Here is a 144,179-nt window from a genome sequence, read left to right as displayed (position 1 = left end):
TATTTTTTCTCATCCTTTCATAAAAATTGCTTGTTCTTTCTTTTCATCTAAACATTGAATCATTTAAAAGTAGAAAAATGTGAAAGTATGTAACCGTAATCTCCCCTTAGAGAACTCTTTAATCAACAAAGTTTAATATACACAACCCTTCCGTTTAAAGTGGATATGCTAAAAGTAAAAATGGAGGTTATATGACGACTACTTGGCTATATAAAGCGTTTTGTTTTTTTTATTCTTAATGAAAGAATATTTCAGTAACTGTGAAGGTTTGGAAAGTTTCTAATATTCTTATAGTTACACTTCAATGAACCATAATTTAGCTTCCAAAATGTGTTTTCAACCTGATGAACATTTCTTACTCTGCTTCATAGACATCATACACACTGGCATTGAAACGGTTGATTGTAATGGAGGCAGATTATAAAAAATCATTAAGTGAATTTTAATTACAACCGTAAGATTTTACAAATCAAACATATGGCAATCGTTAATACAATAAAATTAAGCAAAGAAAAATATTTTTTAGTACTGCACGCCTGTAGAACTCTCTTTCCAATTGACTACAATATGGTCGTCTTCAAGCGCAATGTAAACAAATTCTTGACGAATCTTCTTAAGTAATTCAATTTACGAAATTTCCATTACTAACGAGTGTTACGATACGGTCCCATTGACTACTGTGCATTCATTGAACCTTATCCTTGTGTAGCCTCTGCACCTTGAAAAGTGGTGACTCCTTCGTAAAAAAATAGCTATTGACAATACTCAAGAACAGGCAATTTATATCAAACAGATTATAAGAATTTTGATTATGTTAATAGTTTAGAATTAGACTTAAAGATTTTGTTATTGGGAAACTTGAGCATTTAAATCAGCGTTTAATGTTTGACGTTAAAATCTCACTAAGAATAAACTACATGCAAATCAATAAATTCAGATTCACTGATATTATGGTGTGTACAACACTTATCTTAGAGATTTCAACGATTATTTTTTAAATTTCCTGCAATAATATCTACACTAATAAGTTTCTAGTGACAATAATCAAATTCATATCAATTATAGTACAAAAATTTTCATAGCCATAAAATGGTCAAATCTTAATCTGATACTAATAAAACATCACAGCATGATCACTATTGAATTAAGAAAACTGAATTCCATTAAACGCTTGAAACGTTTCATGATGTTAATGCTGATAAACAAATGGATATTCCAATAGTTGTAGGCGAGTTATTGTACCAATACTAATGAGACCCAATCAAAACATTTATATATGAATGGTATGTGTTGGTATGTATTTCAGTTTGATCATTTTATGTTCTTTTTATTAATTTAAGGTTCAGAAAAAAACCCTGAAAAATGTAAAAAACTAATCCATTGTTGTTGAACACTTATATCTAATAAGAGTGTCACCAACCGATCAAACGATAACTAAAATATAAAAAAAACTAAAAATTTCATAAGAGATTTTCTATCCTATGCATTATTATATTTGTAACTAATATTTAATAACAATAAAGCAGAGACACACTATATATAATATAGTTTATCTACAAAAGTTTTGGTACAGGGGGCCAATTAATAATGAAACATTCATAAGAACAGGGAGCAACAATAATATTTTTCATTAACAGTTTCCTCTACCACAACAATTATATTACTTTCTTGAAAGCTTATTTTTTAAACAATTCATTACTTCCTCATATTGTATTACAATCTCAACTCTAGCTCTTATATAAACATATTTATTAAGAATACTTGCAACAATCATGAGCCGTTTCCGGTTTATTTTAAGTAATACTGTTTTACTTGAAGTTCTCATAAGAATAAATCCGAATTCTTATAAAATATTTGGCAAAACTATGGCATTTTCTAATTGTGTTTCTTTTTCATATGTATCAGTAAACTTGATTTATGAGAATAAGAATATTTACATATTGTGAAAGAATATTGATTTTCCCTTTTTATTGTACTTTTAGTTCTGAGAGATCAAGGGCTCCCTCCTGAAGCTAAAACCTTAATTCTGTTATGATGTAAATTTATATCCAAGAGCTCTTTAAAGAATAGATGCTGTTCCCTTGATGGCTGCTATATGTATTTTGTTACAGCTTGGTCTTTCAGTGATTGCTTCTAAGTATTTCTGAGCATTCTTTTTTATTAATCCAGATGATCCGATATTTTGTACATTTTTCTTGTTCAGCTCTATTAAAGTCAAAATAATTCATAGCTGTAACATCAATAATGGTCACGGTTCTTTTGGACTTGCTTAATATTAAAATATCTTGCATGATAGCCTTGTCTTTTATGTATCTGCCGGTGGTATGCCTTTGTAATAAAACATGAAAACTTTTCCATTTCGTGTTATCAGAAGTGGTTCATGTTTCCAAATATTGCTTTTCTCTGCTGTGAGTTCTCATATTAGTCAATAAATTTGATTTCACAGAAAACTCATATCCTCAACGTTGCCATGATTATTATTTTTTCTGCGGCGTGAGTTCTCATATGTCTCACTAACGATGATTTCTGATTACAAGAATATCCACAAACTTAAAATGAATGTGGCTTTTCGCTTTTTTTATTTTACTTCATTAAGTTTTAAGTGATCAAGGACTCCCCCCCCCTGAGCTAACATTTGATTCTGTTATGATTTAAATTCATATCTGAGGGTTCTTTTAATAATAGATACTGTTCCGTTTATAGCTGCTATCTTTCTTTCGTTACAGCTTGGTCTTCCAGGCATTGCTTCTAAGTATTTATGAAGATTCTTTTTTATTAAGCCAGTTGCGCCCAGTGTGAGTTCTCATATGTCTAACTACTGATGATTTTATAGAACAAGAATATCCACAAACTTCACATGAATATGGCTTTTCCCCAGTGTGAGTTCTTATATGTCTCACTAAGTTTGGTTTTTGAGTAAAAGAGTATCCACAAACTTCACATGAATGTGGCTTTTCCCCAGTATGAGTTCTCATATGTTTCACTAAGAATGATTTAACATAACAAGAATATCCACAAAGTTCACATGAATATGGCTTTTCTACAGTGTGAGTTCTCATATGTTTCACGAAATCTGATTTCACGGAACAAAAATATCCACAAACTTTACATGAATGTGGCTTTTCCCCAGTGTGAGTTCTCATATGTCTCACTAACGATGATTTATTAGAACAAGAATATCCACAAACTTCACAGGAATGTGGTTTTTCGCCAGTGTGAGTTCTTATATGCCTCACTAAATTTGATTTATCAAAACACGAATATTTACAAACTTCACATGAATATGGCGTTTCCCCAGTGTGAGTTCTTGTATGTCTCACTAACGATGATTTATCAGAACAAGAATATCCACAAACTTCACAGGAATGTGGTTTTTCGCCAGTGTGAGTTCTTATATGCCTCACTAAATTTGATATTTTAGAACAAGAATATCCACAAACTTCACATGAATGTGGCTTTTCCCCAGTATGAGTTCTCATATGTTTCACCAACAATGATTTCACAGAACAAGAATATCCACAAACTACACATGAATATGGCTTTTCTATAGTGTGAGTTCTCATATGTTTCACTAAATTAGATTTTACAAAACAAGAATATCCACAAACTGTACATGAATGTGGCTTTTCCCCAGTGTGAGTTCTCATATGTCTCTCTAAATTTGATTTATCAAAACAAGAATATCTACAAACTTCACATGAATATGGCTTTTCCCCAGTGTGAGTTCCTATATGCCTCACTAACTTTGATTTTTCAGAAAAAGAATATCCACAAACTTCACATGAATGGAGTTTTTCGCCAGTGTGAGTTCTTATATGTCTCACTAAATTTGATTTTTTAGAACAAGAATATCCACAAACTTCACAAGATTATGGCTTTTCCTCAGTGTGAGTACTCATTTCTAACTAGCAGTTGCGTTTTAAAACAAGAATATCAACAACCTTTAGTAGAATGTGGTTTTGCACTCCAATACATTTAACTAATTTTTCAAAATGTTCTTAAGAATTTCACACTAAACATTGCCGTCAATTTTTATTTCAATTTTACTTATTAGTTTTTTCCCCAGTGTGAGTTCTCATATGTATCATTTGAAGAAGGTGAACCTTTCCTCGTAAAAGCTAATGTGGGTTAGCGATAGTGAGGAGATCTTATTTGGGCAGCGAATACTATGTGATTTTGAATATTTGGTCACGGTTTACTTCAATGTAAAAAGTATCCTTATGTCAGGTTGTTCTGACAAACCCCTGTACTTAGACACTCGAGAACAGTGTCTAGTAGGCATTCAAGTTCTTCCCCAGTGTGAGTTCTAATATGTATCACTTACTTTGATTTTTCAGATCAAGAATATCCACACACTTCACAACAATGTTGCTTTTCCACAGTGTGTATCATATGTATCAATACCAGTGATTTTCGACAACAGATATATCCACACACTTCACATAAATGTGTCTTTTTCACAGTGTGATTTCCCATATCATATGAATGATGATGTGTTAGAACAAGAATATCAACACACTTTACAAGATTATTGTTTTACACCACTGTGAGTTCTCATATTTAACTAATGATAATTTTAAAGAACAAAAACGTTTATACATTTTACTCGAAACATAGCTTTTCTCTTTTCATTCCAAATTTAGAAATCAGTTGGTTTAAGTTGCGGAATGACCATCCTACAACATGTCAAACGTTAAAATAATCGTATTTCTTTTAATGCTGAGCTCTCTTTTAGTGCATTTGTTTTCTTCTGTGTTTGTTCATATATATCTAAGTAAAGTATATTTTGAAAAAGAGGATCTTCACAGATTTCACAAAATGTGTGTTTATAATAAAATCACACTATTAATTAAAATGGGACTTTTCCAAGTTTGATTTCTCATAAATCAAAACATTTGATTCAATCTCTTATTTTTTTATTTATTTGAGAATTAAACAGATATTTCATCCAAACTAATATTACCTTCAAGATGTGTTAAGTTTTCACAACTATTTCATAACATTTGCAGATAGTAGTGGCCAGGATAAGAAATTTTCCTACAGATGTCACTTTAGTCTTCCAAATAATGTAATTCTCTTCATCGAATAATGTTAAAAGAAAATCATATTCCATTAAAATTCAATCACAGGGTTCAATCAGGAACATCTGCAAAGAAATGAAATTCAATATTTTTACTATTTCATATGATGTATTAGTATTGTTTATTGTTGTTAATTTTGTAAGATTTAAGTCACAACCCCTAGATTTATTTCATCCAAAAATTCATAAGCGTCACGTTTAAAATAACTATTTTCTAACTGTACATAGAACGAGTAAGTGTGGGTGTTGCTTAATCTGGTTTTAATTCTATACATTTTACTTTTTTATGATTATTACATTTTGTTTTTGTTTTCTTATATATTTGTCAATTTTTAATTCTTTTAAATCATAAGATTTGAGAAAATATAACTGTTAAACTTCTAAATTATGTGAATACAAACATTATTTTTAACTAAATACTTTTAACTTATAAGGGGGTAAATATTTCAAGTTTATTTAAATATCGACACCAAGCATTTTTTAGTTTAATAATTATCAAGTACATTAGGAAATAATTTGTGATCATTACAAAGACTTCATGAAGAGATTAGTTTTCTAAACCTATACTAAAAATGAATTTTAACTGAAAATATCTTATACATCTTTAAAGCTTAAATTAGAATATGAATTGAGTATTATTGCCACAAATGAGCTGGTGCAACTACCATAACTTACTCCATCTTAGATAAGGTTCAAGAAGAGTCTCAAATGTAATACATCTATCCCTCACACCCAACCTCCAATCTTTGTCCCACTCTAACAATGTTTAATCCCTATAACTGGTTTTCAAGTAATTTAATGGAATGTGCTCTGATGAATGTATAGGAACTGTACGCCCTGGACGTACATACTTCTCCTTTATCTGACAAGCAGAAAAATCTCACCCTTCCTTGTTGATATTTCTATATACAAGAAAGTATTTTACTGTTAGACTTTGGAATTCCCTCCATTTTCTGCTTCTATATAGCAGAAAGCCTTTTACTCTTATAGTTGTCTCCCTCTGTCTGCTACACTTTGCTGTAGTTTAAATGTAATATGTACGTACATAGATCAACTTGTTTCCTCGTAATAGTTCCAAATCTTAGTCCTTTACATCCAGCTTGTAATATGCCTTGTTTGTGATGAAAATGTGTAAATAAACGTCTTGAATGTTTTTCGTATATGTGTTCAGCCCTAATTCATGTGAACGTAAAATATTGAATTCGTTTCACAACTACGGCAGTTGATTAACACACACGTTGAACTTCTAATCACACTGATGCAGTTGATACACACTGTTCTTCATCTTCTGAACATACTCCTTTTATTGTCCAAGCATTCGTCATCAGCCAATCGGCGGCCAGAAAAACGGTCACGTGAGGCCTGACGTCATTGCTCAATAATCTTACAAAAACCACAGCCGCCATTTTTAATTTCCGCCCTCCCTGTGATCCTCCCAGCAGGTAAGACAATACGCACAGACACATGGCTGCTTTCTTCCTTCATTCTGTTCGACTTTACAAATATTTTTAATCACAGTTGTTAAACTTAACGTGTTCAATGTTTTGTATTAAAATATTATGAAGACAAAGATTTTAATCACTATAACAACATAATACCTATTTAATCTATCTATATTATTATATAATATCCCTGTATTTTGGGTCCCAAATAGAAGCATTTTATGTCCAACTGACATTTTGACTTATTTGAGGTGAAAAAACAGTAAAAAAATCCATTTACCCATACTCCATCTGAATGTAAACATTATTTTCAATCACATATGTTTAACTTATAAACGTTTTCATGTCTGTTCTGTAAATGTTAGAAAGACAAAACATTTCGATTACTATAAACAGAAAATTAACATTTAGTCTATCTTTTATTTCATGTTTTATGGTATGTATATCCAACGATCAATGTATCCCATAATCCACTGAACTCCTGTTCGAAGATATAACGAAACGTTTTTTGGCAATGCAACTGACACATTCATATTTATTTAAACAATTATTCATATATAAACATTAAAGCGTATTTCATTGGGTTTTACATCTTAATTTCTTATTTTTCTCAAAATTAACTTTTTGAATTTGATTTTTTTCATGTTATGCATATTCAACGATAAATGTATCTCATGATCTGCAGAATTTGTTTGAAAATGTAATTGGACATGTTACAAGTATGACAGTACGATTTACATATATTCAAACTTTTATTTTGAACTTACATGTAAGATACGCATTCTAAATGATAAAACTTTTCACAATCCGATTCATATTGATTAATTAAGGAATCATTTAGCCTCTTTATATGAAAGTCACTACAGACAAGGTATGAAGCCACTTAATATAAGAAGTATTTTAAAACTAAAGATGATAAATGTAAAAAACAGCAGATAATTATTTACCTTTATCTGGAAAACATCATGATGATAGCCTTGAATATCATTTAGGTTTGGCAGACCAGCTACTCGGAATACGGACTAATTAGCTGACAGTTTACCCACAGTTTACATCTCTTCAACATGGAATGACAACCCACATGGTCAGGAATTATCCTCTTTTCAAGCTTTGCCTTTTTTACAATGAAAATTTACTTGGCTATTAAATAGAAGTTATGCCACTGAGAACTGTATGTGTTTCACATATCTTAACGAAGTTCAGAAATATGTTGGAATTAAATTTGTGACACTCGACTTTAGGATTTTTCAAGAGTATAGTCAAAACATTTTTTGCAAGCTTAAGTTAAACTGATATATTTTTCAGAGAGTAATTCGTTAGTTTCAATTTTACATACATATACATACCAATTAGTAATTCTTCTAAAACATACTAACAGGTATTTCACATTCTAGAAAAAAATCCTTTATTTAACTCTTAAAAATTTTCAACATTTTTAAATACTGTTTAAACATTTGATATATTCTCAGTTAATATTTGAAGCAACCGAAGTTATATTATATTATACATATATATATATATATATATATATATATATATATATATGTGTGTGTGTGTGTGTGAATTTTTATTTGATAAAAACCGTTTTTTTTAAGTTATGCCACTGAGAACAGTATGTGTTTCACATAACATATCTTTAAAAAAGAGGCAGTACAATATATATATATATATATATATATATATATATATATATATATATATATATATATATATATATATATAGTGTTATAATGGAATAAATCCAGAGGAAATCCGGGTATGAGAGCTCAATGTGGTAAACAGAGCAATAAGATAAAAATTATAACACGGAAATTACATAATTGTCGATGCAATAATTTATTTCAACCTTATGGTATTTTCAAGCATCTGAATTTAATTAAAAAGCATTAAACACTATGTAACAACATAAAAAGGGTTAATTAACCTGCAGAAGCACGTGTTAAACTAAACAAGTTCTATAATTGAATACCTCTAGAAAAAAACCGAAAACATAAAAATGTTTTTGTAAACGATTTGTTAAAACTAATTTAATTAAAAAGCATTAAAAACTATGTAACAACACACGCACACAAAAATGAGCAACTATTTTTGAAAATTTTCTTGTTATTTCAAAATGTCTACTAAAGATTCCTCCACGATATGAAAAGTCACTTCACTATAAGTGAACACTACTGAAGGCGGTGAAATGACGCAAAAGAGTCCCAGGGTCAAGGGGTTCATATCATGAAAACGATAAACACTGGTGACACTTTCTGTTAATCTGGTCCCTCGTTGTAACATGTTAAAACAATTAAATATTAAAAAAGGTTGAGTTTTTTTTTGTGCTCAGTTGTCTAACAATTTGACCAACTTCGAATGAAATTATTTTGTACATCATAATTATTGTTATTTTGTCAGAATTCATAAGTTTTACTGAAATAAACACATTTTGTTAAAAAATCTAAATGTCCGATTGAAAAATATATTTTTAGAAGTTTTTTTTTTAAGTTTCTTTTGTGTTCAAAAAAGAAATATTTTTTTTTATGGAAGAATGTTTTATTTTTATTTTTTTTAATCATGTATGTTATAAAAAGCATAACGAAATCAATATTTTTTTTATTGGATTGCAATAAAAAAGAAACTTATTTTAATGATTCAGATTATTTAAAAAGTTATTGGATGCAAATTTATTTTAAAGTGTATAAAAAATAACTTACCTTTTATTCCAGGAATTCAATGCGAAAAAAGTGGGATGAATTCGCTTTTTTTCCTTTGTGTTCAAAACAGAAAATTTGTTTTGTTTGTTAGGAATTCTTTAGTAAATTGATACAACTTTTGTTTTGTATGTCCAATTCATTAAGACAAAAAAATATATGAAAATATAAAAGAATCCAAAATTAAAAGATGAAAATCACGATTTAAACGTGAAATTATTTCAAGAGAAAATCAACTGTTAAAAAACAATGAACTAAGGTCATCGTAAAACGGTGTAATCATTATTTCGTTCCTCGAGTAAAAAATGTCCGTTTATTAGTTAAAAATGTGCAATTGTTTTCCAATCATTCCTAAAGCATATTAAATAATGAAATAAATTATATCGATGCTTAAAGATAAAATAATTATAACATTAATACGATTAAAACAATCGATGTTTTTATAAAGCAGCGTCACATTTTAACCGGAAGTTACTATTGCTATTGAAGCCATAAACGTTTTAATAAATAAATCAGTGAATTTCGATGACATTAAAAACCAGATGTAAATTACAGACATTCAAGTGCAAATTCTGAGATGTCCAGGAAACAGAGGAACAATTATAGAGCAAATCATATCCGGAACGAAACATCAAGAACTTGGAAAACAACTTTTAGCAAAGGGTAAAGATTTAGCAGATTTGCCGTTTAGCCTCAAACTCTATTATGACAAAAAGTGACACGTTGGGTAGGCACGGGTATATAGCGCTTAAACGTTTGTTTATATTTACGTGATTATTGAAAATGTAATACTATGATTAAAATTTGATTTGAATTGATCACATTTTTGGGTTTGTATTTGCAAGATAAGAAAATTCAAAATGGCGCCTGAGTCTCTCTTTAACACGGTAAGTTCAGGAAAAGGTGTTATAAATAATAAACGAGACAAAATACTATTAGAAATTCGCTTAATATATGTTACCGTGACATAAGTTGACATATATTCAGTGTTTTTTTAAATAGTATTTTGTCTCGTTTATTATTTATAACATTTTTTCCCAAAGTTACCATGTTAAAGAGAATGTCGGGCGCCATTTTGAATTTTCCAATACATCGGTAAACACTGCATGTTTTTCGAGCTGAATAAACATGTTACATTGAATAAAAACACAAAAAATGTATCCAGTTTGGTAGAAAAGTAACTTATCTTGCCTTTGATAATATTTATTTGTTATATATTTGTTTTTGGACCACTTTTTCGAATCTATGTGTACAGTAATACAAACCCACATTTTTTAACAAAGAAAAAAAGAAATAATGAAAGATTAATTTTTAAACTTCATCATGCATTATCCTCTTTTTTATTTGTTAAATAACATATTTGTATTGTTCAATATTTTAAATTATAAAATAATAATTTTAAATTATAAAATAAATAAAACATTTAATCATTTTTAAACTATCTTTCATTATTATTTATTTTATTTATTTATTTATTTATTTACTTTTTTTTTTAACAACGTGGTTTACATCAAGCTCTATACATACCGGTATCGATGCACTATGCAGTAACCAGCGTGTCCCTTTTGGTGATAATAGGCTTTGAGGCTATTCGTATAATTAAACGACAAATCTGCCAAAGATTTGACACTGCAGGAAGCTATAAATTATGGCAGGACACATGAGGCTTCCATAGCCCGCATGAGACAACTAGCTGAACTCTACGAACGAAAAGAAAAAGAGATAGATGCAGTACAATACAAGCATTGTAAACGATGCAAAGGTTATAATCCATTTGGAAAACGTTAAGCATTAGGGTACAATATGTTCAGCTTGTGGAGAGAAAAATCATTGGGCCAAAGTCTATACAAACAAAAATTAGAAAGCAGCAGAGAATGTGGCAACACTCACAACATGGAAGAAGGCAAATGGTAAACCAGGATGACGAGAAATACCAAGGAAGCAGTAGGTGTATCAGAATTTATGGGGTGGGGGTGGGGGTTTTGACACCCCTAACAAAAAAAAAAATGCATTTTTTACGTAATGAAATCAATCCAATTTTACGAGTTAAATGTTTTTCAATTCTTAAACTTTAAAAATCTATCAAAATTTTTCTATTGGTTCAATTTTTACGATATTTTCATGGTCAATGTGATATTTCATGCCCTTTCCAATACACCTAATATAATATTTTAGACAAACGTTATTTTTTTTAAATTTCAACCCCCCCATTTTGAAATTTCTAATAAAAATTAAATAATTAATTTACGTTTTATATATCACCAACTGAAGATAAAAGATAAATAAAGAAAATATTCTAATTTAAAACAAAAAAATATAAAGAAAACCGATTAAGAATTCAAGTCTTGCATAATTTGCAATTAAACGTGTTATTTGTTTTAATGTGGTCTTAGCTCCTTTAATTGTAAAAAAAAAAATAGGGATTGAATTACATTTTTCAAATAGTAATAAGCTTGGAAAGATAGGAAGTCGAATTATTCAATTTTTTCACGCATTCTTAACATCGGTTTCTGACGCACCTAGTGCAAGAGTGTCTTAATAAATAATAAAACTAACATAATCATAACAATAATACCATTAAACAAGTGACGTTGTTATAAAGCAGCGTCACACTTGAACCGGAAGTAACTTACTATTGCTATTGAAGCCATAAACGTTCTTTTTCTCTTTCCTTTTTTTTTAACATTCAAGATGAAAAATGTAATAAAGTGAAATCAACGTTGGTAATGCGGAATATTCACTCATTATGATCATCGTGAAATACCGGAAATGCTGGAAGTAGACGGTTGCAGCCAATTAATAGATCCCAATAATGAATTGGTTAACCTACCAAACAATAGCCACAACCACAAAGTAAACCAGATATCATTTATATCTCCATCAATATAAATAAAAGAGAATTTAAGAGAATTTCGATGATTTTCTTACCAGATGTAAATTACAGACATTTAGGTGCAAATTCTGAGATATCCAGGAAAGAGAGGAACAATTATAGGGCAAGTCATATCTGGAACGAATCAATTAAAACAATTGACGAAACACCGCAACCGTGTGCACTAACTGGCTTATAATACAACAAAATTACGAGTTATTTTTTTTTTCAGTTTTGTGTTAGGGGTGTAAAATATTCTGATAAATCTAACCGTGTGCAAATGACTTCTAAGGGGACAATGAAGGGATCTTTAATAAGTTTGAACTGATGTCTTTCGACTCTATCCAAAAACAAAGTGACAGTCGGCCACAGATTTTTACAAACCTTATAATTAATTTCCCAACCTCCTAGGCATACACTTTCTGAAAGCTAAAGTTGATACAAGAGGCTACATACCTTCCAGAAAATGTTCCTACACCTGATAAGTGTAACAGGACAACCGCTCCTCGGTGCAACAAGGATAAACCAACCGGGCGCTTCTACACTATTTGGACGAAATTTCGGAAATCGTAATTTTAATTTTCACATGAAAACAATGGCAACAACGTATTCCTTTTAGATGATTATATCAAAAATTACGAAAATCGATAAGGTAGAAAAATATTTAATAAAGATAATATAAATAGAATTTGAAGACAACTATCATAAGACATAAGAAAGTTCCAAAGGGGGGGGGTGATTTTCCGTTTCAATTGAAACAAGATTGCAGCAATTTTACACCTGCTAACACGATTAAATTACTTTTTTTCACAATTTTGTAATATGCATAATTTGAAAGCTATCATTGAAATTTATTAGAATTGACAATAATTCAGTAGAAATGATCGTTTTTCTTAATCAAAAACTCCATTTATCGACTACAAATTCCCGTGTGAATAGTGTTAAAGCGCCATCAACTATTTTAACAGCATATAATTGTTCTAATATAAAACCGCACAGATCCATAAAAATATTTTGTTCACACAAAGGAAAATGGAAGACAAACAAGTTATTTGTTGTAACAACGGAAGGACCTACTATCATAGGACTATCTTCGACCAATGACTTTCAAGTGGTAAGTCTACATTGTGCAATCCAGGAACCCCAATTTATATGAAGTGCAAGATCTGGTAAATATATATCAAGACCGTTTTGAAAGTATTGGTAATTTTGAAGTTGAATACCATATTGTCTTAAAACCTTGTTATACATGCACAGAGAAAATGTCCCAGACTGACTTGGAAAATATGGTAAAACATGGTGTCATACGAAGAGTAACCGAGCCTGCAGAATGGGCCAACAGCTTGGTTTATGTGCGGAAAGACAATGGAAACTTAACTTGTTTTTAGATCCGAAAGATTTAAACAAGGTCATCATGAGATGCGATTACAAAACCCATACAATGGAAGAACTTGCACATAAACTTCCTCGTGTCAGAAGAAGAGCACGAAATGAAACTTCACAATTTAATGAGGATTGCTCAGAAGAAAAGAATTTGTTTCAATCGTGAAAAGCGTTTAATCAATGAGAAACATATTCTATTTTTGTGCAATCTACGAGCAAAATGATATGACCCTAATCCAAGCAAGGTAACAGAAACAAAAAAATGTTACCTAGTTCATTGAATACCACCGACATGCAGAAGACGTTGGGAATAATCACGTACATAGCACCATTCATATGCCACCTTTTAGATCACACAACACCATTGAGAAATTTCCTTAAAAAGAAGTGGAGTACTAGTTGACAGAAAATCACCAGAGAAACTTTCAGCAAATCAAGGATCTAATTTGCAAAAATATGTTGTTGTTGTACTTTGACTCTGCGAAGCAAACCAGGTTTATCCAAGTCGATGCATCAAGTAGATAACTTGGCACCATCCTCCATCAAGAAGGAAAACTCAAAGCATGTGTATCTAAATCTTTAACAGAGACTAAACAACGCTATGCCAACATTGCAGTTGTTTTTGGCTGGAAACGATTCAGGACGTACATCTATGGAAGTGTGTTCCAAGTTGAAAGCGATCGTAAGCCTCTGGAAATGATCAACTTAACAAATTTGGATGCAGCTCCATTTCCCATCCAACGCATGCTGTTAAGGGTTAATGAGTGCACAGAAGTCAATGGGGCAATATCGAAGTAATCGTTACTAGTGGAAATTTGGTAAATTGGATTACATAAGGGGACATCCCATCAAGAATTTGTTCACATTGGACTTGAAGATGACTAAATTTTAGTCAGCTGGCAAACAGGGGAAACAGAAGAGCGTTCCACAGGCATGCAGTTCTAAGAAATTGCTTTTTTCATAGAATCTTTGGTTAAGTTTACACACAGATAGTGGGGAATATTGATAGTGGTTTTAGCTAGACGAGTGTTTTTCATGAAAGTTTGGTGAGGGGGAACATACGATTGGAGCTTGGACGAGCACCTGCCATGAAAATAACGATAAACCAGAGACAGGCTCACAACGTCTCTTCTGTGGGAAAGAGGTTGCAAGGAAGAGAAAAGGGCATCCTCCGCTAGGCTACAAAGTATATTTTGAACTATCTCGAAGTAAGATAAGGTCATTTTAGCAGCTCCTGGCAATATGTGGCAACAGTACTCCATCCTTGGACGTGCCGGGCTCTTATATAGGTTGAGATCTGCATTAGCAGTGAAATATATACTGGAGCGGTGGGATTCAGCCATTTTTCCAGCGACTAACGCAACGAATTTGACGTACGTGTTCCATTTTAGATCAGGAGTAAACATCACACGTCCTTACCCAGGTCTCAGCAGTACAGTGATTTCGCGGATGCTGCATCCAGAAGGTAAAATCTGCATTCAGATAAATTGGTTCAAATGGTCCTGACTTGTACGTGGTATTACTAAGCCTGTATTGTATAGGGTTATAATCAGGATTCGGTTCACTCTCTCGACAACAGCACGTTTCTGCCCTCTTCTTTTCCAATCGACCACACCTGGCCTCTCGCCACCAATGTCACACCGCACAATCCGAACGTCAACAATATGAAATTATTTTCAAGAGATGCTCGCGACTCTTTTCTCTCTGCTCCCCCAGGGAATTTTTCCCAGCTTTTATATCATCCTATCTAGAAAAAAAGGAAGAAACAAGAAAAAAATTAGCTTCTCCCATCATGATCTGCCTTCCCAAGATGCCCTTAGCGTATACAAATGCGCTGGCCATCATTTCCTTCTTCTTTTCTAACAATATACCCTACACGCCCCCCTGATCTTTGAAATCAATAAGACACTTCATAATCCTTCATCCAAGCAGGCCTCTTCCTCTCACGTTGAGACCTCTGGGGTACAACTTCTTGGGGATTAACGTTTTCAGGCTCACTACAGACATTCTCGTCCAGTTGTAAAGAACCACAATGTGAGGCTAAGTCGAATTGGGGTGCATCGTTAGCTTCTTGGAGGATATCGATTCCTCCTCTTCACTGCCATCACTGCGCACCGGCAGGGTTACACGACGCAGGTCTAGGATATGCCGGGGAACTCCATTCACCACCACGCGCATTCCCGTTACGGCCCCCTCCCCCAGCGAGTGGTACATTTTGCATTGGGGGGTTTTAGCCACACCTTCTCGCCCACTTTAAGGTAGCTTCATCACCCTCAATTCCTACCGTTTTGTTACACGGATGCCGCCACTTATATGCAAAGATGGCTCTATGAGGCACAGTTGTCTCATCTTGTCTGTTTTTCCGCAGCAGCCTTGATGGTGCGAGGATTCCTCTCCACTATCCCATTGCCATTCGGCCGAGACGCTGCCCTAAAAAATTGCCCAACTCCCCACCTATCACACACCTCTTTAAAGGCTTCTGATCGGAAAGCGGTGGCATTGTCCATTAACAGTTCCTCAACCGGCCCTCTTTCAAAAAATTTCTTCGATGACCCCTCCGATCGCCCATGCAGGTTCTGCCCTGATCTCTCTCCAGATGGCAAACTTCCCCGGCCCACAGTCGACCATCGACAGATACAGCTTATGGCGATAATGGGTCACATCAATGGCCAATCGCTTCCAGTCCTCTGCAATGTGTAACTCTCCTGCTTCATGTCTGGATGGTCCAGGGTCTATGTGTTAGCACTCATGACAGTGCTCCACTACCTCCCTGACCTCCTTCTTGGCGGTTTCTGGGTAAATTTCTCTTGCCAGGAATAACGTCCGTTCTCGACCAAAGTGGTGCATTTCATGTAACTTTTTAATTTCCTCCCCTGCACAGCATACTGAGGAAACCTCCTTTCTCTCTTGCAGCCAGACCTTCTTTACCCGTGCCATCGAATCCGCCTTGTTCTTTTCTGATGGGATCAGCACTACAAATACCTTCAACTGGAATTCCGCTATAGAATCTGCAAGTGCTCCAGGCCTGCGCTTGATCAGCATTTCTGCAGCACCTCTGGTCCTAACTCTCTTATCGCCAGTCACTTCTGACCTGATCCATGAAACTACCGTTGCCGAATCGGATTTGATTTCAATTGTTTTCAATCCACACTTCAGAGCCATATTGATTATTTTCATAACGGCCTCCAGTTCGGCTACGTTGATATGAGAATAGTCGTTTGTCTTCCTTCACCACGCCGCACCTTCCACAGTTACGCCTCCAATCTCTAATACGACGCTCAATGCCAAACTGCTGCCATCACACCAAATCACCGCGTCTCTGCCGCTGACATACCATTCCCCCTTTACTGGGTTTTCTTTCATCACTCTCGCGATGATTTCTTGTAGCATGTTCGTGACCTCCTTCGTCACACGACCCTCCTAGCCATCAGTGCCCTTTTGTCATTTAATAATGCTGCACACTATCCTGAGCAAGCCGGTGATTGGATAGTGTCCCACCAGTCTCCCGCAGACCGAGAAGAGTTCTCGTTTTGTCAGGTCGGTTCCGATTTCGGGTATTGTATTCCCTCGTCTAAAGACCAGGCTTCCTTTGCCATCTCGGCATAGTTTCAACCCCAACGCCGCTCCTCCATCCAGGGACTCCGCCGGTTTTGCAGTCAACCCATACCTTGCGACATGGCTTCTCACTTTCTCTGCTGTCACCTCTGCTTCCTCCACAAGAATGTCGTCAATGTACGAACTAGTGGCCTTGTCCTCTTTACAGTCTTTACTCAGCACCGTCTTCAGCACGGCAGTTATAATTTGGGGGGCTGAGCTCAGCCCAAAGCCTAACCTCGTCAGGCAATACAACTTCCCCTTGTATCGGACCAATTGGTGTTGCCAGAGTTTTTCATCTACATGGATCTGGAGATAAACCGACTTCAGGTCGACAATCCTCCTCCATTTCCTCATCACCTCTTCGCATACATCAATCCCCTTTCCAGTGTGGCAGGCTACATATCTGTTTAATTCTCTGAAATCCAATACCGGTCTAACTTTATTCTTTGTGGGTTGAACAACTGCCAGTAATGGTAGCACGCCTTTTTCTTCCCCTCTCCACGGTTTCAGAATTCCCACCTCTATCCATCTCTCCACTTCTTCCTCGAATCCTTTTATTTCTCCTTGCAGGTTTTTTTCTCGTAGCAGCTTACTTTGTTTCGTAGTTCCTGAGGCCTGGAGATCCAATTGCATTCCACCGTCCACCTCTCATCATCGAACCTCGCCAGGAAATCCTCGTCCTCGATGCAGCAAGCCTCTTGTTTTTGTGTTCTGATATTTCTATCACCTTCCACTCCTGCAATTCATACTGCGACGAGGCTTCCAAAAGTTACTTGGCCCCTCTCAACGTAGCGCCCCCCCAATTGGTTGATCGCACTTACACCTAAAACCACATCAACATCACCAACCAGACGATCCGACACCAGGGCTCGTAGTCCAATAGGCACACCTTGCACCAGTACTTCCGCTGTTGTCTCTCTCAGGCATTTCACCTCCCTGTCATCAACGGTCTTTATACTCCTGGCTCCGCTCCATGATCTAGCGACATTCTTCGTTACCAACGTCGTGGTGCAGCCTTAGTCAACAAGGGCCATGGCTCTCTTCCCATTGACTTCTACCGGTAACTGAGGCAACGTTTCGTTGTGCGCCATTTCCTCATAGAAGGGGGAACCACTGGCGCAATGGGAACCCTTCACTCGTTTTCCTGGTCCCGTGCAGCAATGCAATAGCGGCTAATGTGCCCCACTCCTCCACATCGGTAGCAGCTGACCCCCGGTCGCAGCTCTTTGCAGTCCTTGAGCAGGTGAGGACCCTGACACTGGAAGCACTTGATGGCAGGCCTCCCCTCCTGTCGCCTCGCTGTCTGTCTTTCGTCATTCAAGTGGAGCCTCATGCACTTATTTCTACTCGCATGATTGGGCCCTTGACATTATTGACTAGGACTCTGGCGTGGACCAAGAGATCGTCCACTTCCATCGTATTGATCTCAGTGATTCTCTGCATGTTCGCAGAGATTTCTTCTGGGAAGACATTCACTAGGTATAGCTTTACCGTCATCTCCAGACTCCTCCCCACGTAACCAGCCAATCCTGCTAGTCTTCTAATCTCCGCAGCAAAGACGTCAACAGACTCGCCGGTCCACCTCAAATTTGCAAGCTTGCCGAGTGCTTTAAATGAACTCTCGGCGAAAGCCAATTTCAGTCTTTTCCCACTGAGGCAAGGTCTCCCTTTTCTTCATCGCGCATCTGCTGGTAAATAGTGAGGGCTTCCCCCTTTAAGCAGAGCGGCAGCAGGGTGACAATGTCTTCGATTTTTTGCAATCTTGCCACCATCTTCAATTTTTCCAGCCATTTAATTAGGTCACCCTCCCCAGTGAAGGGTCTCAACATCTGAGTTGAGAGTCTCCAGTACGCCATGTTAACCTGCGTACTGGCCGAAATAGCTTCTAGGTAATAATCAGGATTCGGTTCTGGGGTTCGGGAAGGAGTGAGCCACTCTCTCGACAACAGCACATTTCTTCCCCCCTTCTTTTCCAATCGACCACACATGACCTCTCGCCACCAATGTCACACCGCACAATCCGAACGTCAGCAATACGAAATTCTTTTCAAGAGATGTTCGCGACTCTTTTCTCTCTGCTCCCCCAGAGAATTTTTCCCAGCTTTTATATCATCCTTTCTAGAAGAAAGAAGGAAGAGAGAAAAAATTGCTTCTCCCATCATGCTCTGCCTTTCCAAAATGCGCTTCGCGTATACAAATGCGCATGTCATCATTTCCTTCTTCTTTTTTAACCATATACCCCACAGTCGTGACTTGTATTACTATGTATGTATTTTTAGTGACTTATCAGCCTAAGATTATGGTTTTTCCAAACCCTTTCTAATCGATTTACACGGTTATTCCTTTTACATCGTTTAATAATATCCAAGCCAATAAGTTGCTTGTAAAAACAATAATAACTAAGCTGATAAGACTCCATTAACAAAGTTTCTTTCTTAGAACTGCACGCATTAGGACCCTCGTCTTTTACATTCGTATAATATTAACATTGGATGAACAATAGAACAAAGTTAGAAGTACATAAAATAATTTTATTATCTGTTAACATTTTATAAAATACATACAGTAAGAATAGGCAATTTATTTAAAACATATTATACGACTGTTGATTAGATTAATAGTGTACAATTAGACTAAAATATTTTGTTACTGGGAAACGTGAGTGTTTTGCGTTTAATGTTTGACGTTAAAATTTTACTATAAATAAATAAACATGCAAACTAAAAAATTCTAATAAATTGCTAATAAGACTCCATGAACTGCACGCACTTGGACTCTCTTCTTTTACATCGTGTAATAATATATAAGCCAATTTTAATCTGATATTGATAAAAGAAAGTGTGTCGTAATCATTTGGAAATTTTTAATATTACCATACCACAAGTGCAATGCAATAAAATTTCTCATACAAAGAAAATATAACTTTAAAAATCTTATTATTGGTTTCTATGCGCATATAATCAACTAAAATTTCTTTTGCAAGAAGAATAAACGATCATTTTTCAATGACTATTTACATTGGATGAACAATAGAACAAATTTACAAGTACAGGAAATAACTTTATTATCTGTTAACATTTTATAACATTTATACAAACACGTTTTAAGAATAGGTAATTTGTTTAAAACAGATTATATCACTTTTGATTAGATTAATAGTTTAGAATTAGACAAAAAATATTTTGTTATTTAGAAACGAGCGTTTAAATCTGCATTTAATGTTTGATGTTAATATTTTACTAAGAATAAACTACATGCAAATCAATAGATTCAAATTCCCTTAAGTGTATAAACTCTGATATGGTGTGTACAGAACTATTTTCATACATTTCAATGGTTATTTTTTTAAATTCTTGTAATAATATCTAAACTAATAAGTTTCTAGTGACCATAATCACATTTCTATCAATTATAGTACAAACATTTGCATTGTTATAAAATAGTCAAACGTGAGTCAGTTCAGGAAAAAAATTAAAAAAATGTAAATCACCCATAACTGAACACTTATATCTAATAAAATTGTTAACAGCAGCATGATCATAGTCATAAAATGGTCAAATCTTAATCTGAGACTAATAAATAATCACAGCCTGATCACTATTGAATTAAGAAAACTGAATTTCACTAAACGTTTCAAATGTTTCTTTAGGTTAATGCTGGAAAACAAAGGAATATTCCAATAGTTTTAGACTAGGTATTGTACAAATACTGACGAAGCCCAATAAAAACTTTAATATGTGAATTGTATGTGTTGGGGGGAACATTAAGTTCATTAATTTTATGTTCACATTGTCTGACTTAATTTAGGGTTTAGGAAAAATAAATAAAAATGTAAAAAACTAATCCATTGCTGAACACTTATGTCTAATAAGAGTGTCACCAGCAGGTCAAACAATAGCTAACAATTAAAAAAGATCACTAATTTCATAAGAGAGTTTCTATCCTATGCGTTATCATATTTGTAACTAATATTTATTAAATGCAAAGCAAAACACGCTACATATAATATAGTTAATCTACAAAAAGTTGTATGTCAAATCTCCAGTCTCTACACTGAAAATTGACAGAGTAGTTTGGCAAAATAATGTAGAGACAGACACACGCAGACAATATCACTTTCATAGATATATAGATATGGTAACGTTACTAAACTGAAAATAGAGGCAAACTGAACTCTTAAATTAAGAAAGCTGAATTTCACTAAACGTGTCAAACGTTTCACGAGGATAACGCTGGTAAACAAAGGGATATTCCAATAGTTGTAGGCGAGATATTGTATAATTCCTGATGAGGCCAACTAGAAACTTAAATATGTGACTGGTATTTGTCGGGGTGAAAATTCAGTTTAATAATTTTAAATTCACTTTGTCGGAGTTAATTTAGGGTTAAGGAAAAATATATTAAAAAATTATCAATTGCTGAACATCTATGTCTAATAAGAGTGACACCAGCAGATCAAAGAGTAACTACAAATTAAAATAAAACGACCACAATTTTCTATTTTATGCGTTATCATGTTTGTAACTTTCATGAGGTTATGAGGCACACTAAAAACTGGAATATATGAATGGTATTTATTGGGAGAGGACATTCAGTTTAATGATTTTATGGTCCCTTTGTCTGAGTTAATTTAAGGTTAAGGAAAAAATTGAAAAATGTAAGAAACTAATCAATTGTTGAACACTTATGTCTAATAAAAGTGTCACCAGCAGATCAAACAATAACTAAAATATAAAAAAGACCACAAATTTCATAAGAGATTTTATATCTTATGTGTTAGCATGTTTGTAACAAATATTTATTAACTGTAAAGCAAAGACACACTACATATAACATAGTTTATCTACGAGCGTTTAAATCTGCGTTTAATGTTTCACGTTAAAATTTTACTAACAATAAACTACATGCAAATCAATAGATTGAAATTCCATTCAGAGTAAAAACTCTTATATTATAGTGTGTACAGCACTTTTCTAATATATTTCAACGGTTATTTTTTAATTCGTGTTCAACTAATAAGTTGCTAGTGACAATAATCAAATTCCTATCAGTTATAGTACAAACATTTTCATAGCTATAAAATAGGAAACAAATGAAAAAATGATGAACATTTATGTCTTATAAGTGTTAGCAGCAGATCAAACAATAACTAAAAATATATAAAAAAAGATCACTAATTTCATAAGAGATTTTCTATCCTGTGCGTTATCATGTTTGTAACTAATATGTATTAAATATAAAGCAAAGACACACTACATATAATATAGTTTATCGAGAAAAATTTTGGTACAGTTCGGACGTAAAACTATTCTTGATTCATAATATTGTTTGTGTCAATACTAGTTATGTAGACACGAGGCTAATTAATAATGCAACATTCATAAGAAAACGATATTTTTCATTAGCACAGTTTCCTCTACCACAACCATTATATTACTGTCTCGCAAGCACAGTTTTTTAAACAATTCCATACTTCCTCATATTGTATTATAGTCTCAACTTTAGCTCTATTATAAACATATTCATTAAAAATAGTTTCATCAATCATTAGTCATTTCCGGTTTATTTTAAGTGATATTGTTTTATTTGAAGATCTCATATGAATAAATCCGAATTCTTAGAAAATATTTGGAAAGAATATTGAATTTTCTAATTGTGTTTCTTTTTCGTATGCATCAAAAAACTTTATTTATGAGAAGAAAAATATCTACATATTGTGAAAAATATTGCTCTTTCCATTTTTATTTTACCTTTTGTTCTGGCAGATCAAGGGAGCTAAATCCTCCTGAAGTCAACACTTGATGCCGTGAAGATGTCACTTACGATTTGTATTTTGTTACTGCTTGGTCTTCCAGGGATTGCTTCTAAGTATTTCTTAAGATTCTTTTTTATTAATCCAGATGCTCGAATATTTTGTTATATTTTCTCGTTCAGCTCTATAAAGGGCAAAATCATTTGGGACTTTAAAATCAATAATTCTCGCAGATTTTTCGATCTTGTTCCATATAACAATATCTGGCATGACGGCCTTGTCTTTTATGCATATGCGGCTGGAATGTCTTTGTAATAGTAACAAAATGTATAAAATGGTAACTTTCATTTTATGTTATAAGCAGTGGTTAATACTCACAAAGTTGATTATGATTGTTATTTTATGATTCATCAGAACAATAACCAAATACTTCACGGGAATAGGGGTTTTTATTAGTGTAGGTTCGCATATATATCACTAACGATGGTTTTCTCCACTAGAATATCCACAAACATCACATGAATGTGGCTTTTCACCCAGTGTGAGTTTTCATATGTTGCACTAAAGATGATTTCACAGAACAAGAATATCCACAAACGTCACATGAATGTGGCTTTTCTCCAGTGTGAGTTCTCATATGTATCACTAAATATGATTTCACAGAACAAGAATATCCACAAACTTCGCATGAATGTGGCTTTTCCCCAGTATGAGTTCTCATATGTTTCACTAACTTGGATTTATCAGAAAACGAATAGCCACAAATTTCACATGAATATGGTTTTTCCCCAGTGTGAGTTCTCATATGTCTCACTAACGATGATTTAGACGAACAAGAATATCCACAAACTTCACATGAATGTGGCTTTTCCCCAGTGTGAGTTCTCATATGTATCACTAGATTTGATTTTACAGAACAAGAATATCCACAAACTGCACATGAATGTGGCTTTTCCCTAGTATGAGTTCTCATATGTATTACTAACTTGGATTTATCAGAAAAAGAAGAGCAACAAATTTCACATGAATGTGGTTTTTCCCCAGTGTGAGTTCTCATATGTCTCACTAACGATGATTTAGCAGAACAAGAATATCCACAAACTTCACAAGAATGTGGCTCTTCACCAGTGTGAGTTCTCATATGTATCACTAGATTTGATTTCATAGAACAAGAATATCCACAAACTTCACATGAATGTGGCTTTTCCCCAGTATGAGTTCTCACATGTCTCACTAACTTTGATTTATAAGAACAAGTATATCCACAAACTTCACATGAATGTGGCTTTTCCCCAGTGTGAGTCCTCATTTCTGACTAGCAATTGCGTGTTAAAACAAGCATATAAACCACTTAATATGTTTAGCTTATTTTTCAAAATTTTCCCAAGTATTTTTATATACTTTACACTAAACATTACCGTCAAGTTTTATTTCAATTTTGATTATTAGTCTTTTTCCCCAGTGCGTTCTAATAGGTATCACTTACTTTGACTTTTCAGATGAAGAATATCCACACACTTCACAAGAATGTGGGTTTTCCACAGTGTGAGTTCTCATATCTCATTAACGATGATGTGTAAGAACAAGAATATCAACACACTTTACAAGAATATTGTTTTACACCAGTGTGAGTTCTCATATTTAACTAATGATTATTTTATAAAACAAAAATGTTCATACAATTTATACGAAAAAAAGGTTTTCATTTTTTATTCCGATTTTACAAATCAGTTTAAGATGCGGATGTATCATCCCACAAGATACCAAGAATTTCACGTGTTTGTTATAAGAAAATCAAACAATTCATAAAAATGTAAGTTTTTATAGTTTGATTTGTCATTAGTCAAAACTTTGTATTCGATATCTTATTTTATTTATTTAAAACTAACAAATATTTCATCATTTCAAGATGTGTTAAATTTTCAAAACTATTTCATAACATTCGTAAATAGTAGTGACCATTATAAGAAATGTTCCCACTGATGTCGCTTTACTCTTCAAATAACGTAATTTTCTTCATCAAATAATGTTTAAAGAAAATCATATTCCATTAAAAATCAATAATAGGGTTCAATCAGGAACATCTGCAAAAAATGAAATTCAATATTTTTAGTATTTGCTTTGATGTATTAGTATTGTTTATTGTTAATTTTATTGATTGAAGTCACAACCCTATATTAATTTCATCCTAAATATCATAACAGTCACGTTAAAAATAAGCACCTTCTAACTTTTAACAGAACCAGTAAATACAGGTATTGCTTAGAATATAATCTAGTTGGAAATATATATGTACTTTTTATGATTTAAATCAAAATGCGCTTTTATCAAACAGTTCTTTTAATATGTGTTTGTTTAATGTCTAAAAGTGTAATTTAGTAGAAATCCTAAAATGAAATTCTATACATTTAACTTTTTTTAATTGCAACTAGCAAGGCCGCACAGCGTTGCTCAGGATCCTATAAGACAATGAAAATTTTTTTCAACATACCTAATTAGTTTAGAAGTGAATCCAATATGTAGAAATATAAAAACATATACACACAATTAAAATTCATAATGATCGGTTAATTAATTTAGGAGTGATTCCAATACATAGAAATATATAAGTGTTCTGGGGGAATCAGCCACCAAATGGATTGTTCTATCCATTATATAAACCATAGACCTTTTGATCCCAGGTGTGGATTAAACACCAGAGCGACCCTTGCCTGCTCGATGACGTTTGCTACTTTTTCAGTTGTAACCTTTTTATGTTGTTGTTCCAGCAAGTTAAAACTCTATTCCGTTGTTCTTTTTTCTTTGTGGCTTTGCAACTGGCGACACTGGATTCAGAGAACTTACTCATGTTTAAATATAGTGTTCTAAAAAATTAAACACTGACGACTTTGGATTCAAGGAGCATACTAAAATCGAAACCACTAACGACATAGAAAAAATACTCGCATTGAAATAGTATTTTAAAAATACTAACGACGTCGGAGTCAAATGTTATCAAGCCTAAGGGAGTGTCTAAAGACTTGCAACTGAAAGGTTCACGGTAACTAAAAAAACAAAACGCAGATCATTACGAAAAAAAGAGTTGAAAAGAAAAAAGTTTGCCACAAATTTCAAAGATAATGCTGTACTTTTGCAAAAAAGAAAAGGTTCGTCGTGACTTAGAAAGATAAATGTTTATACTTTTTGAAAAAGAATTCGTCACTTGTTGTTTTCACTGGTAAAAACAGTAAGCCAAACGTCAATTAGAAGTTCAAAACGGTTAGCCGAACATCAATTAGAAGTTCAAAAACAGTTAGCCAAACGTCAATTAGAAGTTCAAAAACAATTAGCCAAACGTCAATTAGAAGTTCAGAAATAGTTAGCCAAACGTCAATTACGAAGACACAAATTGCTTACAGAAATGGTTAAGAATAATGTGAACGCAGAAAGCAAGTCAGCGTTTTCTCAGAATAAAATATGGATCACGATAGACACTTTTAAATACGAGGAAGAGGAAAACTCATTCACAGCGTATTTTCGGCATTATGAAGATTTTTTTTTTAATATTGACTGTAGCAACTGGTCTGATCAAAAGAAAACCAGACTTCTTCTATGAAAATTGGAAACGGCTGAGCATGATAAATTCGTGGATTACATCTTGCCTCGGAAAACAGCAGATTTATCATTCAATGAAACGGTAAATTTGTTAACAGAACTTTTCTCATTGGAAACGTCTCTTTTCCATAAGCGTTGCAGATGTTTGAATGTGGTAAAAGACGATAATGACGGTTTTTCACCTACGCAGCTGTAGTAAACACACACTGTGATAACTTTAAGTTGTCTGAACCAACAGCAGACAATTTTAAATGTCTTGTATTTGCGCAAAGGTTAACCTCCGCCAACGATGCGGAAATCAGGTGCAGAGTGCTTACAAAATTAGAAAATGAACCGAACTTAACGCTATAAAATTGTCTGAGGATTGTCAAAAAGTACAAATTATGAAAAAAGATGCAAGAAATATCGACGCAGGCATGGCGAATATAAAAAAGTAAGTAAGAAAAACTGTCGAAATTGCAAACATTCACTAACCAACGAAACTCAGAAAAAACTAAAAGCACCGAGCGCTTGTTTCAGATGTGGATATATACATTGGGTAAAGGATTGTTAATTTTTAACAAAAAGATGCCATTTGTGCAATAAGATCAGTCAAAAAAGTTCGTACTGTAGGAAAACTCAGAATAAAAGCCGTGTACATCAAACCAGAACTAAGGACGTCAGTTAACATTTTTGGCAAGGCTATTAAATTCCAATTAGACAGTGAATCGGATCTTCCAATAATAAATCTCAAAACGTGGGAAATATTACGAAAGACGACTATGTTAAACACTAACAGAACGGCGACGGCCGTTAATGGTACAAAAATTCATTTTGAAGGTGAATTAATTACAAACGTCACTTTACAGGGAAAAACAAAAAACTAAGATTGTACATGCTAAAAGATAGGGGTTTCGTCTCTAAGATCTTTCTATATCCACATTCTGCAAGAAAATAGATACCCGCCCAGCAGAAACGGAGAAAGTTATAACTTGTTTTAAAAAAGAATTCACAAACGTATTTACTCCTGGCCTGTTGAGATTTTATAGTGAGCCGTTTAGACCTGCAAAATTTGCGTTGTCTGGATCAAACACACAGACACAGAACAAGCTGTGTGCAGTAGCACACATGCATAGAGCAGAGAACGTGCACACATAACATAACTTTGACATGCGTATATTTCCGGTGACCTGTGACATAACCTTCCGTTTACGTCCTTTTGCAATTCAATTTCTCCCCTAAAAAAAACTAGCCTATGCAGACGGTCTATCGAGACTGATTCCTGCTAAAATGTAACCTTTGGAAAATTCAGTAATCGCGGCACTACATATTAATAGTGATGTAAAAACCATAATAAACAATATTATCCGCGAACTGCTGATCACACTTCAGAAAATTAAGTCAGAATCTCTCAATGATAATTTTATTCAAACTACGAAGCAGAAATTAGCACTGGGTGACACCAGTTCAGACATCTTTTTCTGGTTGTGACGAAATACTGTTATACGGTGAAAGGGTTATCATCCCCCAAATCCCTCAAAAAAGAATTCTCAATGATTTTCACATGGGGCATCCAGGAATAAACAGAATGAAACGCCTAACGAGAAGTTTTGTTTATTGGCCAGCTATGGACCAAGATATTACCGACATGGTGAACAGATGCAAAGGCTGTGCTTTAGCTGCAAAAGCACTACCGATAACATATAAACCTTGGCCTAAGGCTGAACAACCATGGTCAAAGATCCACATCGATTATGCCGAACCTGTGGAGGATTTTTACTACCTGATAGTAGTTGACTCTTACTCTAAATGGCTAGAGGTACTAAGATGCAAAAAACCGACCACGGCAACGACAAATTTTTCTTTTGAATTGTTTCCTCGGTTAGGCGTTGTAGACTGTTTGGTTCGTGACAACACTACACAGTTCACCTCAACAGAGTTCAGAGATTTCTGCAAGACGTATCAAGTCAAGCATATTACGACACCCTAGTACTACGCCAGAAGCAACAGCCAGGCCAAATGCTTCGTCAATATGCTTAAAAGGGCATTAAAAAGGGCGTCCGGTACACCGACAGAAGAGGCCCTTCAGCAATTTCTGCAGGTGTACAGAATCACGAGAAATCCGAACAAACCAGATGCGTGATCCCCAGCAGAAATCATGTTTGGATGGAAAATAAAATCCGTATTTGATAAACTACTACCCAAACACATAGTACGCAACAGAACCTCTACAATGCCTGCGAAACCATTTAAAAATGGAGATAACGTGTATTTTAGACAGTTTAGAAATAACATCTTTTTGAGAACAGGGCACGATCTTACGAAGAATCGGCCATGTTACATACATCATTCAGGGCCCAAAGTTCCAACATAAGAGGCACTTGAACCAAATCAGGAAACGCTTCTACGAGGATCAAGAAGATCCACCGCAGGACGTCAGTTTGGCGATTGAAACTGTGTATGACCGTTTTGACATAGACCCTCCAAAAGGGATGTCAGAACCGAGATGCTCCAGCAGAAAGAGGAAGCGCACAGCTCCCTTCGTGGTCTGCTCCAAAAAGAATAAATACTGAGTTTAACAACCTAGGAAATCAACTCGGGAAGGAGGTGTGGGGGGGTCACCCTCCAAATGGACTGTTCTATCCATTATATAAACCATAGACTTGACCCATGTGTGGATTAAACATCAGAGCGACCCTCGCCTGCTCGGTTACGTTTACTACTCTTTTCAGTTGTAACCTTTTTCGTTGTTGTTTCAGTAATACATTGTTTAAACTCCATTCCGTTGTTCTGTTTTCTTTGTGGCTTATTGCAAGCAATAACAATAAGCATATACCCATAATAACAATTCAGAACGATCGGTTAATTAGTTTAGGAGTGAATACAATACATACAAATATATAAACATATATAGATAATTAAGATTAATAATGATCGGTTAATTAGTTTAAGGGTCTATCCAATACATAGACATATATAAATATATACACATAATTAATATTCATAATGATCGGTTAATTAGTTTAGAAATATATTATATAATTTTCGGTTTGGATTACTTTTATGTACGCCAGATTTCCTTTGTTTTTCATATGGGTACTATACTGTAAAAATGAAGAAACTCGATACGTTTATGTAATTTTCTGTTGTGTAACATTTCTGTACACCAGGGTTAAGAATTTGTTTGTTTTGTTATCTGGGTGCTATAGTGAAGAAGCACCTTATTTCTCATATGTAAGTCATACTACTTGAATATTAAACGTGATTTTCGGTTTTTATAACTTTAATGTATGTTACAGGTAAGATGTGTTTGTTTTTTCATGAGTACTATACTACACAAGTACCTTATACTTTGATAGAATTTCTTATACACATAAATACATTATAAACTGATTATTGTATGTGATTTTTAGAATATGACTCTACAAATATACAAACATATATAATACATTAAATTTATAACGATCAGTTAATTAATATAGGAGTGAATCCAATACATACAAATATATAAGAATATATGTATACTAATCATTCATAATGATCGGTTAATTAATTTAGGAGTGATTCCAATATATAAAAATATATAAAGATATGCACATAATTAAAATTTATAATGATCGGGTAATTAGTTTAGGAGTGATTCCAATACATAAAAATCTATAAACATGTACACACAATAAAAATTAATAAGGATCGGTTAATTAGTTTAGGAGTAGACCTAATACAAAAAAATATATAATCATATACACATAATTAAAATTCATAATGATCTGTCAATTAGTTTAGGGGTGAATCCAAGACATAGAAATATATAAACATATGCACATAATTGATATTCTTAAGGATCGGTTAATTAGTTTAGGAGTAGATCCAATACAAATTCCATTACTTGATCTATTTACGTGACGTTTTTTTAATGTAACAAATAAGCCGATATATATCATATATATTTTGAATATGACATTTTCGTTACGTAAATCAAAAACATTCTTTTGTATTTTTTAAATAAAAGTCTTCTTGTGTATTTATTACATACCATTTCGAAATCAAGAATATCGGAATGGAAAAAAAAAGGAACTGATAGAAATGGACACACACACACACACACACACACAGACATAGTGAGATTCTCTTTTATTCAATATATGCATGCGCAAAATGACGCCATTGTGCTACGCTCGTCAAGGTGTAATTGCTTGCAAGTTTGAACCCTTTTTTGAAGCCCTTTGCAATTATTTCTATCAATTAAATGTCCCTAATAAAATTCTGCACAAAAAATGCAATCTTTTGAGCTATTGCACGTCGCCCAACTATCATCCGTCTAGGGGAAAATACAATTTGAAAAATGGACACACACACAGACATAGTGATAATGATTAAATTGGACCAAACTTTAGTGTTTATGCATTTGGGGTATCGTGTTATTTGTACATATTTTTTTTTTTTACAGTTTTCTTGTTTTTTGTTGTTTTAATTCAAATAATTATATTAAGGAAAAAATATCAAGACAAACTGTTTTTTTCAAACAACAATAATATTGATTTTATGTTCAATTTTATTTACAACTTTAACGTAAGTGAAATAAATAACGGGATTTTATATATATATCAAAATATATATTTATTTAATTATTTGATCTTTTTAACTTGAAAAAATATTGTAATTTTTATGGACCTACATTTATTTTGTTTAATTTTCGTAACATGACATATAGGGGAGGGGTAGAACGCCTAAAATAATTCCTCGAATATATTAAACGAAACCTACATTTTTATGTAAGTTTATTTTATAAATATCGAAAATTTCAGGAACAGATGACTATTATTTGATTTTTTTAATGTAGATTTTTAAAACATGGGTATGTCTACGGCTTCAAAAACATAACGACAGTTGTTTTTAAAGCCTCGATAATGTAAACACTATTTTTGTCTCGGATTTTCCTTATTTTTATGTTGTGTAAAAAATTTGTAAGAAATATTAGCTTCTTTTGAATGGTAAAAAAGATCGGATGATAATATTAAACTAAACAACAGTTACACAGTGTTGCATACAGGAGGGGTTTAAAAGGGATATTTTTGTAGTACAGACCCGTTTCTTCGACCTTAATACATTTAATATTTAACACATTAATCATTAAAAATAACATGTACATTTAGTTTGAACATAGATATCGTTCTTGAAAACAAATATTGCAGGGCTCTGTTTTATCATTAAATTTCATAAATATTGTCCAACAAAACTGAGCTGTTGGTTTAATTCTACAGTAGATAAACTTCTGTTCACATTACCCGACTTATCGATGTCCACCAAACGAGTCACTTTCACTGATTATTTGTTTAAAGAGGTACATAGAGTTCAAAACGTAGCACTTGTTTCCAGGACACTCGTTTCAAGAACATTTTCTCACAACATTCTCACAAACATCGATTTATTATTTATCTTTTCTTTTTCGTGTGTTCAATCAACACACACGTTAAAATGACAACAATATAAAATAAGATTTATTATTTCTTTCTATGCTTAAATAAAACAATTTTATGAACTTTCATATTCGTCTTCACCTCAACTCTGATTCTGACAACTTTAATGTTTTTGTTTACGTTGAGGTACTAGAAAAACGTTATCCTATTCACCATCGCAACATTGGTGACACTCTCCGTTAATCTGGTCCCTCGTTGTAACATGTTAAAACAATTAAATATAAAAAATATGTTTTTGCGCTCAGTTGTCTAACAATTCAACCAACTTTGAATTAAATTATTTTGTATATGATAATTATTATTATTTTTTCAGAATTCATAAGTTTTACTGAAATAAACACATTTTGTACAAAAATTTAAATGTCAGATTGAAAAAAATATTTTAGATTTTTTTTTTTTTAATGAGAAACTCATACTTTTTTTATTCACGTATGGTATAAAGCATGGTGAAATGAATATTTTTCATTGGATTGCAATAAAAATAAACTTATTTTGATGTTTCAGATTATTTTAAAAGTTATTGGATTTAATTTATTTTAAAGTGTATGAAAAGAAAAAAACACTTACCTTTCATTCCAGGAATTCAATAAAAAAAAAAAATGAGATGAATTCGTTTTGTTCTATTGTGTTCAAAACAGAAAATTTGTTTTGTTTGTTAGGATTTCTTTAGTAAATTGAAACAACTTTTGTTTTGTGTGTCCAATTCATTAAGAAATAAAATATATGAAAATATAAAAGAATCAAAATTAAAAGATGAAAAACACGATTTAAACGTGAAATTATTTAAAGAGAAAATCAACTGTTAAAGAACAATGAATTTAGGTCATCGTAAAACGGTGTAATCATTATTTCGTTCCTTGTGTAAAAAATGTCCGTTCGTTAGTTAAAAATGTGCAATTGTTTTCCAATCACGATGCTTAAAATTAAAATAATTATATTATTAATAAAGCAGCGTCACACTTTAAGCCGTGAGCGTTTTTTTTTCTTTTTACATTCAAGATAAAAAAAAAAGTAATTAAATGAAGTCAAAATTGGTAATGCGGCATATTCACTCATTCGCAAAATACCGGAAGTTCCGGAAAAAAGACGGTTACAACCAAATTCGCGTCCATAATGAAAAAATTCGAAGTCATTATCTGTTTCTTTTCAGTGTTAAATTTAAATGTAATAAATAAGAATAAATTAACAACTTTCTCATGTAAAGTATGTTTATGAACTCACATTAATGAGACGGTTGGAATTGCAGTTTTTTTAACTAGCAATTCTGTTCTTTTCTCCGTTGTTGATGTTTATTTATCATAAAAATTGTGTGTACATTTAGGGCAAACAACAAGTGTCAGGCAGGTGCTATATAACAAAAAATGCTACAATTTCATGATTAGGCATGAAGCCCGAAGGGAAGGGAGGTTTCGGGGGGAGGGTCGTCCACTTGGTCTATTCCCTAAAACTAGTTGCAATAACCACAATACCGCATTCACTCTATGAACCTAAGCTATTTGAAATCTACCCAGATGAGATGAAAATGGAATGTTTACAATATTTACAATGCTAATATATATATATATATGTTAACGTAAATGATGATTTTGTGATGTGCATGATATATGAGGATGATGGGGGGGGGAATGGAAGCGTTAAACCAGCCAAAAATAAAGAAAAATAACAGTAATACAAAATAAATAAACAAATAAAATGCTAATGATGATGTGTTAGCAGGAACCCTCCCTTTCTAATCTAATTCCGAAATGCTTCCTGTTTTCTGGTTCATGACCGAAAACAAGGGAGTCATTTCCTAAATAGGAGTGGGCAGTCTACGGACAAAACAAATGGATGGGGTTTTCGGGGATGTTTGGTGACCCCCAAGATGTGTACCCTGGGGATGGACAGGGTCAAAAATAAATTATTGGGTGCGGGCTTCTTGGAGGTATTCTAACATCTGAAAAATAAATAATAAGGCCCTAAGATTCATTCATACCAACTAGCTAAGAGACTGATCTACCATCATGGGATTTTCTTGTTTGTTCTTATAGTCGGCATGTGCAATGCCTAGGCAGAGAACACGTATTCGAGCCTGTTTTGTGTGAATGCACAAAAACTAGCGGTGTGTATCCACTTACCACTGAATACCGAGTGGGATAGCCTCCTTCTATTACATCTGATTTTGGTTTTAAGTTGATGTTTAAAATGCGAAATCAGATAGTAATGAGAAATTGGATCCCTCCCTCGCCCTATCTCTTTGCATGATGTCCACACAACTAGTCTAGCTATGCCTAAGATTGCTAGGAACACTATTCGTTCCTCCCTAGGCATCAGCGGATCTGCGTTGTATACAACGGCTGCTAGATCAGGCACATCAGCTGGTTGGGAACGATGCAAGCCGTGACCTCGCTGATATATGTCCAGTATTCTCGTAGCTTGGAGCACTCGAAAAAAGCATGTTCCACAGTTTCCGTTATCCTCCTCGCACCGAGGACAATTTGGCTCAATTTCATCGTTGTACTTGCGATGCCTGCTATTAAGGACAAGCGCATTCCTTACCAATCGCCAGGTCAGAGAAAACTAGGAATTGTTGAGGTAACCCCGGCCTGGCGCCCAATTCCACAGAGAGTTCACCTCCCCATCTGACAGCCGCAGCCGCTCCCCTAGTGGGTCCGACGGGGTCACCTCGACTAACTCCCTGTAAAGTGCCCTTCTAGGCCGGGCGAGGTCACTGGACACCGGCAACACTCTGAGTGCCTCTCGGTATTCGTCGTAGAACCGTGGCTGCTTTCTCGGCTTGCGTCTACTTTCGACCGAGTGATTGGGGATGAGGTCAGGAAAAAATCTACCAACAACAGGGCCCCACGCAGGTCTATCTCTTAGATGCCCCCCCGCCACCGCCCAGGCCAACCTGTCTTCTAGACGCTTCTCTAGGCCTTATTTAAATAACGAAGTGTTCAACTTCCAGTACCCGGCCAGTTTGTGCTTCCTATCTAAGTTAATCCGAACCACAAGTAGTTTGTGGTCAGAGTGATCTTACCAGTCGAACGTGGGACAGGTAGCGTAATCGAGGGTGCCTCTTCTGACTAGCAACCGATCCAAGTAGGTACTCAGGCTGGAGGGCCTATTAGAGAGTCATGTCCAGATCTCCCGCCCCGGATTATCCACCCGAAACCTGTCAACCAGATCGCACAAAGCCATCAGATCAGAGAGGCTAGTGTCACACCCATCTGCCCCGCTAGTTACGCCCAACTTATCTACCCTGGGATCAAGGATGGCAATCCAATCAACCACTAGGATTAACAGTTCTGAACCCCGAGAAATACCTCCAACCACTGAACAAAGGAAACTCGCTCTAATGTGGTATTAGGCACATAGACCGTGACGACTCGAAATGATCTATTTTCAACGGCAACATTGGCCACGACCAGTCTGTCATCAGCATCTGTGTGTACAACACTAACCGCTGCAGAAAGAGTGTGTCTAACTAGCAAGGCAACCCCCTTACTAAGGCGGTCACTGAATGCTTAAAAGATGCCCCTCCAGCACCTGATGATCGTCTACTGAAATAAAATGAGTTTCCTGCAGCTCTGCCACATCTATATTCATGGACATGACATCCGTCAGTATCCTAGCGGCTTTGCTTTGGCACCTCACGCACTCACGTTCAAGCTAGCGAGGCTCAAATACGTAGCCATTATGCCTATTGAGTGTCAACCCCCAGCTTGAAGTCTTTTGCAGTCAGGACGCCGCAGGATTGGGTGAGATTACTCGAAAGCAACCCGGACATGACTCGTCCGTCTCGCACAATTCCCCCAACATCCAGCAGGAAAGTTAACTTTATGGCCCTATAAAATGAAGGGTGGACGTATAGTGGGACCGTCCCCTCACACCTATTCGCCAACTGATTGAGGGAGTCGTGCCCCTGCTCCACACACTTTGTGTCTTTGATTGCTGTTTTCGCAGCCTCTATCATGTTCCACATGGCCTTGGTGTGTCCCACTCTCATGCGATGCACAAAGGTCATGAGTAGAGGAGCGTTTTTGAAATGAGTAGGATCCGCAGTCGAAAGGCCGTCCAATGTCTCCAGCTTCTGGAGTGGTTTCAGGAGTCCCCTCTGCCTGGGGGTTATTTTATCGGCTGCATGATGCAGATCTACCTTACAGATCCAGTCTCCGGGGAGGAAGGGGAGCTTCCTGGTCTTTAACCCTTACAGGAGAGGCCGACGCCGCTCTGCAGCTAGTTGGTGTTGCTGGCCTCTCCCTTGACAAAGAACGGGCGCCAGCTACAGGTGTATCGAATAGGGGTGGGGGTTTCGGTTTAGCAGAGGGGTCTGGGATTCGGGGGGCTAAATCGTAGAGGCAGTCTTCTCTAGTTGCATGGGGGATAGGGAACGGGACCCAGCATCCCTGGCCTTCTTGGCCTTCTTCTGCTCTTGTTTTCAGCATTCCACAACGACTGCTGGGCTGTTGCTGACTACTTGCTCCTTTTCAAAATCTGATGAAGAGACCGGATTCTTCCTTTTCCAGGACGACGATTGCAGATACTTTTTCTTGTTCGGAGACTGCGGCTCTGTGCTCTTGGTGAAGGAGCAACGTGACGACCCTGAGGGAGCCTGCTTATGTTGTTCTTGCGGGGGCTGCTCGTTTGGTTTAGAGGGGTTCTTTTCTGATTTTCTTGATATGACTTTGCTCCAGCCCTGGCTTTCTTCTGTGCCCCCTCCGGCTGGCTTTTCAGTGGCCGCTGGTGCCACTGCATCAGTTGTTCCGGTTGTTTCAGTGGAAGCAGAGGCGCCCGTAGGAAATCTTTTGGGGCATTCCTTCATCATATGCCCCTGCTTCAAGCAATGCCAACAGCTTGGCCGCCGACCTTCAACAATGACGCTCATTGTCCAGGTCTCGCATCTGAGTAAAGTGGGGATTTTATCAAAGCTGGTGCGGTCAACTCTCATTTTTAGTTTGTAGTCCCCAATAATAGATTAGGGGAACCATGCACTGGCACCACGCCTTCGACGTCCCCATACTGGCTCATCACAGCCCCGAGCTGCTTTGAGTCGATGTAACAGGGGACGCCAAGAATAGAGACGTTGGTGTGTCTCTTATTTAAATACTCCGGCTTGAGGCGCAAATGACCCCACCCCAAGTCGGTCCTGGACAATCTCACTGCGTCTTCCTCCGTGGGCAAAAGAAGATACCACATCTCGTATGCTCTTCTACAGATGTACGTTGCTGGGATACTAAGCTTCCCCAGCATCTGAGCCATTACTTCCCTCGAGAACCCAGTCAACAATTTCTTCTTCATGTCAATGGTGACTAGAGATACTATCCTTCTCTCTAGTCTGGTTACTGTAGTCGGCAGCGGCTTGATGATGTTGCCTACAGTCAGATTCTTATACGTTGTGTAGTATAACTAGTGGTAGGACTCAGGTGCCAACTGAGACTGGGGCCCCTAGGTTCTTTCTTGTGTTGCCGGCCGCACTGGCGCATTTGGGGATCTCCTACTAGACAGTGGTGGCGTTCGTTGTCCGGAAGGAATCGTGTTATCCAGGGATTCCTGGGTGCCCGGAAGCACTGGCCAATCAGAAGGCTTCTCGCCTGGCGACGTCACATTGGCACCAACTGTCCCATTCTTGTGTTCAGGGTGAGCGGCCCCCGTCTTCCTTTTCTTGGAGCGCGATCATCTAACTCCCGCCTGGGCTGATTTCCTGCTCCTAATATCGTCATCGCAACTGTAATAGTTGCTGCTGCTGTTGCTGCTGCTGCCGCTGCTGCTCAGTTGCATATCCTCTTCAGGGTTTGCATCAGCTCTAGGTGAAGGCTGATGATATTACTGACAGCCTGCTCCATTCTTGATTGCCTTATTCAGCTCATCATTCAACTACTTATTTCTGTACAAATTTCAATGCGATTTTCGTATTCAGCATAGTCGAAAACCGTTAAAAGTCGTCATTTAAAAGAAAATTGTTGAGGTGGACCTAATCTGAAAATTGGGCAAAAAACAAAAAAAAAAAGGCCGATTAGAAAAATCTCATTTTCAAATGAAATGGGGAAATGTTGGACTTAAAATATTTTTTCGCATACCCCACAATGTTCACAGTCTCACAGAACAACGTGGATGCGAAAGTTGAACAAAGCCGATATTTAAATAAATGTCTCTTTCAGGGCGCGTATTTTTAATATATTTACAGAACTTATTATTATTATTAAAAAAACAAAACAAAAAAAAACAACAACAACAACAACAACAACAACAATAATAATAATAATAATAATAATAATAATAATTATTATTATTATTATTATTATTATTATAATAATGATGATAATAAAAAAATAAATAAAAATAATGAGCTATATTGATTACAAAACATAAAAATTCGGCATTATAACTGAAAATTTTGGACGCTAAAACTTACTTGTATTCAATTTACCCTTGTGGAGAAGTAAGCAAATAGCAAGTTTTTTTGTTTTGTTATTTTTTTAAATAGAAATAAAAATAAAAATAAAAATTATAAAAAGATTTGTATCTTGTGATACTACACACAAAACAAAAATTCTAAAAAGTATGTGAACAAAATAATTTTTTTTTTAATCTCGATTGTTTATAGTTCGTGCTTATATCTGTGATTTTATTATGCATAAAAATTGCCTCGATGTAGAAGGATTTCTCCTTTACTGACCACTGATATACATAGCACTTTAAATAAATGTTAAATTGTATTTTAAAAAAATGCACACAGAAAAAAAAAAACTGCAAAAACTCGCGAAACATTCGCAAAAAATCCGAACAAGCAAGTTTTTATATTTGTTTCTGCCATTCAAAAGTTTGGTTTTTATTTACAAGTGTTTAAAACTATGTATATATTTTTTTATAAACAGGAGAGATCACCGCCGAAATTCTCAGTTATAACGTCGGCTTTTAATATTGTAGGGGAATAAAAGTAACAACACCGGATTACGGTGTAGTTTAAGCAGTGATGTCCCTTGATGAGGGTAGAAAGAGTTTGGACACGTGCTGAACTAGGTGTATCAGAATTTTTGTAGGAATTTTTGGCACCCCTAACACGAAACTGCGAATAAAATATAAAAAATTCATAATTTCTCTTTTAAACGTGGGGTGTTTATTTTTTTAATGGATGATGCTTCCAAAAAGAAAATATTAAAGTTGTATAAAACGTAATGGAAATATTATTTTTTAAAAAACAGTAATGAAATTAATTTAATTTTACGAGCTCAGTATTTTTCAATTTTTAGACTTTAAAAATCTATCAAAATTTTTCTATTGATTCAATTTTTACGTTTTTTTCAGGGTCAATGTGAAATTTTATGCTCTTTCCAAGAAACCGAATATAATATTTTAGACAAACGTTTTTTTTTTAATTCACGCCCCCCATTTTCAAATGTCTATTAAAAACTAAATATTTAATTTACTCACCAAAGTTTTATATATAACAAATTGAAGATAAAAGATCAATAAATGATATATTCAAATTTAAAACAAAAAAGTAGTGTTTTTTTTGTTAGAAATTTACCTGTAAAGTCCGAAGTTTAAAACTTTTTTTTTAAAACCACGTTGTTTGTTTTGTTTTTTTTAAATGAAACCTTGGTCTTTTCTAGTTTAATTGAAAAATTAGGGTTTGAATAATATTTTTCGAGTTTATATAAGCTTTGAAAGACATGGGATTGAATTAATTCACGCGTTCCATTTTGAAATGTCCATTAACAAGTAAATAATTAATTTACTCACCAAAGTGTTATATATCACAAATTGAAGATAAATGATCAATAAATAATGTATTCAAATTTAAAACCAAAAAGTAGTGATTTTTTAGAAATTTACCTGTAAAATCCGAAGTTTAAAAACTAAAAAAAAACACGTTATTTGTTAGGTTTTTTTTTTGTTTTTTTTTAAATAAAACCTTGGTCCTTGCTCCTCTAATTGAAAAAAATAGGGCTTGAATTACATTTTTCGAGGAGTTATTAGCTTGGAAAGACAGGGGGTGGAATTATTCAATATTTTTCACGAAATTTCTGACACACCTAGTGCAAAACCGGCACGTAAATTCCCCCCCCCCCGGGTGAAACAATGTCGGACAAAACAGAGTAGAACTCTAGATTACGACCCTCCCCCCTACTAAGTCAGTTAACCCACTAATGAAGTGAGTAATGTTTTAGTGACTTGTTTGATATTGCAGTGTTGTGGTGTGTTCATGTTTATCAATAAATATTTGTCGATGTACTTGTGTTATATTTACTATTTATTTATGCTGGTAGGTAGTTTGGTCATAACCTTAACACTTACCAAAATATGCTGTAGTTAATAAAGCTCATTCTTTTTATATATTTTATTATAATTATTATTATTAGTTTTATTAAAAGTTCTGTAAATATATTTTAAAAACGCATTCAGAAAGACACCTTTTTAATACAGACATAACGATAGTGATGATGAGAGAGAGAGAAGACATACAGTTCTGGGATGCTTGGGACTTCATATATATATATATATATATATATATATATATATATATATATATATATATATATATATATATACTGACTGGAGATGCATACAAGTTCTTAACACAGAGGAGGGGAGATGCATAATCCTCGAAGGATTACACAATGTACATTATAGATAATGATAATAACAATTAGCTTTTCTGTTGTAACTGAATGACGACACGAGACAACACGTACAAAACACGATAATGACTTCTTTATTTGTCGGATCAACCGGTCGAATAACGTCAGAGATTCACTTGTATCTACATCGTTAATCTTCTACCCCTTCTAAGAGGACTCTCCTCTGACTATGTCAACTCTTGGCTGATCAACTCTCTCTGACTGCTGGCTAACTGACTCTAAAATCCGAACCCATAGAACTATATGGAGAATTGTCTTTTATCTATGACGTCAGAAGTGTGTTTTTCAAACGTGACTAATTTCACGTGGCTGTTTGTCCAAACACACTTCTACAAACAAAAGAATCCCCTCCTGACCTATTTTTTTTTACCTAACCTATTTTTTAACAATATATTTTTAGTTTTCATTGTTTATTCTTTTACTGACATATATAATATTCAGATTTCTAAAGAATGGACAATCAATTCTTTTTTCTGATATAAACAATATTTAACTATTCTAATAGAATTTAACAATAGACTTAATTTCTCACATTCCATGTCTTAACTTTGCCTACAGGGTTCGATTCTAGGCTTATCTTACTCTCATTTTAACTTATCTAGTAGTCTTCTTCTTTACATAGAAAGGGGATTATTAATGTTATAATGATAATGATTATTCGTATTATTATTAATATTATTATTAATAATAATAATAATAATAATAATAACAATAAAAATAATAATGTTTTGACCCTTGGCCCTGCTTGCAACAGTTAACACAGATACTACGCTATGAACACAGCCTAAAGAGTAATAATATTACATCAACTGCTCCCTATAGTCTTGAGGTAATGTCAGTCAGTCAGTCAGGACCGGACCTTCAGCCTAGCAACACCTATCTTCTCTCGTCCCCTGTCCACCGGACATCTTTATCTAGCATTGATGGTCTCCACCGGAGCCAATTTCTATTACATTGGGACGACACACAAAATGTACTGACTGAACAACAACGACCTCAAAAGAACATTCTTCCTTAATCTTAGATCGACCTTCCAGTTCCTGCTGCAAATAAACCCTATTTTACGTTGATATTTTTAAAAAGAAGTTTTTTGTTCATTTTGTGCTGTGTTCATTAAATATATTTTATTAGGGGTAAAATTTCTACCTTCCTAAATTATATCACGACTTCTTGACTATATCAAGCGTCTTGTTTTTTCTTCCTTCTTAAAAATCAAAGAAGATTTCATGGTGGCAGCGGTGGCTCCCTTTGTTTCTCCCTTTATGAACTAAAACTAAACATATGGGACATGTTAAATATATACAGGCGACATTTCCAGGCACACAACTCTTGTCAGATAGTAGAAAATAACTTACACTATATATATATATATATATATATATATATATATATATATATATATATATATATATATATATATTTATATGTATATTATATATATATGTAATTATTATTATTATTATTATTATTATTATTATTAAACCAGCGATGTAAATGACATGCAGTTTTTCTGTTCCTTTTTATTTCAATCCAAATTGACTGGAGATCAATCTTTCTTTGGACAACTGCATTGTCGCAAAAAAAATTCATTTTTCTCAGCTGCTATAACCAGTAAATTCTAGCATTGCTACAAATATAATTTGCTGATTTCTTTCTGTCCTCTAATGAGAAGAATAGCAAGAAAAGCATTCTGTAAAACTACGGGGAATAAGGACTTTGTAAATTTTTATTTGGAGTATTCAGTCGAAAAATAAAGTTTGAGTGTAAATTTATACTTAAAGATTTTATTTTCTTTCTCTTATAATAAGCTCTGTTCTCTATTGCGTATTGAGCTTTTTTAATCGGCTGGGATTAAATTAAAATATATATAAATACTGGTATCCATATTAGCTTGAAGTTTATCATTGCGTATATCACGTAAACACTACATCCTTTTGATTTAATTTCGTTGACCAAATTATATTGCTGTCGGAAGAAGACCTTAAAATATACAACACCTGGGCATTCAAAAATGAAGTTGATAGAAGTTGTTGCGACAGCTACACATTGCCGGATGGAATCTTCAACAGAAACATTTCCTAGCAATCACTGTTTTACCGCACATGTATATTTGAGCGCGGAAGCACACAGTGTTTCAATTGGCCAATCTGCACACACGCAATACAGTGATACAGAAAATAGACTGTTCCAGAATATCTCTATATAAGGATTTCCCTCTGCGAAAATTCATTCAGTTTAGATTTGTTCCAGTTTCTCCTCTTGTCTTCCGGGAGACTCGATATATAAATGAGTCTGTTATGGAAGACGTTTAAATTTCCTTTCTTGAATTTGCATGCTAAGGAAATGAACCTTAATTCCCATCCAAGAAAATTACCACAAGGAACGAGAATTACTTCCTTTTTTAACAATGTTTTCTTGAACTACTGTTTTCTTATGCGAGGAAAACACACAACACGCAGTTCGCTTACATGGTTTTATGACTGTTTCTTCTCCTCAGACTGTCACCTTGTTACCAAACCTCTTGAGTCAAAAAGCAGGATGCTTCAGAAATGGTCGACATTGATGAAAGCACGTCTTTTTTTATATAAAAAACATGATTTTTTTGACCAATCAGGGCTCGATTTAAAAAAAAAAATTGCAAACTTCTGGAAGCCGCTCGAAAATATAAAAGGTACAGAGAATTTCTCTCGTCAGAGAAAGAGACAACCGACACCAACAGCAATGATCGCCGAGTAAAATTCAGTAGCTGAAATGACAGCTTTTCTCGCATGTCAAAGAATATTGCTTGACTTTCTCTTTCTCTCACTTCCCCACAACCCATAGTCGGACTCTTTCTCTCATGCTCTCGAGTCTTCACCTTCTCCCTCCCTTCTTTCTTTCATACAGACTGTCACCTTGGCACACACTAAAAAGTAATTTCTTTTTTTTTAACGAGAATAAACAAAAGATAATTTTGCGTTATTTGGTATTTCTTTTATTTATTTGTTTCAGATTTATGCAAGTCCCCAACAATTGGTAAATTCCAACATCTGCCAAGAAGTTCTTTTTTTTTACATGGTGGTCACCACTTATCAAGGTCCGGAGGCCACTCAAGGATAAGGGTTGTTGCAAGTACAGTACGTTAGTGTGGAGATTTGATGAAGTGTTTACTAAAGGGAACGATGGACTTGAATACATCCAAGTTGTAATAAAGTGGGAAGCAGGCAGACGGAACAGAGTTCCACAGGCATGCAGTTCTAAGAAAGAAGCTTTGTTCATGGAATCCACGTGTTGATTTAGGCACAGATAAAGAGTGGGGGAAATTTTTGACAGTGGATTCAGCTAGACGGGTGTTTTTCGTGAAAGATTGGCAAGGGGGGACCAGAGATTGGAGTTCAGACGAGCACCTGCCATGGAAATAACGGTAAAACAACGATAGGCTCGCAACGTCTCTTCTGTGGGAGAGAGGTTGCAGGGTAGAGAAAAGTGCATCCCCCACTAAGCCAGGAAGTCTATTTTGTACTCTGTCAAGACATGATAGGCTGTTTTCAGCAGCTCCTGCCAAGATATGGCAGCAGTATTCCATCCTTGGAGGTACTTGGCTTTTATATAGAAAGAGAATTGCATCAGTAGTGATATATCTTCTGGAGTGGTAGAAGGATCCCGCCATCTTTCCAGCGACCTATTTGGCATGCGACGAAAGCTGTCATTTCAGTTGTTTGTAAAATGCCATTATTTTCCAGAATTATTAATGTTTTTATTTTTATGTATGTAATGATGTGATTTGGTGTGATCTCGTTAAGCTTACCTTTAACGGTCCCCTGGATATTCTACCACTTTCGGCTTCTAGAAATTCCTGCGCCTGCAACCTCAGTCCCAAGAATTGATACATCCAAATTATGAATTTGTTAACCTACCGAACAACAGCCACCACGACAGAGTAAACTAAAATATCTTGCCCTCTTGGCAGCCAAAAACTGATTAAAAACTTGCTGCATATCTAAATATCGGTTATGTAAATTTGCAAATGTTTAGACCCAAAATTGGCTGAATAGTTTGATTGAGAACGCAAGTCAACTCTTTTAAACTTGGAAGTTAAATATTCGGCCAAAAATCTATTAAAAAGCTTACCCTATGGCTCAATACACTTTATGTAAAATTTGAAATGTTTAGATAAAAGTTAGCCGAGTAAGCTTTTAGAGACCGCAGAAGTCAATGTTTTTCAATTTTACCCAAATTTTGACCCCTTAATATTTGGTGTTTTGTGCTCAAATCAAAAAGTTTGATCAATATCAAAGAAACATACAGAAAAATCTTCAAGTGTTTAGCCCCTAAATTGGAATAGAAATTTGGTTACGTCTTTGATTATATAGACTATCTAAAAAAAGTGTTGGTAGAGTTTGGTAGGAAAAATTATGTCTGATTCAAAATAGTGTTTGTTTGAATAATATTAACGAAGACAGGTGACCAATTGATAATGCAAAATTCATAAAGGGCGAAACAATAATATTTTTCATTAGCAGTTTCCTCTACAACAAAAATTATATTACTTTCTTGCAAGCTTATTTTTTAAACAATTCATTACTTCCTCATATTGTATTTCGATCTCAACTTTAGCTCTATTATAAAAACATCAATTAAACATAGTTTTATCAATCATGAGTCGTTTCCGGGTTATTTTAAGAAATACTGTTTTAATTAAAGTTCTTATATGAATAAATCCGAATTCTTAAAACGTATTTGGCAAGAATGTGGCATTTTCGAATTGTGTGTGTTTTTCATATGTATCAGTAAACTTGATTTGTAATAATAAAAATATTCACATATTGTGAAAGAATATTGCTATTTCCTATTTTATTTTACTTTTAGTTTTGAAAGATCAAGGGCTCCCTCCTGGAGATAACACTTGATTAGGCTATGATATAAAATTATATTTAATAACTGTTTTAAGAATAGATGCTGTTTCCTTCATGGCTGCTATTTGTATTTAGTTACAGCTTGGTCTTCAATGAATTGCTTCTAAGTATTTCTAAAAATTCTTTTATATTCATCCATAATTTTTTATTATCTTTTCTCATTCAACTCTATTAAGGTCTAAGACATTGTGGACTGTAACATCAATAATGATCGCAGTTCTTTCGGACTTGTTCCATATTACAATATCTGGCATGATGGGCTTGTATTTTATGTATCTGTCGCCGGTATGTCTTTGTTATAAAACATGGTCACGTTTCCAATTCATGTTTTCAGCAAAAATTCATGTTTCCAGATATTGCTTTTCTCTTGTGTGAGTTCTCATATGAGTCAGTAAATTTGATTTTACAGAACAATATCCAAAAATTTCACAAGAATAGGGTTTTGTCTAGTGTGAGTTCTCATATGTTTCACTAACGATGATTTTCAAATACAAGAATATCCAAATATTCATATGAATGTGGCTTTTCCCTTTTTGTTAGTTTGAAGTGATGAAGGGGCTCCTTCATGGGGCTAACACTTTATTCTATAACAGAGTAATTTCACCCGCGGATCGCTTCCAAATATTTCTAAAGGCCCTTTTTTAAGCCCAGATGCTCTCGTCACAACCAGTATCATGTTTAATTCTTTCAGTTTGGATTGTGAGTTCCCATATGTCTCACTAACGATTATTTAACAGAACAAGAATATCCACAAACTTCACATGAATATGGCTTTTCCCTGTTGTGAGTTCACATACGTATCACTATATTTGATTTTACAAAACAAGAATATCCATAAACTTCAGAACAAGACTATTCACAAACTTTACAAGAATACGGCTTTTCCCCAGTGTGAGTTTTCATATGTCTCACTAAAGATGACTTTACAGAACAAGAATATTCACAAACTTCACATGAATGTGGACTTTCCCCAGTGTGAGTTCTCATATGTCTCACTAACGATGATTGTACAGAACACGAATATCCACAAACTTCACATGAATGTGGTTTTATCCTAGTGTGAGTTCTCATATGTTTCACTAACGCTGATTTTTGAGAACAAGAATATCCACAAATTTCACATGAATGTGGCTTTTCCCCAGTGTGAATTCTCATATGTTTCACTAATGATGATTTTACAGAACAAGAATATCCACAAACTTCACATGTATGTGGCTTTTCTCCAGTGTGAGTTCTCATATGTATCACTAACTTCGATTTAACAAAGCAAGAATATCCACAAATTTCACATGAATGTGGTTTTTCCCCAGTGTGAGTTCTCATATGTATCACTAACGCTGATTTATCAGAACAAGAATATTCACAAACTTCACATGAATGTGGCTTTTCCCCAGTGTGAGTTCTCATATGTATCACTAACTTCGATTTAACAAAGCAAGAATATCCACAAATTTCACATGAATGTGGTTTTTCCCCAGTGTGAGTTCTCATATGTATCACTAACGCTGATTTATCAGAACAAGAATATTCACAAACTTCACATGAATGTGGCTTTTCCCCAGTGTGAGTTCTCATATGTCTCACTAAAGATGATTTTACAGAACAAGAATATCCACAAACTTCACAGGAATATGGTTTTTCCCCAGTGTGTGATCTCCTATGATTCACTAACCATGATTTTACAGGACAAGAATATCCACAAACATCACATGAATATGGCTTTTCTCCTGTGTGAGTTCTTATATGTATCACTCACTTTGATTTTACAGAAAAAGTATATCCACAAACTTTACAAGAATATTGCTTTTCGCCAGGGTGAGTACTCATTTCTCATTTGTGTTTGTATTTTAAAACAAGAATCTCAACCTTTACAAGAATGTGGTTTTGCAATTGTGAGAATTCTAATATGTTAAACTAATTTTTATTAAATATTCTTTAAATTTTTTATACAATTTACAGTAATCATTGCATTCAATTTTTACTTTCATTTCAATTATTAGTCTTTTCCCCAGTTTGTGTTCTCATATTTATCACTTAGTTTGATTTTTCAGAACAAGTATATCAACACACTTCACATACATGTGGTTTTTCCACAGTGTTAGTGCTCATATCCCATTAATGGTTATGTGTAAGAACAAGAATATCAACACACTTTACAAGAATATTGTTTTACACTAGTGTGAGTTCTCATATTAAACTAACGATAATTTATAGAACAAAAATGTTTATACATTTTACACGAACCCTTGCTTTTCTCTTTTTATTCCAAATTTACAAATCGCTTTTTTAAGCTTAGCATTGATCATTCTACAAACATTAAAACAACTGTATGTGTTAAGATTTAACAACTATTTCATAACATTCGTAAATTATAGTGCCACGTACAAGACATTTTCCCACAGATATCGCTGTAGTCTTCCAAATAAGGTAATACTGCTCATCGAATAATGTTTAAGGAAAATCATATCGCATTAAAATTAAATTGTAGAGTTCAATCAGGAACATCTGCAAAAAAAAAAATGAAATTAAATATTTTAGTATTTTCTTTGATGTATTAGTATTGTTTATTTTAGAGGATTTAAGTAACAACCATAACCTTACTTTTAACTTAAACATCACAGAAGTCACGTTAAAAACAACTTTTTCAAACTTTGGCCCGAACCAGTCGATACAGGTGTTCATTAGAACATAATCTAGTTGAAAGTACATCTGGAGTTTTATGATGTAAATCTAAATGCCCTATCGAACCATTGTCTTAATATGTGTTTGTTTTGCATCCATAATTTTAATTTGGTTGAAAATTTTATTTGATACATTCTAATTATATTATTTTTACTTTTTGTTTTTGTCATATATTTGTTATATATTTTTACTTGTTTCAATTCTATTAGCATCCAACCCATTAATTTGGTTGAAAATCCTACAATGAAATTCTATACATTTCAATTTATTATTTTTATTTTTTTCTTTGTCACTCATATTATTCAATTAACTTTCGTTTGAGGAAATATAACTGTTAAACGTCTAATACATGTGAGTATAAAAATTATGTGTAACTACAAGAGTGTAAAGGTTTCAGGTTTCTTTTAATATCGACATTAACCATGTTCTCCTTTAATAATTATCAAGTACATTAGGAAACAATTTTATATCATTACAAAGACTTCATAAAAATATGAGTTTTCTAAACCCTACTAAACACTTCATTTTTCTTAGAGTGTACTAGACGTCTTCAAAGCTTACATTAGATTATGCGCTGAGGATTTATGCCACACATGAGCTGGTGCAACTACCAGAACTTATCCCGTCTTAGATAACGTTTAAGAAAAGTCTCAAATTAAATGTATCAACTCCCCACACCCAAGGTCCACTCTGTCCCACTCTCGCAATGTTTAATCCCTATACCCTGTTTTCAAGTAATTTAATGGAATGTGCTCTGATGAATGTATAGTAACTGTACCTCCTCGACATACATACTTATACTTTTTCTGACAAGCAGAAAAATCCTGCCCTGTTCCATGTTGATATTTCTATATATCAGAAACCCTATTACTCTCATAGTGTTCTTCATCAGTCTGCTAGATTTTGAAATTCGTGTCTTTCTTTCACAATGTTGAACCCCAAAGGCCACTTTTAAAGTAATTTATGGAATGTGCTCTGATAAATATATAGAAACTTTCCCCCTCGATATACATACTCTTACTAAATTCCACAAGCAGCAAAATCTTGCCCCTTCCTTGTTGATATTTCGATATACCTGAAAGCCTTTTACTCCTGAAGTTGTGTTTCTCAGTCTGTTAGGCTTTGGAATTTCCTTCTTGTTTTCTGCTTCCATGCAAATAAGAATATTCAAACTCAACCTTATTGGCTCTATCGGAAGGAACTGTACATTCCAAATGGAATATTATTGAAACCAAATAAAATAATAATACCAAAATTAATGCAACAAGAAGCATTACAAAAATACATTATAAACACCAAAGGATAGAGAAATGTAAACTCCAAGCAAAAAGTTGTGTTTTTTTTTGCACAACATAAACAAAGACATAGACAACACAGTACAACAATGTACCATACGCTAGTAGCACCAAAAAATGCAGATTATTGAACACCTGATGCCCCACGAGATTTTTGTGAGACCTTCGCAAATAGTGGCCATTGTATATTTGACATTGAAGGTCTCAACTTTATGCTCATTGCAGACTATTATTCCAAGTTCCTATTTATGAGATTGTTAAAGGAGTTTGCTTGTAACGAAGTTATCAAACTGAAAAAGAAAACATTAGGGAGAGTGATAAGTGACAATGGTTCACACTTCAGCTGTATCTATTTCAAGCATATAAGGTAATGAAACCTGCATAAAAAATGATTCAAATGGTCGTGACTTGCACATGGTATTACTATGCCTGCGCTTGACTCCTCTTGGTCATACCATTTAATCAGCAGGTGCACTTCTATACAAAGTAAATCTAGCTGGGAACATCCCAGTTTAATGCACCAACCAAAACACTATCAACGTCTCTTCTGTGGGAGAGAGGTTGCAAGGTAGAGAATAGGGCATCCCCCACTAAGCCACAAAGTCGATTTTGTACTCTGTCAAGGAAGGATAGGCTGTTTTTAGCAGCTCCTGCCCAGATATGGCAGCAGTATTCCATCCTTGGACGTACTTGGCTTTTATATAGATAGAGAATTGCATCAGTAGTGAGATATCTTCTGGAGCGGTAGAAGGATCCCACCATCTTTCCAGCGACTTTGGCAACAGACTTGATGTACGTGTTCCATTTCAGATCAGGAGTAAAGGTCAAACCCAGAAGCTTGTCAAAACACGGTGCCTCTCCCAGACGAAATTTCCAATTGAATACACTCTGAGATGCCTTGGTCTATAGGATTCTCATCTACCTATACCTACGTCCCCTCGGTTGGACTTGGAAATTTTCAATTGAATACACTCTGAGATTCCTTGGTCTATAGGATTCTCATCTACATATACCTACGTCCCCTCTTGTTTGGACTTAGAAATTTCCAATTGAATACACGCTGACTTTTCTTAGTCTATAGGATTCTCATCTACCTATACATACGTCCCCTTTTGTTTGAACTTAGAAATTTTTATTGAGATGCCTTGGTCTATTCGCTTCTCATGTACCTATAGTTTACGTTTTTGGATAATTTTTCGATATTTTTCGAGCACAGGATGGAGTGCTGATGTTTATTAATTTTCGTCGCGTGTGTCGAAAGTTTTTAGCAGACATCCAAACATACACACATTTTCGCTTTTATATATAGAGATTTATTTAGTTTCTTTTTAGTTATTAAATATTGCTAGTATATTTGTCCCTGTTTTAAATGTGATCTGGTTAAAAGGGGCTTTAATTTTTGATAAGTATGGCTTTTATCAATTTTAGTTGTTACGTGCAATTGTTAAAGTATCGAATTTTATTACTTTTAAGATATTTCTTGAGTTACTATACATTACTGACCAACACCAGGATAGGGGTCAGCTAGTTTAATAATAATCCTTTAATGTTATGAAAAATTGTGCAATGTCATTTACAGCCTTTGATGTGTTGCCATAGATGGTCGTTTTATTAGCATAGATGTCAACGAATGATTATAGTATGTGTTTAGGGAGGTCATTGATGTAGATCAGGAAGAGAGTTGGGCCCAGGATTGACCCCTGAGAGACTCCAGCATTAATACTGCAGGCCCCTGATTTTTGTCCATCGACCACTACTCTTATGAGCCTATCGGAGAGAAATGATTTTATGATTGAGAAAACATTTCCAGTTATACTGTAGCTGGAAATCTTGTGAAGTAGACCTTATGCCATACCTTGTCGAAGGCTTTTGATATGTCAAGAGCAATTGCCCTAGAAAGGAAGCCTTTGTCAAGAGATTCACTAATCCTGTGTGATATAAACGTCAGCACATCTGCTGTAGATCTTGCAGAGCGGAAACCATATTGTGTGTCACTAAGAAGGTTGTTTCTGCTGAGGTGGTTGATTATTTCTCTATTTAATATGGATTCCAGCAACTTACTCATAACACACAGGAGACTTATTGGTCTGTACTGAGAGGGGGATAACTTATCACCTGAATTCTTAAATACAGGGCAAACTGATGAGGTCTTCCAAGGAGTCCGAAAGCACTTCTTCTTAAGGCAGCGCTTAAACAGTTTCGTAAGTATGGGAGCAAGTTCTGGTTGAAGCTTTTTTAACACTATAATTGGGATGCCGTCAGGGCCAGTTGCTTTCCTGGAATCAAGGTTCTTGATTAGCTTGGCGACCTCATGCACGGATATATGTATGTTGCCTAGTGTGTTCTGTGTTATAGGAGGAAATATGGGGAGTTGATGGCCTTCCTTGCATAGGGTAGAATTAGCTGCAAATTTCTTTGCAAATAGTTTGGCCTTGTCTGACGCTGACGAGATGACCTCTGGTCCATTGATAATGGTTGGGATAGAACGCACACTTCTGTTCAGGATCCTATTTGCTATTTGCCAAAACTGGTGGGAATCAAGCCCCTGATTAGCTACCTTGGATTTAACAGACTGGGCATATAGCTCTCTTGCATTTTTTATTACTCTTTTACAGTGGTTGCTGGCAGTGCTGAAAGCAGCTTTAGTCTCAGTGCATCTATTACGTTGGTAGCTATGGAAAAAGTGATTTCTGTGCGCGATAGCAGCAGCACATTCTGGGGAGAACCATGGCTGGCTGTTAGGTTTTTGTTAGAATCTTTAGATGGTATGAATTGGTCTATGCCTACAATTAACCATTCGGTGAGATATGATACTATAGAGGAAACTTCCTTTTTAAACATGAAGTGCAGATATAAATCAGATATGAATGTACAGAAGCTATCCCAGTCAGCCATAGAGTATCGGTATACAGTACGGTGGAGGAGTACGTCTCGGGACTTATTACATTTCATTTTATCTTAACTTATACAACGGAGTGGTCAGAGAATCCTAGAAGAGAATGAACGGAACATGAACATAGCTCAGGGGAAGTTGAGAGAAAAAGGTCTAGGAGGCTTGCATATTGACCGGGTGTATCGGGCACATGAGTGGGTTGACGAACAATCTGAGTGAGGTCATAAGCAATGGCAAAATCATGACAGAACCTCCCCTCGTCGTCTGTCTTATTTGAATGGGTCAGCCATTCCACGTTATGGACGTTGAAGTCACCACAGATGTGGATGTTCGAGGGATGTGAAGACAGGATGTGGTCTATTTTTTCAGATATGCTCTTAAAGATAGTAAATCCACTGTTGTTGGGCCGATAAAGGGCAAATATAAATGCAGTGGTGTTAGCAAGTGCAACCCGGAAGCACATATAGGGTAAGTTAGGATCTTCTCTAGAGATATCCCTGCCACACGGGAAGCCATCCTTAATGTAGGCATATATTCCATGCCCATGGCGATCTTGGGGGTCAGATTTAGCTGTTAAATTAGAGTATCCGTTAATTATGAACTCATCTAGGGAAGTGGTCGGCCCTATTCAAGTTTCACTTAGAAATAATATGTCCGGTTTCGTTTCCTGTAATTGGGTTTCAACCTCTGAAAAGTTGGAACGTAGACCCCTGATGTTGGAGAAGGAGACATGGTAGTAGGGGTCTACGTTGGAAGATGGGGTTCTAGCTTTAATAGAGTTTTTTTTTCTGGAGATATTTCATGCTGAGGTTTTGGGATTTTTGGAACAGGTCCGCATATTTGGTTAGAGCAGTACAGAGAGGGAAAGGAAGAGAGAAGAAGACAGGAATTTTTTTTTATAGCACACGAAAAGGTAAAGCCGTAACAATTACCCACTACTATGGCATCGAGAGGCCCCACCAGAGACTACTACATGGTCCAGATCCACTCACCAATTGGCAATACAGCAGTCCCAGTACTTTGCGGCTGCTGATATGACAGCCTCCTTAGTGATTAATCCAAGGTTCGGGTCCCTGACTATCAGGCGGATAACGTCAGCCCAGACAAAACGTTTACCTCCAGCACCCTTACTAATGACATGGCCACAAGGGCAGACATAGAGACAGAAAAATTTCCAACATCTCAGACTACTGTTCACCAAGTACTACCAACCTTTAAGCGGCTTTTTCTTCACCCTTTGTCAGAAAAATCACTCATTGAATGAGGACTGAGGGACAAAAAAGGAGAAGCGATTGTGTATTAATAAAACTTTTCAAATTTACTTGCAATATAAAGTGTCTTATTTATCTGGTAATAATAGTTGAATTAAAGTTTAAAAGGTAAAAATAAAGTACAATGGTATGATTCTGCTTTAAATAGAAACATTCATTTTGAATGTGCCCCTGTTATATCAAAGAACCTATGATTTTATGTGCTGGGTCTTTCTGCTTGTGTATTAATAAAACTTTTAAATGAACTTGCAATATAAAGTGTCTTCTGTTGATTTTTTAAAATGTTATTTTTAATTTTTTATCTATATTATTTTCTGTCCTATACCTATATATAAGAAAAGCGCAGTTTTTCACCTTTCCACCAAAATACCATAGGTTTACAACAACAGATGCCACATACAAACTCATTATGTCTCCATTATTACACATGATTTTGTGACGTCAGATTTGTGTAAACTATACGAACTATGGAAACGCAGAAGCAACTTATTGATTTTTTAAAACCTTCGCTCGGCTTCTTCAAACTGCAATTAATAATTTATATTTGTTATAATTTTGTTAGGTTTTAAGATTTACACAGTTTAATGATTAATAATATTATAAACATTTGGATATTAAATATGAAATACAGTTTTACTGAATGTTCATTTGGTTAATGACCGGCTTCCATATTTTGTTTTGTAAAAAGAGAAAAACAAAATATGAGGGTTCCTACAAAATGCTTAATAATATTTTCAAATCGGTTTGAATGTGGCGATAAAATAGCTGACAGGACCCATGTTTATATTAAAACTTAATATTTAAAAAAAAATTAAACACAATTAATTAACTATCTATGTTGTAACGGAATATTTTGAAATATTGGAATTTTAATCGTTTTAATCTTTTAAAATTAATTAATAATTGAGAGGTTTCTTTTTCTTGGCAATTCAACTGATTATAGTATATATAATTATTCGAAAAAAAAACGTTATTTACAAAAAAGGTATAATAATATTATATTCATATCATTTTTTTAATTGCAACTTCAAGGTAAGTTTTTGTTCAATACGTGTATTTCAATTTGTTTTACCTATTTGAACTCTTATGTTTCATAATAAATAGAAATTTCGATAGATTTAATTATATTTTATTCAAATTCCGAAAAAAATCAATATGGGTGGGGGACACGCACTAACAAAAATATTTCCCCGCGTATAATTTACGGAAACTGCATTTTATATGAAATTTCAGTCTAAAATAGAGAAGTATCGAAAATTTCACGAAAATCTGACTATTAGTTGATTTTTGCTAGATTTATTAAACACGTTTGAAAGTCTTACCACATGGGAACGTTTTTTTAAAACGCCAATTATGTAAACACGATTTTCGTCTCGCAATTTCATTATTTTCGTACGATGAAATTTTTTTTTTTTAATTATTACTAGTTTATTTTGCCTTTCTTCTTTTAAATGGTACAAAAGTTATATTGATAATATTCATTTATAATAAAGTTACATCGTTTTATATATAGGGGGTTAATTCTGTGGTGACTTTTGGAGGTGCATACTATTGGGTACTTATTTATTTTTGGTATCGTGCTGAAATAATGTTTTTATGTAAAAAGTAAATATATAACAACTATTTTTACAACCCCACCGAATATATATCAGCCTATGTCGCGGTAACACATGTTGAGCGAGTTTCTAACAGTATTTTGTATATTTTTCATTTTTAACTCCTTTTCCCAAACTTATCATGTTCAACAGAGAGTCGGGCGCCATTTAAAAATTTCCAATAAATCGGTAAACATTGTATGTTATTCAGGCTAAATAAACATGTTACATTGAATAAAAACACAAAAAATATTTAGTTAGGTAGAAAGGTAACTTATCTTGCCTTTGATAACATTTATTTGTTATATATTTGTTTTTACAACTTTTTCGAATCTATGTGTATAGTAATACAAAACAAAATATATTTTTAAAAGATTTTTTTTTTAATGGAAGAATCATATTTTTTTTAGGTAAATATCCAGATACGCTACTACAGAACACCGACCACTCTAATTTGTTTTTTTATAGGTAATTGAGGTCGCTGACAACGAATCTGATAGTCAAACTTGGGGCAAATTTACCGTTTGCATGGTATTAACCCCAGAACCCACGAATAACTTTCCACCATTTGCAGCTTCCGTTTATGCTACGCGCGTGCGCTGCAGCATGAACGATGGCTTGCTTCATCTAGCAAACTGCCTTCTCACATGGCGTACCAATCAAAAAATTACGGACTGACATTTTTTTAATGACTTACAGTTAAAGAAAAGTACAAAAAATTGGGACTTTTTTTTTGTTTTTTGTCTCACGTAGTTTTTAATGTGGTTTACAAAAACATAAGCACCAAACATCTTTGTTTTTCATTCTTTTTTTGCGGGAGGGGGATTCAATTATAGAACTTGTGGCTTAATAGGTGCTTTTGCAGTTTAGTTAAACGTTTTTCCGTCAGTAACGCAAACGCACCGACATTTACCAAATAGAACACCATTTAACATTTTCCGAAGATTTTACTGTGTACATTGGGGGCGCGAGCGGGGGGGGGGGCGGATGTGATGTTGGGGCGCGCGCGCCCCAACATCACATCCGCCCCCCCCCCGCTCGCGCCCCCAATGTACACAGTAAAATCTTCGGAAAATGTTAAATGGTGTTCTGTTTGGTAAATGTCGGTGCGTTACTTTTTGAAAATTTGAAAATTCTATGTTCCAGGTAAAAAAAAAAAAAAACACAAATAAATTACCCCCCCCCCTACTCCAACTTGGAGTGCTTTCCTTTTCTTGTTTTATTTCTTTTTCAGCTAATTTTAAATTTTCCACCCAAAAAGTGCTATAATGTATTTTTGAAAATTAGAAAATTCTATATCCTGGAAAAAAAAAAAAAATCCCCTCCTCCCAACGTAGTTTGCTTGGTGAAGCCGTCGTTTATGCTACAGCGTGCATGCGCGTAGCATTGCATAAACGGAAGCTGCAAAATGGTGGAAAGTAGTTCGTGGGTTCAGGGGTAAATACCATGCAAACGGTAAATTTGCCCCAAGTTTGACTATCAGATTCGTTGTCAGCGACCTCAATTACCTATAAAAAAACAAATTAGAGTGGTCGGTGTTCTGTAGTAGCGTATCTGTAGCAGTGTCAGAAATTTCGTGAAAATAGTGAATAATTCCACCCCATCTTTCCAAGCTTATAACTCCTCGAAAAATGTAATTCAAGCCCTAATTTTTTTTTTCAATTAAAGGAGTAAGGACCAAGGTTTTATTTAAAAAAAAAAACAAAACAAAACAATGTGTTTTTTTTTTTAAAAAAGGTTTTAAACTTCGGACTTTACAGGTAAATTTCTAAAAAACTGATTTTTTTTTTGTTTTAAATTTGAATATATTATTTATTGACCTTTTCTCTTCAATTTGTGATATATAAACCTATTAAACATAAATTAATTATTTACTTTTTAATAGACATTTCAAAATGAGAGGCGTAAATTATTCGACCCCCTATCTTTCTAAGCTTATAACTCCTCGAAAAATGTAATTCAAGCCCTAATTTTTTTTTCAATTAAAGGAGCAAGGACCAAGGTTTCATTAAAAAAAAAAAAAAAAAAGACAAAAAGAAAAAATGTGTTCTTATAAAATAAGGTTTTAAACTTCGGACTTTACAGGTAAATTTCTAAAAAACTGATTTTTTTTTTTTGTTTTAAATTTGAATATATTATTTATTGACCTTTTCTCTTCAATTTGTGATATATAAACCTATTAAACATAAATTAATTATTTACTTTTTAATAGACATTTCAAAATGGGGGGGGCGTGAAAATGGGGGGGCGTGAAAATGGGGGGGCGTGAATTTAAAAAAAACGTTTGTCTAAAATATTATATTCGGTTTATTGGAAAGAACATAAAATTTCACATTGACCCTGAAAATATCGTAAAAATAGAATCAATAGAAAAATTTTGATAGATTTTTAAAATTTAAAAATTTAAAAATATTGAGTTTAAAAATTGAAAAATATTGAGTTCGGAAAATTCATTACTGTTTTAAAAAAAAAATAAAAATATTTTTATTACTTTTAAAACAACTGTAATAGTTTATTTTGGAAGTATAATCCATAAAGAAAATAAATAACCCACTTTTAACAGAGAAATTACGAGATTTTTATATTGTATTCGCAGTTTCGTGTTAGGGGTGTCAAAAATTCCTACAAAAATTCTGATACTGCTAGCGTATCTGGATATTTACCTTTTTTTATTCACGTATGTTATAAAGCATAGCGAAATCAATATTTTTACTAGATTGCAATAAAAGAAACAACTTATTTTAATATTTCAGATTATTTAAAAAGTTATTGGATGCCAGTTTATAAAAAGTGTATAAAAAAATAATAACTTACCTTTCATTCCAGGAATTCAATACGAAAAAAAAAAAAAATGAGATGAACTCGCTTTTTTTTCTTTTGTGTTCAAAACAGAAAATTTGTTTTGTTTGTTAGGATTTTTTTAGTAAATTGATACAACTTTTGTTTTGTGTGTCCAATTCATTAAGAAATAAAATATATGAAAATATAAAAGAATCAAAATTAAAAGATGAAAAACACAATTTAAACATGAACTTATTTAAAGAGAAAATCAACTGTTAAAGAACAATGAATTAAGGTCATCTTAACACGGTGTAATCATTATTTCGTTCCTTGTGTAAAAATGTCCGTTCATTAGTTGAAAATGTTTTCCAACCATGTTTAGAACATATTAAATAATGAAATAAATTATATCGATGCATAGAGCTAAAATAATAACATTAATACGATTAAAACAATCGATGTTCCCACAAACAACTTGATCCGGAAGTAGCTTACTATTGCTATTGAAGCCGTGAACGTTCTACTTATTTATTATTTTACATTTAAGATGAAAAAAGGGCAGTCTTGCAATGAAGTCCCGGCAAAGTTCGACAACTCTAGAAGGGTCACATCAGTATTTTACACCGTCAAATCATGAATATTACGAATTATTAGTTTTAAAATAAAAATAAAAATTATTAAAGTTTTTAAATATAAAATATGTAATTAATATAAAAATATTTTGGCAGAATTGCAGTTTAATGCCCCATAGATCGCCGATTTCCAAAGTCGCATACCCAGCAAGTACACCGTGTGACCGGTGTATAGGTCAAATGTCCCCTAAAAAATAGTAACATTTTGCGGTCGTGGTTTCAGACAACAGTCAACAAGAAAAAAAATCGAAATAAATGTGCATACATTTTTTAAATGAATTTTTTATTTTATAAAAAATAAAAGTACAAGCAATGAATAAGAAATTTAATTTATATATATAAATTAAATTTCTTATTCATTGCTTGTACTTTTATTTTAAATTCTTTCACAAAGAAAATACTTTACAAAAAATATTTTATTTATATATATCGTAAATTGAATTTTTTTATTTTACAAAAAATATTTAATTTATATATATCGTAAATTTAATTTTTTATTTTACAAAAAATATTTAATTTATATATATCGTAAATTGAATTTTTTTTATTTTACAAAAAATATTTAATTTATATATATCGTAAATTGAATTTTTTATTTTACAAAAAATATTTAATTTATATACATCGTAAATTCTTTTACTAAGAAATACTTTTTCTCAAGTAAGATAATTTAGATATTTTCCAATGAACTAAAAACGATATATTTCCGAAATACTTTTTTTTAAAATGAATTGTTTATTTTACAAAAAATATTTAATTTATATATATATATATATCGTAAATTCTTTTACGAAGAAATACTGTTTCTCAAATAAGATAATTTAGGGTGCTTGTGCAGTATTAAAAAACGAAAATTAAAAAAAATAATTATATTCTACGTACTCGTTATGGGATGAAGTTCTCATTTTTTATGAGTTCTTCGAATCTTCGAAATCGTTTTTACGGCACTAAAAAAAAACTACTTGATGAAATTACGTGATTTTTTTATGAGAATTTTAACCCATAACGAGTACGTAGAATATAATTTTTTTTTAATTTTCGTTTTTTAATACTAGGTGTAAACTGCACAAGCACCTAATTTAGATATTTTCCAATGAACTAAAAACGATATATTTCCGAAATACAAACAATAAAATTATTAAAAAAATTACTTTTAAAATTCCTTCTCCACATAAATGAACAGATTTGGCCGTAATTTTAAAGGAATTTTCGATACCAAAGGGAGATAACTTATCGTCCTTTTTTAATGTTGGCGCGTTTACGCTATCGTACATGAAAACTGGGATCTTTTATTTTTGGATTTACACGGATTACGGAATGACGAGGATATGAAATGTAAATTTTTTTTTTAATATCTTAAAGAAATACCTGAATTTTTTATTTATTATACTATAAATCTGCATTATATGGTATCGTCTTTTTTTATATCGAAAAAAAGGAAACCAGGAATTAAATATAAAAATATACACTGACCGAAAAATATTGACTGGAAAATTGTAAACAAAAATTAAGCTTCCACGTAAAAAAAAAAACAAAACAAAAACACGTGGTTATCGAAAAAAGAAGGATTTACATTTTGGACTTTACCGGTAAATTTACAGATAAGTGATATTTTTTGTTGTTTTAAATTTGAGTATTTTATTTATTGATGTTTTATCTTCAATTTGTGATATATAAAACGTGTCAACCAAAATGAATTATTAAAATTCTCATAGACATTTCAAAATGGGGGTGGGGGTGAATTTATAAAACAACGTTTGTCTAAAATATTATATTCAGTTTATCGGAAAGAGCATACAATTTTACATTCACCCTGAAAAAAAACGTAACAATTGAACGAATAGGAAAATTTTGATAGATTTTTAAAGTTTAAAAATTGAAAAATATTCATCTCATAAAAATTAATTGATTTCACAACGTAACAAAATGGCTGCCTGAGCGCACGCACGCACTTTGTAAATAATGTTTTTTAAACAATGAAAAATAATATTTCTATTATTTTTTAAACAACTTAAATAGGTTATTTTGGAAGTATATTCTATAAAGAAAATAAATAACCCACCTTAGAAAGAGAAATTACGAGTTTTCTATATTTTATTCGCAGTTTTCTGTTAGGGGTGTCAAAAATTCCCCCAAAATTCTGATACACCTAGAACAGCTCATCGCGTGTCCCACACTGACGCCTAAGCTTGCGCTTAGCGTGCATCCACAGTCCTTCTATTGTTTGGGTGTGTATAGCTTGATTGACTGGATCAACAAAATGTTTTTGTGTATAATTATTTGATGTTCATAGTCACCAGCTGCTATGTTTTCAATGCCATAGTATGCACCCCATTTGTCAGACATGATTCTGCTTCCCGGCAAAATCCATTTTTGGATTAAAAGTAAAAGTGTGTTGGCACTTCGATCAGCTACTTCGACCATGAAGCAGGAACCGTTGTTTCTTTGAACACCACCAAAAACCCAATGGCCTTCCTTCCAGTGGCCTCGGTGATATTTTCTGTGGAAATATTTGGTTTCGTCTATTTCAACTTCGATTCGGTTTCCTGAATCATCTCTCCCACCTATGGGTTGTTCATTATTTATTTCAAGCCATTCCCTGCATACTTCACGAAAAAAATTACACCAATCAACAATGGTGTGTTCAGCCATGTGTACCTCTCGTACCATATCTACTTGAGGGGCATCATTGGCCCACAGGTATGTTAGAACAACAAGGTTCTTTAATGGTAAACGGCTTCTAACATAGAACGAATCATTTCTGTTTTAAAATTATGTAATGTCGCAGGATTACTGCAGACATCACAAGAAGCATCATTTTTTATAAGGCGACGACGAGCTAGCCATTGTAAAATAGAGTACGGTTCCTCTAATTGAGGCAATAAAGTTGTTAATGTAATCACCTCTTGTGTTATTTCACTTTTAGTCATAATTTCAATGGTTGGCACAATAAAGGTTTTCGCACGTGGTCCCATTTGAATTTAATTTTTTAGATATATATATCTAAAGACTTTAGGGGGCGTCAATTTCAGAGAAAATATATTTAAAAAAAATGTTACTATTTTTTTTAGGGGACATTTGACCTATACACCGGTCAGACGGTGTACTTGCTGGTTATGCGACTTTGGAAATCGGCGATCTATGGGGCATTAAACTGCAATTCTGCCAATATTTTAATATTGGAAGTGAACAAAATATACATTTTTATGTATTTATAACTATTTATTTAACAGAAGAATGGAACAATTTTTAGAAAGTGTATTATTGTCTTAACAGAAAAACGAACAAAATAAAATCTGAAGTAATGAACCAGAACCACGTAACAAAATATAAATTTATATATATATATATATATATATATATATATATATATATATATATATATATATATATATACACTCACACAACACAAAAAAACTCACACACATATATTAATATATATATGAATATGAATATGTAAGAGTATGAAATGAAGTCACAAAACTCTATATTGGTGGATATAGAATGGATCATTTATTGAATAATTGAATACAAGCAAACTTTGGAGGATAGAAGGGGCTCTTTATGACAGGGAATTTTAGGCCTAATGCTACTCATCAGAAGAGTAGAGAAGGTTCTAGGTAACAAGGAGGGGATGCGGCGTCTACCGTAAAAAAGCTAAAGAAGCCATTGACTTGGACCTGAATGTTGATTCTGTTGAATTTTTAATCCCAAATTAGCTCAGTTACACCAGGAAACAAATGAGCATACTGTGATAATCCTTATGGTAAGTAACCGATACTTGCTAGATATCGATTATTACCATAGTGAGGTTGTAGGATGGACGGAGATTGACGAGAGAGAGAAAACGAACGAGGAAGATCGTGCTCGGTGGATATCAGACTGCCCACCACCCCGGATGTCGCCAGGCGCCGTAACTCCTGTGACACCTGACCTGCGGTGGTCTCCCTTTATTTGGTAAAGACATTACAATGCTCTCTTTTTTTTTTTAAGAGTTTATTTTATTATTATTATTTTTTTTATATTCATCAAGGAGTTTGTTCATGCGTGGTGTGACTGGAGTGTTTGCGTTGCTGGGTCGGAGGGAAGCATCTGTCAACCTAAGGGAAAGAAAATGATAATTATGCATTATTATATACAGGGGTATTTGCAGCATTTAGCAATCAAATCTTTTGGGTGACCGTCTTGTGCGGCCTGAGCGTCTGAGGTTTGAAGAGTGTTGTCCCTGGTTTTCTTTAGATTTTGGTGATGCTGTCACATGCATGTGTCCCTCATCTTCAGATGAAGAGTATTCAGGTGGGTCATGTGTGAGGTTTCTTAGTGGCTTAGGGATTTTTTTGAAGAAGCTGGCATTTCTTGTAATTTGGTTGTCCTTGTGTGTGGCAGTAATCATGGATCCCTTTTTTTTGTTATGGTTAATGGGTTAGGTTGATAGGGGGTGTGTGCCTTTGAAGTGTGGTCGCTTTTTACAACGACGGTGTCACCCACACTCAGATTATTGGGCTTTACGTATACTTTTCTGTCAGCATATTTCTTTATTGTTTTCTTGGCTTGAGTGTCACGTACCCTAATGCTATGGTCTCCAGCTATAGGTGCAACTAGGTGTGGCAGGCGGTTTTTTTATGGTCCGGCCAAATAGAATTGAGGCTGGGGAAACACCGGTGGTGCAGTGCGGTGTCGTTCGGTAATCTAACAGGAATTTGAATAGCTCCTACTTCCAGCTTTGGCCTTTGATTAAGGCGGCTTTGATGGATTTTTTTACAGTGCGCATGAAGCGTTCTGTTTCAGCATTGGCCTGGGGCCATAGAGGTGTTATCTTCCTGTGTCTGAAACCGGTGACGGAAGCGTAGGTTTTGAAATCATGGCTGTTGAATGGTGGGCCATTGTCTGTTTTGAGGGATACTGGTACCCCGAATTCGGCAAATATCTTGTCTAAACGGGGTATGACCGAGTTTGTTGAGATAGAGTCCAGGATATCGACAACAACGTAGCGTGAGTACTCGTCTGTGACAACAAGAAGATATTTCCCATTCTGGAGATGTCCAAAGTCAGCACTAACCTCCGTCCATGGGGCTGCTGGTAGTGGGGACATTTTCTGCGGCTCCCTTGCCGTTTTGTGAGTGCTGATCTGACAGGTGGGACAGTTCCTGATGTTTTCTCCTACAAAAGACTGCATGTTTTTAAACCAGACTTTTTCCCGGAGGAGGGCCGTGGATTTCACGATGTCTTGATGGCTGGCATGGGCTATTTTGGCAGCTCTGTTTTGTAGGGTCTCAGGTAGCACTATCCGGCGCCCTTTCAGAATGATACTGTCCTCATGTGCTAGTGATAGTTCATCACGGTTGGCATGTAGGGTGAGAAACGTGGCTTTGTTTATGCCGTCATTGGCACCTTGCCATTTGTTGGTGAGGATGGCTTGAATGACTGCAGTGAGCGTCTTGTCTTTCGCAGTTTCCATTGTAACTTCATCAATTGTCATTGCTTTGGGGGTCGACGTTGAGAGAATATAGTTTATATACTCCTGCGCTATTTTCTGCTCCCTGTTGCTTGGTGGTAGATGTACTGGATGACGGCTGAGATAGTCGGTTGGGTTGTCATGACCTGGTCGGTATGTGACAGTCATATTGTATGGCTGTGTTCTCAAAACCCAACGTTCAATGCGCGCAGATAGTTGGGAGCGGGTGTTATTAAAGATCGATGTTAAGGGCTTATGATCTGTATAAACAGTGAATGGGGCCCCAAAGATATATATGTGAAAGTGTTCACATGCCCACGTGATGGCGAGGGCCTCCCGCTCTGTTTGAGAGTATCTTTATTCAACTGTGGATAGTGCTCGGCTTGCAAATTGTACTACCCGCCCGTCTTGTGATAGTACAGCAGATATGCCTACAATACTGGCATCGGTATATATCTCAGTATGTTTATTAGGGTCGAAGTAGGCAAGTGAGCATGCTTTGCTCTAGGCCTCCTTGAGGTTTTTTAAACATTCAGTGTGGTGCTCAGTCCAGGACCACTGTGTTTTTTTTTTTGTTAACTGACGCAGTTCATGAGTCAGGGTTGCGTAGTCTGGAATGAATTGTGCACCGCAAAAGTTGGTCATCCCCAACAAACTTTTGACTTCTGATACGTTTTGGGGGTCTGGTAATTCGAGGATTGTTTTTATTTTAAAGTTACTTGGGCTGATGCCTTCATTACCGAATGTGTGTCCGAGGAACTCCAATGATCTCTTGTATTCACATTTGCTTCTATTCAGTGTTAGGCCTTTTTCGCGTAGTCGTTGAAATACTTTCTGGAGATTTCCGTCGTGGTCTTGCTGGTCCAATCCAAAGCAAAGAATGTCATCACTGATGTTGATGGCTCCCTCAATCCCTGCGAGTGCCTGGCTAATCTCTTCCTGAAATATTTCGCTGGCGGAGTTGACACCGAAAAATAGTCTTTTGTATCTATATAGGCCCAGGTGTGTTGCGAACGTGGTAATGTATCGGGATTCTTCAGCTAGTTCCAACTGGTTGTAGCCCTGATTGAGGTCTAACTTGCTAAAGACACTGGCTCCCGATAGAATGGCCTTCAGCTCATTAAGTGTGGGGGTAGGGTGACGTTCCCTTTTGATAGCTTTGTTTGCCGCTCTCATATCAATGCAAACTCTGATTTTACTTTGGTCTTTCTTAGGTACCACCACAATAGGGGATACCCACGGGGTTGGTCCTTCCGCTTTTTCAATCACCCCCAGTTTCTCGTCTTTCTGTATTAGCTCTTCTTTGTCCTTCCTTACATGAAAGGGGACTCTGCGGTATCTCTGAGCGATGGGTGGTATATTTTCATCTATGTGCAGATAGACTTTTTTCTCTTTAAGTTTACCTAAGCCATTGAATAGGTCTGCATAGTCCTCCAAAAGCTTAAGAGTTGTCTGCGGGATTTGTGTGTCAGAGTTGCTGATGTGGTTAACTGGGAGCTTTTTTGCTGATAAAAGTTTAAGCTTTTCACATGTTTCCCAGTCAATGATAGTTTTTTCTGGGCTTTTTATTACATGTATGTTAGCCTGGCAGGAGATGCCCCCAAACTCTAGGAGGGTCCTAAATTGGCCTAGAACTGGAGTAGTTTGCTTGACCCCAAATCCAGATATCACAGTTTTTGTCGGTCGGAGACATGGTGTCGGTTTTAAACACTTGAAATCTGCTTCAGACAAAATGTTGATAGTGGCTCCTGAGTCGGCTAACATATTGTACGTTTGGTGGCTATTGCCAAAAGATATATCAAAACAGGGAAGGTTTTTCATCTTACCTGTATGAAACACATATTCTGTATCACTGCCGCTGGTTGAGTCCTGCTGGTTGTCCTCGATGCAGTTTACCGGTCGGCGGCTGGTTTGGACTTGTGGACGTGGAGGACGATTTGTTCTACGTTGTCTGTCCTCGTCGTTCATTTTTCTAAAACAGACAGAGGCGAAGTGCCCCCATCTCCGGCAATAAGTGCATTGGCTCTGGAATGCTGGGCAAGACGTTGGTCCTCGTTCATGTGGATATTTTCCGTTGCAATTCCTGCACTGAATTTGCCTGGGACAGTCACGTGTCTGTCGCTGTCCGTACGTGACTTTGTTTACTACTACAGTAGTAGTTTTTATTGTCGTGTCCTCTAAGCGCATTTGTTGTAGGTGCGCTGTTATTATTTCCGTCGTCCTGGCATAATTTATCAAGTCGTGTAGTGACATGTTAGAATTTATTAAACCCTTTTGCCGGACTTTTTCTGATGAACAGCCTGTTATCAGTTGAGACTTTATCTCAGCGTTTGCGTCTGCAAAGTGACATGTAGCTGCTGCTTCTTTCAATTTCCGGTAGAAGTCCTCTACATTCGGCGTGGTTTGTTTGATGTTACGGAATACAAATCGGTTGTATTCCGTGTTATTTTGGGGGTTGAAATGAGCCTGTACAGCCGTAGCAGTATCAGAATTTTTGTAGGAATTTTTGACACTCCTAACACGAAACTGCGAATACAATATAAAAATCTCGTAATTTCTCTGTTAAAAGTGGGTTATTTATTTTCTTTATGGATTATACTTCCAAAATAAACTATTACAGTTGTTTTAAAAGTAATAGAAATATTTTTTTAAAACAGTAATGAATTTTCCGAACTCAATATTTTTCAATTAAAAATCTATCAAAATTTTTCTATTGATTCTATTTTTACGATATTTTCAGGGTCAATGTGAAATTTTATGTTCTTTCCAATAAATCGAATATAATATTTTAGACAAACGTTTTTTTTAAATTCACGACCCCCCATCCCAATTTTTAAGTGTCTATTAAAAAGTAAATACTTAATTTAGTAACCCGAAAGTAAATAATTAATTTACTCACAAATTGAAGAGAAAAGGTCAATACATAATATATTCAATTTAAAAAAAAAGACATAGTGTTTTTTTAGAATTTTACCTGTAAAGTTTGAAGTTTAAAACCTTTTTTTTAAACCACCTTATTTTATTTTATTTTTTTTAATGGAACCTTGGTCGTTGCTCCTTTAATTGAAAAAAAAATTAGGGCTTGAATTACATTTTTCGAGGAGTTATAAGCTTGGAAAGACAGGGGGTCGAATAATTCACGCCTTCCATTTTGTAAATGTCTAATAATAATTAATTTAGACCCGGATAAGTACATAATTATTTACTCACAAATTGAAGAGAAAAGGTCAATACATAATATATTCAAATTTAAAACAAAAAGAACATATTGTTCTTGTAGAATTTTACCTGTAAAGTCCGAAGTTTAAAACCTTTTTTTTTTTTAAAAACACGTTTTTTTTTTGTTTTTTTTAAATGAAATCTTGGTCCTTGCTCCTTTAATTGAAAAAAAAATTAGGGCTTGAATTGCATTTTTCGAGGAGTTATAAGCTTGGAAAGATGGGGTGGAATTATTCGCTATTTTCACGAAATTTCTGACACTGCCAGTACAGCCGAGACGAGTTTGTCGAAGTGGGTTTCGTTTTCTCCTGGTGGGGTCTGTTCGGTTGGTAATTCGTCAATGAGGTCGTTCATCGCCTCACCAACAAACGTTAGCAAAATTGCTTTTTGTCTTTTATCGCTCTCTATGTCGTGGGCGATAAAATAGTTCCTCAATCTGCTAATGTATTTCGTCCATCTTGCTGCTTTGGCTTCTGACTCGCAGTCGAATTCCGGGTAGTGAGGTAGGGCAGCCATGTTTGTTTTGCAACACGTGTGACTGTTTGTTGTTGCTTTTTTTTCGTGTTTTCTTATGTCTATTTTTGTAAATTACACTATCCTCGTCGCCAATGTGATAATCCTTATGGTAAGTAACCGATACTTGCTAGATATCGGTTATTACCATAGTGAGGTTGTAGGATGGACGGAGATTGACGAGAGAGAGAGAAAACGAACGAGGAAGATCGTGCTCGGTGGATATCAGACTGCCCACCCCCACCACCCCATATGTCGCCAGGCGCCGTAACTCCTGTGACACCTGCGGTGGTCTCCCTTTATTTGGTAAAGACATTACACATACCACACTATGTGAATTGAGCGACATCATTCTAAGCGTTTAGCCCAAAACAGAGAAGTGGACAAAAATATGTGACCTTATTGGACCTATCGGGATTAACTGGCCGTTGAAAATAGAATATTATTGAAATAGTTTTTTGGGGCACAACATAAACAAAGACATAGACAACACAATATAACAGCGTAGCATATGTTATCACTAATAATGTAAATTATTGAAACCCTGAGGCTCCACGAGATTTTAGTGAGGCTATTGCAGATAGTGGCTACTGGCTAATCTTATATTGAAGGTTTTAACTTTATGCTCATTGTGGAATATTGTTCCAAGTTCCTATTTATGAAATTGTGAAAGGGGTTAGTTAGTAACGAAGTTATTAAACAGACAAAGCAAATATTGGAGAATAAGTGATTCCAGAAAAAATAAGTGACAATGGTTCATGTTTCAGCTATATATCTATTTAAAGCAATTCGCAAAAGAATGAGACTTTCAACATCAACCATCCTCACCCAGGTTTTAGCAGTCAAGTGGTTTCAGAGTATGCTGCGTACAGAAAGTGAAATCTGTATTTGAAATAAGTTGGTTCAAATTGTCGTAACTTGCACATCGTATTACTATGTTGCAGTTTCAACCAAAAGAAACCATCCATCAGAAAAAATGCAAAAAATTAATTTCACAGCTAATGACATGAATATTTATCCCGGAGAACACAGTAATACATCCACGACTTTAGCAGCTTTAATTTGATAATGACAAGTAAACATGGCTCCCTACAGCACGTTTAAACACGAAAACAAATATAAATAAAAAACGAAAACGATGACCAGCACTAGGAGCCCATTGTATACAATTACGTCCGCCGTTTGAGTATAAAACAGCGGGCTTCTTCAACAAGCAGTTAGTTGCGGCTAGATCACTGAGCGGCGAGGTTCGTCCCATCAGTGGCCGAACCCACCATTGCAGCAACAGCCATCCACCGCTGACTTACTTGATTCCAGTTACCCAACATCGTAAATCAATGTCTTCCCGCAGTCATCAAAGATGAAGACACAGCCGTTTCAGCTCGAACCCCAGCCGGACTTCAACTCTCAGCCTAAACCTCCAACTTCCTTTAGTTTTCCGAAAATAAACCTGGGCAGATTATATATATATATATATATATATATATATATATATATATATATATATATATATATATAGTCATCCACATATAGTACTGTTTCGCTGTTTCACAGCTCATCAGTTCGGCTAGACAGGCAACTACCTTAAGTAAGGATTGAAACCCGACCGCCTGTACGATAGTCAAGGCTCCTAACCATTACGCTAAATATATATCAGAGTAAACAATAACTACAAATATAAAGAAGACCTCAGATATTCTGAATTTCTATCCAATGTGTTATCATTAGGGCTAAATTGCTACCCCCAGTAGTGGGGTGAGGAAGGGGGAGAAAAAACCTTTCCCCGTTTTTGTCGGTTCGAATCTAGCCGGCCTAGGAAGAAGGAGGCTAATTTCGTTCTCCGTCAAAAAGGGTCTTGACATTAAAATTAATTTTCCCAATGTTTCTCCTTTAGAGAAAGACGTTTGTGTAGAACTCCATAGGGAGTTACTTAAATTTTAACGTAATTTATTCCCAGTCATTAACAGGCAACTAGTTTCTTACGACTGGAAAATTAGTACGAGTTATTAAAAAGCAAAAGTCTTTCAACTAGTAAATTATTAGTCTCAAAGGATTAACGAAAGAAACCGCCGTGCTTCGATGAGTTATTTTCTGTAAAGAACAACAATTTAATTTTGTCGTTAAGCCGAGCAGATTATCGGCACATGTGGCCCATGGGAAGATTATTCAACCGAAGTTTCCTTCACAAAAAATAATATCCCTTTAATACCAGAATCTAACCCGTTAATCATTTCATTTGTACACATAAAGCCTCCCAAAGCGGCTTTATGGTGTTCTGTTTCTTTCCTTTGAATTTAAAGGTACCTTGGCCTTCACAAAGGAAAATTAGTTTACTTCTTTCTCTCTTTTAAGGTTAAAGAGACTTTGTTGTTATTCCTTAGGTGTATCAGAAGTTTGGGGGAATTTTTGACACCCCTAACACAAAACTACGAATAAAATATTTTAAAAAAAACTCGTAATTTCTTTTTTAAACGTGGGTTGTGTATTTTTTTTATGGATTATACTTCCAAAATAAACTGTTAAAGGTGTATAAAATGTAATAGAAATATTATTTTTGATGTAAAAAAAAAACACTAATGAAATAATTTGAATTTTACGAGTTCAGTATTTTTCAATTTTTAAACTTTAAAAATCTATCAAAATGTTTATATTGATTCTATTTTACGATATTTTCAGAGTAAATATACAATTTTATGCTCTGTCCAATAAACCGAATATAATATTTTAGACAAACGTCCTTTTTTAAATCCACGCCCTCCCATTTTCAAATGTCTATTAAAAAGCAAATAATTTATTTACTCACCAAAGTTTTATACATCACAAATTGAAGATAAAAGATCAATCAATAATGTTTTCAAATTTAAAACAACAAACAAGAAGTGTTTTTTTTAGAAATTTACCTATACAGTCCCAAGTTTAAAACCTTTTTTTTTAAACCCACGTTGTTTTTTTTAATTAAATCTTGTTTTTTAATTGAAAAAATAGTGTTTGAATTACATGTTTCAAGTAGTTAATAGCTTAGAAATACAGGGGGTCGAATTATTCAATATTCCTCATGCAGTTTCTGACACACATTCCTTTCGGAAAAGAAAAAAAATATTTCATGTAGAGACTGAACATATTTTTTGAAAAGGATTGTATTTTAAAAAAAGATATGCAGCTTAATGCAGCTTTTCCGTTTTTTATATATTCTTTTCTTTCAGTCTTTCTTACAAGTAAGGATTGTTGTCTTTTTGCATTATTTTTTATGTATTTTTAATGTTTCTTAAAAGTTTTCTAACCGCAGCCTTGGGAAATAAAGGCAATTGATAACTTTTTGTTTTAATACACTTGGATCATATTAAACACATTCGGGTCTGGGTTTATTTTGATCATTTCTATTAGTTTCCGTTCTCCAACAAATTTGGTTTAAATACTTTTTCCCCCTTTTTTTTCTTTCATTTTCGTTACCATGAAAAAGGGATTTTGGTGACGAACCTCAAATTCCGTCATCCTCTCTCTCGCTCTCTCTCTCGAGAGGATTCACTTCTCCACTGACGATGGGGTATTACCCGAAAGGACCTTTGGAATTAAGTACCACCCACAGTTAAAATTCAGGTAGATAAATGAATAAATATATATTTACAATATAATGTTTATATTTAAATTTTATCAAGAATACATTCAATAGAGCAGATGGTTGACGTTTTGGGGTTCTGTCCTTCGTCTCTTTTTAATTAGTGTTCTAGTCATTCAATAATATTAAGTGTCTGTACCACTTCGTAATGTGATATTTTTATTGGATTATTCTTTTAGGCAAAATCTGCTTTCTCCTCATGTTAAGTATAGATTGTCATTACATCGTATATTAATAAATGGCATAATGTGGGGGCAGCTTTTTTTCTGATTCTTTGTGTCAAGGCTATTTATGTAGACTTGTGGCCAATTAGTAATGCAACGTTCATAAGAGCTTTTTAAGTTGACTGATTGCAGTTATTTTAAGTGATATTTCAAGTGTTGTGTTCTCTAAGATATTTAATAAAGCAGATTTCCTGGTCGTGGTGGAGGGCTCCCCTCTTAAGCCAGCCCAAAGAACTTTCTTTGCCTATGTATTCATGAGAGAGTTCCCCCAGAAAATACTTTGCACGCTGATGTTGATCCCACTCTTTAAGGTTCATCCTTTGGAATGTTTCGGTAAATTTCTCTCGGCTCTTTCTTATTATTTCTGTGGCACACTTGGTTAGTGCTTCATCTTTATCTATGATACAGCCCTGACCAAAATGCTTGGCCAGCTGGGTGACTGATGTTGTTCTGCTGGCCCTTGTCTCTTGATGGTCGTATACTATTGAGAGTGTGTCATTCTGGGAGCTTCTCAGATTCTGACCGGTGCTCACAATACTTGCCCTAGGTTGATGATTGATCTCCGAGTGTCCCAGTCCTTCTTCCCTTGGCAAATACAGCATTGGTAGACATTATTTCTATATATTATTTTATGAGGCGTTAGTAGCTTCCGTGTTTTTGCATCTATCCGCTTGATGTATTTTTTATGTCCAGTCAATGATACCAAAGCTCTATGTTATTATATTACTGGTTGATGGCCGTAATTTTATTTTTTTGTGTGAGCTGTGTTTTTTATATTTTCTTCACCCGGCGTACATATTCTTTACTAATCTTCTCCCTCATCTTGGCATGCTGTAGGTTATAGTTTTCCTCAGTGCCAAGGTATTTATAAGGCGCGTGCTCTTCTAGATCCCTGATGTCGATATCTTCATTAAGCTGCATATTTTCTATGTGGGTCTTCTTCCCAGCTCTGAGTGTACACTTGGCACATTCCGATGGGTGACTGGTGTTGTTCTATTGTCTCTTGTCTATTGATATTCGTATACTATTGAGAGGTGACAGCTTTTTTCTGATTGTTTGTGTCAAGGTTATCAGTAATGTAACATTCGTACAAAAGACAGCTTTTGTCAGTTAATTGGTGCCTGTTTGTAAATGCTATACATACATACATACATACATACATACATACATACATACATACACACACAAACTGACGATTGAGATTTATATTATAGGTTTCTTTTTATTTTCATGTTGATTCGAAAAAATTAAAAAAAGGTTATATTGTACGTATCCGTTTTGAACTGAAGATCTCCGAAAAAAAAATTCACTTAATTTGATCGAGAAGTGTTTTTACAGTGGAAAAACACGTTTTTATGACAGTGCGTTGAAGGCAGACATCTTGGATTTGTTTGGATTTTAGAAACGCCACGGAGAGATAACTCAGTTTAAAGCGCCACCACTCCACCCCCATCTTTAATACTAGCTTTTCTTCCTAAAAATCGAACTTTTTGCTATGTATCATTACAAATTCTTTCTTCGCTGTAAAACAAAAACTACTTGATGAAATTAAGTGAATTTCTTTTTGAGAACTTAATTCCATAACGGATACGTACAATTACATTTTTCTCGATATTTTCATTTTTTAATGCATTGATTAAACTGTACAAGTAACGATTGTCATTAACTTGTATATTAATAAATGGCAAAATGTGGGGACAGCTTAGATGGATTGCTGTTCCGTCCCATAAAGACCACGTGCTAAACTGTCTAGGGTGTTTTAAGTCTTACGACGGAATGTGTAAACACTTCTCCAAATTTAAAACTCTGAAGACAGTTTGTCTTTAAATCAACAGGTTTATAAAAAATGAAGAAGGTAAAAACTGAAAACAGAAAGAATAAAACAGAATTAGCGTGAAGCTTGGTGTGGAAGGGGAAGGCAGTAAATGCTTAAAAATACGTCGAAATTGAATAAGTCATAAATACTAACGAAATATAAAATAAGAAATTAAACAAAGTTCCAATGTGGAGATGAAAGAAAGTGTAGGGGAATAAATAAGAGCACCGGATTACCGGTGTATGGTAAGGAGTGAGGTCCCTTGAGAAAAGAGGAGGAGAGTCCGTACACATGAGGCACGGACGCAAAAAGTTCTTCTCCTAAAAGACAATGTTGGACAGGCAGAGTACAACTCTAGAATACAGTCCTCACTCCTCCCGTAAACTCCACTATTGAAGTGAGTAATCTTTTTACCTTAATGTTCTGAATTGCAGTGTTGTCAGGTTTTCATGTTTGTTAATAAATTCTTGTCGTTTATACTTGTTGTACGTTTAGTAATTATTAAAGCTGGTCGGTAGTTTTGCGACTTGGAAGAACTTAAACCCGTACCAACAAAAGGAAAAAAACCTTAGAGTGAAGGAAAGAAAAGGTGGAGGCGGTAGTGGTGGTCAGCCCATAGAAAGGGAAAAGGAAAGCACCGATGTTAGCGGTGAAGGGTCACAAGTTGTCCCCCTCCAAAGAAAGGGAAAAATGAAGAGCAGTAAAAAAGAGTGTGAGTCACGACAATTGATATTGTTCAATGTAAAATCATGTATTTTGCTAATTATCCAACCAATGGATTTTTGTGTTGTTATCTACAAACCTCAATAATAATAATAATCTTGTTAATGAACAACTACTGGTTTATGTCAAATTACTTCCTCCTCCATTCTATATGCTATATTAGTTGAATTTACTTGAGAAACCGATTTTCCGTTGACTCTTTTGTTTTGGTTTTCTTGGCGGTTTTCTAAGTAAGTAATGAACAACTACTGGTTTATGTCAAATTACTTCCTCCTGTTGTCTGTTGTTTTTTTTTTGGTGGGAGGTTGCAGACAATAGTGATGGTGGGAGTAATCCCAGTCAAGGGGAGATAACTCGTGTTATTTGATGTATATAACACCCTCCAGACAATGCGATTTTGTAATGCTATATTATTTAAATTTACTTAAGAAACAAATTTTTCGTTGACTCTTTTGCTTTGTTTTTATTTTTGCCGGTATTCTAAGTAAGCACTCGAGCATTTATTCAATATTATTGAATATCAGATGCCAATGACACTTCCCATCTGTAATGGAATGGGGACAAAAAATGATGGTCACATTCAATGCTGCCAAGACGAAACTTGCTTCTTTCAATAATTACAAGAAACCTTCTCTACAACCAATAGCAATGGCCAAATACTCTTTATCTGAAAGTACATATTTTAAACTCCTTCGCCTAACGTTCACAGGAAACATGAGTTGGAACAATTACATTGAGAGCATTGCCAGGACCGCTGCGAAGAAAGAAAGCTCTCTCTACCGTGCTAGAAAGCTACTAACACCCAAAAGTATCCTATACCACTATAAAGCCACCATTCGCCCATGTATGGAGTATTGTTGTGATATTTGGGCTGATACTAGTTTCTCGCTCCTAGACAAGGTTCAAAAGAGAGTCGCCAACCTGATAGGTCCTGAACTGTCATCTAAGCTTCAGCCTCTATCACATCGAAGAAATGTAGCATCTCTCTGCCTGTTCTACAAGTACTTTAACGGTGAATGCTCCGATGAATTGCAAGCACTTGTACCCCCTCAACATAAATACCCCCGACAAACTCGACAAGCAGCTAAATCCCACCCCTTCACAGTAGAGATCCCTAGATGTAAAAGAGCCTTCTACTCCAGTAGTTTTTTTCACCAGAACTGCTAGACTTCGAAATTCCCTTCCGGGTTCCTGCTTCCCCAACTGTACTGACATGCAGAAGTTCAAGTGTAACGTGAACCGACATCTTGCTGCCCAACACACAACATGGTACTCCTGTAGCTTATGTCCCTGAGAGTATCCCCCTACATCAAAGTGGCAATGTGCCTTGTTTGGGGTGAAAATGTAATAAATAAATAAAAATAGCAGATGGCAAGCACTTGACAATTCATTCAATAACCAGTTGATTTACAGACAATAGAATACAAAAAAATAAGGTGTCAATTTGGGAAATTCATTTTAGGATGTTGACATCAGGGATTGCTATTGTTAAATATAAAAACACGTGTGTTTTGGTAAATAGTATATATATAACGTTCATATATACTTGTCAGGTTATATAGCGCCTATATAAAAATGTGCGCATTTGGATTCTTGGCAGGGGGATGTGATGCGTCTAGTGTGTTAGGTATAAGTCAGTGTTAAGTTCATGCTTGCATGCCTTCTCGCTTCCAGCTAACATCGCTGGCTAACCTCGTGGCGAAAAGGGAGCAACTATGCATGAGTCTTCCCTGCCAATATATAGCCTCTCCATCATCAAGACTCCTACAGTGCCTCCATGTTGGGGACACACTACTTGCGGCCTCATGCTAAGCTTGTAGGAGATCTCGGCATAGTAGGCGACCCCAGAGATAGTTCGTTATGGCCCACTGATATGTGGTCATGCCATGCCACATTACCAACCCCTACCCCACTGTCTTGTGCGTGCCCTCGGCTGGGTTAAGATTAGGGAAACCAACCCCAAAATAAACACCACTGCTTTGTGGGCCTTATCACAGCAAAAGACTAAGAGATGGGAACTATGACTTCAAATCCTACTGCCGTATGCAGTTTTCCTTAAAAGACTATGGAACCTCATCCAAAAAGAAAAGGTGTAGTAGCGGACACGATATGGCGCCTGTTTACCTCACTGAGATTACTTTTCTGCTGCCAGTCGTCGTGAGTTCGCTCCACTGGACATGAAAATTGGAGGTTCAGAGTGTCTATCTGATGCGCAACAGAGACTGCACGTAAACTGCGCAAGCAAGTTTGGAGCCAAGGTTGAAAGTCCTGTGGTGATTGGATGAGACTATGCCAACACCGAGGGATGAAGCACTGAAGCCCCAACTAGTCATCGTCAAGACTTCATGATGATGATGATGATGATGATGATATAACCCTGTTCATATAAATGTATCTGTTGATGTATGTATAATTGTTTTTTCACTTTCTTTGAAGATTGTAATGCTGCCAACATTGCCCCGCTTTTTATTATAACCTCGTTACTCTGTTAAATTACATTGTCTGCATTTCTCTTCTTCTTGGTTCATCAGGAATATTAGTTGGGCAGGACTTCAGGTTCTTCTTCATAAGCCCTGTTGCACCAATAATATCAGATATGATGGATATCTCCCTAAGATTTCAGTTTCTTTTCATATCAGTCACGTAATCGAGTATATAAAAGGCCAAATCACAGACCATTACTTCTCCTCGCTGGTCTGTCCAATAGCAAACATCCCATGGGGCTTCAGCATCATAAGGTATGCGACAAAGTTCTTTTGATATGGCAATAGACATCTTTGTCTGCATTGCACACCACACAAAAGGGAAACATACCTTATCTAATGTATGCGACGTAGTTCTTTTTACATGACAATAGACACAAAAGGGAAACATACCTTATCTAATGTATGCGACGTAGTTCTTTTTATATGACAATAGACACAAAAGGGAACATACCTTATCTCATTGTCCTTTGCTCTCTTGGTGGTTGTCACGCTACAAGGAAGACATCTTACTCTGAACGAAACACTATAACACAAAGTTATATTTTCATATAGCTTTATTCCAGGTCTGTGACGTCCCTATATGCTGCACGTATTTTATTTTATTGTATTTTTATTCTAAAGTTTTAAAAAGTATTTGTAACAATTTTTTTTGCTTTGTGTGAATTCTAATTGCTAATAAATCACAGTCAGGATAAGACTTCTCTGTCACTCTCTTTAATCCTGATTGACAAGCCTCCCTCTTTCATCCTGCTAATATTATTTAACTGCACATCAGACAATAATTGTTCATAGATATTGTATGTGACCGGGTGCGTAAAGTGCTTTTATATTCCTCTGTATTTGCTAGGGGCAATGCCTGACTGTAATAGGAATTTGAGTATAATTTTACGGGGAGAGGAGATTTTTGTATGCGAGGACCAAGTCACCATACATTTTTCCTCTTAGGATTTTCCAGATGATTCTTCCCGCCACTGGTCGATGCTGTAAAGGAAAATCAAAGTTATATTCCCTTTAAGTTGCATGAAATTCTTTATGTTCTACTCTGACTTACTTTCTAGCAAGTAGATATTATATTGTATTTTGATTCCAAAGCCTTAAAAACTATTTGTAAGAATTTTGCATATTGTGAATTCTAATTGCTAATGAAAGTCAAGATTTATCCTGATTGGTGATCATGTTAATCCACAATTGGTTGTTGGTGCAAAAACACATCCTCCTGCACCCTGCTAGTTCTAGTTAAACTATACTTTTTATTCGATTTAAAAAATAGCGCGGATACTAGCACCAATGACACAATTTTTAGAAAGTGTATTATTGTCTTAACTAGAAAAACGAACAAAATAAAATCTGAAGTAAGGAACCACATAACAAAAAATAAGTTCATACAAAATAAAACAACTTTAAAAAATAAACATTTCTTAAAATGTGTATTGTTGTCTTATGCTTTTAATAATGCGTGAAAATGAGTGTCCTTTTCTCACACCGTCTCCGCAACTCTTCCATGAGATGGGAATGGAACAAATTTTCATTAGTCGCTACCATCCTCATATTTCTTTTCACATGTGACCAGAATCTCTCCTCAGTTTATTAAATATTTACATATTTTTTTAGTTTAAAACTTTAATAATTTTTATTTTATTTTAAAACTAATAATTCGTAATATTCGATATTTGACGGTGTAAAATACTGATGTGACCTTTCTAGAGTTGAACATTGCCGGTACTTAACTGCAAGACTGCCAAAAAAGATTAAAATTAATTCAAAATGTGCAATGCGGCATATTCATTCATTGTGAACACCGCTAAATATCGGAAGTAGACGGTAAAAGACAATTTCGCCCCCAACGATAAAAAATTTCTAAATCATTTTCAGTTTTTTTTTTTTTTTTACTAAAAATAAAAATGGAGGTCATATTACGATTCTTGACTATATCAAGCGTCTTCTTTTTCTTCTTTCTTAAAAATCAAAGAAAATTTAATTGTTTCTTTGTTTCTACCTTTCTGAACTAAAACTAAACAGAATGATCGGCCCATCATCGGCCCATTACATAACCGACGATCAGCCAAAAACACTGTAATGGGCCGATGATGGGCCGATCATTCAGGCTGGCTGGGTCGCTTGCTTTTTGAGTTGAAGTCGTTTTTTTGCTTTTGTTATTTTTTTTGTTTTTCGATATAAGAAAATATGAACTTTTTATTATTAACACTATAAATTGTTTGGTAAAATTACAGTTTTTTTTCGAAGAAATTTTACGGATTGGTGACGTGCTTAAATAATATTTGGTGCTAATGCAGAGAGTGGTCCACGCTATTTTTTAAATCTTATTTCCACGTTTAATTAAAGTTTTATTATATGTTTTTTTATTCAATTGTAAGGTTAAAATACAGATTAGGTACAAAACACCCTCCCCTCCCTCTGTTAAGAATGGCTTTTTAAATAATAACGTTATTATTTCAGCACGGATCACTCTCTGCATGAGTACAGTACTTTCACTTAACAATTTAATAAACAAACAATGGTACTTATGCAGAGAACGTACCGTGCTAAAATAATAACGTTATTTAGAAAGCCATTCTTAACATGGGGAGGGAATTTTGTAACTATTCTATATCAAGAAGTGTAAACCATGTTAAGTTTCAGAAACGTTTCAGATGGTTTTTTGTTCTAAACAAGTCTTGAGAGGTGACTGGTTTGCAGTAGACAGAAAAGTTACCGATGGTTCGTTGTTCTAAACAAGTCTTAAGAGGTGACTGGTTTGCAGTAGACAGAACAGTTTCTAATGGTTCGTTGTTACACACAAGTCCTGAGAGGTGACTTGTTTGCAATAGACAGTTCCACAATGCAAAATATACTTACCGTGTCTAAACGAAAAAAAAACATGTGAAATTGCTCAAGAAAACGTTTATTATTTATGAAGAAATTCTGGTTTCTTATTGGTTGGTAGCAGAACGTGAATTAATTCGATTCGTCAGTTCCTAGCAGCATCGTTTATAAATAGAATCGTCCGACAGTATGGGATCATACCCCATTACACGTCCAAACTATTAAAACAGAGTTTATTTAGGGTAAAAAAAAAAATTGAAAAAATGTAAAAAAACTAATCCATTGCTGAAAACTTATGTCTAATAAGAATGACGCCAGGAGATAAAACAATAACTAAAAATATAAAAAGATATCAAACTTGATAAGAGACTTTCTTATGCGTTATCATATTTGTGACTAATATTTATTAACTATAAAGCAAAGACACACTACATATAATATAGTTAATCTACAAAAAGTTATGGTACAGTTTGATCGCAAAAATTGTCTGATTCATAATATTGTTTGTGTGAATACTATTAATGTAGACAAGTGGGCAATTAATAAAGCAATACAAGAAAAGGGAGCTACAATACTTTGCATTAACACAGTTTCCTCTACCACAACAATTATATTACTTTCTCAGAAGCTTATTTTTTAAACAATTCATTACTCCCTAATATTGTATTTTAGTCTCCAATTTAGCTCTCTTATAAAATATTTATTAAGAATAGTTTCATCAATCATGAGTCGTTTCAAGTTTATTGTAAGTAATACTGTTTTACTTGGAGTTCTCATATGAATAGGGCGTTTTCTACATGTGGGTCTTTTTCATATGTATCAGTAAAGTTGATTTATAAGAAAACGGATATTTACATATTCTGAAAGAATATTGATTTTCCCCTGTTTTTATTTAACTTTTAGTTCTGAGAGATCAAGGGTTCACTCCTGGCACTTGATTCTGGTACGATGTAAATTTATATCCAAGGGCTCTTTGAAGAATAGACGCTGTTCCCTTGAGGACTGCTAGTTGTATTTTGTTACAATTTTCAGCGTGGTTCCATTACATGTTATCAACAGTGGTTCATGTTTCCAAATATTGATTTTCTCTGGTGTGAATTCTCATCTGAGTCAATAAACTTGATTGCACAGAACAATCATATCCACAAAGTTGTCATGATTGTTATTTTTTTGCAGTGTGAGTTCTCATATGTTTCAGGAACGATGATTTCCGATTGCAAGAATATTCACAAATTTCACATAAATGTGGCTTTTCCCCAGTGTGAGTTCTCATATGTCTTATTAACCTTGATTTTTCTGAACAAGAATATCCACATACTTCACATGAATGTGGCTTTTCCCCAGTGTGAGTTCTAATATGTTTCACTAACTTTGATTTATCAGTAAAAGAGTATCCACAAACTTCACATGAATATGGCTTTTCCCCAGTGTGAGTTCTCATATGTATTACTAAAGTTGATTTCCGATTACAAGAATATCCACAAACTTCACATGAGTGTGGCTTTTCCCCAGTGTGAGTTCTCATATGTTTTACTAAACTTGATTTAATAGAACAAGAATATCCACAAACTTCACATGAATGTGGCTTTTCTCCAGTGTGAATTCTAATATGTATTATTAAACTTGATTTAGTAGAAAAAGAATATCCACAAACTTCGCATGAATATGGCTTTTCCCCAGTGTGAGTTCTAATATGTGTTACTAAAGCTGATTTATTAGAACGAGAATATCCACAAACTTCACATGAATGTGGTTTTTCCCCAGTGTGAGTTCTCATGTGTATTACTAAACTTGCTTTCACGGAACAAGAATATTCACAAACTTCACATGAATATGGCTTTTCCCCAGTGTGAGTTCTCATATGTATCACTAATGATGATCTTTGAGAACATGAATATCCACAAAATTCACATGAATGTGGCTTTTCTCCAGTGTGAGTTCTCACATGTGTCACTAACGATGCTTTTTCAGAAAAAGAATATCCGCAATCTTCACATGAATATGGCTTTTCCCCAGTGTGAGTTCTCATATGCATCACTAACTTTGATTTATCAGAACAGGAATATCCACAAACTTCACATGAATATGGTTTTTCCCCAGTGTGAGTTCTCATATGTCTCACTAACTTTGATTTTTCAGGAAAAGAGTATCTACAAACTTCACAAGAATATGGCTGTTTTCCAGTGTGAGTACTCATCTTACTAGCAATTGCGTTTTAAAACAAGAATATTAGCAACCTTTACAAGAATGTGGTTTTGTGAGAACTAATATTTTAACTCATTTTTCAATATTTTCTATAGTTTTTACACTAAACATTTCCGTCCATTTTTATTTCAATTTTTATTATTAATCTTTTTCTCAGTGTGAGTACTCATATGTATCACATACTTTGATTTTTAAGAACAACAATACCTACACACTTCACTAGAATGTGGCTTTTGCGCAGTGTGAGTTCTCATATGTATCAATATCAGTGATTTTTTAGAACACACTTCACATAAATGTGGCTTTTCCACAATGAGAGTTCTTATATCTCATTAACGATGATGTGAAAGAACAAGAATATCAACACACTTTACAAGAATATTGTTTTACACCAGTGTTAGTTCTCATATTAAACTAATGACTATTTTATAAAACAAAAATGTTCATACAATTTATACGAAAAAAAAGGTTTTCCCTTTTTATTCCAATTTTACAAATCAGTTTGTTTAAGATGCGGATGTATCATCCCACAAGATACCAAACATTAAAATAATTGTATTTTCAAACATTTCACAAAATGTGTTTTTATAATTAATATATTTAATTAATTAATAAAAATGTGACCTTTCACAGTTTTATTTATCATAAATCAAAACTTTTGATTTGATCTCTTATTTTTCTGATTTATATGAAAATTAAACAGATATTTTATCAAAACTAATATTACCTTAAAGATGTGTTAACTTTTCACAACTATTTCATAACATTTGTAATAGTGGTCAGCATAAGAAATTTTCCCACAGATGTCGATTTAGTCTTCCAAATAACGTTATTCTCTTGCTCGAATAATGTTTAAAGAAAATCATATTCCATTAAAATTCAATCATAGGGTTCAATCAGGAACATCTGCAAAAAAATGAAATTCAATATTTTTACTATTTCATTTGATGTATTAGTATTGTTTAATGTTGTTAATTTTGTTGGATTTAAGTCACAACCCCTAGATTAATTACATATAAAAATTAATAAGAGTCACGTTAAAATAACTATTTTTTTAATTTTACACAGAACCAGTAAATATAGACGTTGCTTAATCTAGTTGAAAATATATATGGGATTTTTATAATTTAAATCAAACTGCGTTACTACTAAATTTTAATTCTATACATTTTAATTTTTTATTATTATTACTTTTAATTTTTTCTTATATATGTATCATATTTTTAATACTTTTCAATCCTATGATTGGAAGAAATATAACTGTTAAAGTTCTAATTCATGTGAATACAAAATTATTTGTAACTTTATACTTTTAACTTATACGGGTGTAAATGTTTCAAGTTTATTTAAATATCGACACCAACAATTTATTAGTTTAATAATTATCAATTACATTAGCAAATAATTTGAGATCATTACAAAGACGTCATAAAAGGTGAGTTTTCTAAACTTTACTAAAATATAGTTTTAAATTAGAGTATCCTATACGTCTTCAAAGCTTACATTAGAATTTGCATTGAGTATTATTGCCACATATGAGCATAACTCAATAAGGTTCAGGAAGAGTCTCAAATCTAATTCATCCATCCCCACACCCAACGTCCACTCTTTGTCCCACTCTCACAATGTTTAATCCCTATACCTGTTTTCAAGTAATTTAATGGAATGTGCTCTGATGACATTGTGACTTATTTGAGGTGAAAAACAGAAAAAATATCCATTCACCCATAATTCATGTGAATTTAAACATTATTTCCAATCACAAATGTTTAACTCATAAACGTTTTCATGTTTGTTCTTTTAATATTAGTAAAGCAAAACATTTCGATTACCATAAACAGAAAATAAACATTTAATCTATCTTTTATCGCATGTCTTATGTTATGTATATCCAACGATCAACGTATCCCATAATCCAATGAACTCCCGTTCGAAGATATAATGAAGCATTTTTTGGCAATGCAACTAGCACGTTCATATTTATTTAAACAATTATTCATATATAATCATCAAAGCGTACTTCATTAGGTTTTACATCTTAATATCTTATTTTTCCCAAGATTTACTTTCTAAATTTGATTTTTTCATGTTATGTATATTCAACGATCAATGTATCTCATAATTCAGAGAATTTGTTTGACAATGTAATTGGACATGTTTTAAGTATTACAGTACGATTTATGTATATTCAAACAGTTATTTTAAACTTACATGTAAGATACGCATTCTAAATGATAATACTTTTTACAATCCGATTCAAATTGATAATTAAAGGAGTCATTTAACCTCTTTATATGAAAGTCGCTCCAGACAAGGGATGAAGCCACTTGATATAAGAAGTATTAAAAAAAACTAAAGATTATAAATGCAAAAGCAACAGATAACTATTTACCTTTATCTGGAAAATATCATGATGATAGCCTGAAATATCATTTAGGTTTGGCAGACAAGCTACTTGGAATACGAACAAATTAGCTGACGGTTTACCCACAGTTTACATCTCTTCAACAAGCAATGACAACCCACATGGTCAGGAATTATCCTCTTTTAAAGCTTTGCCTTTTTTACAGTGAAAATTTACTTGCCTATTAAATAGAAGTTATGCCACTGAGAATTGTATGTGTTTCACATATCTTAACGAAGTTCAGAAATATGTTGGAATTAAATTTGTGACATTCGACTTAAGGATTTTTCAAGAGTATAGTCAAAACATTTTTTGCAAGCTTAAGTTAAACTAATATATTTTTGAGAGAGTAATTTGTTAGTTTCAATTTTACATACATATACTTACCAATTAGTAATTCTTATAAAACATACTAACAGGTATTTCACATTCTAGAAAAAATCCTCTATTTACTTCTTAAAATTTTTCAACATTTTTTAATACTGTTTGAAGCAACCGAAGTTGTATTATATATATATATATATATATATATATATATATGAATTTTCGTTTGATAAAAATCGGTTTTATCTATAACATTGAAGTTATGCCACTCAGAACAGTACGTGTTTCACATAACATATAATTTAAAAAGAGGCATCACAATATATATATATATATATATATATATATATATATATATATATATATATATATAGTCTTATTTATAGTATTCCCAATTTTATTGGGATTATATAAGTGAAAATTCAGTAACCGTTCATATACCAAATACTTTTATTAAATTGAATATCTTTATTATATTTTATTTATTTTTTTCTAATCCAGACTAATCAACTAAATCTTCGGCTATATTATTTTAATTCTATTTATTTCTAAAATTTGCTTTGTTTATTTACAAAAATACCGGCTAAATTATTTATGTAATTTCAAAAAGCGGTTATTGTTTAAAATTTATTCCATAAGAAAAAATGGTTAACATTACTCTTTATTCAGTGAATTCTCATTCTTCATTTAAAATTTATTCTTTTTTTTTCGTTCCTACTTATAAAGAGTTACGATTAACTAATAGTTTAGACGTTGAATGGGCGGTAATTATACATTCGAAATTTTAAAGTTTTGTCGAATTATAAGTTGCCAAATTCCTTATATGTAGTTATGATGTTGAAAGGGAGGTAACTATATACGTTCAAGATTTTAATGCTTTTGCAGAGTTCTAAGTTGGCAAATCCCTAATATGCATTTATGATTTATTTATTAATTAATCAAAACCATTTAAATCTAGGCTAACCTATTCACATTATAAGTTTGTAATGCATATCTTAAACGTGATACTGATTTTATTGCCAAAGTTTTTACCTACATTTGCCGTCCAGCCATAATTTTCTGAGGTTATATATTGCTTTAATTCAAATAATATCAATTCGGGATTTAAGTACGTAATTGCTTATCTAATAATAATAAATATCCTATTAATAAGTATTCTATTCATAAATATATTATTTAGCTCCATGTATGCTTTACTCCAATGTAAGTGGAGGTCTCCATTGCTTTTTGGATTTAACCGTTCAAAACAAGAATATAATTTTATAAACTAGAATTTTTAGTTTATTTTTTTATAGTTTTACTGATCTAAAAACAGTATCTATTGATCTCCATTCTTGATTACTAATATTGTGTTTCTAGTGTTGAATTTATATTGCTAATCTTTGTTAAGCCATTTTATTGATCTAGAAACTGTATCGACTATTACACTATCCACATATCTAATATTTTTTTCCTAGTTTTGAAGCCATATTGCTAATCTTTGTTTAGCCTTTTTATAGATCTAAATTTCTTATCTGATAATCCATTGTCTTTATTTTTAATAATGTGTTTCTAGTGTTGAATTTTAGATTCCAGATTTGCTTACTAAATTTGAATCATTTATCACATCTAATTTATTCCATGTTTAGCTATTAAACTCCATTTTAAGTCTGGCCTTCCACTCAAAAACATTTTTTTCCCACAAGAATTTTTTCCCTCTCAGCTACGTTTTAGACGTGATAGCTAAAATCTATTCCTATGAAAACATCCCTGTATAACAGCCTTTTATTTAATATTTCTTCTTTAGAATTCACTATCTAGAAGGCTACCAGTAAACATAGATGTCATCTTTTTTATTTACCACGTCTATACTTTCTACCTTTATCTACTGTTGACCATTTTAATTCAAAATCTTTTATGTTTTTATGAAGTTCCCTAATTCTATAACTTAATGCAGTTGTGTTTCTCTTTTTATTTCTAACTAGCGAGGGGTACCCGCCGTTGCCTGGGTGTTTGGAAGTGTGTGTGGTTTTGGGTAAATAAAAAGAAAAATCGTTGGTTGTTTAAAAAAAAACGGAGCCTTGATGTGCAGTTGAAAAATAGTAAATGTGAAAAAACAAAATAAAATAGGTGCCCGTTTTTGACGAGTTACTGACATGCACATTGAGTGCAGGACAGTGTTTTATTTAATGCAAGTCTGTTTTTTATATGAAAAACTTAATGCACATGCGGCTATGGTAAGCGACAGCTATTCAGCAGTTAACATTTTCTGCGGGACAGTGTTTAATGAGGTCAATAAACCGGTTTGTTTGTTTTTAACTAACTTTGGAAAAAAAACAGTTTCCTGTTTATTAGGGGGAGTGTCTTGTCTCGAAATGAAAGCAAACGTCTGATATGACGAAGCTGACATTGATCAAACGTTACATAGCTTTCTAGAGACCACTGGCCGTGGGCCAGTATTTCGAATCGAGTTTCGCTTTTTTATACCGAAAAACGAATGCAACACGTGCAGATCCGAAAATGTCGAATAATTAACGTTTCAAAATCGGGCAAATTAAATACAGAGACGATCACCGTTGTTAAGTCATAGATATTATCATTTAGACGTGATATAAAAAGTTTTAAAAATGAGTGACGGCCTCGAGAATCTGCCGGAAAAAAAGCCTTTTGAAGACATACACAAAAAGCCAACACACATACATTTTCGCTTTTATATATATATAGATGTTAATTCTTGTTATATCCCCTTCTATCATTATCAACAACATGGTTTCTGAATCTTTCCTTAAAAACGCACCACGGGGCTTCAAGATATACTTACTTTATATTCTCAGCCTGAATCTCACATTTGACTATGACTCGTTCCTCCAATACTAACTTATTATTATTCCTTATTTTCCTGTTATTAGAGCTTATTATAGGGGTTGCTAAGTTGGCAGAGGTTGATAAAGATAGTTTTACTGAGTTCCTATCAATTATTTTGCTTAATTTATTCGCAGGTGGGAAATTCATATAAATTATTCTGTAAAATTCCTTAGGGATATTGTTTTGGATATGTTCACTAAACGATTTAAATTACTTGTAACATTTTTTAAATTACTTTTGACATTGTTTAACTTACCTGTAACATTGTTTATATTACATGTAACATCTTGAAGGTGCTGGTAATAACTTGGATCGGTAGAGAGCATGAGTTGAATAGCAGTGCATCTCTGATCTCGCTCGTTGAACATTGTCACATTTTGACATGATAGAAGACTCCTATCGCTCTTGGGATTTGTCCACAACTAGCCAACTAGTAGATGGTCTACAACAAAAAGTTTTCATCAAACAGAAACTGAATAATGTCGACATTTTTAGGACGAAATTTTTATCGTTCCACTTGTGGCTAACTATACGGCAGATAAAACCAAACCTGTTTCTTGCGTCTGTTTCTCTTATTCCTAGTACCCACCTCATCATTACCTGTTTCACTGCTATTATTACTCTCCCTGTTTTTATTCCCTTGATCCTTTTTATTGTATCCATTATTGATTTTCGGTTTCTTTCCTGCTCTCATTTCCATGTTGTACGATATTGTGCAGTTAGGTTTGTTATTCCTACTGTTCGCACTCTTCGTGTATTCTATTTTCCCATGGTATCCCGACCTGAGAAGAGATTCATTGTAATAATCTTTGTTTTTATCAAAAAGACTCTCATTCTTTGACAGCTCAGATATTGTTTTAGAAATACTGGGGATGAGTGCCTTCTTCATACATTTAGGATGATTCGATTGATAATCAATGTAGAAAAGTTTGTGATTAGGTTTGTGATATGGTTCATATGTGTTATCGTTAAGATTTCAAGTAATGTCTAGAAAGTTTACTTCTTTGTAATTTCTGTCTATTGTTATTTCTTATCTCATTTCATTAAAAACATTTCTGATATTTTTCCTAGTTTTTTCAGTAATTCGATGGCTGGAATGAATTATAACTAGTGCATCATCCCTATATAGCCCCTCCTCCATTTAAACCAGGTATTTTTCTGTCCATCTCCTTTAGTAAGTACAACCCTACCAACTCAGTAACCAACATTGTGATGTCAGTATATATATAAATATATATATATATATATATGTATGTATGTATGTGTGTGTATGTGTAGTATTCTAAGTAAATCCACAACATAAACGATGAAATTGTCGCAATAGAAACTGACATGTCTCCATTTCCATTTGATGACAACCGGTTAAAATATAAACATTCATTTTGAATGTACCCCTGTTATATCAAAGAACCTATTCTTGATTTTATATGCCGGGCCTTATTGCTTGTGTAGTAATAACTTTTCAAATTAACTGGTAACATAAAGTGCCTTCCTGTCGATTTGTAATCATTTTTATTTTAATTTTTTTTTCTATTTTATTTTCTGTCTTATTAACCTATCAGAAAGAAATTATTTAATAATTGAGAAGATATTTCCAGTTATACGATAGCAAGAGACATTGTGAAGTAAACCTTTATGCCATACCCTATACAAAGGCCTTAGATATGTCAAAAACAATGGCCTTAGAAAGGTTGACTCCGTCGAGAGATTCTCTAATCCTATGAGATATAACTGTAGGCACATCTGGTCTAGATCTAGCGGAGCGGAAACCATATTGTGTTTCACTAAAAATGTTATTTTTGCTGAGATAGTTGATTACTTCTGTATTTACCACGGATTCCAGTCTTATATAGACTTATAAATAAATGATTTTACAATTAAAGATTCCTCCACGATCTGATAAGTCACTTCACTATAAGGAAACACTACCGAAGGCGGTGAAATGACGCAAAATAGCCCCAGGGTCAAGAGGTTTATATCATGAAAACGATAAATTTGCGACAGGTTTGATTATCAGATTCGTTGTCAACGATCTCGACTACCTCTAAAAAAACAAATTAGAGTTGTCATTGTTCTGTTGTAGCGTAACGTACCATTTACCAAACTTTTATATTCATCTCCGTCTTAACACTGATTCCAACGCCTTTTAATGGTTTTGTTTACGTTGAGGTACTAAAAAACGTTATCCTATTCACCATCGCAACATTAGGTGTGTCAGAAATTTCGAGAAAATAGTGAATAATTCCACTTCATCTTTCCAAGCTTATAACTCCTCGGAAAATGTAATTCAAGCCGTATTTTTTTTTCAATTAAAGGAGCAAGGACCAAGGTTTCATTAAAAAAAAAAACTACAACGTGTTTTTTTTAAGAAAAGGTTTTAAACTTAGGACTTTACGGGTAAATTTCTAAAAAACAGTTCCTTTTTTTGTTTTTAATTTGAATATATTACTTATTGACCTTTTCTCTTCAATTTGTGATACATAAGACTTTGGTACATAAATTTATTATTTACTTTTTAATAGACATTTAAAAATGGGAAGCGTGAATTATTCAACCCCCTGTCTTTCCAAGCTTATAACTCCTCGAACAATGTAATTCAAGCCCTAATTGTTTTTTCAATTAAAGGAGCAAGGACCAAGGTTCAATTTTTAAAAAAAAAACAAGAAAAAAAACAAATAACGTGGTTTAAAAAAGGTTTTAAACTTCATACTTTACAGGTAAAATTCTAAAAAACACTACTTGTTTTTTGTTTTAAATTTGAATATATTATTTATTGACCTTTTCTCTTCAATTTGTGAGTAAATTAATTATTTTCTTTTCGGTGAGTAAATTAATTATTTACTTTTAAATAGAAACTTGAAAATGAAGGGCGTGAATTAAACAAAAAAGTTTGTCTAAAATATTATATTCAGTTTATTGGAAAGAACATAAAATTTCAAATTGACCCCGAAAATATCGTAAAAATAGAATCAATAGAAAAATGTTGATAGATTTTTAAAGTTTAAAAATTGAAAAATATTGAGTTCGGAAAATTCATTAATGTTTAAAAAAAATTTCTATTACTTTTAAAACAACTTTACTAGTTTATTTTGGAAGTATAATCTATAAAAAAAAATAACCCACTTTAAACAGAGAAATTACGAGATTTTTACATTTTATTCGCAGTTTCGTGTTAGGGGTGTCAAAAATTCCTACAAAAAAGTGACACTGACACTCTCCGTTAATCTGGTCCCCCGTCGTAACATGTTAAAACAATTAAATATTGAAAAAAGGTTGTTTTTTTTTTGCTCAGTTGTCTAACAATTTGACCAAGTCCCAATGAAATTATTTTGTACATCATAATTATTATTATTATTTCCTCAGAATTCATAAGTTTTACTTAAATAAACACATTTTGTTCAAAAATCTAAATGTCCGATTGAAAAATATATTTTTAGAAGTTTTTTTTTTTTTTAAGTTTCTTTTGTGTTCAAAACAGAAATATTTTTTTATGGAGGATGTTTTTTTTTTTTTTTTATTATTATTATTATTAATGTATGTTATAAAAAGCATAACGAAATCAATATTTTTTTTATTGGATTGCAATAAAAAAAAAGAAACTTATTTTAATGTTTCATATTATTTAAAAAGTTATTGGATGAAAATTTATTTTAAAGTGTATAAAAAAAAAATAACTTACCTTTTATTCCAGGAATTAAATGTGAAAAAAGTGGGATGAATTCGTTTTTTTTTTTTTTTTTTTTTCCTTTGTGTTCAAAATAGAACATTTGTTTTGTTTGTTAGGATTTCTTTAGTAAATTGATACAACTTTTGTTTTGTGTGTCCAATTCATTAAGAAATAAAATATATGAAAATATAAAAGAATCAAAATCAAAAGATGAAAAACACAATTTAAATGAGAAATTATTTAAAGAGCTGTTAATGAACAATGAATTAAGGTCATCGTAAAACGGTGTAATAAATATTTCGTTCCTCGAGTAAAAACTGTTCGTTCATTAGTTAAAAATGTGCCATTGTTTTCCAATCATTTCTAAAGCATATTAAATAATGAAATAAATGATATCGATGCTTAAAGATAAAATAATTATAACACTAATACGATTAAAACAATCAACGTTTTTATAAAGCAGCGTCACAGTTTAACCGGAAGTTATTATTGCTATTGAAGCCATAAACGTTTTAATAAATAAATCAGTGAATTTTGATGACATTCAAGCCAGATGTAAATTACAGACATTCAAGTGCAAATTCTTAGATGTCCAGGAAACAGAGGAACAATTATAGAGCAAATAATATCGGGAACGAAACATCAAGAACTTTTTAAACTTCATCATGCATTATCCTCTTTTTTATTTGTTAAATAACATATTTGTATTGTTCAATATTTTACATTATAAAATAATGATTTTAAATTATAAAATAAATAAAACATTTAATCATTTTTAAACTATCATTCATTATTATTTATTTTATTTATTTATTTACTTTTTTTGTTAACCAACATGGTTTGCATCAAGCTCTATACATACCGGTATCGATGCAACGTGTCCCTTTTGGTGATAATAGGGTTTGAGGCTATTCGTACAATTAAACGACAAATCTGCCAAAGATTTGACACTGCAGGAAGCTATAAATTATGACAGGACGCATGAGGCTTCCATAGCCCGCATGAGACAACTAGATGAACTCTACGAACGAAAAGAAAAAGAGATAGATGCAGTAAAATACAAGCATTGTAAACGATGCAAAGGTTATAATCCATTTGGAAAACGTTAAGCATATGGTACAATATGTTCAGCTTGTGGATAGAAAAATCATTGGCCAAAGTCTATACAAACAAAAATTAGAAAGCAGCAGAGAATGTGGCAACACTCACAACATGGAAGAAGGCAAATAGTAAACCAGGACGAGGAGAAATACAAAGGAAGCAGTAGGTGTATCAGAATTTGGGGGGAATTTTTGACACCCCTAACACAAAACTGCATTTTTTACGTAATGAAATCAATCTAATTTTACGAGTTAAATATTTTTCAATGTTTAAAGTTTAAAAATCTATCCAAATATTTCTATTGGTTCAATTTTTACGATATTTTCATGGTCAATGTGAAATTTCATATTTTAGACAAACGTTGTTTTTTTAATCCCCCCCATTTTTAAATGTCTAATAAAATTTAAATAATTAATTTACGTACCAAAGTTTTATATATCACCAACTGAAGATAAAAGATCAATAAAGAAAATATTCTAATTTAAAACAAAAAAAGAATTGTTTTTGGAAATATATCTGCAGAGTCCAAAGTGTAAATCCTAAAAAAAAAAAAAAACACAAAAAAACACGTTGATTTTTGTTTTAAGTGAAAGCTTATGTTAAGTAAATATTGTAAAATAAATATTAGACGGTGTCGACAATTATTTGTATTTCATTCAATGTTTTGCAAAAACTTATAAGTAAAATTTATCTATTTTTAACTGATGGGGAGTGGGGACACATATTTCTTCACGCACAAGGCTAAACGGTTAATGCGAACGTGTGGTTTTTACTTTCTTCTCTCCATCCGTAGTTCAAAACAAGAACAAACACTACTTTCGGTGTTTCGATTACAATGCAAATATGCTTACGTAATGGCGGTTTTTCAAATACTTGTTTTAAAAAATCCTTTTATTTAAAAAATGTATGGAATTAAAATATAAATATAGATAAATTCTTAACAATGAAAATGGAAGTACACATTGAATACTATTTTTATAGGTAAGTGATTTTTTAAAATATTTTTTATAATCGTATAAAATTTCGTTTATTTTCTTCAAATCTTTTTTAAAGAAAACGATTAAAAATAAATATTACATGATTTGGAATTAAACCTGTTATTTTTAAGATTATGTCTTTGCTCCTTTAATTGAAAAAAAAATTAGGGTTTGAATTACATCTTTCAAGTAGTTTTAAGCTTGGAAAATAGGAGGTGGAATTATTCAATTTTTTCCACGCATTCTTAAGATCGGTTTCTGACACACCTAGTGCAAGATAGCAAAAATACGATTAAAACAAAAACGTTGTTATAAAGCAGCGTCATACTTGAACCGGAAGTAGCTTACTATTGCTATTGAAGCCATGAACGTTCTTTTTTTTTCTTTTCCTTTTTTTAACATTAAAGATGAAAAATGTAATAAAATGAAATCAACGTTGGTAATGCAGAATATTAACTCATTGTAGTCATCGTGAAATACCGGAAATTCTGGAAGTAGACGGTTGCAGCCAATTGACAGATCCCAATAATGGATTGTTTAACCTACCAAACAATAGCCACCACCACAAAATAACCCAGATATCATTTGGAAAAAAAATCGGCAAATGATTTACAACCATAATTGTATTTCCATATTGTTCCTTTATATCTGCATCAATATAAATAAAGAGGATCCGAGAATTTCGATGATTTTCTTACCAGATGTAAATTACAGACATTTGGGTGAGAATTCCGAGATATCCAGGAAAGAGAGGAACGATTATAGGACAAGTCATACCTGGAACGAAGCAATTAACACAATTGACGAAACACAGCAACCGTGTGCACTCTGTAACTGGCTTATAATACAACGAAATTAAGAGTTATTTATATTTTATTTGCAGTTTTGTGTAAAGGGTGTCAAAAATTGTGATACACCTAACCGGGGGACAATGAAGGGATATTTAATAAGTTTGAACTGATGTCTTTCGACTCTATCCAAAAACAAAGTGACAGTCGGCCAAAGATTTTTACAAACCTTATAATAAATTTCCCAACCTCCCAGGCACACACTTTCTGAAAGCTAAAGTTGATACAAGAGGCTACATACCTTCCAGAAAATGTTCCCACACCTGATAAGTGTAGCAGGACAATCACTCCTCGGTGCAACAAGTATAAACCAACCGGGCGCTTCTACACTATTAGGACGAAATTTCGGAAATCGTAATTCTGAATTTCACATGAAAACAATGGCATCAACGTATTCCTTTTAGATGATTATATCTAAAAGAAAATCGATGAGGTAGAAAATTATTTATTAAAGAAAAAAATAGAATTTGAAGAAAATTATCGTTAGACACAGAAGAATTACAAAGGGAGGTATTTTTCTGTTTCGATTTAAACAAGGTGGCCGTTATTTTTCACCTGCTAACACGATTAAAGTTGATTTAATTTTTTTCATAATTTAGTCATATTCAGGTAATGTCGACTGAATTATTTGGAAGCTACCATTAGAATTTATTAAAATGGACATAAAATTAGGAGAAACTATTGTTTATTATCTGAAAACTTTATTTATCGACTATAAAATCTCGTATGAATAGTGTTGAAGCACCAGCAACAATTTTTTTTAATTCAATTTTCACCCTAAACAAAGTGCAGTGCCAATTTGAAGAAGGGGGCTACTACTGGGGACATAAGTTGCAGGGATATTATGAAGGGAGATGGGTAGCAAGATGTCTGTTCACATCACACTTGAAATTCTGCATGTCAGTACTGTTGGCAAAGCAGAATTCCGGAAGGGAGTTCCAAAGTCTAGCAGATCTAGGGAAGAAACTATTGTAGTGGAAGGCTTTCTTTCACCTAGGGATCTTTACTGTATAGGGGTGGGATTTAGCTGCTTGTTGAGTTTGTCGGGGGTATTCACGTCAAGAGGGTACACTTGCTTGTAGTTCGTCAGAGCATTCGGCATTAAAGTACTTGTAGAACAGGCAGTGAGATGCAACATTTCGTCGATGGGATAGATGCTGAAGTTTACATGACAGTTCAGAACCTATCAGGTTGGCGACTCTCTGTTGAACCCTGTGCAGGAGTGAGAGGCAAGTAAGAGATGCACCAGCCCAAATGTGACAACAGTACTCCATATATGGGCGAATGGTGGCCTTATAGAGGTGCAGGACACTTTATGGCCTAAGTTAGTTTTCTCGCACAGTAGAGAGAGCCCATCTTCACAGCAGTCTTGATAATGCTCTCGATGTATCTATTCCAGTTCATGTTCCCTATAAACGTAAGGCCGAGGAGTTTAAAGGAAATACTTTCGGGTAATTAGTTCTTGGCCATTGTTATTGGTGGTAGAGAAGGTTTCTTGTAATTTTTTAAGGAAATAAACTTAGTCTTGGCAGCAGTGAATGTGACCATCCATTTTTATTCTCATTCCACTGCAGATTGGAGGTCATCCTCTAGTGTTTCTGCCATTTCTTTTCATATGTGTTCATTTGTTTCCCCTCGTGCCTTTTATAAAGAGTGGTGTCATCAGCAAATATACCCAATTTTATCAGGGAGGTCATTTATGAATATCAGGAATAATAAAGGTCCGAGGGTGGACCCCTGAGGTACTCCCGCATTTATATCATATTGTTTTATATGTACGACCATCGGGGAAAACCTGGATTTTTCTCTTGCTTAAGAAGAATTTAATTGCATTATGTATTTTTCCAGTGATCCCCTGGAGTCTCCTAATTTGTGTTCTTGCATGGGTTTCTGGTAGTTTCAGTGTATTCTGACTTAGCTGTCGCTTTTTTCTCTATTACAATTACTTCTAGCTTCTATATACTTCTCTCTAGACTGGACTTATGTCCGTTGAATATGCGGTATGCATGCTGCCTTTAAGCAATGGCAGCTGCACAAGTAGAAGTAAACCATTGGGAAGAGTGGGACTTGCTATAGAATTTCCGTGTGGGGGCATGTGCTTCAATTGCAGTTTTGAACCATTCAGTAGTCTCATTTGCACACTGTTCTGCCATGAGGAATCTCTGATGCGATCCTTGATTGCTTCTCAGTCAGCCTTTTTGTAATAGCTCGTTGTTTTGAGCAGTGAGTCTTCAGTTTTGGGTCGGGAATTTAGGTCGATTTCTACCATTATCACAGCCTGATCAGCATTCCCATGTGGGCTGTGGGCATTTGTTGTATAATCATCAGGAACTGTAGTCAGAGATAGGTGAGTCATGTTCATCTTGCTGGTCTGGGAAACGTGTCAGAAATGCCACCGTCTGTGATAGGGAATGGGATATAGAGAAGCTATGTGTTGTGCTACTAGGTGCGTCTATGTAATTAGAGAATCCAAGCCAGTTACTGTGGTGGAAATTGAAGTCACCAAATATACTTGTACGCTAGCATCGAGAGAGAGAGTGCTGTATCTATGCTGTCAGAGACTTGGTTTATTGTACAGTCCTGGGTCGGGGGAGAGCATTAGATAAAATATAAGTAGCTAATATTATTCTCCTCACCTGCAGGATTGTTACTTCAGGAAAGACCACGGAGAATGAGTGCAGGGTTCCTATCTATGCGCGACATGGCACTAAATATTTAAACAGCATATAATTGTTCAAATGTTAAGCCTCACAGAGCCATAAAATACCTTTTTCACACAAAGGAAACTGGAAGACAATATATACAGACTATAATATGACTACCTTCGACGAGTGATATTCAACTAGTAAGTCTACATTGTGCAATCAAGGAAACCTCAATTTCACTGAAACACATGATCTGCTAAATATGTATCCAGATCGTTTTAACAGTATCGGGAATTTTGAAGCTGAATATCATATTGTCTTCATACCAAACAACCACCCTGTAATACGTACACATAGAAAATGTCCCATACCTATGAGAAAAGAAATCCAGACTGACTTGGAAAATATGGTAAAACAAGGTGTCATGCGAAGAGTAACAGAACCTGCAGAATGGTTCAACAGCTTTGTTTATGTGTGTAAAGACAATGGAAACTTAACCTGTTTTTAGATCCGAAAGATTTAAACAAGGCCATCATGAGATGCCATTACAAGACATCTACAATGAAAAAACTTGCACATAAACTCTCTGGGGCCAAATAATTTTCTAACTTGGATACCAAAAATGGCTATTGGTATATCAAACTCGATTCCGTCTCACAACTGTTGACTAGAATACCTTCAACTCCCTTTTTGGAAGATTATGTTTCCAACGGATGCCTTTGATCTGGTAATGTCTCAGCGTGTGCTTATCTAAAAGATGGCAGCGATCCTGCAGAAGTGCCTTGACACTCTCAGGCTGATCAGTGATTTCATTGTTTTTGGAGGAATCAAAGAAGAGAATGACTAGAAACTTCTAAATTTAATGAGGATTGCACAGACATGTGACGGAAGAAATTTAGATTGACTTGGAAAATATGGTAAAACAAGGTGACATACGAAGAGTAACAGAGCACAGAAGGAAGGACTTTGTATCAAACGCGAAAAGTGTTCAATCAATCAAAAGTGTGCAATCTACGATTAAAATGCACCCTAATCCAAGCAAGGTAACAGAAACAAAAAATGTTACCTAGTTCATTGAACACCAATGACATGTAAAAGGTGTTGGGAATAATCACGTACATGACATTTTCCATACCCCACCTTTCAGATCACACAACACCATTGAGAAATCTCCTTAAAAAGAAGTGGAGTACTAGTTGACAGAAAATCACCAGAGAAACTTCAAGGATCTAATTTGCAAGAATATATTGCTATTGTACTTTGATTCTGCAAAGCAAACCAAGTTCATCCAAGTCGATGCATCAAGTAGAGAACTTGAAACCGCCCTCCATCAAGAAGGAAAACTCAAAGCATTTGAATCTAAATCTTTAACAGATACTAAACAACGTTCTTGTTAACACAGAGGAAGAGAATCATTTTTCTTGTTAACACAGAAGAAGAGAATCATTTTTTAATCAGAATAAATCAATGCAATTCATCATATTCTTGATTTATTTTGAAAAACCATTATATTCTTTATTCATTTTAATAAAAGTAAATTAAGACATTTAGGTACATTTTTATTCATTTAAATGAGAATACATCAATACAATTATATTCTTTATTTATAACCATTAATCAATGCAAATAAATTTATTCTTTGTTTATTTTTAAGAATAAATCAATGCAATTTATTTTATGCTTAATTTATTTTTATAATAAATCAATACAATTATAATCTTTATATATTTTAATAAAATAAAGCAATTCGATTATATTCTTTATTCATTTTTATAAAAATAAATCAATGTAATGCATTTTTTTCTTAATATATATTAAGAAGAATAAATCAATAAAATTATATTCCTTATTTATTTAAAAATATGAGTAGATTAATACACTTATATTCTTTATTTATTTTTATTAGAAAGAATCAATACAATTAATTCGATTCTTATTCTATTCTGTTCTTATTTATTAATTTTCTGAAAAAATTATGTAAAAAAACATTAAAACTGTTCCACTCATCATTAACATTCGATGATTAACAGAAAAAGTATATACGTAAATAAAATAATTGGACTCCGTGTACTTTTCATAACTTTATGTGCATATATATACACATATATATATATATACATATATATGCATATATATACAAATATATATGCATATATATACGTATATATATACATATATACATATATATACATACATTTATACATATATATACATACATATATACATATATATATACATACATATATACATATATATATATATAAATATAAAAGGTAAACTCTTTTAACTTTGACCTCTTGGCAGCCACATTTTTGTTCAAAAGATGATTAAAAAGCTTGCTGCATGTCTGAATTCCAGTTATGTAAATTTTCAAATGTTTAGACAAAAAATTGGCTGAATAGTTCGCTAGAGAACGCAAAAGTAAAATCTTTTGAACTTTGAAGATAAATATTCAGCCAAAAATCGATTAAAAAACTTACCGTATGTCTGAATACACTTTATGTAAAATTTCAAATTTTTACACCAAAATTTGGCTGAGTAATTTTGTAGAGACTACAGAAGTCAATATTTTTTCAAATTTGACCTCAATTTTTACCCCTTAACATTTATTCTTTTGGGGTCAAATCAAATTAAAAGATTGATCAATGCCCAAGAACGTACATCGACAACTTCAAGGGTTTAGCCCCAAAATTGCTGGAGGAATTTGGTAGACATTTCAAAGGTTAAATCGTTGAACCTTGACCCCTTGACAGCCAAATTTTTGGCCGTAAGTCGACTAAAAAGATGTTCACAAATCTCAATACTACTTATGCCAAATGTCTAGTCTGTAGACTGAAAATTGACAGCATAGTTTGGTAGTGAAATATAAACACACTGACAGACAATTTCACTTTTATAGATATATAGATTTGTTTACTTAAGACAACTGAAAATAGCTGAAAACTAAACTGTTGAATTAAAGAAACTGAATTTCACTAAAAGCTTCAAACGTTTCATGAGAGTAACGCTAGTAAACATAGGGATATTCCAATAGTTGTAGGCAAGTTATTGTACCAGGACTGATTAGGCTCACTAAAAACTTAAATATATGAATGGTATTTGTCGGGGGGACGTTTAATAATTTTATGTACACTTTGTCTAAGTTAATTTATGTTCATACAGAGAATGTATTGCAGATCAAACAATAACTAAAAATATAAAAACACAATTTCATAGAAGTTTCTATCCTATGCGTTATAATGTGTGTAACTAATATTTATTCACTGTAAAGCAAAGACACACTACATATAATATAGTTTATCAACAAAATGTTTTGGTATATTCCAAACGCAAAAATTATGTCTGATTCATAATATTGTTTGTGAATACTATTTATAAAGACAAGTAGCCAATTAATAATGCCACATTCATAAGAAAAGAGAGCAACAATAATATTTTTCATTAACACAGTTTCCTCTACCACAAAATTATATTATTTTCTCGAAAGCTTATTTTTTAAACAATTCATTACTTCCACATATTGTATTAGTCTCAACTTTAGCTCTATTATAAACGTATTTATTAAGAATAGTTTTAGCAATCATAAGTTCTTTCTGGTTTATTTTAAGTAATACTTTTTTACTTGAAGTTCTCATATGAATAAACACAGGCTCAACTTTGCTTAAATCTGGTGATATGACTGGAACCAATTTTTATTAGTCTAAGCAACTTAAAAAAATTAATATGAAATTTATATCTTTCAGAGACAATGTTGTTTTTAAATGATTCATTACTTCTTCATATTGTATGATAATCTCAACTTTAGCTCTATTATAAAAATATTCATTAAGAAGTTTCATCAATTATGAGTCGTGAAGTAATACTGTTTTACTTGGAGTTCTTATATGAATAAATAAATAAGGTATGAATATAAAAGTTTTGGTATGGTTTGGTCGCCAAAATTATGTCTGATTTATAATATTGCTTGTGTAAAAACTATTTATGTAGACAGGTGACCAATTAATAATGAAACATTCATTACTTGCTTATATTATAGTCTCAACTTTAGCACTATTATCGAAATATTCATTAATGAGTGTACAGTAGAAATCGGACAATATAATAATCATTAGTAATGAAAATTTGTTTAATTTGATATTATAGATATATTATATAAAATATATATATAATACATATATATATATATAAAATATATTTGTATATAAAATAATATATGCATATAATATATATATATATATACATAATATATATATATAAAAGGTATGTATACATTAAAAAATATATATCTACATAGAAAATAATTATATACATATGAACTTTATGGATATATATATGAAATATATATACAAAACAATATATATATTAAATATATATACATATAATATATATATACACATACATAATTATATGTATATAATATATATACATACAAATATATATATAATATATGTACATACAAATATATATATATATATATATGTATATATATATATATACATATTACATATATATAAATATATACATCGTATATATGAATAAAATAAAGCAAGATATAAGCGATGCTTTGGACGTTATGTGAATAAAAAGGAAAAACCTAAAAGAGTAAAAACAAAAATAAAATCAACGTTTCGTCCCTATTTCAGGGGACATCATCAGGATTTCTAGGCAAGGATGTACAGGAAAATGGTCATATATCTTTCGACTCTATCCAAAAACAAAGTTACAGTCGGCCAGAGTTTTTACAAACCTTACAATAAAATTTCCGAGGCTCCCAAACACCCACTTACTGAAAGCTTAAGTTGATGCAAGAGTCGAAGGCAATACATCTCCATCATGTACCTTCCAGACGATGTTCTCACACATGTTAAGTATCGCAGAACAGCCACTCCCCGGTGTAAAAAAGCGTGAACGAACTGAGCGCTTCAAAACTATTGGCACAAAATTTCGGAAATCATAAAACTTAATTTCACACGAAATCAAGTGTATCTCCGTATTCCTTCAAGATACCTATGTCCAAAACTTAAGAAAATCTATAAGGTAGAAATTTATTAATTAAAGAAAATAAAATATAACTTTTAGAAAACTATCCTTAGATACAAATGGAATGTAATCTTACGTTTCTATTGAAACTATTTACCTGCTAACATTTGCCAAGCTCCCACTTACTGAAAGCTTAAGTTGATGCAAGGGTCGAAGGCAATATATTTCCGTTATGAACTTTCCAGAAGATGTTTCCACACCTGTTAAGTATCGCAGAAAAGCCACTAACCTGCTAACATGATTAAAGTTGTTTTTGTTTCATAATTTAGTAATATTCAGGTAATTTCAACTGCATAATTTGGTAGCAATTATTCTAATTAATTAAAATTTACATAAAATCAATAGAAACTTTTGTGTTTTTATCCGAAATCTCCATTTATCGACTACAAAATCTCGTGTGAATAGTGTTGAAGCGCCACCAACTGTTTTAACAGCATATACTTGTTCTAATATTAAACCGCACAGATTCACACAAAGGAAAATGGAAGGCAGTCAAGTTCTTTGTTGTGACAAGAGAAGGGCCAACTATCATAGGACTTCCTTCGACCAGAAACCTTCAACTCGTAACTGTACATTGTGTAATCCAGGAAACCCCAGATTGATCGATCATGTTATTGTTTTTTGATAAACCCAAGAATAACATAACAAGAATCTTCACAATTTAATTTGAATAAACGACTGCTGTGTTTCAACCGTGAAATATGTGCAATCAATGAGAAACCGTTTTCTTGGTGCATCAAAATGGTATGAACCCTGATCCCAGCAAAGTAACTGTAATAACAAATGTTACCTAGTCACTTGAACACAACCGGCATGCAGATGATGTTGAGAATTATATGTACATGTTTCAGTCAACACCTGTCACATCTCACACTACCATTGAGAGAACTCCTTAAAAAAAGTTTAGTATTAGTTGAGAGAAAATCACCAGAGAAAAGTCCCGCAAATCAAGGATCTAATTTGTAAGGATATTTTGCTGTTACACTTTGACCCTGCAAAGCAAATCACGATCCAAGTTGATGCATCAAGTAGAGAAATTGGAGCCTCCCTACATCAACAAGGAAAACTCATAGCATTTGCATCGAAATCTTTAACAAAGACTGAACAACACTATACCAACATAGAGCGGGAGCTCGTTGCAGTTTTTTTTTGGACTGTGAACGATTCCGAACTTACATCTATGGAAGTGCGTTTCAGGTGGAAAGTGATCATAAACCTCTGGAAATTTTCAACTTAAAAAATTTGGTTGCAGCTCCACTTCCCCTCCAACGCATGCTGTAAAGTTTGCTAGTGTATGACAATGGTATGTCGCTAGGGAATAGATATGTCATCAGTTGATTGATTCTTGAGGCAATCAAATAAAAAAGCTAAAGAAGTTACGGACTTTAACGTGAGGGTAGATTTTGTTGAATTTTTAACCCGAAAACTAGCTCACATACACCAAGCAACAAATGAGGATGCCACACTATGTGAATTGAAGGACATTATACTAAGCGATTAAATCAACACATATAGACTTATACAAAAATATGAGACCTTATTGGCCCTGTCGGGACGAACTGTCTAATGAACATTAAATATTATTGAAATCAAACAGAATAATGATACCCAAATGACTGCAGCAAGGAGTATTAGAAAAACATTATAGACATCAAGGGATGGAGAAATATAAATTCCGTGCACAAAGTTGTTTTTTACATAGACAACACAGTACAACAATGTACCATATGCAAGCAGCAGTAAAAACTCCATGAGATTGTAGTGTGGCCATAACAGATAGTGGCCACTGACTTTTTTTTGGCATTGAAGGTCTCAACTTTATGCTCATTATGGACTATTATTCCAAGTTCCTATTCATGAGATTCTTAAAGGAGTGATAAGTGACAATGGTTCATACTTCAGCTCTATTGCAAGTAATTCGCAAAAGAATGAGACTTTGAACATCACACGTCCTCACCCAAGTTTCGGGGAATGCTGCGTCCAGAAAGTGCAACTTGCATTCAAAAAAGTTGGTTCAAATGGTCATAACTTGCACGTTGTATTACTATGCCTGTGATCGACTCCTCTTGATCATACCATTCTATTAGCTGTTGAACTTCTATACAAATAATCAGAGAATCAAGGTCGAACTACAATTTTCATAGCCATAAAATTATCAAATCTTAATCTCATACTAATGAGAAAGAGTGCTGTAATCATTTTGAAATTTTAAATATTACAATACTATGAAAGTAATACACTTTCTTATACAATAAAATTTCTCATACAAAGTAAATTTAACTTAAAAAACTTATTATTGGTTGATATGTACATATAATAGATTTCTCATACAAAGATCAAAGTTTTACATAACATAATTTTATTATGTATTAATATATTTTAAAATTCATACAAAGACGTCTTAATACGAGATGGACAAGTGGATTTACTGACATAAAATTATTGATATTTCCCCCAATTCATTCCAAACAGATTGTCAAACTTATGGTTATGTAAAAAAACATTCTACCAATAACTTTTCCCAGCTTTTTATCGATTTTATTTATTTTTAAATAATAATGTTTGGTTAAACTAAAATACATTATTATGGGGAAACATACTCGTTTAAATCTCTGTTTAATTGTTGACATTAAATTTTACAAAAATCAAATACATGCAAATAAAAAGATTCACATTCCAATCAGCTTAAACACTCAAATATTATTGTACTACAACATATTTTTAATAGATTTAAACAATTTCTTCTATTTTTCATCATGTAATAACTAAGATAATAAGTTTCTTTCTTAGAACTGCACGCATTTGAAACTCTTTCCCGTTTGCCTGCTTTCCAACTGACTTCAATATGTCCGTCTACAAGTCTTTAGTTAACAATGAAGACAACGAAAGGAAGTCTCATTTTAACATTTTAATAAACAAACTTTATTTGTCATTTTCGTTAGTAGCTTTGGTACACGAGAGAAACGTATAAGTAGGAGAGTTCAGTGTTTGTAGGAGCACATGTTCTCTTAGTAGTCGTGAAGAGTTTGTTGTTTGGAGATGAAAATTAAATATGAAGACAATTAGATATAGGTCAGTCCTGTTGAAGGATAACGAAAGAGACAGATGGTTAGATAGATTTAATATCATGCCGGCAGGTTGAAGAAAAGAGAGGCGCAGTGTACACGTGTTTGTGGCAGTAGCTGTCAGTACAAAGGAAGCCAGTTATAAGAGATGTTCAGTGTATATAAAGATAGATTTAATATGTCGACAGGTTTAAGAAGAGAGAGGCGCAGTTTACATGTGTTTGTAGCCAGTAGCCGTCAGTACAAAGGAAGCAAGTTAAAAGAGAAAGAAAGAAAGAAGCAAAAGTTTTCCGTGTGTGAATGTGAATTGTATCGTCGAGGACAGTTCTTTAGCATGACAAAGAATGTTCATTTTGGTACATCACGTGCATTTAGCATGACGAATAATAGTGGCCAGTCGAAAAGAGGAGAAAAGGGTTCGTGATTTCGCCTTTTATATACTTTCTCACGTGATCGAGAGCTGGCCTGTGATTGGACAAGCCAGGGAGAAATGGATTTAAAATCTCGAAGTTGTGAGAAATGATCTCTTCCTGTTTGTAGCGGCTGCTTCAAGTCCAACGTAAACAAGTTCTTGATAAGCTACTCGCTTAAGTAATCCAATTTATCAAATTTCTACTAATAAATATTATAACGACATTGCTCATTGACTACTGTACTCATTAAACCTTTTCCTCCAGTGATCTTAAGGCCTTAAAAAGTGGTGAATCCTTTCTAAAAAAGTTGCTAATGACAATACTCAACATCATTTCCCATATAATATAATTTTCTTAATCAAACAATGGTCAAATCTTAATCTGATACAAATAAAAAAGTGAGGTTTAATCATTTTAGAAAATTTTTAATATTACCATATTACAAAAGTGTGGTTGTATACAAAAGTAATACAATTTCTCATACAATAAATTTCTTATATAAAGAAAAACACAATTAAAAATTCTTATTATTGGTTTACATGCACACTTAATAAAACAACATACTTTAAATAACGATTATTTATCAATAACTATTAGCATTCCATGATTAACAGAAAAATATGAACATAAATAAAATAATTTTATTACTTACTAGCAGTCCCGCTCGGCTTTGTTCGAGGCCTATGTACTGTTCATAAATTTATGTGCATGTATATATATATATTAGAAATTTGACTCTTATCCAGGTAACCTAGATTATTAATTTCAAGTGTTTGGACTCCAAATTAACAGAGGAGTTTTGTAGAATGTGTAAAAGACAACTCTTTCAACTTAGACCTCTTAGCAGACAAATTCTCGTCCAAAACCTAATGAGAAAGCTTGCTTGATGTCTGTATACACTTTATGTTAATTTCAAAATTTTTAGACCGAAAATTGGCTGAATAGTTGGCTAGAGAGCGCAAACATCAACTCTTTTAAACTTTGACATATTGGCAGTAAAATTGTCGGCTAAAAACCAATTAAAAAGCTTGCCCTATGTTTGAATATGGTTTATGTAAAATTTAAAATGTTTCCAGCAAAAATTTGATGACTAATTTGGTAGAGATCAAACAGGTCAACTTTTTTGGAAATTTGACACGAATTTGGATCTCTTAACATTTACTTCAGGGGCCTCAAATCAAGTTAAAACGTTTGATCGATGTCTTAGTAACCTATATCTAAAATTTTAGTGTGTTTAGACCCCAACTGACGGAGAAGTTTTGTAGTTTTCAAAGGTCAAATCGTTGAATTTTAACCCCTTGACAACAAAATTTGTGGCCGAAAACAGATTTTCCCAAAATTTTAATACCCTTTTATGTCAAATCTCGAGTCTGTACACTTACAATTGACAGTGTAGTTTTGTTAAAAATGTACACAGAAAGACAGACATACACAGTCAGACCATTTCACTTTAATAGATATATAAATATGTTAACGTTAGTCAACTGAAAATAGCTGCAAACTAAACTATTAAATTAAGGAAGCTGAGTTTCACTAAACGCGTCAAAAGTTTCATGAGATTATGACCCCCACTAAAACCTGAAATATATATATGGTATTTGTCGGGAGGCCACATTCAGTTTAATAATTTTATGTTCCCTTTGTTTGAGTTAATTCAGTTAAATAAAGGAAAATTTAAGAAACTAATTAATTGATGTACACTTATGGCTAATAAGAGTGTCACCAGCAGATCAAACAATAACTAAAATATAAAAAGACCACAAATTTCATAAGAGATTTTCCATCTTTTACGTTATAATATTTGTAACTTATATTTATTTACTATAAAGCACTACATATAATATAGTTTAACTACAAAAGGTTTTGATACAGTCCAATCGCAAAACTTATGTCTGATTTATAATATTGTTTTTGTCAATACTATTAATGTAGACAGGTGTCCAATTTATAATAAAACATTAATAATAGAGCAACAATATTTTGCAATAACACAATTTCCTCATCCACAACAATTATATTACTTCTTGCAAGCTTATTTTTTAAACAACTCATTACTTCCTCGTATTGTTTTATAGTCTAAACTTTATTGCTATTCTAAAAATATTTATTAAGAATAGTTTCGTCATGAGTTGTTTCCGGTTTATTTTAAGTAATACTGTTTAATTCATATAAGTTCTTATATGAATAAATAAATATTCTTAGAAAATATTTGCCAAAAATATGGGATTTTCGAATTGTGTGTCTTTTTAAAATGTATCAGTAAACTTTACATATTGTGAAAGATATTGCTTTTCCCTTTTTATTTTACTATTAGTTCTGATAGATCAAAGGCTCCTTCCTGAAGCAAACACTTGATTCTATAACGATGTAAATTCACATCCAAGTCTTTTTTAAGAATATATTCTTTTTTATGAATACAAATGCTCCTAAATTAAGTACACTTTTTATGTTCAGCTCTATTAAGGTCAAAACAATTTATGGCTGTAACATCAACATTGGTTGCAGTTCTTTCAGACTTGCTCCATATTAAAATATGTGGCATGATGGCCTTGTCTTTGATGTATGTGCCACTGATATGTATTTGTAATAGAACATACACCTTTTACATTTCACGTTATCAGCAGTGCTTCATGTTTCCAAATATTGATTTTCTCTGGTCTGAGTTTTCATACGAGTCAATGAATTTGATTTCACAGTAAAATCATATCTTTGTAGTTGCAATGATAGTTATTTTTTCGCAGTGTGAATTCTCATATGTTTCACTAACGATGATTTCACAGAACAAGAATATCCACAAACTTCACATGAATGTGGCTTTTCCCCAGTGTGAGTTCTCATATGGGTTACTAACGTTGATTTTTCAGAAGAAGCATATCCACAAATTTCACATGAATATGGCTTTTCCCCAGTGTGAGTTCTCATATGTTTCACTAACGATGACTTATCAGAACAAGAATATCCACAATCTTCACAAGAATGTGGCTTTTCCCCAGTGTGAGTTCTCATATGTCTTACTAACATTGATTTTACAGAAAAAAGATGCCCACAAACTTCACATGAATGTGGCTTTTCCCCAGTGTGAGTTCTCATATGCATTTCTAACTTTGATTTTTCAATAAAAGAGTATCCACAAACTTCACATGAATATGGTTTTTCCCCAGTGTGAGTTCTCATATGTCTCAGTAAATTTGATTTTCGACTAAAAGAGTATCCACAAACTTCACATGAATGTGGCTTTTTCCCAGCGTGTGTTCTCAAATGTGTTACTAACTTGTGCTTCATAGAAAAAGAGAATCCACAAACTTCACAAGAATGTGACGTTTCCCCAGTGTGAGTTCTCATATGTTTCACTAAATTGTGTTTCATAGAAAAAGAATATCCACAAACTTCACAAGAATGTGGCTTTTCCCCAGTGTGAGTTCTCATATGTCTCAATGAATTAGATTTTTTAGTACAAGAGTATCCACAAACTTCACATGAATGTGGCTTTTTCTCAGTGTCAGTACTCATGTCTCAACAAAGATGGTAGCACAGAAGAAGAATATCCAAAAACGTTACAAGAATCTGGCTTTTCCCTAGTGTGAGTCCTTTTATGGGTCACTAAACGTTGATTTTAAAGAAGAATATCCAAAAGCCTCAAAGGAATGTTGCTTTTCTCATATGTTTCACTTATTTTGATTTTACAGAACATGAATATCGACAAACTTCACATGTTTAACTAACGATGATTTATTTGAAAATTAATCAAAACTAATATTACCTTGAAGATATGTTAAATTTTCACAAATACTTCAGAACACTTGTAAATAGAAGTGGCCAGTATGAGTAATTTTCTCACAGATGTCGCTTTAGTCTTTCAAATAATGTAATTCCCTTCATCGAATAATCTTTAAAGAAAAGCATATTCAATTAAAATTCAATCATAGGGTTCAATCAGGAACATCTGCAAAAAAATGAAATTCAATATTTTTACTATTTGCTTTGAGGGATTAGTATTGTTTATTGTTGTAAATTTTGTTGGATTTAATTCACAACCCCTAGATTAATTTAATCCAAAAATTCATAAGCGTCACGTTAAGAATAACTATTTTCAAACTTCACACAGAACCAGTAAATGTATGCGTTGCTTAATCTAGTTGAAAATATATAGAGAATTTTTATGATTTAAATCACAATGCGCTGCTATCAAACCATTGTCTGTACATGTGTTTGTTTAGTATCACACAGTTTAACGCTATACATATTATTTTTTTAAATATTATTACTTTTTAGTTTTTTCTCATATAACTGTTAAACTTCTAATTCATGTGAAAATTATTTGTAACTACATACTTTTAACTTATAAGGGGTAAATATCAACACAAACCATTTTTAGTTTAATAATTATCAAGCACATTAGGAAATAATTTGAGAGCATTACGAAGACTTCATAAAAGATGAGTTTTTTAAACTCTACTAAAATATAATTTTGAAAGTTTCCTATACATCTTCAAAGCTTCCATTAGAATATGCATTGAGTATTATTGCCACATATGAACTGGTGCAACTACCATAACTTACTCCGCCTTAGATAATGGTCAAGAAGAGTCTCAAATCTAATGCATCAATTCCCCACACCCAACCTTCACTCTTTGTCCCACTATCACAATGTTTAATCCCCATACCCTGTTTTGAAGTAATTTTATAGATTGTGCTCTGATAAATGCATAGTAATTGTACGCCTGGACGTACATAATTCTACCTTATCTAACAAGCAAAAAATTCTCGAACCTTCCTTGTTGATATTTCTATTCAACAGAAAGTATTTTACTGTTAGACTTTGGAATTCCCTCCATTTTCTGCTTCTATATAGTAGCGATCCTTTTACTCTTATAGTTGTCTCCCTCAGTCTGCTACACTTTGTTGTAATTTAAATGTAATATGTACAAACATTAAACAACTTATTTCTTCGTAATAGCCCAAATATTAGTCCTATACATCCTGGTGGTAATATGCCTTGTTTCTAATGAAAGTGAGTAAATAAACGTCTTGAATGTTTTATTTTCAAATATCTGTTCACCCCTAATTCATACAAACATAAAAATATTTTAATCACAGTTGTTTAACTTAATGTGTTCAATGTTTTGTATTAAAATATTATAAAGAAAGATTTCAATCACTATAAACAGATACTACGTATTAAATATAACTATATTATTATAATCCCTGTATTTCTGGTCTCAAATAGAAGCACTTTATGTCCAACTGACATAGTGAATTATTTAATTAGTAATTTAATGGAATATGCTCTGATGACATTGTGACTTTTTTGAGGTGAAAAACAGAAAAAAATATCCATTTACCCATAATTCATCTGAATGTAAACATTTTTTTCAATCACAAATGTTTAACTTATAAACGTTTTCATGTTTGTTCTTTAAATATTAGTAAGATAACATTTAAATTACTATAAACAGAAAATAAACAATTAATCTTTTATTTCATGTTTTATGTTATGTATATCCAACGATCAACGTATCCCATAATCCACTGAACTCCCGTTCGAGGATATAACGAAACATTTTTTGGCAATGCAACTAACACATTTCTATTTATTCAAACAATTATTCATATATAAACATTAAAGCGCATTTTATTGGGTTTTACACTTAATTTTATTTTTTCCCCAAGATTTTATTTTGAATTTGATTTTTTTCATGTTATGTATATTCAACGATCAATGTATCTCGTAATCCACAGAATGACTTTGTAAATGTAATTGGACATGTTACAAGTATGACAGTACGATATATATATATATATATATATATATATATATATATCCAATAAGCTGACAGTTTACCTACAGTTGACACCTATTCAACAAACAATCAAAACCCACATGATCAGGAATTATCCTATTTTCAAGCTTTGTTATTTTACAGTGAATTTTACTTTGCTGTTCAATAGATGTTATGCCACTGAGAACTGTTAAATTTGTGACACCTGATTTCAGGATTTTTTAAGAGTATAGTGAAAACATATTTTGCAAGCTTAAGTTAAACTAATATATTTTTGAGAGAGTAATTTGTTAGTTTAAATTTTACATACATATACGTACCAATTAGTAATTATTCTAAAACATAGTAACAGGTGTTTTACATTCTAGAGAAAACATACTTTATTAAACTCTTCAATATTTTCAACACTTTTCAATACTGTTTAAAACATTTGATATATTCTCAGATAATATTTGAAGCTACAAAAGTTGTAATATATATATACATATATATCAATTTCCGTTTTATAAAAAACAGTTTTATCTATTACATTTAAGTTATGCCCTGAGAACTGTATGTGTTTCACATAACATATCTTTTTATAAGAAACAGCGCAAAGGTAACCGTCCAGATACCAAGAATTTTTAAGTCAAAATAAGATGACTTAAATCATAAGCTTCAAAATTACCATATGTCATAATTGAGCATTCATATATTGTTTTGACAAAATAAACACACCAAGGAATAGATTGATAGTAACAAATAGTGTATTTCATCGTTAGTTACAATTGTTTCAAGACTATTCAGACACATTCAAACCCTATATCGTTTGAAAATTTTAACAAGAACAGCCTTTTATCAGATGTATTGAATAAAAACCCTTAAACAATGAACAATATGGAATCCCTTTCTCTTCTACAGAAAAACACGAGAAAATATTTTATCTGCATCTCATCCTTCCAAAGTCTTTTAAAGATTTTCATATTTACCTATTTTCGTATCTCTATTAAAAAAACAATTTTCAATCGAATTATCATTCAACGTTACCACAAATTACATGTGTTCACTCAAGGTTTTACTAATATTATTCACTAATTTATTAAATTAATTTTTTTTATTTTATTTTATTGTATTCATTTTTTCTTATCCAGACTAATCAACTAAGTCTCCAGCTATATTGTTTCGATTCTATTTTTGTTTCATATCTAGAATTTGCTTTGTTTATTTACAAAAAATACTGGTTAACTTATTTGTGTAACGGTCATTCCATGTCAAACACCAGCAAAAAGTTGAAATCTGCACCCACCAACACCGAATTACTTGAAATATGGCACAAATATTCCCCTTCATGAGTTAGGAAAATTGGCCAAATTATTTGGTCCAAAACCTTACCATTCGGACTTTAGGGGGGCGGTGTAAAATTTGCATATTTTACTTCTAAATTTATGCTACAAACCGTCACGAAATTTCAGTGTTTTATAAAATTAACAAAAAATACTTCGATACATTCAATATTTCTGAAATTTGGTAGGAATGGCATTTAGGGACTGTAGAATCCAAATATTTAATTATTTTAACGCCATGCCCCGTAGAAAATAAAATTTTGTTCACCCAAAAGTATGTCCCCAAAATCATCAATTTTTTTACCTATGTAGCTTAGGGTCAGTCTAGAGAAAATATCTCCTCTTCAATTTTCATCATATTTTTTATAGCATCTACTCTGACTGCTTTGTTAATTTTAAAAGAATATAAGTTAAATATATTTTGCAGATATTGCATTTTCTTTGGTATGGATAAATTGTTTTTAACAAGTGATAAACATTGACTCATGCATTAGGATAAACACTTATAGAGTTTTTGTAGATGGCATTAAACATTAATTTAAAAGAGATTATTTCGGATTGAATTAAAAAAATATTCATTATTTTCACGCAATAAAAAATTGATTATTTTTTGTTTTAAATGCATGTGAATTTTTAAAACTTAGAATATTTGTAATTGTCACTAAACATTTACAGATTTTTATTCATAAGAAATGCTTTCAATTTCATCACTTTTAAAATTTGAATAAATTATAAACTACTATTTGGTGTTATAGGGGCATCAATAGTGCACATAATATTTGCTAAAAGAACAAAGCATATATCCTTAATATCCGCATTCAAATAAAATGAATTTGATATAAGAGCTGGATGCACGAACTTAATCAGCAAGTCCTTATTTTCCATATTAATTTCTAGGACCATGCCAATCCAAACGTTACTATCATACCTGCAACAAACATATTCTGAAACAACAAACTATTTTCACGAAATAAAAAAAATTGATTTTTTGTTTTAAATGCATGTGAATTTTTAAAACTTGGAATATTTGTAATTGTCACTAAACATTTACAGATTTTTATTCATAAGAAATGCTTTCAATTTCATCACTTTTAAAATTTTTATATTTTTAAAAAGTTTTCAAAATTTATTTTCATTAATCTAAAACTTTTTTATTTAAAAGAAAGTGATAATAATATACAAATTTTAAACTATGCTGTTCACCAAATTTTGCTGTGTACATAGATTAAATTGTCTTGTACACAATTTTTGGCACAGATAATTTATCCACTTTGAATAAATTATAAACTACTATTTGGTGTTATAGGGGCATCAATAGTGCACATAATATTTGCTAAAAGAACAAAGCATATATCCTTAAAATCCACATTCAAATAAAATGAATTTGATGTAAGAGCTGGATGCACGAACTTAATCAGCAAGTCCTTATTTTCCATATTAATTTCTAGGACCATGCCAATCCAAACGTTACTATCATACCTGCAACAAACATATTCTGAAACAACAAATTTCATTGGTTTTTCTTCAACCCCAATAGAGAAGTCATATATCAATTCATAGTTTTCATCTTCACTACATTGTTTCATGGCTATTTTATCTCTGTCGAGGGGAATAAATTGATGAAAACTTCTTGTCCCTGGAACTGTGGATGCATTTTCAAATCTAATAGTGAGACTTCTCCTTGCTTCCTCAACTTCCTTTTTAATCAAAATGAATTTGATTCCTTCAATTGCAGATTTGCAGCATACAAACATAGTTTCTGTTGAAAGGATTTGTTTGGAATTTGGTCTTCATAGACTTTCTTTTGCTATTATCCTTTACACTGTCCCACCTATGCCATCACATGTTGGTTACCATGACTAGTTGCAAACAAGTTCCATTTTGCATCAAGTCCAAAATCTTTTTGATGATTGCACCACAACCATCTGTAAAATATTCAATACTTTTCACATTTGGCAAATTAGCCTTGATCACCTCGATAATGTTTTTCTGTACCATATAAACAAACGTTACAATGTGGGACGTGTCACTTGATATAATACAAAAACATTAACTTTGAATTGTGTTTTCAAGCTTAAAATAGAGTGCCACTGGGTGTATAGTACATTGAGAGGTACTCTAATGAAAACTCTGGATTTCATCTTGAAAAAAATATTTGTAATTTTCAGCAAAATCCCCAAGAAATAAAACTTCGCTATCACTGATATCTCCTTTTTTTTTGCTTTAGATATCTGTATTGTGATTTAGCCAAGTAAGAATGAGGTGCAACTTTATTTAATTGCAAAATAATTAAATCCACATAAGCTTGACAGGATTCCTTGTGAGTTATTAAAGTTGATCTGTCACTTGTTGTCCATTGGGAGAACTCAACAGAGTTTTCATTACAAATACATTCTTCAAGGGTGTCGTAAAGAAATTTTTCCAGCTTCTGTGATGATTTAGAACAATTTGTGCATCTCTAAATCATACACTGTATATTACTTGTATTGCAGACAATATATTTCAAGAGATCTTGATACAGTACATTTAGTGGTTCTAATAATAGTTTGATGTTTTGGTGGATAGTGCATACACATACAGCATATGTACCTGCTCTACCAGCAAGGACACACCATTTTGGTCTAAGACTACAAAATTTTGAAAACCCTTAAAATACTGTCGGGTTCTGCTTCTTGAATGCTCTGAAGAGCTCATTTAGGTTGCACAATCAATATGAGTCTCTTCTGCTTATGTAACTTACGTTTAATACTAATATAGTCTTTCCTTCCTGGCATCAATCGAGTGTACTGATCATTTTGATAAAATACTTGCACTAACTGTGCAATATCAACAGGCAAAGACTTGCCTCTTTTTGTTCTTGCACAGCTAAAATACCATTTTCCAAACCCAATTTGTGAGCCTTGCGTACAATGTGTTCTGAAACACCAAATACATTTTTGTGTGATCAATCGGTAGAGGCAAGGGTCAAAATCTGTATTTTCCAAACACAATCTGCGATCCTTGGTCACAGATAGTTTTTTATACTCATCAATTCCTGTCCTATATGCAATAAGCTTTACATCCATTGTATCCAAATGATCCACTGAAATTTATCCAGCCTGTTTATCATGGAATAAATTAGTACTTGTTTCAACTTTTAGTTCAGTACAAATAGAACAATTCTTCTTTATCTGAAAAAAAAACTACTTTAATTATTCTGTGTGCTAGTAAAAAATCCAAGTAAGAAAATGCCACCTTTCTCTTTGAATACTAGATGAAAAGTGATTAATAAATATTTTAGGTCCAACAGAAACGTTCCAGTCTAGGTCAAAGGAGGGTCATTCAGAGTTAACGGTTGGCCTAATTCTTAATTTATTACAATTAATACCTATCAGAGATATTATGTTTAAACAATAATCTACAACAAATTTAGTGTAGCTTCATACTTAGTGTTTTAAACTATTGAAAAGTACATTTTCTTATAAACTTCTTCTAAATAAAAAGCTTTTAGTTTAAAGCAAATAACTTTTCGAAAAATTGTAAAAAAAATGTTTAATCTTATCTACAAAAACTCTATAAGTGTTGATTCTTATGCATGAGTCAATGTTTATCACTTGTTAAAGACAATTTATCTGTACCATACAAAATGCAATATCTGCAAAATATATTTAACTTATATTCTTTTTAAATTAATAAAGATTATCTTATTGAATAGTTTACGAAATTACTTAGCACAATATGAACATTTGAGGAGTTTGGCAGTATTAGGATGATTGTCTTTATCAATCTTTCACTGAATTACTGCGTGTTAAATCTATACATTCGGAATTTTAAAGCTTTTTTCGAATTATAAGTTGCCTAATTCCTAATATGTAATTATGATGTTGAAAGAGACGTTACTGTATTCGTTCGAGATTTTTATGCTTTTGCAGAGTTTTAAGTTGGCAAATCCCTAATATGCATTTATGATTTATTTATTAATTAACCAAAATCATTTGAGCAGAATATGGGGCACCTAACATGCTGTCAAAATACACATACACACACACACACATATATATATATATATATATATATAGAGTGTGTGCGTGTGTGTGTGGTATTCTAAGTTAATTCACAACATAGTTATTGAAGAAAAACTGCGGTACAAGGTGGAACGATACATTGTCGCAATAGAAACTGACATGTCTCCATTTCCATTTGATTACAACCGGTTAAAATATAAACATTCATTTTGAACCAGCTTATGTCATATCAAAGAACCTACTGTTGATTTTATATGCCGGGTCTTGTGTGGTAATAATAGTTTGAATTAAAGTTTAAAAGGCAAAACGTCAAGTATCTTAGCATAATTCTGTATTAAACAGAATCATTCATTTTGAATGTACCCCTGTTATATCAAAGAACCTACTGTTGATTTTATATGCAGGGCCTTTCTGCTTGTGTAGTAATAACACTTTTTAAATGAACTAATTATATAAAGCGCCTTCCTGCTCTTTTTTACATTTTATTTTAAATTTTTTATCTATTTTATTTTCTGTCCTATACTTATATATATAATAAAAGCAGCGCAGTTTTTCACCTTTCAACCTAAATACCATAGATTTACAGCAACAGATGACACATACAAATTCATTAAGTCTACATTATTAGCCATTTTTTTATGTAACTATAGAACGACATTTTTGACACATAATTTCGTTATAATAAAACTGTAGATTTAATCCTAGGAGTGACATAATTACAATTGCAAAGATATACAATGAAAACAGCTATCATTTTTCACTCTGAAAAATAAGTACTACTCCTGCACCCAGTCGATACCAGGCGGTGTTCTGCATTTGGGTCATACATGGGGTTTCACCCCAATTTTTAGGCTCATATACTTATACACATAGCATAACCTTTCCATTCCTCTATATAATGATTCTCCATCTTCAAACTGCACAAAATCTCATCGGCTGACAACTAAATAGTCAGTCATTCTGGAATGAACGACGCCTCATTCAAAAAAGAACACCCCTGAGATTAAAAGAAACATGATTTCCCTGATTAGAGTAGGTAATAATTTCACATTAAATACCCTGATTACAAACTTTAGAAACTCGAAAAATATAAAACAAACTATATTTTTATTTTTACCAGAAAAGATGTACTTCCCTGTTATTACTTTAGTAAGAACGAATAACTATGCCCTTACCTTTTTTACTAAAATGTTTCGTTATCCTTATTACTAAAATACCATTGTTAATTCTTTCATTTTTTTTACATGCACACCTAATTATTTTAACTTTTTTACTTTATAAAAATACAATGTTGCTTTCATTACAAAATTGTTTTATTAAAATTATATTTTCTTTTGCAGATCTGTAAATAAATGTTTTTACAATTATATATTGAAATTTTTGGATACAATAAATGGTTAAGTTTACTAGCATCTTCTGTCAGGAAAAACATTGGTTTATTATTTAGTTGTTGTCTTATTTAATCGGAGTTTTTTTTATCCTAATTTCGTTATTCATTTTTCATTTACAGCGAAACAGACTCATAAAAAGAATTAATTATTATATTTTATTTTCATAACGATTTGTTTTCGAGTTCCAATTTGTTAAGTTTTGACATTCGTTTATATTAGAAATGTTTCACAAACTTTAAATGGGAAAAATTTAATCACGCTTTTATTTCACATGTAAAGCTGTGATCAAAATTTATTTTAAATTAACTACGTTGTTTAACAAATGAAAAAAAGACATAAGGTAAGATGAAGTTTTCAAATGAGTAAATGTGTGTTTGTTTTTTTTTTAATTTATAATTGAAAGCGCTGAAAAATACAAAACACAATTTTGGGTAATTATGTATTTTTTGGAACTGCTGAAACAATGTTTTTATTTACAAAGCCATTTTTTACCTTGTGGAGGGGCTGGTGTTTTGTAACTATACTTCCACCTAACGATTGAATAAAAAAATCGTGTGAAACTTAAATTTAACCTGAAAACACTATTTTATAATAGCCCTGTACCAAAAATGCATAAGTGCCAAATTTTTAAGTAGATATTGATCTCGAATGCATAGAATGGCAGAGCGGCCCCCGCCTCTCAACCGCTCACATACCCAATATAAACAGAATATTTGTTATATGCTAAATGGTATTCTACATGGTAAATGTCGGTGCATTACTGCATTACTTACAGAAAAACGGTTAATTAAACTGCAGAAGCACCTGTTAAACTAAACAAGTTCTATAACCAAAAGAAGAACGAAAAACATAAAAATATGTTTTTGTAAATCACTCATGAAAACATAAATTTTTTAGCTTAATTAAAAAGAATTAAAAATTACATAAAACACACACAAAAGTGAGCCACTTTAAAAAAAAAAAACTACTTGTTATTTCAAATGTCTACAAAAGATTCTGCCGCGATGTCATAAGTCACTTCACTATAAGAAAACTCTACTGAAGGCAGAGAAATGACACAAAAGAGTCCCAGGGTCATGGAGTTCATATCATGCAAACGGTAAATTTGTGACGGGTTTGATTATCAGATTCGTTGTCAGCGACTTCGAACACATCTAAAAAAAAAGGGAGGGGAGGGTGTTTTGTACCCATTCTGTACTTAAACCTTACAATTGAAAAGAAAAACATATCATAAAACTTTAATTAAACTTGCAAATACTATTTTAAAAATAGCGTGGTTCAGTAAGTTTTTGTTTGCGTTGAGGTACAAGAAAAACGTTATTTGCTTACTATTCACCATATCCGTTAATCTGGTCGCTTGTTGTAACATGTGAAAACAAACATTAAAAAAGCTGTTTTTGCGCTCAGTTGTCTAACAATTCAACCAATTTTGAATTAAATTATTTTGTATATGATTAAATTAATATTATTTTCTCAGAATTAATAAGTTTTTTTCAGTGATTGTTTGTTTAAAGAGGTACATAAGTTCAAAACGTAGCACTTGTTTCCAGGACACTCGTTTCAAGAACATTTTTTCACAACATTCTCACAAACATCGATTCATTATTTATCTTTTCTTTTTCGTGTGTTCAATCAACACACACGTTAAAATGACAACAATATAAAATAAGATTTATTATTTCTTTCTATGCTTAAATAAAACAATTTTATGAACTTTTATATTCGTCTTCGCCTCAACGTTGATTCTGACAACTTTTAATGTTTTTGTTTACATTGAGTTACTAGAAAAACGTTATCCTATTCACCATCGCAACATTGGTGACACTCTCCATTAATCTGGTCCCTCGTTGTAACATGTTAAAACAATTAAATATTTAAAAAAAATTGTTTTTGCGATCAGTTGTCTAACACTTTAACCAACTTTGAATTAAATTATTTTGTATATGATTAAATTAATATTATTTTCTCAGAATTAATAAGTTTTACTGAAATAAACACATTTTGTACAAAAATTTCAATGTTAGATTGAAAAAAATATTTTAGAACATTTTTTTTTATGAGAAACTCATACTTTTTTTATTCACGTATGTTATAAAGCATGGTGAAATATTTTTCATTGGATTGCAATAAAAATAAACTTATTTTAATGTTTCAGATTATTTTAAAAGTTATTGGATGTAATTTTTTTAAAGTGTATAAAAAATAACTTACCTTTTATTCCAGGAATTCAATACGAAAAAAATGAGATGAATTCGTTTTTTTCTATTGTGTTTAAAACAGAAAATTTGTTTTGTTTGTTAGGATTTCTTTAGTAAATTGATACAACTTTTGTTTTGTGTGTCCAATTCATTAAGAAATAAAATATATGAAAATATAAAAGAATCAAAATTAAAAGATGAAAAACACGACTTAAACGTGAAATTATTTAAAGAGAAAAACAACTGTTAAAGAACAATGAATTTAGGTCATCTTAAAACGGTGTAATCATTATTTCGTTCCTTGTGTAAAAATGTCCGTTTATTAGTTAAATATGTGCAATCGTTTTCCAATTGCTTAGAGCAAATTAAATAATGGAATAAATTATATCGTTGCTTAAAATTAAAATAATTATAACATTAATAAAGGAGCGTCACACTTTAAGCCGTGAGCTTTTTTTTTCTTTGTATATTCAAGATAAAAAAAAAGTAATTAAATGAAGTCAAAATTGGTAATGCGGCATATTCACTCATTGTAATCATCGCAAAATACCGGAAGTTCCGGAAAAAAAAAGATGCTTACAACCAATTTCGCGTCCCACGATGAAAAACTTCAAAGTCATTGTCTGTTTGTTTTCAGTGTTAAATTTAAATGTAATAAATAAGAATAAATCAACAACTTTCTTATGTAAAGTATGTTTATGAACTCACATTAATGAGACGGTTGGAATTGTAGTTTTTTTAACTAGCAATTCTATTCTTGTCTCCGTTGTGGATGTTTATTTATTATAAAAATTGTGTGTACATTTAGGGCATACAACAAGTGTCAGGCAGGTGCTATATAACAAAAAATGCTACAATTTCATGATTAGGCATGAAGCCCGGGGGGTCTCTGGGGGCCGTCCACTTGGTCTATTCCCTAAAACTAGTTGCAATAACCACAATACCGCATTCACTCTAAGAACCTAAGCTATTTGAAATCTACCCAGATGACATGAAAATGACATATTTACAATATTTACAATGCTAACATATATATGTTAACGTATATATATATTAGGGATTTTTTTAATACAAAAATTGGGTGATGTGTATGATATATGAAGTTGTGATGTGTATGAAATATGAAATGATGAAGTTGTAATGTGCATGATATATAAGGATGAAACAAGGGAGTCATTTCCTAAGTGGGAGTGGGCAGTCTACGGACAAAACAAATGGTTGGGATTTGCGGGGATATTCGGTGACCTCCAAGATGTGTACTCTGGGGATGGATAGGGTTAAAAATAAATTACCAAGTCAGATTGCCTCCTTCTATCACATCTTATTTTGATTTTAAGTTGATGTTTAAAATGCGAAATCAGATAGTAATGAGAGATTGGATACCCCCCTCGCCCTATCTCTATGTGTGATGTCCACACAACTAGTCTAGCTATCTCTAAGATCGCTAGGAACACCATTCGTTCCTCCCTAGGCCACAGTGGATCTGCGTTGTAGACAACGGCTGCTAGATCCAGGCACGTAACCTGGTTGGGAACGATGCAGGCCGTAACCTCGCTGACATACGCCCAATATTCTCGTAGCTTTGAGCACTCGAAAAAAGCATGTTCCACAGTTTTCTCGTGATCCTTCTCGCACTGAGGATGATTTGGGTCAATTTCATCGTTGTACTTGTGATGCCTGCCATTAAGGACAAGCGCATTCCTAACCAATCGCCAGGTCAGAGAAAACTTGGAATTGTTGAGGTAACCCTGGCCTGGCTCCCAATTCCACAGAGACCGCACCTCCCCATCTAATGTGTCCGACACGATCTCCTCCACTAACTCCCTGTAAAGTGCCCTTCTATGCCAGGCGAGGTCACTGGACCCCGGCAACACTCTGAGTCCTCTCAGTATTTGACATAGAACCACGGCTGCTTTCTCGGCTTAACGAGGTGTACAACTTCCAGTACCCGACCAGTTTGAGCTTCCTATCTAAGTTAATCTGAACAACAAGTAGTTTGTGGTCAGAGTGACCTTACCAGTTAAACGTGGGACAGGTAGCATAATCGAGGGTGCCTCTTCTGACTAGCAACCGATCCAAGTAGGTATTCGGGCTGGAGGGCCTATTAGAGAGCTACGTCCACATCTCCCACCCCGGATGATCCACCCGAAACCTGTCGACTAGATTGCACGAAGCCATCAGATTAGAGAGGCTGGTGTCACACCCATCTCTCCCGCTAGTCCCGCCCACCTTATCTACCCTGGGATCAAGGATGGCAATCCAATCACCTACTAGGACTAACAGTTCCGAACCCCTGAGAAATACCTCCAACCACCGAAAAAAGGAAACTCGCTCTCATGTGGTATTAGGTGCATAAACCGCAACAACTCAAAACGATCTATTTTCAACGGCAACATCGGCCACGACCAGTCTGCCATCAGCATCCACATCTGTGTGTACAACACTAACCGCTACAGAAAGAGTGTGTCTAACTAGCAAGGCAACCCCCTACTAAGGCAGTCACCGAATGCTTAAAAGACGCCCCTCCAGCACCCGATGATCGTCTACTGAAATAAAATGAGTTTCCTGCAGCTCTGCCACATCTATATTCATGGACATGACATCCCTCAGTACCCTAGCGGCTTTGCTTCGGCACCTCATGCCCCTCACGTTCAAACTAGCGAGGCTCAAATATGTAGCCATTATGCCTATTGAGTGTCAACCACCAGCTTGAAGTCTTTTGCAGTCAGGATGCCGCAGGATTGGGTGAGGTTACCTGAAAGCAACTCGGACGTGACTCGTCAGTCTCGTGCAATTCCCCCGACATCCAGCAGGAAAGTTAACTTTATGGCCCTATAAAATGAAGGGTGGACGTATAGTGGGACCGTCCCCTCACACCTATTCGCATTTATCGGCTGCATGGTGCAGATCTACCTCACAGATCCAGTCCCCGGGGAGGAAGGGGAGCTTCCTGGTCTTTAAGCCTTACAGGAGAGGCCGACGCTGCTCTGCAGCTAGTTGGTGTTGCTGGCCTCTCCCTTGACAAAGAACGGACGCCAGCTGGGGGTTATATCGAATAGGAGGTGGGGATTTCGGTTCAGCAGAGGGGGTCTGGGATTCGAGGGGGGCTAAATCGTAGAGGCAGTCTTCTCTAGTTGCATGGGGGATAGGAACAGGACCCAGGATCCCTGGCCTTCTTAGCCTTCTTCTGCTCTTGTTTTCAGCATTCCACAACGACTGCTGAGCTGTTGCTGACTACTTGCTCCTCTTCAGAATCTGATGAAGAGACCGGATTCTTCCTTTTCCAGGACGACGATTGCAGATACTTTTTCTTGTTCGGAGACTGTGGCTCTGTGCTCTTGGTGGAGAAGCCACGTGACGACCCTGAGGGAGCCTGCTTACGTTGTTCTTGCGGGGGCTGCTCTTTTGGTTTAGAGGGGCTCTTTTCTGATTTTCTTGATATGACTTTGCTCCAGCCCTGGCTTTCTTCTGTGTCCCCTCCGGCTGGCTTTTCAGTGGCCGCTGGTGCCACTGCATCAGTTGTTCCGGTTGTTTCAGTGGAAGCAGAGGCGCCCGTAGGAAATCTTTTGGGGCATTCCTTCATCATATGCCCCTGCTTCAAGCAATTCCAACAGCTTGGCTGCCGACCTACAACAATGATGCTCATTGTCCAGGTCTCGCATCTGAGTAAAGTGCAGATTTTATCAAAGCTGGTGCAGTCAACTCTCATTTTTAGTTTGTAGTCCCCCAATAATAGATTACGGGGACCACACACTGGCACCAAGGCTTCGACGTCCCCATACTGGCTCATAACAGCCCCGAGCTGCTTTGAGTCGATGTAACAGGGGACGCCAAGAATAGAGACGTTGGTGTGTCTCTTAATCAGATACTCCAGCTTGAGTTGCAAATGACCCCACCCCAAGTCGGTCCTGGACAATCTCACTGCGTCTTCCTCCGTGGGCAAAAGAAGATCCCACGTCTAGTATGCTCTTCTACATGTAGGTTGCTGGGATACTAAGCTCCCCCAGTATCTGAGCCATTACTTCCCTTGAGACCCAAGTCAACGATTTCTTCTTTATGTCAATAGTGGCTAGAGATACTATCCTTCTCTCTAGTCATGTTACTGTAGCCGGCAGCGGCTTGATGATGTTGCCTACCGTCAGCTCCTTGTGTAGTATAACTAGCAGTAGTACTCAGGCGCCAACTGAAACTGGGGCCCCCAGGTCCTTTCTTGTGTTGCCGGCATGTTTGGAGATCTCCTACTAGACGGTGGTGGCGTTTGTTGTCGGGAAGGAATCGTGTTATCCAGGGATTCCTAGGTGCCCGGAAGCGCTGGCCAATCAGAAGGCTTCTCGGCTGGTGACGTCACATTGGCACAAACTGCCCCATTCTTGTGTTCAGGGTGAGCAGCCCCGCCTCCCTTTTCTTGGAGCGCGATCGTCTAACTCCCACCTGGGCTGATTTCCTGCTCCTAATATCGTCAGCGCAACTGTCATAGTTGCTGCTGCTGCTGCTGCCGCTACTCAGCTCCATATCCCTCTTCAGGGTCTGTGACAGCTCTAGGTGAAGGCTTGTGATATTATTGACAGCCTGCTCCCCATAGTTGGCCACTACATTCTGGATTGCTTGATCCGGCTCATCCGTAGTGTATTAGAAGTTGGTAGAATGCTGATCCACATAAGTAAGTTGTTGATTTCTTATTGCGATTTCTGATTTTAATGTGATAATATGTAACCGTTACATCCACTTAGATAACTTTTTAAACAACAGAGCTTAAGATATGCAACCCCTTCCAATTGGACGAGGGGGTTACTAAAAAAAACAACGGGTCCAAGTAAAAAATTGAAACCGTGTAGCAGAAAACGACGACCGACACACATTTCAAGTGACACCGGTTTTTCGACCATGACATTGGCTGTTTGTAAACACGTCAAATAGCAGCCAAGATCGAATGTTCACGAGCAAGATTTTTAAAAAATGTACTTACAAACCTTTTCAAGATTTCAAAGAAAAAATAAATATTTACAAAACTTTTAATGATTATTTTTTTTTCTATTTACATGAAACTTTTGAATGAAGGAAACAAAACGAACGTATTTAAACAACATGTATTTAGGCTTTGGTTTACTTTGGTATCCCCGTTGGTCTGCTAGACTGAGGCAGGCTGTGTATGCAAAAAAGAACGGCCCCTAGCAATGTTAGTTTTATTCAAAAAAAAATTTTTAAATAGTTTTTTTTTTGCTTTTGTTTTTCAATTACAAACTTTATTTGAACTTTTTAACAAACTTTTACATACATGAAAAAAATTGATTTTATAGATTTTTTTACAATATAACATTTTAAAATTTATTTGACCAAATTAAAAAAAAAATTTCCAGATATTTTTACATACATAAAAATAGACCTTATAGATCTTTTATAACATACAATTTTCAAATTTATGTAACAATTTTTTAAAACATTTTCCATGCATTTTTACATAAATAAAAATAGTTATAGATCTTTTATAACATAAATTTTTTAAAATTTATTTAACATAATTAGTTTCATCTATTTTGATAAAACTTCATAAAAAAACGTATTCCACACATAATATTCCCAAAATAACCGGCTTTGATTCGACGCCGCCATAGGAATTCTTGTAAAAAAACGACTGTCGTTCACATCACTAGTCCCAAGGTACGGGCAACAATGGACGAACAAAAATGGGGGACTCAGTTTTGAAAGCCGATTTATCATAATTTTTTTTTGTAGGTTTCCGGATACTTTTTGATTGTACCTATTTACTATGCCTCCCCACGGGACAGAGTTAGACACCAGGGTCGTTTTTTTAACGTGGAGAAAAGGTACAAAAATAAAAATTGTCTCAGTCGTGAAGGATTTCTCCTCCACCGAAAGAGAACAAGAAATAGAAGTGCAGTATCTGAAGAACAGATACTACACTTTGATCTTCGAAGGCCAAGAAAATTCTTGAATACTTTTTGATTGTAGTTGAAAGATTAAGGACTAAACTTTATTTCCAAAAGAAAAAAATGTGTACACGTGAAAAAAAAAATATAGGAAAATGTTTCTCTCTACCGTGCTAGAAAACTTCTAACACCCGAAAGTATCCTGTACCTCTATAAGGCCACTATTCGCCCATGTATAGAGTATTGCTGTCATATTTGGGCCGGTGCATGTCGGCTACTAGTCTCTCGCTCCTTGACAGGGTTCAAAAGAGTCGCAAATCTGATAGGCCCTAAACTGGCATCTAAACTTCAGCCTCTGTCCCATCGTCGAAACGTTGCATCCCTCTGCCTGTTCTACAAGTATTATAATGGTGAATGCTCTGAAGAACTGCAAGCACTTGTGCCCCCACGACGTGAACACCCTCGACAGACCCGACAAGCTACAATATCCCACCCCCACACTGTAGAGATCCCTAGATGTAAAAGATCTTTCTACTCCAGTAGTTTCTTCCCCAGAACTGCTAGACTTTGGAATTCCATCCCAGGTCACTGCTTCCCCAACTGTACTGACATGCATAAGTTCAAGTGCAACGTGAACCAACATCTCGCTGCCCTAATCCCTACATAGTACCCCAGTAGATATTTCCCCTGATAGTAGCCCCCTACATTAAAGTGGCAATGTGCCTTGTTTGGGGTGAAAATGTAATAAAAAAAACAAAAAAAAAACCCAATTCATCTAAATTTTGAAGTTAAATAAATTCATTGTAAAAAATCCTTAAAAAGATAAATATTAGTTTTCTGGGTCTTTTTCAAAGATAATTAGTAAAGTCCTAAGATATTGAATTAAATTAAAAAAACACCTTGTTTGTACAAAACATAAATTAATTAGCCTAAAACCGAATGGGCGTTCGCAAAATGCAACAAACTAAAATTTTGTAAACACAAAAATTACGAAGGCCGAAAATTTCAGGCAGTCGAATGACTGTGAAAATTACGTCATTTAATTAAAAGGAAGGAAGTCCCCCCCCAGTAATGAAATCAATTGAATTTTTAGAGCTAAATATTTTTTAATTTTTTAAATTTAAAAATCTATCAGAATTTTTCTATTGATTCAATTTTTACGATATTTTCAGGGTCAGTGTGAAATTTTATGCTTTTTCCAATAAACCGAATATAATATTTTAGACAAACGTCTTTTTTTTTTTTAAATTCCTCTCGATTTTGAAATGGCTATGTAAATTTAAATCACCAAATTGAAGATGAAAGGCCAATAAATAACATATTGTAAATTAAAACAAAAAAAAAAAAATGAAGTGTAAAACCATATTTTTTAAACCACATTGATTATTATTATTTTTTTTTTAATTGGAAGCATATGTTCTGCTTATATTTTCAGGTAAGCAATAGACGATAACAACAATTTTTTTTTCTAGTTCAATCAATATTTTCTTTTTTTAGATATTTAAAAAAAAATGCACTCGACAAAAAAGAATGAAAATATAATAAATCAAAAATTTATGTATTTCTTTGAGAAAAGAAAAAAATCCTTGAGTGTTTTTTAAGGAACAATCTTATGATAAAAATTTGACTATTTTTAAACCATGGGAACATGATAGCGCGCTTTTCAAATAGTCGTTTAAAAATTCTTTTATTTAATAAATGGAATTTAAAATATAAATATGGATAAATTCTTAACAATGAAGAATGGAACTACACATTGAATTGTTTTTTTTAGGTAAGTGATTTTTTTTTAATTTATATCGATTTTTTTATACTCGAAGGAAGAAAAATGTCGTTGGTTTTCTTCAAATCTTTTTGAAAGAAAGCCGATTAAAAAAAAATATTGCATAATTTGCTATCAAACATGTTATTTTTTTTATTTTGGTCTTTGCTCCTTTAATTAAAAAAAAAATAGGGTTTGAATTATATTTTTCAAGTAGTTATAAGCTTCGAAAAATAGTAAGTTTAAATATTAAAGTTCTGATCATCATTTTTAATGGCCACTTTCTGATACACCTAGTCATTATTGTCTGTTTTATTTTTTCCAGTGTTAAATTTAAATATAAATTTCAGTGTTAACTTTAACTATAATAAATAAAAATAAATAAATGACAAATTGTTAGGTGATAATACAACATGGTTTCATAAAAAATTTAATCCCAGACCAACTTGCGCCAAAAGAGAATTCATTAAATTTATCGCTATTTTATGTTTAAAATGTAAACCTCCCTCCTGACCCGTAGCAAAAAAAAGAAACAATTGTTATGTTTTGTTGTCTTCCCTCCCCTTCTTCAATCACCAAACTTTACAAAAATGGTAGGGGTGACAAGTTTTGTTAAATGCTGTGCGGTGTTTCTTTTTTAGGACGCTAGGACGCCAGTTCGCAAAAAAGTACACCACGGTCCAAATTTGTATTCCATCATAAAAACAACTTTCTACAGAAAAAAACTTATTTTTACACTTTTATCTCGCAAATAAACATGAAATTATACATTAAAAACCGCGTTTACTATTTTTAATATTCAACAACGTAGTTGACGTCAATGTTTTCGATTTTAAAACAAAACTAATTGTTTTGGATAAATCTCTGTTTGGCGTACTCATGAATTATCTTTTTTAAAGAATAAACTTGAATAAAGTTTATTTTTACATGAACGTTCAGACATTTAGCTAGCAAATAATCATACAAATATATATGAGAAAAAAAACACGTTTATTGTTTTTTTTTTAATTTTGAGGTGTCTTTTCAGGACCTGTAATAGTAAGTTACACCGTTGTGAAATTCACAGAAAGGGCTAACGAAACTATCTGACAAAAATAAATCCATACATGCAGGAAACGACAGTAGTCAACAGAAGACATTGAATTGTTGAGGTATTATAATATAAACGTTGATTTATATTCATTCTTCCATTGCGGTGATTCTTTTTAGGGACGCCAGGACGCCAGCTCGCCAAAAAGTACACCACGAGTCAAATTTCATTTCGTCATGAAAACAACTTTCTATAGAAAAAACTTATTTTTACATTTTATCTCGCGAATAAACATGAAATTATACATTAAAAACCGCGTTTATTATTTTTAATATTCAACAACGGAGTTGAAGTCAATGTTTTCGATTTTAAAACAAAACTAATTTTTTGGATAAATCTCTGTTTGGCGTACTCATTAATTTTTTTTTAAGAATAAAGTTGAATAAAGTTTATTTTTACAAGAATGTTTAGACATATATCTAGCGAACAAGCATTAAGAAATATATAGGAAACACTGCGTTTATTATTTTTTAAAATCCAAATTATACATCATGTATGAAATTGAGTTCCTTTTTTTTGTTAAACGAAAGTGACTTTGTTTGATAACATTGTGTTTGGCGTACTCATGAATTATTTTTCTAAAGAATAAAATTGAATAAGATTATTTTTGCAAGAATGTTCAGACATTTACCTAGCAAATAAGCATAAAATATATATATGAGAAAAAACACGTATATTATTATTTTTTTAATTTAAAGAAGTGTCTTTTCAGGACCTGTTATAGTAAGTTACACCATTGTGAAATTCACAAAAAGGGCTAACGAAAGCATCTGGCATAAAAATAAATTCATACATTCAGGAAACGACAGTAGTCAACAGAAGACATTGAATTGATGAGGTATTATAATATAAACATTTATTTATATTCATTCTTCCAGAACACTCTAACACTAGAAAATACTTATGTTGGACACTTTGGTGTAACATGTTGGACAACCTTTGAATCTATATGGCTTTCACCTAACATGTTAGACAACACTTTTGCATTTAATAGATAATTGCAATACTTGTTTTCAATAATTTTAGAGATCACCGCAAGAAAAAGAAACAAATGAAACCTAAAAAAAACACCAAGAACAAATGTTGTTTTTTTCTCTGTATCTTAAAGTTTATGTTAAGAACGGTGTAACATATTTTGTATAATATGCCGATCCAATGATTTAATCTCTCTTTGTCTGTGTGTCTCTCTGTATATCTCTGTTAGTCTGTGTCTCTTTTATGTGACTATTAGTTTTGAAAGATCAAGGGCACCCTCCTAAAGATAACACTTGCTTCGGCTATGATTTAAATTTATATCCGATGATTGTTTTGAGAATAGATGCTGTTCTATTCATGGCTGCTCTTTTTGTGACCTTGCAACGTGGCCTTACACGACCTTGAACCTCTGATCGCGGCCCAGTTATGATCTGCACCCTGGTCGGTACAGTTATGATATGTCGACTGGGCAACCAGGTCTGCCAACCGTTAGTACGTTGCGTCACCCAGTGAGTTCTTCGTTAAGGCGTTGGGGATTCTTCTCGGATGCTCGGTGCTCAAGGCCTGTTCTCCGTGGATCGTCTAGTTATTCTGGGTGTTCGTTGACGGATACGGTGTCACAAATGGCAAATAAAGAAATATACACATATAGGGATCAACACACATCAGCAACAAAACTCCGGAGGTTGGTTAATATAATATATATTATGGAAATTCATAAAAGAAGTATTTACAGCATATACATATAGTTGACAATTAATTCAAGCAAGCAGTTAGTTCTACAACTGAGCTTCTGTTGCTGAAATACCTGGTCGGTATCGTGGACTTTGCGTAATTCTCGTTAAGTGATCGACACGTTATAAGCGTTGAGTTATCAGGCAACAAGCGAGGGGGAGAGAGAGGAGAGGTGATTCTGCCGAGACGGAACAACTCGACTTAGCTCTCTTTGACTCTGATTCCCAATCCCAGACCCGGACTCTCACTTAATCTCTGATTTTTCATTTCTTTTATAATACAATTATGGAATGATGACGACACCCATGTTCGTCATCGACCAATCAAATTGCTTGATTATAATCCGACGGGGCTTTTTCTCATTGGTTGATTATACTTCGACAGGGCCCTTTTTCATTGGTCCATTTCCAAAATTGGATTGACTCCTCCTTTAATTAACGCCCAACTTACACGTAGTATTATTTAACTACTCCCTGGCTTACTAATAGAATTTTACCATATCCAGGAAAATTATTTTTCCTTTGACTTAAAGTAAATCACGCGATTTTATTTGTTTTAAAATTATCTATTGATCTCATTTTTCGCTTTGATAATTCAAATGAATTTTAGTTTATCTTTGAAGTAAGTTCTGGTTGTTGGCCATTCCATTATATCAGACATTTTGATTACCTCAAAAGACCAAGAATGCATTTGTCGCTTTGAACTTATCGGACAACACATTTTCCCATCCAAGCAAAAATATATCATAACTTCAATTTTCGTTCGACCTGATTCACCAAATGACAATTCTCGATACGTCATAAAAATATGTATTATTGTTTTGAAATTTTCGGACAATTCATTTTTTCCAATTCTTTGTTCTAAAACACAATGCCGAGTCACTGCATGTGTTTCTCTCAGATCAAAAACAACCCGACTTTTTCAACTGTCAAACTCACAGATCAAACGCCTGTGTATTTTGGCTAAAATATTTTATGCATTCTTTTTCGCTTTTGAAGTTTAGAATGTGATTTTAACTTTTCGCTACAAAGGCACTTTTGGCGCAACCATCTCAACAGCAGACTTAGCTCAGAATTTATTGACAAAAAAAAATTAATAATAACTTTTATTCCTTAAAAACCCGATCATCGTCCGGGAACAAAAATTATTTTTAACCAAAAGAAACATCACATCAACCCTACAGGTCTGATGTGGCCTCTCTTTATTGTTACATTTCTATTTAGTTACAGCTTGGTCTTTAAAATAGATTTTTTAACGTTAGTCAACAGAAAATAGCTGAAAAATAATAAATATAATAATAATTTGTATAAATAATATGCCGATCCGATGATTTAATCTCTCTTTGTCTGGCTTTGTCTCTCTGTATACCTCTGTCTGTCTGACTGACTGACTCTCTTTCTCTACGGATATGATGAGTTAATCTCTTTTTCTCTATCTCACTTTTTTTTCGCTTCCGTTTTTCTATCTCAACCTCTCTCACTTGCTCTGTCTCCTTCTAATGACATTTACACATAAACAGACAATTTCACTTTTATAGATATATAGATTTGTTAACGTTAGTCAACAGAAAATAGCTGAAAACTAAACTATTAAACAAAGAAAACTGGATTTCACTAAACGCTTAAAATGTTTCCTGCTGGTAAATAAAGGGATATTCCAATCGTTGTATGCGAGTTGTTGTACAATTACTGATTATGCACACGAGAAACTTAAATATATCAATGGTATTCGTCGGGAGGGAACATGCAGTTAAATAGTTTTATGTTCACTTTGTCTGAGTTAATTTAGTGTTCCAGAAAATATTAAACAAATGTAAAAAAATACAACTAGTCAATTGCTAAACACTTATGTCTAATAAGAGTGTCACCAACGTAGCAAACAATAACTAAAAATATAAAAAAAGTCTACAAATTTTATAAGAAATTTTCTAGCGTATTCGTTATCATATTTGTAATGAATATTCATTAATTGTAAAGAAAAGACGCACTACATGTAATATAGTTTATTTACAAAAAGTTTTGGTACAGTCCACTACGAAAAATTGTCTGATTTATAATATTATTTGTGTAAATAATATTTGTGTAGACAGGTGGCCAATTAATAATGAAACATTCATAAGAAAAGAGAGCAACAATAATTTTTACATTAGTTTCCTCTAACACAACAATTATATTACTTTCTCGCAAGCGTATTTTTAAAGACTTCATTACTTCCTCATATTCTATTATAGTCTCACCTGTAGCTCTATTATAAAAATACTAATTCAGAATAGTTTCATCAATCAGGAGTTGTTTTCGGTTTATTTTAAGTAATACTGTTTTACTTGAAGTTCTTATATGAATAAATCGAAATTCTTACAAAATATTTGGCAAGACTATGACATTTTCTAATTGTGTGTCTTTTTCATATGTATCAGTAAACATCTCATATTTAGTTCTGGAAGATCAAAGGCACCCTCCTTGAGAGAACACTTGATTCGGGTGTGATTTAAATTTATATCCAATGATTGTTTTAAGAATAGGGTTTTCACTAGTGGTCGTTCTTATATGTATCACTAACAATGATTTTCGAATACAAGAATGTCCAAAAGTTCACATGAATGTGGATTTTCCCTTTTGTTAGTTTGAAGAGATCAAGGGGCTCCTTCCTGGGACTAACACTTGATTCCATAATTTTTTTTAAGAATACACAATGTTCACTGTATGGCTACTATCTGTATTTCCGTATAGCTTGGTCTAACAGGGATTTCTACTAAGTATTTTCGAAGGTTCTTTTAATTAGCTCATATGCTCCCGTCACAACCAGTATAATGTTTATTTCTTTCAATTTCGAGTGTGAGTTCTCATATGCTTCACTAAATTAGATTTTACAGAACAAGAATATCCACAAACTTCACATGAATGTGGCTTTTCCCCAGTGTGAGTTCTCATATGTATCACTAAATGTGATTTTACAGAGACGGAAAATCCACACACTTCACATGAATGTGGCTTTTCCCCAGTGTGAGTTGTTATATGTTTCACTAACGATGATTTATCAGAACAAGAATATCCACAAACTTTACATGAATGTGGCTTTTCCCCGGTGTGAGTCCTCATATGTCTTACTAACGATGATTTCACAGAACAAGAATATCCACAAACTTCACATGAATGTGGCTTTTCCCCAGTGTGAGTTCTCATATGATCCACTAACGATGATTTTACAGAAAAAGAATATCTACAAACTTCACATGAATATGGCTTTTCCCCAGTGTGAGTTCTAATATGTTCCAGTAACTTTGATTTTACAGAAAAAGAGTATCCACAAATTTCACATGAATGTGGCTTTTCCCCGGTGTGAGATCTCATATGTATCACTAAATTTGATTTAGCAGAGAAAGAAAATCCACAAACTTCACATGAATATAGCTTTTCGCCAGTGTGAGTTCTTATATGTTTTACTAACGATGATTTCACAGAACAAGAATATCCACAAACTTTGCATAAATGTGGCTTTTCCCCAGTGTGAGTCCTCATATGTTTCACTAACGATGATTTCACAGAACATGAATATCCACAAACTTCACATGAATGTGGCTTTTCCCCAGTGTGAGTTCTCATATGATTCACTAATGATGATTTTACAGAACATGAATATCCACAAACTTCACATGAATGTGGCTTTTCCCCAGTGTGAGTTCTCATATGATTCACTAATGATGATTTTACAGAACAAGAATATCCACAAACTTCACATGAATATGGCTTTTCCCCAGTTTGAGTATTCATTTCTCACTAGTTATTGTGTTTTAAAACAAAACTCTCAACAAGCTTTACAAGAATGTGGTTTTACACAAGTGCGAATTCTAATAGATTTAACACATTTGTCAAAATATTCTTTAAATTTTTAATACATTTGACACTAAACATTTCGGTCAATTTTTATTTCAATTTTAATTATTAGTCTTTTCCCCAGTGAGATCTCATATGTATCACTTACTTTTTTTTATCAGATCTTAACTGTCGACGACGATGTGTCAGAACAAGAATATCAACACACTTTACAAGAATATTGTTTTACACCAGTGTGAGTTCTCATTAAACTAATGATTATTTTATAAAAAACAAAAATGTTCATACAATTTATACGAAAAAAAGCGTTTCCCTTTGTATTCCAATTTTACAAATCAGTTTAAGATGCGGATATATCATCCCACGAGATACCAAACATTAAAATAATTATATTAAACAATAATTTATAGAACAAAAATGTTTATAACTTTTTCACGAAACATTGCTTTTCCCTTTTTATTCCAAATTTACAAATCAGTTTGTTTAAACTGGGGATGGATCATCCTACAAATATTAAATTAATCTTTTTTTAATACTGAGCTCCGTTTAAGTGCAATTGGTTTCTCCAGACAATAAATAAAAAACTTTTCTCAGTTTGATTTCTCATCAGTCTAAACTTTTGATTCGGTTTTAGTTTTTGATTTATTGAAAATTAAACAGATATTTCATCCAAACTAATATTACCTTCAAGATGTGTTGAGTTTTCACAACTATTCCATAACATCCGTAAATAATAGTGCACGATACAATAAATTTTCCTACAGAAGTCGCTGTCGTCTTCCAAATAATACTGTTTACCGAATGTTTAAAGAAAATCATATTCCATTAATATTCAATCATCGGGTTCAATCAGGAGCATCTGCAAAAAAAAATGAAATTCAATATTTTTACTATTTACTTTGATGTATTAGTATTGCTTATTGTTGTTAATTTTATTGGATTTAAGTCACACCCCTTATATTTATTTCATCAAAACCATCAAAAGTTGCTTGGAATATAATCTAGTTTAATGTATATCTGGGGTTTTTTCCAATTACGATTGTGGCCTCAGGAAAGCCCACCAGGGATGAGTGCAGGGTACCTTTCCATGTGCGACATGCCATTACAAACAACCCGATATTATTCAACTGTTGATGGAGCGCTACTAAAGAGTTAGGACCCCTGTACTACCAGTCGGGAACAGCAGCCAGGAACTGTCAATCCGGTACCCTCAACCCATTAGAAAAAGGTCAACCGAATCTAATTGCTCAGGCATATATTGTACTCAAGCACTCCCAAATGTCCAGTTTTAGGGATGGGCTGTGCCGGAAATGGGGAAAACGGCGTTCGTTGTCCTAGCCAAGAAACAAGATCTACCGCTGGGCGTTTTTGTCGAATCATTGAGATAGTGTCTCTGCGCCTGACTAATAGGCAAAGAAGGAGTATGGAAGCCAGGCGATAGACAGAGCCTATTTACTCCTTAAGCAGCTTAGGTTTGCAAACCGGTAATTTGTTTGAGTCACCAGCTCTAGGAAGGTTGTCATTCAAGACTGAAGAGACCTCGCTCTCCTTTGGTTTAGTTTCAGAGTTTTCCTTCTCCTAGAGGGATGATCTGGGAAGATCTACTGGGTCCGTCAGCACTGAGAGGGTTTGCTCCGCGCCTAGGTTCTAATCCAGGTATTTCTGCGACCCGCGTGGTTAGTTAGTGTTACTGGGTTAGTTTGTAGAGGTTATATCTCTGCTGATTAGTTACACTCCTCAAAGTGTTTTAGGGACATTGCTATTTCATTGTTACTGGATAAAGGGGATGAGTGGAGCTCATGCAGTGTAAGCAACTATGATTGTAAGAAGTCTTGTAAGGGAGGAGATACTGTGGTTTGAGTCTTTCCCTTGTTATTTATGTTAGCTTAGGTCTAGGATAATGTTACAGTATGAGTAAGTATTAAGAATTGAACTACGAGTTGTGACCAAACTATTTTAGATGATACGAGGGTTAAGATGTAAGTACAATATAGTATGGATAAAATAGCAAGTTTTGAGTCATGTGTAATCAGGTAAATAGATATATGGGCAGGTTTTCAGTAGATGCGAATAAAGTTGAAGTTTTAGGTATAAAGTGTGTTTCTATTATCAAGAAGATAATTTCAGTTTTCAAATAAGATTCATGTGACATTTTGCATAACAAGGAGTGTCGGTTCAGTTTCGTATTAATCGTTGCAAAACTCTGGAGGAGACAGTTATGTAATGCAGATCGCTTTGCTTCTGAGTACGTGCTTTGGCTGTTAAATACCTTACTGGATAGGAATGAGCTCTAATCCATGTCTTAGAGGTAGAAATGTATAGATGTTTAGTGATGGCTATTAAACAGTTTGCATGTGAGGGCTAGGGGCTGGAAGTTAGTGATTCCACTACAAATGCGGTGCAATGTGGGAGTTTAGTGGTGGCTTGGTGGGAAGAAGCAGATTGTTAGCGTTCAAGAGAAAAGGGGTTATTTATTTACAAACACTAGATCTCCATTAGGATTTTGAGTTACACGTAAGGTTTAGTTTAAAGAAAGGAAAACAAAATTTTTTTAATTTTTTTTCTTTTGACATGCAGGTTAGACAAACGCAGTCGTCTTGGAGGTAAAATGTATATGAAGATTTCGTAGCTAGCTATTAGGGTCCCCCTCCAGTTATAAGAGGAACAACTAGTTCATTGTGATTCGGAATTAGTATTCTGTATTTATTATTTATAGGTAGTCATTAGGGTCAGGCACAGAGTGTTGCATCTACCCAGAAAATTAGTCCTAGTATCACAGCTAAGATACTGTATATTGCAGTTACAAATATAGTTGTAGAGAATAGGAACGACCATTAAGACGGGACACACAAAAGAGTGACACCGTCGTCTGATGAGTAGTATATATAGAGCAAGTACGCACGCACCGGGGGAAGAACGACGACTACGACGATAGTAGACTCGGAAAACTTACATGGCGCTACAGAACAGGATTGTTTTTTCAACATAATTTCTTTTGCACGATTTTTGGAGTATAATGGCGTCAGGACAACACGAGGACTGCCAATACATGCAGTTGATTCAACAAATAATAAATCTGCAAAGAGAAAACAATGAGCTTCGCGGAGGGAGTGCCGCGAGTCGGTCTAACACCAAGAAACCAGACCGGCCACGTATCGAACATGGATTCATCGACACGGACTGGGCACTTTTCATCGACTCGTGGGCCCGATACAAACAAATGTGCGGCCTTACCGACCCCGTGGAAATCCGCAATGAACTAAGGACAGCCTGCTCAAATGAGGTAAATAAACTTTTATTTGACTTAGTTGGCCCTGAAACCCTCAATTCTGTCACAGAGAAACAACTCTTAAGGCATATACAGTTCATTGCGGTGAAAGGTCTACACCCGGAGGTGCATAGACATAAATTTCATAACATCAGACAACAGATGGGGGAGGGACCCGCACAGTTCTTGGCAAAGCTTCGGTCCCAGGCACGGTTTTGCAATTTCACGGTTCTGTGCCCCAACGAGAACTGCCGGCAAGCTGTAAACTATTCGGAGGACATGGTAGCTGGCCAACTCGTAGCCGGTCTGGCAAATGCGGAGTACCAGTGTAAATTGCTGGCCGAAGAAAATATTCTAACCACTGTGGAGCAGAAGCTTCACAGGCTGGTTAGTTTAGAAACTACAGAGACGGCTGCTCCTCAGTTGCAACGAGGCTCACAGGGACACTCGACTTTTGGCCTACTAACAACCGAGAAAAAAACATCTCGGAAGCAGCAGCCGCTCAAAACCCCTCAGAATAGTCCTTGTGAAGGGTGTGGGAGGACCTCACACCCCAGTGGGTTAAAAGGGCGGAAGAACTGCCCGGCAAGGGGGCTAAAATGTTTTAATTGTGGCGTCACAGGCCACTTACAAAGAGTGTGCCGGAAACAGGAGAGGTCGACAGCGGAGTCAACAAACGATGCCACACGTCAATCGAATATTTTCGGCAGCAGAATGGAGGGGGCACCGGCATGTTACAATCAAAAAGGTAGAATAGCAGCAGTACCACACCTTGCATGGAGCAGTGGTGGGTTCAGGAGAAGTCCCCCTGAGCCACCACCCTCATTAATGGTCGATGTGTCCCTGATACCAGAGTCCCAGGCTAAATTCGGGTGCGCTTTGGATAAGGGAGTAAGCCGTCGAAAACACCGCATCCAGGCCATTGCAGATACCGGTGCCCAGACGTGTTCGAGTGGCCCAGAAATATTAAAAATATTAGGGTGCACCAGCAGGATCCTGATACCTACCACCCACAGGATACGGGGAAATCACAGACGAACCCCTAGATATCAAGGGGGTGGTCCTGACTCAGATTAAGCTCGGTCAAAAGGAAACGCGACAAGTGGTCTACGTTTCAGAAAACACGTCAGGATTCTACTTGTCAGAATCGGCCCTCAAAGACCTAGGAGTAATCAATCGCAACTTCCCGCATCGAGTATCAAAGGCCGATTTATCGGCTTCAGAAAGTGGGACAGCACCGTGTGGATGTCCGAAAAGAGAATCCGTCCCGGACAAGCCAGCGAGGATCCCGTTTACCCCCACTGGAGATAATAGGGAACGGTTAGAGAAGTGGTTATGTGAACACTTTAAGTCCAGCGCATTCAACACCTGTCCCCATCAACCGTTACAAGTCATGTTAGGGAGGCCGCTGGATATAACTTTTATCCCAGGGGCGAAACCATCGGCCATACACACACCCATTCGAGTCCCTCATCACTGGAAGAAAGGGATGATTTGGATCGAGATGTTGCGTTGGGTATTATCGAACCGGTACTAGCAGGCACACCTACGATCTGTTGTTCGAGGATGGTGGTCGCTCCAAAGAAAGACGGGTCACCAAGAAGGACGGTAGACCTACAAATATTGAATGCAGCAACGATGAGAGACTCATCACACACCGTCCCCTTTTAATCAGGTGTCCGTGGTGCCTGCCCAAACTAAAAAGACTGTCTTGGACGCATGGAATGGGTACCATAGTCTGCCACTCTCCCCAAAAGCCCGGGACGCGACCACGTTCATAACGGAATGGGGTCGTTATTCGTATCTCCCCAGGGTTTTCACACATCTGGGGACGGGTACACGCGCCGGTTCGATGACATCACAGTTGACATGCCTCGAAAGACCCGGTGTATAGACGACACACTCCTATGGGACAGGTCCTTAGAATTGGCTTTCTGGCATACTGTGGACTATATTACCCATTGTGGTAAAAGTGGGATAGTCTTTAACCCTCACAAATTTCAATTTGCTGACGATGAAGTTGAATTTGCCGGCTTTGTGATAACCTCGGATGGCGTGAAGCCAACTAAAAAAATGACGGAGGCTATTCTCAATTTCCCGACTCCAACGAGCATTACTGGTATCAGGTCCTGGTTTGGTTTAGTTAACCAGGTGTCGTATACATTTGTACAGGCCGATATAATGGCCCCTTTTCGAGAGTTGCTGCGGACAAAGAACCGTAAATTTTACTGGGATGACACATTGAATAGACTTTTCGAAGAGTCGAAGAGGAATATCGTTCAGAAAATCGAAGAAAGGGGTAAAAACCTTCGATATGAACAGAGCGACCTGCCTTTCAACCGACTTCAGTAAGGTTGGCATTGGGTATTTTCTGTTCCAGAAGCATTGCCAATGCCCAACGGAATTAGGTCCCAACTGTGGTAAGGACCACTGGAAGATGATTTTGGCCGGGTCTCGCTTCACGAAAGATGCAGAATCTCGTTATTCCCCTATAGAGGGGGAGGCTCTAGCGCTGATTTATGGCTTGGAGTCTTGTAGGATGTTCATCCTGGGATCCCCAGACCTATTGGTCACCGTGGACCACCAGCCCCTAGTGAAAATTTTCTCGGATCAGATCCTGGAGAATATAAAAAAGCCCCGCCTGTTCTCATTCAAGGAGCGGTCGTTGATGTACAGGTTCCAGATTAGGCATGTTCCTGGGAAACTCAACGCAGCACCGGACTGCACATCCCGATACCCGGCGCTGTCAAGACACAGCAGACTAAAGGGCACTGACACTTCCCAGCAAATCGAGGGGAGTATACAAGCATCCATCATAGCTGCATACGCACATGACCCCAAGTTCCGAGCGATCACCTGGGATAGGATAGTCGCAGCTGCAGCCACCGATGAGGCGTGCCGAACGTTGGCGTCATACATTCAAGATGGGTTCCCAAGGTCACGCCACGAACTACCACCAGAAATCCGGCAATTATGGCCGATGGCAGACCAACTATATTGTCTGGAAGGGGTACCCATAAAAGGGGACAAAATTTTGATACGAAAACGGCTTAGAGCCGAGGTGTTAGAGGTATTACACTCCGCCCATCAAGGGGCGAATGGTATGTGGGCTAACGCCAGACAACGGTTATTTTGGCCTGGTTTAGACGCCAGTATCCGACAAACAAGGGCGCAATGTCGGAGTTGCAATTCGATCGCCCCATCCCAGCCTAGGGAACCACTAATGCCACCCATAAACCCGGAATTCTCATTTCAAAAGACAGTCACTGACTTGCTAGATATGCACGGGAAAAGTTACATGGTATACGCGGACCGATATACCGGTTGGATTGAGGTCGCACCACTACCATCAGGAAGGGCTGCAGCGGTGTGTAACGCCCTGAGGGCTTGGTTTTGCACGTATGGTGCGCCGGAGGAAATATCACCATTCGATTCACTAGAATACAAATCGTTCCTAGAAGACTGGGGCGTAAAAAGGCGCATATCATCTGCACATTACCCCCAGAGTAATGGCCGAGCTAAACTGGCCGTAAAAACGGCCAAAAGAATGCTGATGGACTGCGTTGATGGCTACGGACACCTACATCATGATCGGCAGCACGGGCGATGATGATTCATAGGAATACGCCCAGTCAGGACCTTGGATTGTCGCCGGCGGAAATACTATATGGTCGAACAGTAAGGGGCCATCTCCCCGCACTTCGCAAAAAATACTGCATCCACAAGCGTTGGACGGAGACCAGAGATTTGAGAGAGAGGGCGATGGCGAAAAGGCACGTACTTAACAAAGAACAGTACGACATACACAGCCGCCCCCTCCAACAGCTCCGAGTCGGCGAGTCTGTGCAGGTGCAGAATCAGGAGGGATCAAATCCACAACGATGGGCGAAAACTGGGAGAGTCGTCGAGACAATGGGTAACAGGCAGTACAGGATACGGTTGGATGGTAGCGGCAGGATCACATTACGCAATCGCCGTTTCCTTAGGAAAATCAAACCGGTCATGGATACGCCGGAGTATCCACCCACTCAACAACCCCATCAACCACCTCCCCAAACATCAAGAAGGGAGGACAGCAAACCACCGTGCAACATGCATGAGATGATGGAGGTGGAAGAAGCTGATTGTGACACATCAGAAACAGATATGGAGGTGGACCAAGATCCGATCAACCACAAGCCAATGCAGACGAGTCCGGTCCCACGACGCAGCATGAGGGTAACACGAGCACCAAGGCCACTTTCCCCTCAAATGCAAGGACCAACTCACTACTACACGGAATTCTCCAGTCACATGACCACAAAACGACGGTAGTGTGGTCACATGGTGGGGGGAGGGCATGTAGAGAATAGGAACGACCATTAAGACGGGACACACAAAAGAGTGACACCGTCGTCTGATGAGTAGTATATATAGAGCACGTACGCACGCACCGGGGGAAGAACGACGACTACGACGATAGTCGACTCGGAAACCTTACAATAGTGAGAGTTAAATTATAAGCTAAGTTCAGTGGTTTGGTATGGATATCATGGAGGTCAATTTATTAATACAAGCAAGCGTATGGTAATTGCAGATATTAAGTATATTACTTAAATAAAGTTCTGTCTTCTATAGTAGAAAAAATGAATAAATCCTAGCTTCTGTTAGGTATTCTTTTGACTAAGCTATTCATTTTTCGAGTCGAATTCTTACTACAGACGGCTCGCATGGAAGCAAGGAGTTAAATACAATAGATACGCATATAATTAAAATACATTAAATAAATAAATTTAAAAGAGAGAAAGTATAAACAACAGTTTGTAAAAAAGTAAAAAAAACAAAAAAAATGCAGTTGGCATTTTTCGTAGGATTAGGATTGGTTAGTTTCACTTAGCTTATTTCTTTGGCCAGCTACATTTGACTTGTCTGCCAGCGTGCGTAACCATGTTTTAGGTGAACGGGTAGGTGGTACTTCGCTTCCTTACCCGGATTTAGTATCTATTTATAGAGGGGGCACATGCGTATGATAATTTTACTTTTTTTTTTTTAGCTTTATAGTAATTTTATGACATGTAATCTTTTTTTTTAGCTTTATAGTAATTTTATGGCATGTAATCTTTTTCCTACCATACAATTTTAATAGCATTGAATATTTTCAAATTTTTGGAAATTTTCATTTATTATTTGGATTATTTGGATTCTTCAGACTACTGTTCTCACCAATGTTTCAGTCGATGTAAAGACATCATTGTACTGATTGTCAAGGATGTATTGCAGACTGGTACAAGCCACAAGTTGTGTCAAAAGGTATAAGTTAGTAAATCAGGGATATCTTTTGTTATCCATTTCTATCATCAGTCTCAATCTGTGTCCTCATGAACAAGGTTAAGGAGTCAGATGTTATAAGGACTGGCTCTAATTCCTAGAATTCCTAAAGTTCAGAGTACTAAAATTCTAAATAATTTGACTATACAATTTGATACCTTGTCTTCACGTATTCAGTTTTTCAATAAAAATGCCTATATGAGTAATAATTTCCTTTCTTATAAACAGTTTATATGTAATGATAATTTGGAATGAAGTTTAAATTGTCGTTTTAATAGAGTGACACTAACACAAGACTGGCTTATTTTCACTATTTTTATGTCAGTGTGAAAAATAAGTTTAGAAGTGCTATAAAATAGACCTGTACTGTAAAAATAGCTACTGCCTATGGGGAATGTAATTTTAGAACATATCTAACATATAAAGTTATATTGTTGGATTGTTTTTTTTTAAGTTAGACCTAAATAGCATTTAAACTGACACATCAAACTTTGATTTTGCCTATCCAATTTTAATATTTTCTTGTTGTATGTCATTATTATAACAACATACTGCATAAGTTTTTTTTCTCCCAATATTATGTAAGCCTGCCCAGACAACCTGGAAAGTACAACCCTATTTTAATGTCAGAAAAAAATTGTCCAGGGAAGTAACTTATTTTTGATTGAAAAATATGAACTGTTTTCCTTACAACTAAAACTGTATTTCTTTTTTATCTCATGTGTAACTACAAGAGTTTAAAGGTTTCAAGTTTCTTTAAATATCGACACCAACCATGTTTTAGTTTAATAATTATCAAGTACATTAGTTGGTTGGTTGTTTCTTTTTGTTTTACGGCATATCAACCCTTTTCGGGTTATTTAATGCCGAATCCAAAGATTTTGAAAAAAAATTTTTTTAATAGAATATATTTGTTGTGTTTACGTCGGTTCCTATTAAACCCATAGTTGGGACCCTAACAGGTACTACCACTCCGGGTCAGAGTGGACCTTGGAGCAATGGTAATTAAAGGGTGGCTCCACACTCCCCAAAGCCCACAAGCTGGGGCCTCACCACTGGATATAGTATAAGGTCATGTCCAGGACCCCCATTAAGGGAATTTTACCCTCTGCAGGGGGGCAGTCGGCGTATACTAATGCCCCACCGACAGGTCCCAAGTACATTAGGAAATAATGTGAGATCATTACAAAGACTTCATGAAAAGGTAAGTTTTCTAAACCCTACTAAACAATTCATTTTTCTGAGAGTGTCCTAGACGTATTCAAAGCTTACATTAGAATATGCATTGAGTATTATTGCCACATATGCGCTGGTGCAACTACCATAACTTACTCCATCGCAGTTAAGTTTCAAGAAGAGTTTCAAATCTAATACATCCATCCCCCACACTCAAACTCCACTCTCTCTCTCTCTCTCTCTCTGCCCCACTCCCACAACGTTTAATCCCTACACCCGGTTTTCAAGTAATTTAATCAAATGTGCTCTGACGAATGTATAGTAACTGTACCGCCTGGACTTACATACTTCTACTTTATCCGACAAACAGAAAAATCCAGCACTGTTTCATGTTGGTATTTCTATATAGCAGAAATCATTTTACTCTTCTAGTGTTCTTCAACACTCTGCTAGACTTTGAAATTCTCTTCTGTTTTCTGCTTCCCTGACTGTACAGAAATGC

General features: G+C 34.1%; 1 long non-coding RNA gene across 1 annotated transcript; it reads right to left on the bottom strand.

The window, feature by feature from the left end:
- Positions 1–24,514: 24,514 nt before the first annotated feature.
- LOC145270433 (uncharacterized) lies at positions 24,515–120,058 on the bottom strand. The gene is made up of 2 exons (XR_013865354.1): positions 119,657–120,058; positions 24,515–24,903 (listed from the first exon to the last, which is right to left on the bottom strand). It is a non-coding gene; the product is annotated as an uncharacterized LOC145270433 (long non-coding RNA).
- Positions 120,059–144,179: the final 24,121 nt, after the last annotated feature.

Source organism: Euprymna scolopes, chromosome 46, assembly GCF_053919585.1.
Source record: "Euprymna scolopes isolate OS-2025 chromosome 46, ASM5391958v1, whole genome shotgun sequence".
NCBI lineage: Eukaryota > Metazoa > Mollusca > Cephalopoda > Sepiida > Sepiolidae > Euprymna > Euprymna scolopes.
This window is presented reverse-complemented; position numbering and strand designations above follow the sequence as displayed.